This window comes from Martes martes (assembly GCF_963455335.1).
Source record: "Martes martes genome assembly, chromosome: 8".
In the NCBI taxonomy this organism is placed as follows: Eukaryota; Metazoa; Chordata; class Mammalia; order Carnivora; family Mustelidae; genus Martes; species Martes martes.
In genome coordinates, this window is record NC_137895.1 from 46,978,276 (window position 1) to 47,108,204 (window position 129,929).

Genomic DNA, 129,929 nt, shown 5'->3' on the forward strand with positions numbered 1-129,929 from the left:
CTCATTTCCTAATTGACTCCCAAAGGCCAACAGTAAGATAAGAGAAGGCCAGCCACTCAGCCGCCTTTTCACCTGGAACTAGAGCTAGAGGGGATTGAATTTCCATGACATAAGATATAGTGTATTAATAGAAAATTTGAGGTATGAGATGGCCAATGATTGCCATTGAAAAGATAATTTGTTTCAGTTCAGAAGAGAAGGGGGTATGCCACATTCTGGGGGGAGGGGGGTGTGGAGCTCACACTAGGAAGCACCAGCGTCAGTCAGGAGGCAGAGGAAGGGGGAAGAACTATGGGCAAGGGCCTTTATTGTGGTTTCTATGGGCAGGAACAGGTGAGGCAGGGTGAGCAGGCTTGGGGATACAGGGCTGTGCCCAGTTGGCTGGAACCGGGCCCTGATGTGGTTAGGGCAGGTGGAGTATGAGAGCTGATGCAGAAGGTGGTTTGCAGTGTGGACTCAGGATTGGTTGGTTTGTATTTGAAAAGCACTCATGGGCCGGTGGTTTACTATCTCTAGGAACTGACTAACCCTAGGAGGTAGAGTCCCACTAAAGTCAGCCAAATCCCCAAAGGTCAAAACATCAGAAGACAGAAAATAAAAGACATGGTTGATAGTCTCCAGCTAGAGGATTTCTGGCCATTCTAAGTAGGGGAAGGCATACAAATGTACCCATAAGCCAGTGAGAAGCATCCAAAAGCTAATTCAGCTATAAACAATGGGTTATCTGGGTTATCTTAAAGACTTGTCACAAGTTAGTGCTTCACAGGAGAGCACAGAAAACTCAATGTCCATCAAGCATTATAGGGTATAATAGCAACAATTTCTCCTAAATCCAATTCATTAGCCAGCTCTGTTCTGTAGTCTAGTGTATGTAGTTTTCTCTCACTCTCTCCCGCCGTCCCTCCCTCCTACTCCTTCTCTCCCACAGACACATGGCAATAGTCTGCATAAATGTGAGCTCCGCTGTCAGACACCATCCATCTGTCCCCCTAATACACCCCGTACCATACACTCTCAATGCAGCGGGTCCAAGCTGACATGGATGAAGTGGGCCTTTTTATTTTTCTCTAAAGCTACAGTAAGAAACACATCAAACAAACTGAAGTTAGACCTGCCTCTTTGACCTCATAGATTCCTTAATGCCAGAAGCAGTATTTTCAAGCCCAACCACCATGCTGTTTCCTTCAAGAAATGTTGTCTTCATAGTAAAATCAAAGACCACATTATCTCAAGTTGCAGCAAACCCTTTATTCTCCTCATTAATGGCTCAAAACTGTTCAAGCCAAAGCCTGAACAAGTCCTGTGGCAATAAATGTGAATGTTTTACAAAGAGAAGAAAGAAATTGCAGAGGCTATGTTTCTGTTGACCGTACTTCTGAGCACTTTTCTTTGGCAAAGTCCTCAACCAAACTCGAATAAATTAGACGCAGTGCCGATAGAAGTAAAAGAAGTAATCTGTGAAGAATATCCCAGCAAAATAAGGATCCGTTGAACAGTCCGCTAAATCCTGTCAGAACAGAAGAAAAAAGGAATGATTAATGTAAGCGTTAGTTAACGTAATTGACCGATTGATTGAGTGATTGATTTCATGGTCTGTTTCTTTCTCCCTCCCTGGAAAGAAAAAGGCAAAAAAAAAAAAAAAAAAAAAAAAAGATAGAGAGAAGAAAAGAAAAGAAAAGTAAGCAAGCTTACCGGCGCAGCTACACGGAAATGGTACGTGCTGTCAAAGAACGGGGCTACAGGGAGGGTCCAAATGTGCTGATAGCCCTAAATAATGAAAGAAAGAGATCCATTTCATAACCGCATCTACCACTGGAGAGACTATCGTCTGAGAAAGCATTTCTTTGACTCCTCTAGGAAAGTTATCTGTGGCAACAGCTTTTGGGAGGAGTCACTGAAACACTCTGCAGGCTCTGAAGGACACAGGAAGACACAGCCGAGCCTGGTGATGGGGGTCAGCCAGCAAGGAGAAACCCTGGCGGGCGGCCCATGGCGTCCCGCTCTTCGTTGGGAGCAGAGGCTCTGCCACAATTCTAGACACACTTCTTCGGGGACAGGGATAGAAGGCCCAGGGGCTGGAAAGCATTACCTGTGTCATCTCTTGGGAGACTTCTTGGCGGCTTTGTGTCCTCTTGGCTCCCCTTGTACCATGGAAACATATATTTCCAAGGGTGAACTTGCACTGGAAAACTATCAATGGCTCTGTTGTGCTTCGAGAGACAAAAGAGAGAAAGGGCAAGGGGAAAGCAGTTACCAGCTCCACTGGACTACACCTTTGTAAAAAGAGATATGAATGGGAACATAACTTGGACACACACTCAGTTTCAGGGAGGCACTTTAGTACACTAAGCTTGTCAATGCCAATATGCCCGTTCACATCTCCTTATTACAGAAAGAAACTCAGTCCCAGATGATTACTGTGATAGACTTAAAGTTCAGGTTCCCCTCCCCCAAATTCATAGGCCTAAATCCCAGTCTCCACTGTGATGTGTTAGGAGGCAGAGCCTATGGGAAGTGATCAGGTCTCGAGCGTGGAGCCCTCATGAGTGGGATTACTGGTCTTCTAAAAGGTCCCCAGAGCGCTCTCTTGTTCCTTTGCCAGGTAGACACAGTGAGAAGATGGCCTTCTGTGAACCCTTCCCAGACACTAAGTCTGCCAGTGCCTCCACATGGGACGTCCCAACCTCCACCGTTCCACCAGAACAGTGGAAGGCAAATGTTTGTTAAGGCTCCCAGGCTATGATGTATCTGTTACGTCAAGTCTGAACCGATCAAAACCACCCGAGGTAGCCTCTGACAGCTCCAAGACCTAATCTCATGGCTGAAATCACTCCAGCAGCAGCAGTTCTTATCACCATAGATCTTAAAGTCATTTGTGGGGCACCTGGGTGGTTCAGTCAGTTAAGTGTCCAACTCTTGGTTTCGGCTCAGGTCGTGTCTCAGGGTGGTGAGATCAAGCCCCTCATTGGGCTCCACATTCAGCAAGGAGAGTGCTTGAGATTCTCCCTCTCCCTCGGCCCCTCGCCCTGCTAGTGCTCTCTCTAAATAAATAAATAATATCTTTTAAAATAAATAACTAAATAAATAAATCCATTTTGGAGCTATCCTTTCTCTTTTCACTGGCAGCTGAATTTGCATCTACCTGAAGTTTCCAGGATTTCAGATTCTACAAACCCCTGATCTGAGTACATACTGTTTGCAGCAGCAAGGTAAACGAACAGGAAGGGATGCGGGGCTGAGCCCCGTTAGAATTTACCTACTGTCATAGCTGTCAGAGTGGAAGGCCTGCCAGAAAGAATGATTCTCCTCTGGAGGTTAGCCCATTAATTACCATCAAGAGGATGAGATCCGTCTGTCTTTGGAAATGATCTTTTTGCACAAGTGGGACAACCTACAATCTCAGTTGAGTGTGTGTGTTATTTTTAAACCACCCGTATTAGAAAAATGGCTCTTAAACTAAAAAGCCTGATTTAGCATCTCAAGATGGTCTTCTGCCACTTCAGGGGATACACCATGTCAGCTTATTTCCCTCTATTTCCCTAGGAATGAATGAGGAAAGCCTATTCCGGGCTACTCAGGGAAGGCTAGAAGACAGTACATTTAGCTCTTGCTCTGCATGAGATGTGATGAGTTCTGAGTCACAAAATACTTGCTGCTTGAAACAAACCTTTCCAAGGCAAGCAGTTGGGTCGAGTGTCATCAACTCATTGTAGAAGTGAAGTTGATGAGAGAAGGAGTATGAAGCCTGCGTGAAACAGAGGAAGGGACAGAGCAGTGGGAAATGGATGGAGGAGGAAGGAGAGAGCTGGGGAAGCAGAGGGGGAGAGCAGAGGACAGAGGAAAGGGAAGGAGAGAGAAAATGTAGAGGGGGCAGAAAAGGAGAGACGACGGTCAAGAGACACAGAATAAAAACCATCTATCTCCCCGGGGAGGAGCTCACTGAGTCATTTGAGTGAAGTGGGTCAAGGTCTTAAAGTACTGTAATTATTTTAAATATTTGGTGAGAGTAGATTAAATTAGAGCTTTGTGATTCTGAAGGAAAGGTAGTCATAATAAAAGTTACCATTTATGAAGCACCTACTATAAGCCAGGAAGGGGCAATGTTCTTACATCTCTCATTTCATCAGGAAAATGATGGTTTAAAGGATGGGCTGAGTTTGAAACCCAGCTCCATGGCTTACTAGCTGTGAGTTTCGGGACAAGTGTGTTCAACCCTCCCCAGACCTAAACATTCCCATCTGAAAAATATAAACTAGAAAAGAAAAACCCAACTCGGATGGTTATTGTGAGGATTATATGACCCACTATTAAAGTGGAGAGTATCTGGCCTATGCTCTGTGCTCAGCAAATAGTAGTTATTAATTTCACTATTTTTTAAAAGATTTTATTTATTTAGGGGCGCCTGGGTGGCTCAGTGGGTTAAAGCCTCTGCCTTCAGCTCAGGTCATGATCTCAGGGTCCTGGGATCGAGCTCCACATCAGGCTCTCTGCTCTCTGTTCACCCACCTGCCTGCCTCTCTGCCTACTTGTGATCTCTGTCTGTCAAATAAATAAATAAAATCCTTTTTAAAAAAGAAAGATTTTATTTATTTATTTGACAGAGAGATAGAGAGCACAAGTAGGCAGAGCGGCTGGTAGAGGGAGAGGGATCATGACCGGAGCCAAAGGCCGCTTAACCGACTGAACCACCCAGGTGCCCCTAATTTCACTATTATTAACAGTGATTCCCAAAACAGCTCTATGTCTTATGATATTATCTCAAACTGATTTTATAGATAAAAACAGCTCTGAGAGGATAAGTGGTTTCTCCAAAAGGTTATAGAATTAGTAAGTGGCAGAGACAAATTTGAACCCTGGTCTGCCCAACTCCAAACTCTGACTCCTGGAACCCCTCTGGGGAGGGGGTGGGGTCTGCATTAGCATTGCTACCAGGAGCTCCCCATCCAGGGAGGTGTGCTATTCTTCTTGCTCCCACCCCAAGTCAAAGGGGCACAGGGCTAGTCTGCAGCTTGTAAACATCAAATCCTAGATCACTCCCATTTAACAGTTGTGAGTGTGAAGCCTTGAGTCTTTCCATTCCACTGAGGGAGGCCGGAAGACCCCCACCTCCATTTTGAAGACTCCTCCCTCAGGCCGGCCCACCTCTCCACCCAACCAGCGTCAGTGGACACAGACTGATAACGTCCCACCCTCTAACTTACTGATCAAATTGTGAAGGAAGTTCAGACTTGCTATTCAAATAGTGACAGAAGCAGAATTGTTCTCTACAGTTACTCACTTACTTGATTTCCAGAGAGAATTTGACATTGGTAGGTGTGTGCTTATTAACAGGAATATTGTAATTGTAATTTCCAGCGCTAATTATGAAAAAGAAAAAAATAAAACCACAAATCAGAATACACAGGAAAGTCTTCAAAAGTCTTTTGTTACTCATTATATACTGCATAAGTGGTGAAATAGTCTATAACAGACCCAGAAAATCAAATTTAGCATGGTAGAGCTTTATGTTTTTCAGAGACGTACTTGCCAAATTTCAAAGTGATCTCTTCAGGTCTTAATATACAAACTATACCACAAAGATTGATGGTTTGTTAGAACACACAGACGAAGTGATGGAAAGCCAAATCCCAGGCTAAATGTGTATAATCGAGTGCACAGGAAACAACTCTGGTCCCCATTAAGGAGACACAGATTTCAGGAGACAAATGAGGCAAAGGCCTCAAACCAACCACCCCTCTGGAAAGGAGGACTGAAAATAATGAATACCAGCTTCCCTACTCTGAATCACTCCCTTTTAGGCAATATTAGTAGGAAATGCCACGCACTTTCAGAACTTGAATCAACTAACATTACAATAGTCCTAATCGCATAATCGCAGTTCTGTGACTGAGAAAACTACGGCATCCACAGACACTCCTGCCCCACAGCCTCTGGAAGGGAGCTACTTGGAGCAAACGGGGGCTTCCTGGGATTCCTCCTATAATAAAAACTCCAGCAGAAAAGCATAGCATATCCAACACAAATTCTTATGATCTTCAAGGCCATACCTTATATGGAAAGACAACTTAAAACCAGATGCATTAGAAGAAGAGCTCATCATTTTAGATTCTCTTTAATCAATCCTAAAGTAAGTTGTTAAAAATGAGAACGCAGAAATAAAAGGAATTGATCTGAATTGGGATCAGGAGAGCCTGGTTCTATGGGGAAGAAGCTGAGATAAATGGAATTCACTTCCTACCATGTGGCCCCGACGTCTGCCCACTTCGCAGCCACCCAACTCAGTAGCCTCATCTCCCAGAGGAGAAACGGACAATCAGGGGGGATAAACACCTTGTCGAAGTTCAGGAATTTGAAACCCAGTCATCCCACGCTGCTTCATTATGTCACCCTAGCACATAATAATGTCTCTGACTTCTTTAAGCTCACTGAAGCTCACGTTCCTTAATGGCAGAACGGGATCAACTAAACCAACCTCAGAGGGATTTGGGGAAGAATTCCACATCATAATGAATGTCAAAGCCATAAACAAGTCATAAAGCACCATACAGTTTATTTTTAAAGCTCAGGGTCATCAACTTGAAGTCTAAGTTACATCAGGTTGAAAAGAAATCAGGCTGAGAATCCCAAGGATTTGTGACACCAGTTCAAAGTACAGGGTCTTGCCTTTCACCTAGCAATCACCCCGTAAAAATTTATCAGAGAAAGAAAAATAAGTCCCCATTCTTAACGCCTTCAACTTGCCTATCAGGCTAGCTGAAGCTACTTGTGGTCTGTGCTTAGACTCTAAATGCATCGTTACCTGACCACACACAATAGACACGGAGGTCAATGAGAACTTTTATAATATCTGGATTTTTTTTTTCACTCCTAACTGAAAAACCCAAGATAGGCTTTATTATTTAGCAATTAAAATAATGATATTCCTTGTTATTAAAATGTATAAACATCAGCTTATTCATTACTTGGAGGCATGAGTAACAATGTCCTTCCTATCGATACAATTAACCGGCAGCTCTGTGCCTACTGTATGTGTCCTCAGAGAGTCAGCCACAGAGCTGCCCCCTAAACTTTTTGCTTTGGACTCACCCATTAACATGGGAGGCTGGAATCATTGGAGCCGTGGTTTATTGACATTTGCTAATAGCAACCATTTTATGATGCCCTCGTCTACCATGTAACAAATGTGTTTTCACTTAAGGAGCAACGTAAGCACACATTGATTTTTACCATGTAGTTTGAGCTTCCATTCCAGCCTCAGAAACCCAGAGCCCTGAGTGAGTTCCAGAAACAATCGGGGTAGAATGGGGAGGCTTACCCACCTGCACTGGAGGCCTCGGCCACAATACCGATGATCTATTACTTGCTGGATTTCCATGATCTGAATAGAACTGATGGTTGTATCAATCCCTGTATTGAGAAGAAACAGAGGAAGTAAACTCTTCTGCAGAGGAAGACTATCCTGCTTCTGCAATGTCTCCAAATTACCCAAAGTGAAAGAAGAGTTTCCTAGATAAAATGGGATCCACTTGCATTCAAATGGAAAAAGAAGGGGAGGGAAGGGGAGAAGTCTTTTTTTTGTTGTTATAGTAAATTTTAAGAAAACTCATAAAAACCCACGTTCTAATAGGTAGCCCCATAACATCCAAAAGAATTTCTGGACCCTGGAAATCCAACTAAATTGACATTTATTGAAAATGGAGGGTGCCGTGTGAAATGCAATCTGCTCAAGAAAGAAAGCTTAAAAAAAAAAAACTTAGAAAACAAATGAAAAGTACAGTCAGAATTGAAGAAGAACATAGGAGGTTCAAATAAATTATCAAAATCCATGGAGATAAACCTCCACTGGTCTAACAGTGAGTGACCATCTCTAAGCCTCCTGAATGGTTAGATGCATTGATCATAAAAACGTAATCCCCATGAGTGTTCACTGCAGGGTGCAGCCTCTGTCCCCCATCCTCACTCCTGTAATGCTTTCACCGCCAGTTGCCACTCCCAGGGCCTCTACCCTGAAGCCAAAGGAAAGTCGCTTGGATGTAAACTTACAGTCACTCCCCCAGTCAGGGCTGGTTAGCGCATCTCTTGCCAGGAATGACAAGCTTCTGTCTTCTGAAGAGGAAAAAAGTCTGTCAAACTTTAAGGCTTGGCCAGGATGAGAAGAAACCCAGTATGTGTGTCCCTTTTGTCAGTTGAATGTTTCTCCACCCTTTCTCACTCCTGCCTTCCCACCCATCCAATGCCTACCTCATTTCTTATGGATCTAGTATGTTCTCATCTTCCCCCAGAAGCCATTTGTTTTGGGCTGAACTGTGTTCCCCAAACTCTTGCGTTGAAGCCCCGACCTCTCAGAACACGCCTCTATATTGAGACAGGGCCTCTCAAGAGACAAGCAAGTTAGAACGAAGCCGTTATGCTGGGCTCTAATCCAATCTGGCTGATGTCCCCCCTATAAGAAGAGATTAGGACACTCAAGACACCAGGGATAGGCAGAGAGGAAACCCTGCAAGGACACAGAGCAAAGGTGGCCATTTGTGAGTCCAGCAGGGAGGTCTCAGAAGAAACCAGACCTGTTAACACCCTGATTATGGACTTCTGGTCTTCAGAACTGTGAGAAAATAAATTCTGCAGTTGGAGTTGCCCAGTCTGTGGTCCTTTGTGATGGCGGCCTTAGCAGGTCGGATCACTGTGGCTCACGGCCCCTCCGCTCTGACGTCACCGCCTTACTACAGAACCACCCATGTGGTGATCAGATAGTGGTCTGTTATCACATCAAAAGTATGTCATCTCTGTTATTATTACTTGAATGTATTTTTGTCCTTTCTGGAAAACTCCAGAATAGGGAACCTCTATTAAAATTCTCTGATTTCTCTGTAACTCCTAGCATAATGTGATGCACACAGGAAAAAAAGAGAGCTTAAAGCCCCAGGTGGGGACCATGGTGCCAAAGCAGCAGATCAGTGGTGTGGGGGTCCAGGCCTGGCTTGTGGGGAAGGAAGGAAGTGGGGAGTGGTTTTGCCCTGTCACAGCTGAAAAGGCATTTTATTATTTTTTTTAAAGATTTTATTTATTTATTTGACAGACAGAGATCACAAGTAGGCAGAGGCAGGCAGAGAGAGACAGAGAAGCAGGCACCCCGCCGAGCAGAGAGCCGGATGCGAGGCTCGATCCCAGGACCCTGGGATCATGACCTGAGCTGAAGGCAGAGGCTTTAACCCACTGAGCCACACAGGTGCCCTGAAAAGGCATTTTATTTTATTTTTTTTTAAAGATTTTATTTGTTTATTTGACAGACAGAGATCACAAGTAGGCAGAGAGGCAGGCAGACAGAGAGGGGGAAACAGGCTCCCTGCTGAGCAGAGAGCCCGATGCGGGGCTCCATCCCAGGACCCTGGGATCATGACCTGAGCCGAAGGCAGAGGCTTTAACCCACTGAGCCACCCAGGTGTCCCCCGAAAAGGCATTTTAAAAGCAGTTTGGGAAAGGTAACTATTCAGAGGATTGTTGTTAAGGCTTGGGGGGAAAAATATTTTAAAGTGAATGGTGAAAGCAATTATTTAGTGGGTTACTAAACAAGTCTTTAAATAGAATTTTGAAGGTTTTGCAGTCTTTTTTTTTTTAATTTGCTGATTTTTTTCTCAAGTCTATGTACTGTTCATTGTATTCCTTCCTTTGCATTAAGTAATGTTTACATTTTTCAACATAGTTTGCGGTAAAACACAAAAACAGTAACCTCATTTAACAAGAGACAGAAGTTAATACAAGGTGTGTTGCTTTCGTAAGAAAGAGACGTGAGATCTAAAACAAGTTTCTATGCATGTTTCTGTGTGGAAATTCAGGATGGAAAGCAAATGCTAGAGCGCACATTACTTGGGTGCCATCACTCCTAAGTAAATCTGCCATGGTTAGGACTTCCTACACTAAGCACACAGGCTTGTTTACCTGTCCACAAAAATGACTGTGAGCTTCTAGAAGCCTGCACTCATCTTATGCACCTGCCATTGTCCCAGTAAGGCAATCCTGGGCTCTCTGCAGGTGCTCAGCAAAGTGGGAGGATGGAAGGAAGAGGGGAAGGGAAAGAAGAAGCAGAATCCATCACATACCCTCTAGAAAAATGTTTCCTCTTAAACACTCAAAGGGGAAATTGCCAGCAGATGAGTGCAGAGGGATGCTGGGAATGGACATGGGAACATGAGCTCCTTCACCCTATTGGCAAAGGGGAGGGAGAGAGAATTTGAATGAGAGGCAGGTTTCCGGAGCATCTTGCCTAATATGATCCTTTTCATTTTTTTTTAACATTTTATTTATTTATTTGACAGAGATCACAAGTAGGCAGAAAGGCAGGCAGGGTGGGGGGAAAGCAGGCTCCCCCCTAAGCAGAGAGCCCTATGCAGGGCTCCATCCCAGGACTCTAGGATCACGACCTGAGCCGAAGGCAGAGGCTTTAACCCACTGAGCCACCCAGGCGCCCCTATGATCCTTTTCATTAAAAAGAAATGGATCTTGGGGCACCTGAGTGGCTCAGTAGGTTAAGCCTCTGCCTTCGGCTCAGGTCGTGATCTCAGGGTCCTGGGATCGAGCCCCGTATCGGGCTCTCTGCTCAGCAGGGAGCCTGCTTCCTCCTCTCTCTCTGCCTGCCTCTCTGCCTACTTGTGATCTCTGTCAAGTAAATAAATTTTAAAAATCTTAAAAAAAAAAAAAAAAAGAAATGGATCTTGACACCTGAGAATTTTCTAGAAAATCGAATATATTTCCCTTTGGGTATAAATATATGTGCTGTCCAAAAGGCCTCTAGATTTCTTGGAATTCAGCTATTCCAATCGTTGTCAAGCACACATCCCCTGCTATGAGTTTTGCTTATGGTTGCTTCCATAGAAGGATGTGAATTTATACGGCAAATGAAACATAAAAAGAAGGGGAAACCAGAACTTTTCCATCTTGTCTGTTTCCATCCCTTACCTCTTTTTCTACTTTCCCACTGAATTTGCAGGAACAGGACTCATTATAAATTTTGGCAACAGAATTACAGAGTTGCCTCACTTCCAGAAAAGCATGTTTTCATGTTCCTGGAGACACAGAATCCTGTGATAGGATTTAGTATCTGATGGGACAACAGTATTTTTAAAAACAGTAATAAAAAGGTAAAGTTAAGGAGAGTTAATCTTGTGGATTAGAATTATGAAAATGGCTTTTCAAATGCAGGATTGGAAATAAATTTTAAATCTCCTATAAAACATTTCCAGTTTGTCACTTCTCTGAGGCAAGACTATTCAGTTCTGAAAGGCTGCTTATTAGAAAACTATAAATTCTCCTGTAGTCAAACAGGGGTGGTTCTAATTTTATAAATGTCTTCCAGTAATATTCACTATAAACTTAATATACACTTCCAGCAGTTTTCATTGTGAAGCTGGAGACAGATTTTGCAATCAGTGGAAAAGATCTCCTAATAAACTAAATTAGAAACTTCTGGAGAAGAAAGATTTAAGATGGTCTCCAACCAAAGCATATCCTGTTGTCGTAGAGTGTGTATATAGCATTACTTATAAAATTGTGCTGCATGGCTGAGTTCCAAAACAGCATCTTGGATACCTTTTTCTTTTCTGATTGAACCAGACTCATGCCAAGAAAATCAATGAGCCCAACCGATTGATGACTGTGTCCTTTAACACAGGGAGTCAGTTTCTTTCTGCCATTTGCTCTTCCCAGAGTTCTGATCTCCAAAACAAAATAAGCATGAATTCCCATGCCTTTCAGTTTCATGAGACTTTTTTTTAAGTGTTCACCAAAATTCTTAACATCTGTAGAGTTCCATAGATTTTTCTCCTCATAAGCTCTTTACTTTTTCCTATCTAACTCTGGCTATTTAGGTCTTCATTGGTTCCATAGATTAAAATCTAATCCATCGCACTCAGTTGGCTCCTCAGAGTAGAAACTCAATATTCCAAAATACCCACTCTCCACCTCTTGGTTAGTCTAACCCAATCCTTTTATACTAAGTGGGAGGGGGGGATAACCTTTCTGAGAGACTTTTTTTAAAAAAATATTTTATTTATTTGACAGACAGAGATCACAAGTAGGCAGAGAGGCAGGCAGAGAGAGAGGGGGAAGAAGGCTCCCTGCGGAGCAGAGAGCCCAATGTGGGGCTCGATCCCAGGACCCTGAGATCATGACCTGAGTCGAGGTCAGAGGCTTTAACCCACTGAGCCACCCAGGTGCCCCCTGAGAGACGTTTTATATAATCAGCTTGGGCCCAAAAGAAGAAAAATGGCTTGCACTCAGCATATCATAAAAATGCTGATTTCCCTTCCCTTATTTTACTAGAGGTCTTACCCCTTAGAAAAGAAGCTCATTATTGTTTTCTTGGGCTTGGTAAACTGCTAGATATTACTCTTCGTCCTAGAGAGTTATTCCAACATGTTTGTTTGGTTTTTTACCTTAACCATAGAATTTCTTTTTAAAATTTTTATCCTTTAATTTTTTTATTAAAGATTCTATTCATCTGTCAGAGAGAGAAAGCGAGCACAAGCAGGGGGAATGGCAGGCAGAGGGAGAAGCTGGCTTCCCACTGAGCAGGGAGCCCCATGTGGGACTGGATCCCAGGACCCTGGGATCACGACCCGAGCTGAAGGCAGATGCTCAACCGACTCAGCCACCCAGGAGTCCTTATTCTTCCATTTTTAGTTAGTTGTCAATGCCCCAGAAATATCTGGTTGAAAGAATTTGCCTGGCTTTCCCCACTTTCAGATTTAGGAACCCCAGTGTCACACAGTGCCCAGGACAAAGGAGAAGGATGGACCTGCAGCAGAAGAGAAGAGGCTTGCTTTATACCACAAGAAACACCCCACATCAGGGACCTCTTCTAGGCAACCTTGGAGAAGGGGCATGCCAAAGGGGCTTTCTAGAACCATAGAGGGAATACTCTTGGCTTCCTCTGGAGTTGATCCCTGGTACATGTGCACACGGTACCCAAATAAAGGAGAGATAATGGTGGATGGGCAGGAACCCAGGGCATGGACACAGGGGACTTAGGTTCCCGTGCCAACTGTGCTAGTCACTTACTGCAGAACCTTAAGCAAGGTCCTGAGCCTCCATTTCATCAGCTGGCCAGTGGGTGAGCTGGTATCAATCAGAGGTGTTCCTGACCTGGGGACCTTGAAACCCCAGGTGATTGCACAAAGCGGTCAGTGGCATCTGCGCCCTAGAAAAGTAACAATTCTCCCACGGGCTTGTACTATTCTTCAAATGTTGCCACAGGGTTAACAAAAATAATTTGACTAAAAGCTTAACAGTTTACAGTAACATTCTCCCTCTATGTATTTTCTCAGTCAAATAATTATAAAAGAAGAATGAATTAATAGTAGATTCTACGGGTTAAAAAGTTAGGTATCACTGGTTTACTGCTCTCACATTCTACAAGACTCTAAATCACCAAAAGTTTGCAGGTTTCTAGAAGGTGACAGTGAAAAGAACATGTAAATCCTTTCTATCTCTCTCCGGCTGGAAGAGAGAAGAGGAAACTACTCTCCCCATGTACCAGGGAGCCTGGCAGAGCAAGACTTACATTTCATTTTTACCCAGAGAAGCTGATGACAGCATCTAGGAGGACACAGCCAGGCACTGTGGAGCAGCCCTTCTTTCTCTAGGAGTCTCTTCGGAGTCTCGCCTACTTGGGCAATGGAAAACATGCAGGCACCCAATGTTCCAGAGCAGAGAGCAATAAGCCTTTATCCGGTTTGATAAGACTGTTCTGCCCGTGAAGAGCTGGTTGCTACAGGAAGGAGTTTGCTCAAGGGTCAAGAACATTTTTGAAAATGAAGATTGGCTCAGTCCATGACCTCTTCCCATGCAGGACCCATGGTTGCACCTCTCTCATAGGTGAGATGGTCTCTTCTGAGGACCGCCCTCAGACGAGGCCACCAAGTAGACCCAACATGGGCTCCCGAGGTAGGAAAAGGATTGACCAATCACAAGGGTCTATGTGCTTTCACGAGAGATGAAGGCTTTAAGGGATTTTTTTTTTTTAACAGTACTAGACTTTTCCGTATTTGCCACTACTGAGAATATGATGACTGAAACACATTCCTTTCTTCACATGGAAGCTTTATCTTTGCCCTAGAGTGGTGCATCTCATCCCAAGTTCAATCAAAAGTTGCTTTCATGAGAAAAACAGTGCAAGCATGGCCTCCTACAGGTATAGGGGAAAACTCTCCACACCTCACCCCTCATTGGAAAAAGATGGAGATAACAGTGCCTGTCTTTCAGGCTTGTGGGGATGGAATGGTTTATTCATGTAGATGACTTATGGCAGTGTTTTTATGTACAGCAATATCTCATTCCATCATGATGGTGATGGCAGTGGCAATGGTGAGGAGGAGGAGGAGGATTTGTAGAAGTTATTCAACTCTAGGATATGCAGTAATATCAAAAGGGAAAAAATCGGGGCGCCTGGGTGGCTCAGTGGGTTAAAGCCTCTGCCTTCAGCTCAGGTCATGATCCCGGGGTCCTGGGATCGAGCCCCACGTCGGGCTCTCTGCTTGGCAGAGAGCCTGCTTCCCTTCCTCTCTCTCCGCCTATCTCTCTGCCTACTTGTGATCTCTGTCTGTCAAATAAATAAATACAATCTTTTAAAAAAAAAAAAAAAAGGGAAAAAATCACACCACTGCCTCCAAACTTCAACCAGTGACCACACTGTACATGTCAGTCATTTGGACAGCCCAAGAAATTCTGGTTTATCTTCTTCTAGGCATACGTTAGGTCTGCACTTTATCAACTGTTTTTTTATTTTTTTTTAAGATTTTATTTATTTATTTGACAGAGAGAGAGAGAGATCACAGAGAGAGAAGCAGGCAGAGAGAGAGGAGGAAGCAGGCTCCCTGCTGAGCGGAGAGCCCAATGCGGGGCTCGATCCCAGGACACCGGGATCATGACCCAAGCCGAAGGCAGAGGCTTTAACCCACTGAGCCACCCAGGCGCCCCTATCAACTGTTTTTTAGATGAGACATGACCAATGTCACTTGCTTTGGCCAATGAAATGCAAGCAGAAGTGACACATGCTACACGTAGGTGGGAGCTTTAAGAGCCATGTTCTCTTACCACTGCTACAGAGATTGCAGAAATATGGATTGAAGTGGAGTCTCCATGAGTTCGGTTCTAAAGGAGATGATGAGTGAGAGCCCTCTTTTGATCCACATTTGACAAAGAGAGAGAGTCAGAAATCAATTTCTACTACATTAAGCCACTATAATTCAGGAGCTGTTGCTGCCACAGCATCCTGATGGATAAGCCATGCTAATATGTATGTACTGCTGTGGTTGCCATCATGATTCCATACCCTTGTTGTGGATGTGCAGAAGGTTCCCCAAAACAATAATGAATTAGTATCCATTTGGATGTATTATATATGGATTTACAGAGATAATTATACTTTTAGCCCTTAATCAAGTCTCCATAATTTTTAAAAAATATTTTATTTATTTATTTGACAGACAGATCACAAATAGGCAGAGAGGCAGGAAGAGAGAGAGGAGGAAGCAGGCTCCCTGCTGAGCAGAGAGCCCGACGTGGGGCTCAATCCCAGGACCCTGGGATCATGACCCGAGCTGAAGGCAGAGGCTTAACCCACTGAGCCACCCAGGTGCCCCTCCATAATTTTTTTAACATGAAATATCTGCTTCTTAAAAAATTCTATGTGGTGTGTGTGTGTGTGTGTGTGTGTGTGTGTCTAGGAGGAAGAGACAGATATTCTGACAGTGGTTGTGATTTTCACTGACTTGCAGCTTACCCTGAACTCATTAGACTGCCAAAGCCTTTTACATTTTGCCCTGCTTGGTTTGGGCAGAAAGCCCAGATACGACATCATTTTATAAGTTCTAAGTGAGCCAGAAAATCTACCCAGCCACCCAGGATTACTTTACATGTTCTACTATTACTATCTTTGTTGGCAATGGACAAATGAGACCTTTTCACTTACTCAGCTATAATTTCATCACTGGGCAGGGAACTCAATCTTATAGAGGACTGCAGGTTTGCGTACTTGTGTTTTTAAAGAGACTGCCACGCCAAAGAGAAAAGTAGAACCATTGTCTGGGACCATTAACAGATTAGGCAAGTGAATATTTGCAAAGTAAAACACGTCAGGTTTCAGAGTCCTAGATGCTTCTCTTTGAACATTCTTTACCTGCCCACGGCCTCTGATGGGTTTCCTCCTCCTGAGACATCGGCCTTCGCACAGGACCAGAGGGGACTCCTCTCTTTCCCCAGATGGGGCAGCAGTAAGTCTCCTGACAGGGCAGGATCTCACAGAAAGTGATTTCTGGTACTCGGAAGGAGGACTGTGTGGTTGCCAGGGATGTATTCGGTGCTGCAAAGCATCAGGCAGAGGGGAGGGAAGCGACAAGGTTAACCTGAAAAGCTGGTTCTTTTGTTGACAAGTCACAGGAAAGAGGGCCGGGTTTGAGAGTGAGGAATGTGAAAATCTTAAATCTTACCTGAGGGGGAGGCTGTGGGCAGCAGGGCGGGCTCCTGAGAGCTGGTGATATTGCTGGAGGAAGAAAACTAAGTGATTAATGAAGGAGGCCTTCAAGGATCCTTCTCCCCAAAGGAAAACAAGACCAAAACTCTCACCTCAGAGGAAGATTTGGGGCACGTTGGTTTTGATCTTTTAAGCTAAGTATGTAAAGAGAGACTATCGTCAAGGCACTGTTAAAAAAAAAAAAGAAGAAGAAGAAGAAGGGAACATTAAGTGACAGATTTGAGTTCATCTGTATCTCACACAACCAGCTGGCCAGAGATACACTCTCAGAGGCCACACAGATGGGGGGGTGATGCAGCCACGGCTGACAGAAGCACCATGGAAACCAGCACGGTTCTGCTTCTCTGCCCTGGTAAGAGAAAACCCTCCCCCTCCTAGAGCAAAGAGGCTCTGGGGTGCTCTGCACTGATGGATTTTTCCAGAGAGCAGCCCCCTGGCCCTGGCAAGCTGCCTCAGAAGCGTCTGTCACCAGTGGAAGATTACAAGAGGAAGCTGTAAATCGCTGGAGGCAACCCTCTGCTCCCTGCAGGAAAAAGTCAGAGCGGAGTTCACATCCCACTGGTGGAGGGTGTCCGCCCCGTGGCCCCGGAGAGGAAAGGCCGCACGGTTTTAGTCAGGCGTAGACGCCAAACCCTTTGGCTTCTTCTCTGACATCTTCTGTCTGCCTGTCTTTTCAGAGCACAATACACCTTCACACCTGGCTCCCTAGACTCGACTCCTCATTACACTGTTCCCCTTCAAAGGTGGTGGATTTACTATTATTAAATATACACAAGGAAATATGCCACATGTTTGAATTCCACTCATAAAGAAGAAATTTCCAGAGTGTTCTCAGCAGCAGCAGGTTACTGCCCAGCAGACACAGCCCTGTCTGGGGAAAGTGGTGCTGAGCCCCAGAGATGCCGGCAGACAGAATCCGTTGTGTCACCCTGGCAACTGCTTGCTGTGACCCAGTCTCCCTCACTTTGTTCTCCCAGATCCCCCTCCGTCTCCCTACAGCTAATCCTGAAGTGCTCTTTCTAATTTGTCTCTGGCATCTACTTCAATGCATGACCCAGAGAATTTCCAAAATTATAGAATGAAATGGACATCTGCTCCTTTCTTTGGGAGCGAATTCTGGTTTTGACCCTTCTTGCTACCACAGGCCAGAAACAAATTTAACAAGCCCCATGACCTCTCACGTATGATCTTAGCGGTTCACGATACTGGAATTCATAAGGAAATTCTGATACACATGTTTAAAAAGCAGTCTCTGTACATCAGAATTAGACTTCTTATAGCCATGCTGCTGGGTTTTCACAAGACACTGTATCTCTAGAGAGGTCTGCTGTGTATGTCTGCTAAAGTAGATGCTCATACCGTCCTGAGCTGGGAATCCCAGCAGAGGACAGCTTGCTTAGGAGAGTGAGAAAAAGACTACGGCTTCCAGTGGGGATTCTGTGTCGTGGTGTCTGTCAGCTACCTGGGGTGCTTCACACAGTGGGCAGTAGCCAGTGAAAAGCTGAAACACTGAGAGGAGAGGAGGGTACAGAGAGAGACTCACACTACCTTCTATAACTACCAGCACCTTGGCACTACCCCTTCCTTTGCCTCTCAGAACGACTGTGCCCCTTGAGACAAAGCCCAAAAGGCAGTCCTTTCCCACACTCATAAAGCATTTTTGGAGAGATAAATATGCCTGTGACCACGCAAATAGACCAAAACAACAAGGTCCAGAGGACAGAGGCAAGATGACCAAGGCCTGGAGCCTGAGGGGAGATCCCGGCAGCAGGATCCTGCACACCAGAGCCCAGAGAAAGAGCCCTGCTGAGGACGGAGGGCAGTCAAGTCCCCCACTGCTCACAGCGAATCCTTAGTCCTTACTGCGTTTGCTGGCTTCAGCTGCTGGGTACATTTGGCTGCAGTTTCAATATGTTATATATCTTGGGGTTATCTCAAAGGCCCTTTTGCTGTGGGGTCTTCACTGAAGAGTCTAGAAGAATTCTAACAAATAGGAGTGTCCGGGGGAGAACAGATTGTACCTGATTGCCCTCTCTGACTTCCCCCAAGTAGACAGGAAAAAGAACTAGCAATTTCAGACAATTATTTGTAAGACTGAAACACACACACATACACACACACAGCATAATGAGCTACTAAAAATTATCAGTTGATTGAAAAAAAAAATCATCCTTCATCTCACATTTAAGTACAGAAAGCCCATGCTTTTTTCTCTAGAATATGAGTTTAAAAAGGGCCCCTTCAGGGCACCTAGGTGGCTCAGTCAGTTAAGTGTTTGCCTTCAGCTCAGGTCATGATCTCAGGGTCCTGGGATCAAGTCCCACATGGTGCTCCCTGCTCAACAGAGAGCCTGCTTCTCCCTCTGCCTGCCACTCCCCCTGCTTGTCCTCTCCCAGTCTCTCTCCCAAGTAAATAAATAAAATCTTTTTTTTTTTTTTAAAGGGCTCCCTGTCTTCAGAGTACATAGGTCAGTCCCCAGTTCATAGGTGAGAAAAGGAATATGGGAAGAAAAAAAGCTTGGCATAGCATAACGATGAAGTTTTTCTTACCAAAATGCCATCACAGCAATGAGTGTTATAACCAAGGTCTGGAAAACCCAGTTAGGACACAGCTGTTTTTTTCCTGAAAAATAAACCTGTAAAAAAGATTCAGTCAGAAGCTGTGATAAACCAGCAATGCTATTTGCGAGAAGGACCCCTGAGGACTCTCTCCCAGCAGGGAATTTTGCTCCTCCCAGTGGGCCGGCAAGTGTGCTCTCTTCAGCCCACATCTCCCCGCTGCCTGTCCCTGAAAATGAAGTTCTTCCAAAGCCTAGCTCAAGCCTCTCCCTTTCCTTGACATTCCAGATTACAGTCACCTGTCTTTTCCCCGGCATCCCACAGGACCCGCGTCTGTGCCATTCATTTCGTGCTTATTCTCGAAGTTTTATGGGAGCAGAGGACCTATCAGACAAGATACTGTCAGGACCCAGGTGTTCATTTCCTTTACTACAACATCCCTGAAAATCAGAAGGTCTTCAAGACGTGATGGGATAAATTCCAGTGGAAGAATTTCAGGCATCATGACACATCATGGAAAAGACTTTTACAATCCATGATAAAAAGTACTCTTTAAATCATCCACATTGGTACTCAATTCTGCTGCCTATTTTTAAGGACCGTTCTGAGCCTGGGTCTTACTGATTCTTATCCCCATTCAACAAATATTCATTAAGCACTGCTACGTATAACACTATAGGGACTCTAATAATGAGTAAGTTATAGTCTCTATGAAGCCACTGAGGCAAACCTGTAAGACTGATACATACTGGCATAAAAACTTGCATATGAGGAATGGGCCAAGAACGACAGAGTAGACAGCTGTGTAATTGGTGGTGAATCTGGCTGAAAAGATAGGAGGGGTTTTCTGTCCACTTTAATAAGGTACCCCTGAAATAGCAGCTTCCCTACGAATGCAATAGGGAGTGTTCTCTTTGTTTCCACCTGCAGAATACAGGCTAGAATTGTGCTTTTTGTTGGAAGAGAATGGGAGGATGGTGGTAGTTAAGAAATGGTTTAAAATTGGTCTTTATTTGAATTTCTTGGGCAGGTTATCTGAGTAAATAAAATGTTCCTCAACGTTATACTGGGGTTTGGGGTGGGGTTAGTCATATAAGTTTTTAGCCTATATGTAAACCCGTAGGGCTCTTATAACTGAGTCACCCATAAGGGCAGCTGGAAGCCATTCTGAATAGCAAGAAGGGAATAGTTTATACCATTCTTATATCTCACTGGAACCGTGCAGAGGAGGGTCTAATAATGTGCTGGGCAGAGAAGGGACTCAATGAAATTGTTGAATCAGTTGTACTTAAATAGCATTAATCTCAGGATAAGAGCTGCCCCTCTAACCTCCTCCCCACAGCTGCTGGGTTGTTTTAAATCTCCATGCATTTGCTTCAAACCCTTTGACCTAGTGTAGGGAAATGACCTGAGACCTGGAGTGAGGCTTGGAGCCAGGTGCTGAACAAGTCATCTAAATGTCCTTGATCCTCATTTCCCTCATCAATAAAATAGGAATGATAAAATAATACCTGCCAACATTTCAGTTATGGGGTGGGCCAACCAATCATGAAATGGTTCTCCAATTCAGGTCCGCATGAGAATTACTTTGGAATTTATTAAAAACCAAAGGGCCCTAGAAAATTCCGTGCAAAGGCCTGAAGGTCTTCCTACCTCATCCCAACCACCAACACACAGCAGGGGTCACCCATCTATCTCTTGGAGGTAGAGAAAGAGAAGAAAGGAAGAGGAACGCTAGATCGGGTGAGAGCTACACAGGAGACCTCAATCTTCCTCCAGAACAAGTATTACCATCGGCAGCTGTGTGGAAGTTGCGGCGAGGCCCAGCCAGATTTCTTACCATCTGGTAAGGCCCACCAGTTGCTCCCAGCCAGCTCCCAGCACTTTGCTCATTAACATACCCACCCAACCCAAGAGTAGCACACTCCACCCACACACAATGTTTCAATGACCTAAGGATCACAGAGGCTCTGAGGAACAGAGGATACCTAGGGGTTGGTGTCATGAAGGGAAAGTGAACCTATGGGAATTAGCCAAGACCTCCTGCAAAGACACCACAGGGGAAGCAAAACATCCCCATTCCTTCTACTTTCTCCAGCTCCCTGGAACACTCTGATAACATGCCAAAGTATGAGAACCACTCAAATAGTGGGATTGAAAATGCTAATAAGAGTGAACACTTGGGGTGCTTAGGTGGCTCAGTCAGTTAAGCCTCCGACTCTTGATCTCAGCTCAGTCTCAATCTCGATCGTGAGTTCAAACCCTGCATTGGGCTTCACGCTGGACATGGAGCCTACTAAATTAAAAAAACAGAAAAAGGAAAAGAAAAGAAAGGAGTGAAGGCTTATACAGAACTTATTATGTGCCATATTCTCTTCTGAGTGCTTTATATATAAAAATTTACTTAGCCCTCATGATAATTCTTAACAACCTTATGAGCGGGGCGCCTGGGTTGCTCAGTGGGTTAAAGCCTCTGCCTTCGGCTCAGGTCATGGTCTCAGGGTCCTGGGATTGAGCCCCACATCGGGCTTTCTGCTCAGCAGGGAGCCTGCTTCCCCCCCTCTCTCTCCCTGCCTCTCTGCCTACTTGTGATCTCTCTGTCAAATAAATAAACAAAATCTTAAAAAAACAACAACAAACCTATGAGCCAGGTGCCCCAATTTACGGAGAAGGGGAAAAAATGAAGGTTCAGTTCCTTATGCAAGATCACACTGCTAGTAAGTCACAGAGCCAGGATTTAAACCAAAAGACATTTGGCTCCAGAATCCGTGCTCCTAACCACTGGGCTAGGCTGCCTCACTTTTTCTGTCCGTAAAGCAAGAAAACACTCTACAACTTAGATATTATTGTTATCATTCAGAAGGTTTTCACGGCATACCAAGGGAACCCCTATGTCTGCCTTCCTCATTCTGCATCCCCAAGGACTGGCAGACACAGGGCCTGTTCTCATAAATGACACATTCTAGTTAATATTCTGAGATAACTGCAAAATAAAGAGATTCCCTGGGTACCAAGTGAGAGCTAGAGGTTGCATGTGACCCAACGTCATCGATCGGGGCCTCCAGGGATGTAGGTACCGCTCCCTCCATCCCACTGCAAACTGTTAGTGCAAAGGGCACCTTTCTTACACAATATTTTTAATAGTCTGTGTTTATCGAGCAAACTGCTCTGTGCTGGGCACTGTGGCTAAGGGCTTCCCCTTATTTAATCCCATGACTAATGTTTGCAAGGTAGATATTATTATTATCTTTATTTCTCAATGCAATTAAGTAACTTGGCCAAGGACACGTCTACATACATATTTATCCATATATTTACGTTTCTTGGTATACCAAGTAGCTTGTCAGCAACAGAACATTTTAGCGGTTTTTAGTAGAATATTAAACTCTTCCTGAATCCTTTTAGAATAGGTCAGTGCGGTATAACATGAGTAGAGATAAAAGGGGCCAATGGCCCACACACCAGGTCAGCCCTTAACAGGATATAGATGAAGGTCATGACTCTGCTCCTGGGAAGGGCCAGCTGCGCAGCACGGGTGGGTCAGAGGGAGCAAGCAGAGTCTCCCAGCTCTCTGTGAACTGCAGCTAGAACGGGAATACTGCAGCTTCTCCCCCACTCACACTTCTCTGCTCTGGAGAGGGCATACTTCAAATTATTACATGATTAACCTCCAGCTTTTACTGTACATTTACTGTCAATGTTAACCTGTTTGAGAAAAGTTCTCTTTATTCATTAATAAAACTGAAACACTTTACTCTTACAAGAAAGTGAACACCTATTTACCCATTTGCACGAATAGTACTAAATATCAAAGGGAAAAGAGGGATTTGGGGGAGTAACGGAAGTCTCTGGGGGACTTCTGAAGCCATGATAAGGAATTAGATGAAGTTAAGGCATTCACACAGAACTTGCAGCCCAGGGCCAAGTGCATGTGGAGGCTGATGAATTTCACTTGGGGGGTGGGGGCGACAGTATAAACAAAAGCTGGCAGAATAGTATTTCTGAAATGAGCATGTTCTGCTCTCCTTTCTCTAAATATCTTTGTGAAAAAACACTTAGTGTCTATTAAAGGGGTAGTGCAAGGGCGTCTGCCTTCAGCTCAGGTCATGATCTCGGGGTCCTGGGATTGAGCCCTGCTCAACCCCTCTCCTTCTATGCACTGCTCATGCTCTGTCTCTCTTTCTCTCAAATCAATAAAATCTTAAAAAAAAAAAAAAAAAAAACCTAAAGTGCATAAGGATGCAAAGTAGGGAGTCTATCAGCAAATAAATGAAGAAAAGCATTTTTGATCAATTTCTCTAAAGACTTTGGGGGAGTATAGAAAAAACATCATCATTATTCATTACAAATTTAAGTCTATTTACCTTGTTGGTTTTTTTGGGAATGGCCCTTCTTGGAGAAGACGCACTAAGAGCTCTGCTAAATTTGCTTTAAAAAAAGAGAGAGAGAGAATGTTAATTACTATTCAAATGCCTCTCTGGGAGTTATAAAACAAAAGCCCAGGCTGCCACTAACACAGCAGTATGACTTTCTTTCTTTTTTTTTTTCTTTCTTTCTTTTTTTTTTTGTAAAACAGTGCTAATTTTTAAAAAAGGAAAAGTCAAGGCAATTGAGAGTTCCTTTTGTGAAAAAGAACCTTAGTAAGCATAAATGAATGCATTAAACCTTCTATTTCTTTTTTCTCATAATTAGACCCCAGGAAATGTGCATTTACCTCCTTAAGTAATGGGGAAAAAGAAAAAAAAAAAAAAAACTAGAAGTGTTTTCCTTGAGAAGGAAACATGATTTTCTAAATTTAGAAAAGGCTCCTTCTCCCCCTTAAAGGAGAAGTCGTTCCTGCTAAAATGTAACATTTCATATAATACTTTGCTCTTAAACAGCTACTTCATGTTTTGTTTTCTTTTTAAAGCAGCAACAGAAAAAATAAGAAAATTACCACATAAGACAATTGTGTTCCAAAACATTTTTAAAGGGGGGGAGGGGTGGTGCCTGGGTGGCTCCGACAGTTAAGCAGCTGCCTTCAGCTCAGGTCATGATTCCAGGGTCTTGGGATAGAGTCCTGCATGGGGCTCCCTGCTCAGCGAGGAGCCTGCTTCTCCCTCTCCCTCTGCCCGCTGCTCTGCCTACTTGTGCTCGCTCTCCCTCTGTCAAATAACGAAAAAAATCTTAAAAAGAAAGAGAGGAGGGATGGCAGCATCAGAGAGTGATGAAAGACCATGTCATTGGACTAGTTATGGAGAGGCCCCATTCTCTCCGTCCTCCCAACTCCTGTGCCCGTGGTACTTGGGGATGTACCTGATGGAGCTTGCTTCGCTGGCTGAGGACTTGCAACTACTGAGCCGCTTCAGCCGGGCCAGCTTTCTGTTCCATATTTCTAACTCCTCTATCCTTTCTTCAAGGTTGTGGGTTAGTTTGCAGAGCTGCTTCACTGCACCCACATTTTCCATAAAGATCTGGTCCTAGAAATGAAAACAGCACAGAGGGTGTAAATCCACAGCGTGAGACCACCAGGGAACTGGCCACAGTCCATTCGAAGACAGGTGAAATGTACCACTGAAAATGATTATACACACAGAAACCTCAAGTTCATTCAAGATAAAACCGGAGAGGGTTGCAACTTAAAATGATCTTGCTAAACTGCTGGCTGTGTAGTAAAGCTGCTTATGTTCAATTTGCAATAAAATAGAAATATGTCCTTGTAATCCAAAAAGAGAATGGAGCTGAAGGACATTGTCAAGTTTGGAATCTGAAGATTTATTTCATATGGCCATTATACTATACTTAAAACTCATAAAGAGAAAGTCAGAACAGGCTTTGGAATGTTGATTTGTGTGTGCATCACTAAATCCTCGTAAGAAACTATTCTAGTTCTTCCTGGTAAAATGTGTATCGAATTGCTCAGGTGAAGGAGAAAGAAATGAAGACCTGAGCTTTTCTCTGAGTTCTGCCACTTATTAGATGTGAGACCCCACGCTGAACAGAACCAGCTGTCTGGGCTTCATTATCTTCATCTATAAACAAGAAGATAATTCTTGACGTGTTAATTTCTGCTTTAACATCCCATGAGCTACCATGTACAAATTCTATTTTAGCCTAACTCCCAAACAAAATTGAAAACAACAACACTTAATTCTATCTGCTCAGAGAAGGCCACCAACACACCAGAAAGAGCAAGAAAGGGAAATCAACCACAGCCAGAGTGTGCCAGCCATCCCTTCTCCCACCCACACACTTCAGTTGTCATGGAAACATGTGTGTCTCTCTCAGCCATAACAAAAACACTGGAAAGCTCTCATCAACTCACATCCTGATCCTGTGACCTTCCCTCTTCTCCCCCTTTCTGTTTACAAGTTCTGAATGCCACAGAATTCTTTGGGGCTCATAGAGGCTGGTCCACTCTTGTAAAATGATGAGCTCAAGGCCAAAAGAAAAAGATCGTTTTGTAGTTGGAGGATCAAAGTCGGGGCTGTGTGTCTTTGAGATTCTCGTGATGCTTTAAGGGTTTCACACACTGTATAGCAACCACTCAGAAAGGACTCAGAAGCTGAACATTACAAACTTAAGTCTCAATTTATGGAGTTTAAAGACCTGCACACTGGTATAAAACACACCAGTAAAGCTAAATACACAGTCAATTCCAGGACATTCTGCTACTCCAATATGATGGTTTATAAATCACTTAATTCAATTAGAAAAATTAAAGGACAGAAGTACTAAAAATAACTGTAACTGTAGTAATTGGTTAATAGTACACACATACAGAGAGGTGTATTATGACATCAAAAACATAAAACATGGAGATGTAAGTAAGAGGGTAGAGTTTTTGTATATGATCAAAATTCAGTTGTTATCAGCCTAAAATAAGCAATAAGATATTTTATGTAAGCTTCATGTAACCACAAAGCAAAAACCTACAAAAGATAAAGAGAAGGGAGTCAGAGCATACCACTACAGAAAATCAGTTCACAAAGGAACATAGCAAAAGAGGAAGAAAGGAAAAAGGGAAGAGCCAAAAAACAATAAGATGGCATTAATAAGTCCTCACCAATTAATAATTACTTTAAATATAAATGGATTAAATTCTCCAATAAAAAAATCACAGAGGGTGTGAACGAATTTAAAAAAAAATGCTGCTATATGCTGCTCCCTTCTAGAGATTCACACCAGCTTTAAGGGCATACACATCTAAAGAAATGCAAAAAGATACTCCATGCAAATGGAAACCAAAAGAGAGCAGGGGTAGCTATACTTATGTCAGATAAAATAAAATTTAAGTCAAAAACAGTGACAAGAGACAAAGAAGGTCATATGCTGATAAAGGGGCCAATTCAACCTGGTAAGGGGGATATGCATCAGACTATAACACTTGTAAATCTATATATTTCTATACTCTATATCTGTATATCTATCTCCAGTGAGAGAGAGAGAGAAAGAGAGAAAGAGATCCAACATCGGAGAACCTAATATTAAGCAAATACTAACAGACCTGAAGGAAGAAATAGAAGAATATAATAATAGTAGGGGACTTTAGTATTTTGCTTTCAACGACAGATAGCTTACCCAGTCAGGAAATCAGTAAGGAAACACTGAACTAGAACTATGCCTTAGACCAAATGACCTAAAAGACATATCAGAAATCCCACCCAACAGAGGAGAATACACAGTCTTCTCAAATGCATACAGAACATTCTCAAGGCTAGATTATATGTTAGGTCACAAAACAAACCTTGCAAATTTAGTAAGATTAAAATCGCACCAAGTATCTTTTCTGGCCACAATGGTGATGAAACTAGAAATTCATAACAGGAGGAAAACTTGAAAATTCATGAGTAGTGGAAATTAAACAATACACGCTTGCAAAACTAATGAGCTAAAGAGGAAACCAAAAGGAAATAAAAAATATCTTGAAACAAATAAAAATGGAAATGCAATATAATAAAACTTATGGGATATAGCAAAAGTAGTCATGTTTTTTTCTTTAAAGATTTTGTTTATTTTTCAGAGAGAGAAAAAGAAGGAGAGAGAGAGAGATATATAGGCAGAGGGAGAAGCAGGCAGAGAGAGGAGCAGACTCCCCACTGAGCAAGGAGCCTGATGTGGGACTTGATCCCAGAACCCTGGGTTCATGACCTGAGCTGAAAGCAGCTGTTTAATCTACTGAGCCACCCAGGCGTCCCAGCAAAAGTAGTTCTAAGGAATTTTATAGCAATAAACACCCACATTAGAAGAAAAAAGAAATATCTCAAATAAACAATCTAACTTTACACCTCAAGGAGCTATAAAAAGAAGCAGAAACTCAGATGAAAGGCAGTAGAAGGAAAGAAATAACAAAGATCAGAGCAGAAATAAATGAAACAGACCCAGAAATACTACGAAAAAGTCAACAAAACTAAGAGCTAATTTTTTGAAAAGATAAACAAAATTGACAAAACTTTAGCTAGATTAAGAAACATAAAGAAAGAAGACTCAAATAAATAAAATCAGAAAAGAGAGGTGACATTACAACTGATACCACAAAAATACTAAGGATCCTAAGAAACTACTATGAACAGTTTTGGATATTCCTAGAAACATACAACCAACTAAGACTGAATTATGAAAAAATAGAAAATCTAAAAAGCCAATTAAAAAAAAAGAGATTGAATCAATAATCAAAAACATCCCAACAAATTAAAGTCCAGAACCAGACGGCTTCATTGGGGAATTCTACCAAATGTTTAAAGAATAATATATACAAATACTCTTCAAACTCTCCCAAAAAAACTGAAGAGGAGGGAACACTTCTAAACTCATTTTAAAAGGCCAACATCATCCTGATACCAAGGTCAGATAAATATACTACAAAAAAAGATAATTGCAGGCAATTATCTCTGATAAGTATCTCTGATAAGTAAAGGGTCATACATGATGATTAAGTGAGATTTATTACTGGGATACAAAAATGGTTCAACATATACAAATCAATCAATGTGTTACACCACATTAATAAAATCATGTGATCATCTCAACAGATGTAGAAAAGCATTAGACAAAATTCAGCATCTTTTCATGAAAAAAACTCTCAACAAACTATAGATGGACTATACCTCAGCATGATAAAAGCCCTATATGATAAGTCCATACCTAACATTATACTCAAGGAGGAGAAGCAGAAAGTTTTCCTTCTAAGATCAGGAGTAAGACAAGGAAGCTCACTGACCCCCATTTCTATGCAACATAATACTGGAAGTCCTAGACAAAGAAATTAGATAAGAAAAATAAATAAAAGTTATCCAAATTGGAAAGGAAAAAGCAAACTATCTGTTGCAGATGATATGATCTTATATACAGAAAGTCCTTAAGAGTCAACCAAAAACAGTTAGAATTAATAAATTTAGTGAAGTTGCAGGATACATAATCAATATGCAAAAATTAGTTGCATTTCTATACACTAACAATAAACTATTTGAAAAAGAAAGGAAGAATCCCATTTACTATAGCATCAAAACCAATAAACACTTAGGAATAAATTTATCCAGGGGGTGAAAGATCTGCACATTGAAAATTATGAGACATTGATGAAAGAAACAGATGACACAAATACATGGAAAGATATCCTATGTTCTTGGATCAGAACAATTAATATTGTTAAAATGTCCATACTATTCAAAGCCATCTATAGATCCAACGTAATCCCTATCAAAATTCTAATGGCATCTTTCATAAAAAACAGAAAAAAAAATCCTAAAATTTGTATGGAACCACAAAAGAACCCTAATACCCAAAGCAACCCTGAGAAAGAACATAGCTGGAGGCATCATACCTCCTGATTTCAATAAAGCTATAGTAATCAGAAGAGTACTAGCATAAGTATAGACATAGAAACTGATGGAATAGATTTGAGAGCCCAGAAATAAACCCATGCATATATGGCCAACTAAAATGTGACATGGGAGCCAAGAGTACTTAGTGAGGAAAAGATAGTTTCTTTAACAGAGTTGGGAAAACTGAATAGTCACATGCAAAAGTATGAAATGGACTTCTACTTTACACCTCCCACAAAAATTAACTCCAAATAGATTAAAGGCTTAAATGTGGACCTAAGATCATAAAACTCTTAGAAGAAAACATAGGGAAGAAATTTCTTGACATTGGTCTGAGAACCATTTTTTTGGATAAGACACCAAAAGCACAAGCAACAAAAGCAAACATAAACAAGTGGGACTACATCAAACTCAAGAGTTTTCATACAGCAAAAGAAACAAGCAACAAAATTAAAAGGCCACCTAAAGATTAGAAGATAATATTTACAAACCATCTATCTGATAAGGGATTAATATTCAAAATATATAAGGAACTCACACAACTCAATAGCAAAACACAAATAATTGAATTAAAATGGTCAGAGGACATGAATAAACATTTTTCCAAAGAAGACATACAAATGGCCAAAAGGTACATGAAAGGATGCTCAATGCCACTAATCATCGGGGAAATGCAAATCAAAACTACAGTGAGATATCGTCACATTCATGTTAGGATGACTACTTTTACAAAGGCAGGAAAAAGAGAACAAGTGTTGGCGAGGGTATGGGGAAAAGGGAACACTTGTACACTGTTGGTAGAAGTGTCAATTGGTATAGGCACTATGAAAAACAGTATGGAGATCCCCCCAAAATGTCTGGGTGTATGTCCAAAGGACACGAAATCACCATCTCTAAGAGGTACCTGCAGCCCTATGCTCATTGCAGCATAATTCACAATAGCCAAGGTATGGAAACAATCTAAGTATCCGTTGATAGATGAATGGATAAAGACAATGGGACACACACACACACACACACACACACACACGGACTATTATTCAGCTATAATAAAGAAGGTAATCCTGCCATTTGTGACAGCTTGGATGGAATTGAGGGCAATATGCCAAGTGACATAAGTGAGACATGGAAAGACTGTGCTATCACTTATATGTGGAAACTAAAAAAGCCAAACTCAGAGAAACAGAGAGTAGAATGGTGGTTGCCAAAGACTGAGAGATGGGTGGCAGGGAGTGGAATGAGGAGATGTTTATCAAAAGGTACAAACTCGGTTTGAGATGGATAAGTCCTGAGGATCTGATGTACTGCCTGATGACTATAGTTAACAATATTGCGTTAAGGGGCACCTGGGTGGCTCAGTGGATTAAAGCCTCTGCCTTTGGCTCAGGTCATGATCTCAGGGTCCTGGGATCAAGCCCCGCATCGGGCTCTCTGCTCAGCGGGGAGCCTCCTTCCTCTCTCTCTGCCTGCCTCTCTGCCTATTTGTGATCTCTGTCTGCCAAATAAATAAAAAGAAGAATCTTAAAAAAAAAAAAAAACAACAACAATATTGCGTTAATACTCGTAAGTCGCTAAGAGAGTTGATTTCAAATGTTCTCACCACACACACACAAAAGGTAATTATGTGGCTGATGGTTGTGTTAACTAACCTCGCTGTAGTAATCATTTTGAAATATGTATGTGTCGTCATGTCATATGCCTTAAACTTATATCTCACTAAAGCCAAAAAAAATGCAATTGGTAAGGAAGGATAATTGGTGGGAGATTTGAATAAAGTAAGATAGGACACAAAAAATTTGTCGAATCTGGGTGAAGAATACACATGGGTTTCACTATTATTCTAATTTATGTATATTCCAAATTCCTTATTAAAATGTTAATAAATAAATAAATCAGAAAAAATAAAACACCAATCTCCTGACAAAAGCTCTTTAAAATTTTCTAATTCTGGTACAAATATTGCATTACTTCTAAATTTGTTTTAATAAAAATAAAGCAGAAATCATGAAGACAAGAATAACATTCTATGGTTCTAAATCACAGTAAATGTCACACCACCTTTTGCTTTGTTTACATTGTGGAAAGCCTTATACTATTATTATAACTGGCTGTCATGTCCAAGCAGCGGTCCCCAGCAGATTCCCAGCCATCACCTGACCCCTCCCCCTCGCCTCGCCCAGGGGCCATCTGCTGTGCCCTGCCACCTGTTCAGTCTCCCAAATCTCCTAAATCCACCCACATTTCCCGATCCTCACTGGTGCTACCATACCTAATATTGTTTTTTATTTTTCTTGGTGACCAGCTTCTTCTTTTTTTAATGCTTACCTGATAACATGAATTTGTGATTTAGCTCAAACAAAAGCAGACCATGGAGAATGATACTTAAGTCCCGTCTAAAGCAGGGTTAAGTTCATTCTGCAATATCTATCCCACAGGACTTTTAATGCTGCCTCATGAGATATGAGCAATTGGCAGTGATTGTCCAGTTACTTCTAAATAATGACAAGCCAGCTCTGATTTCTCCAACTCAAATTTGTTGGCACCATATATCTTGCAGGTACATCCAATAGGCAAGAAGATAATTCATGTGTTTTCCTATTTAAGAGGAAATAAAGGTAGCGAGGAAATTTACTACTGTCTTCCCGGTTATAATCATGGCCTTGACTTTATGGATCCAATGGAAAATGACCACAAAATAAATTCCTAGGACATTACATTATAAGGATCGACTCTGACTAAAATACTTCTGACTTCTGTCCTCTCACACCATACTGAAGCCAGTATAAATATGTTCAAAAACGTAATCCAGAACTTTCTGAAAGCGTTTCTTTCTATGCAAGTGATAAGGTCTCAGTGAGTTTACTTGAACCATGAACATGCAACTGGATGCCAGGGAAACTTTGTTCAAATATGCTCACCCAAGTCCCATGTAAAGGTCTGTATGCATTAGAACTCAGATGGGCGTAAGCTGAGACATTTTGAAAAGCTTCCGCACCTAATACCCACTGTTGTTTAATAACTATTTTATAATTGAACTTAATTCAACTATTCAACCCTGTCCAGTTATTATTAACCAGGCAAAGTGAGACCAACAATCTCAGCTGAAATGTAGCTTTATGATTGTGATGCAAAAATTATCAGACCTCTTGCCACCAAAAACTGCTCATGAGACTCGGGGGGGTGGGGGGGGGGGAGAGGGTGGGCGGGGAGTAGAAAATAGAGACTGCTTCAAATCACACGAGAATCTTGCACCCATTTATGACTTGCTTTGGGGTGAAGGTACAAATGGACAGCGTGACATCTTTTCTGAAGGACATGTGGAGCATTTCAGCAAGTATCCACGCACATGGAAACAACAGGAAACATCATGAAATCAGGGCTACTATGAGCTTAGAGCGTGTGCCTTACCTGAGCCTTGTCCTTCACCGTAGGCGCTGCGCTCTAATCTCATTGAACCATTTGCCCTTTGCCAAACATCTCAAGCTTTCTCTGATTTCTGGAGCTAGCGCGGACAGGCTGCTCCCTCTACCTGAACCACCTGTCTCCCCCACCTCCCACTTGCCTTCCGCTCTGTGTCGTACCCACCCACGTGAGGAACACCCAGGGACACATCTTGTCCGTAGTCAGTTTGCCAGCACAGAGCAGGAACTCAGTGTGTATTACGTGAGGGAACGTTCCTGTAGGGACAGTTCCTGTCATGAAGCATTGGGAGGCCACAGCACTGCTCTCTAGTGAAATGAAGACAGTGGCCAAACTTCTAGTGTATTCTTTTATCTGAGGCCGCTCTCAGAAAAGCAAAAAGACCGAGGTCCAAATTCCACTTCCATATTAGGAAATGTCCATGGAAATTTGGGTGAATTAAACAAAGCAATACTAGTGTTTCCCACCCTCAGGGCGGCTGGGGATGGGGAGCTGGTTTGACTGTACCCAGCAAACTGGTTTCCACTCTGATCAGGTCCTTTGCAACTCTGGGAGGGTTTGGCTCAGGAAATAGATAGAAGTTCCTTCAGGGCCTCCTCACCTCCCAGACAAGCCCTGCAGCACGCAGACTGCAAGCTCCAGGCTCCCTTGCAGTTCTGGTCCTAAAGGAGCCTGTGACGGGAGCAGCCAGACAGCCAAGCTGACCTCTCCTCTGTCTGGGAACTGCAACTTGTCCCCTATCTAACAACACTAAATAAGGCGAACCCAGCCTGATCGCAAAGAAAGCCAGGAGAAGTTGAAACAGGCTCTTATTTCTTCCGCAGTGAGAGTCTCCTGGTGGCATCTGGTGTTGCATGGACTAATGCTTTATAATAAAATCAGGGAGGGTGCCTGGGTGGCTCAGTTGGTTAAGCGTCTGCCTTGGGCTCAGGTCATGGTCCCGGAGGTCCCTGGGGTCCCAGGGGTCCTGGGATTGAGCCCCATGTCTGGCTTCCTGCTCAGTGGGGAGTCTGCTTCTCCCTTCTCCCTCACCCTCTGTGCCTCCCTCTCCTCCCTCTCTCTCTCAAATAAATAAATAAAATCTTCTTTAAAAAAAAGTCTTCCCCTATAATAAAATCATGGGAATACAACAACCTGTAATGGAGCCTCACAAGGATGACTGCCAAGGAAGAAAAACCATCTTTAGCCAATGGATGTTCCTGGCAATTATTTGGGCTTTGAATAAACCCGGCTCTAGAACTTTGTCCAGGCCTTGATATGGATTTAAAAAAATAGATTCCCTAACCCAGAAAAGCAGACTGCTGAGTTACACCTTGGTAAATGAAGTATAAACTTCTAGATGTTAAGTCAGTGGCTTGAATAAACGGGCCTACCTGATCTTCAAAGTACTGTCACCACCTGCTGCCATAGTATTTAAATTGCAGTTTAAGGAGTCTGGGACAATGCCTTCTTTTCCCAACATTTTATTACAGAAATTTCCAAGCATACAGAAAAGTTTTAAAAATTGTACAGTAAATGCCCATATACCTATCACTTAAATTCCACAATTAGCTCCATCCATCCATCCTTCCATCCTGTTTAAATGCATGTGTTAAAATTAAAAACAAATGGAGACCAGCCCTGAAAATTCCCTAAGCAGACAAAACTAGTTTAGTCATATAAACAAAGCTTAACCTAACTCATTTTGCACAACTGACTTGACCTACATCATCTCTTGCTTATGCCTCTGGAAATCATAAGCAAGACCTGAACTGTTTCCCAAGGTTGATAAGAAGGAACCACTGACCAGTTCCCTATCACTTAAGAAAATTCTAATACTATAACCAATCACAGTGAAGAATAAATAGGCACTGCTTTCTCTCTCTACAAGCTGTTTCCTAAATGGCCTTATTCCATGTTTTTGTTTCAGTTGGCAAACTGTCTTTTTTGTGTGCACAATAAACTTTTACTAGTTACCACCCTAGTAATCCATTGCTTTTACCTGTGTTACTTCTGAACTTTTAACACATAGAAAAAGAAATGAGCAATAACTTTTTAAAAGAAGCTGTAACTACAAAAAGAAATTTTCCAAGAAAACAATAAATTACCATATTTCTCTCTAAAATGTTTACCAGAAAAAAAAGGATTTTCTCCCTGCTTCCAGTATGAGGAGCCCCTAGGAATGAAGAAGATGGCTTACGAACAGGTAATCAGTTGTTCATACAGCCAGGGTTGGTTTTAAGAACATATTAGCTCTAAAATGAATCATCGAGCTCGGAGTCAAATCAATCATGTGAGTCCAACAGAGAAAGCTTTCCCCCTACAGGAAACTTACTACCACAAGCAATAAATGAGTTCTGCTACCACCCTTGATGAGAAAAGACTGGACTTTTTTTTTTTTAAGATTTTATTTCTTTATTTGTCAGAGAGAGCACAAGCAGGGGGAGCAGTAGGCAGAGGGAGAAGCAGGCGCCCCGCTGACCAAGGAACCCGATGTGGGACTCGATCCTGGGACCCTGGGATCACGACCTGAGCCAAAGGCACACACTTAACCAACTGAGCCACCCAGACATCCCAAGACTGGACTTCTAAACCAACTGATGAGCAGGATGTTTAAAATCCCCCGTTTTGGGTGAAGGGGAGTGGGAGATGCAAGCTTCCAGTTATGGAATGAAGAAGTCACAGGGATAAAAGGCACAACATGAGGAACAGCGTCCGTGGTGTGGTAATAAGGTTGTATGGTGTCAGATGGGAGCTATACTTGTGGTGAGTGTGGCATGACGTAGAAACGTGTTGAATCCCTTACTGTACCCCTGAAACTAATGTATCATTGTGTGTCAACTATATTCAAATTTTGAAAATTCAAAAATAAATAAATAAATAATTAAATACCTCCATTTAGTTTCTCGGCTAGCCATATGAACTCAAACATATAAATCTTCTACCACTCCATTTTTCTGAATAAAACAGAGTATGTGTCATTCTATTAAAAAAGACACAAATCATTTCAAAGGCACCTGAGACATTAGCATCTCTGAGTGACATCTGGAAAAAAATTCACTAACAGTTAACCATTTATTAGGTTTTACTGTATTATAGACCTAAAAGCCGTGGTCTTAAGAAAAAATTTTTGTTAACCAAAATCATTTATAAAAGCAATTGCTTCAGTGGGGGGAAAAGTGTTGAAGGTAGAATTTCAACTTGCCATACTGAAGTTATCTTAACTGAGAACTGTAAAGAGTAAAATAATTTGAAAGTGACCTCATTATCTTGCTGAGCCAAGCTTTGGACAAAGTCTTATCTGATGTCAAAATTCACGCTCTTAACCGCTTTGCCATGTACTATTAGTGATTCTCCAATCGCTAAAATCATATTTTATTAACATTCATTTTCTTACATCTCATCCCTTTCTTCCCCATGTCCGCATCCATCCTCTCTGCTCACTTGAATTTTTGACACTGTGCTTACTCCGTATTCCATTTTAGCCCAACCTTCTCAGCCTGCCCAGATCCACTCCCGGTCCTAAGTGGAAGAAATCTGCTGCTTTGAGTCTACTTGCTTCTCCTTCCGTCAGAACTGAAAGCCTCCAGGTCAGGCAGGTAACAGGAAGCAGAGATGGGAGAGCCCGGAAGCCCTTGCTGGGGAGCTACTCCTCAGCCTCATGTGACCAGATCTGATGGCTCCAGGGAGCCAGAAACCCAGAATTTGAGGAGCCCCCCATTTTTAAAAATAGGCAACAAATTTGAAAAATTTTAAAACACCATGAGGAAAAAAAAAAAGTTTTCAGGCCAGACTTGGCCACAGGCTTCTGATCTGTGACCTGCATCCATAATCTTTCCCTCATTAATGAATATCTTCACCCATGGCTGCAGTTTCCCTTGGGGCCCGGCTGCCTCCCAACTTCCACTCTCCCAGTTGCCTCTGGACATTTTCATCTGAATACTCAGCTAACACCTCAAACACAAAACTGAACTCATTTTCCCACTAGAAAGCCACTTTTCTGTCAGACTTCCTCATTTGAATGGAACCACTTCTCTTCCTTTCAGTGAGATCCAGAAACTCAGTCATTAACTCAAGTGCATGCTTACTGAGAACCCACAATGTACCAGATGCCATGCTGAACAACGCAGGATTGACAAAGCACGTTCTCTGACTTGAGAAGCTCACCGTCTGGTGGAAGAGATACAGACTAGGAAGAGAATGACAACACAATATGATAAATACTCTAGAAAGATGTGTATGGGGAGGCCTGAGCCAGTACAGAGACAGGATCGATCAAGGCATCACAGAATCCTTAATTCATTCAGCCAGTATTTGTGGACCAGTACTCTAAGCCCTGGGGTTGAAACCACAAAGAAACTATTGGAGATACGGCTTTGAAAAATATAGAAGATTTTTGGGGTCACACAATGAATCACGGAAGTAAAGAATAAGTACGTAAAGAATAAGCAGGCAAGTGAGACCATTCCAGCTGGGGGCAGAACTCTCCAGGCCGTCACCAAGAAGTCTGCAGTGTGTCCCCTGCACAGTGGTCTGGCTGAGGGGCCAGGTGGGGTCTGCCAGAGACAGGGGGCTCCCCTCTCTAATTACAGCAAAGGCACTACACACCCTCTCGGTGGCCCTGAATCTTACAAAAAAGTGAAAGCAAGAGATATGGAGACTTTTCTAGATGAGGTGGTCGGGGAAGTTCTTAGCCCTGAGATCCAACTGACAAGCTCACCTAAAGGGACAGTCTGCAGGGCCAAGAACTCTCTATGGAACAGCTCTGAGGCAGAAACAAACTTGGTGAGCGTGAGGACAGAGAACGAGGCCGGTGGCAGAGGGGCTGGCAAACCAAGGTGTCAGTGTGTGCAGAGACCTTGCAGTCGGAAAGTGTGTGGGGGCTGGCCGGGTGGGTGTCAGGGTTAGGAAATGAGTTTGAAAGCGATGGTGTGGGGTGATAATAAGCCAACGAAGAGGCAAAGGTGGGGAAGGGGTATTGTATGATCAGAGATGTTTCCTTTTGTTTCTGTTTTAGGGAGAAAACTGGGAAGGGTAAAGAGAATACGGAGGGAAGATAATAGACAAGAGAGGTGGCCAAACTCTGGACGGCAGCACTGGGCGTCTAATTGGATAGCAGGGGGGAGCAAAAAGAAAAATGGAAAGACCACCTGCAGTGCTCCTCTCTCTTAGTCACCCCAGGTCGGCCTCTGTCTTCTTTCACTTGTCTCTCAGGCCCCGCTCCCTCTCCATCTGCCAGCCCCTGCCTGGTGTCCACAGACATGAGCGCACCTGTCATGCTGTCACTCAGAGCTCTGTTCTTGAGTCCTGTCTCACCACCCCCCTTGGACTGTCAGCTGCTTGAAGACAGGAGCCCTTCTTATCTTTGCATGATTTGAACAGAAAATTCCTGCCAGTTGCAGGAAAAAGAGAATCAATGAGCAAAAAGCAACCACATACTAAGGTGTAGTAGGGTGGCTCATAACATCATTTCGTAAAACACACACACACACACATACACACACACACACACATTATTCAAACTGAACCTCATTTTTATACAGACTTAGCTGTAAATATGTTTAAGGCCACACTGACATTTATTGGGTACATTTTTCTTACACCAAGCACACCTAAGAATAAAGCTCAAGAAATATAAAAGCCTACTCCCAAATAATCACAGAAATAAATAAAGTTGCCAAGTAAAGAGATAGATGAGCATGCTGAAGGGCAAAGCCCCAGGGGTCTCATGTAGGGTTAGACTATGGCGTTTACCCCCCTGAGTCCCCTGGCTCTCAGGACCAGCCTGGAGCCCTCTCATGCCACCTCCCATCGCTGAGCTTTCACCGGGGCACACAGATCATGAGGAGTTTATGAGAAGCAGCAAATTACCCCAGACAAAGGAAGTTTATCTCACACAGTCATCTCTTCTGAAAGAAACCTGATTTATACCAACTTCGCCAACATCGCTCATCTCCAGCTACGGCGGGTTACATGGGCCATCTGTAAAGATCTAGCCATTCTGTTTCTTATTTGGGCCCAAAGTGGCAAAGTCCACGTGGAAAAGATATAGCAATCGTGAAGTGAAACATTTCAACATTTTCATGTGCATTTCTAGTTTGTGCTTTAGCTTCAATAAAAAATTGTTTATACAAAAGTGGAGTTGGGTGGAACAGAAATGGAGTATAGAGGGAGGCACTGTTACTGAACCTGATCTCCACCCATTGCTACAGCACATGTGGTCAGGAGGTCCTAGAGACATTCCTTAAAATAAGCAGTCTTGGGGCAACTGGGTAGGTCAGGTCATGATCCCAGGGTCCTGGCATCAAGCCCCGCATCGGGCTTCCTGCTCAGTGGGGAGTCCTACCATGCTCTCTCTCTCTCTCTCTCAAATAAATAAATGAAGTCTTTTTAAAAAAAAAAAAAGAAGAAGAAGAAGAAGAAGAAGAAGAAGAAGAAGAAGAAGAAGAACAAGCAGTCCTGAATGGGGCACTCAAGGCCAACGTGGTGCCCACACAAAGGGGTGGGAGACCGGAAAGCAAGAGGCTCTCTGTGTATCTTGCTTATTGTACAGTTAACCGAGAGCATGAGACAGCAGGAGTCACATAACCTATGTTCTTAGTAAGAGAGAGTAAAGGAGCTATTCTGTGAAGTATTTATAATGTAGTGGATATCCCACAATGTTGAGGATTAAACCAGCAATTGAAGTCTCTCCTTGTCTCCCCAGAAGTGAGCCAAAGTGGAAAGCCGGGCCTCAGAGCATGGAGGTGTTCACCGCTCGTAGTGTTACAGATTCGGTCAATGAGTGTGGCCTTGGTGATGGCTCCATCACCAGTGATTCCATAGACTGAATCACTACACAATGCTGTTGTTAAGAGAATCATAACTTGTCCCCTCCAGTCTCCTTCCTGTCAGTTGTATCTGCTTATAACCTGAATGCTGCCTGGGCGGGGACTGCTTCTCAGAGGACAAATGAACCTGGCTGCCTAGACTGGGAAGATCCACCCCTTATTTTCCCAGGGCTCTGGCCTGGCCTTCCTGGGAATGAATTTGGGTTGTAGTCTCTCAGCGGGTAAAGGTGGTAGGTAGTCCTTAGAACCACTGCTGCTAATGATCCTGACTGTCCTCATTCAACTTAACTGGGAGTGGGAAGATCCTGGGCCAGGGGAGAACTAAATATTTTCCCACAGAGTGATCATCATAAGGCCCTGGGCAGATGTTACCTACACAGACATGTGTTCTATGGGGAGGGTCACGGTCTGAAGTGACATGGCCGCCACCAAATGAGTAACCCCAAGAGCCCCACGTTGGTAGCCTAATGGTCCACACCTAAGGCTGAGCCCTAAGCCAGACAGCTAAGCCTCCAGATTCTTCTCTCACCCAGAAAGCTTCTAAAAATGCCAGAAAGTGACAGTGACCTTACCTCATGAATACCTCAGAGTATCTCTTATCTTATATTTTAAGGAAATATATTTATTTTATTTATTTTAAAATATATTTTAAGGAAAACTTCACTATTTTATTGTTAAAAATAGATGTCTCATGCTACATCTCTCAAGGGAAGTGATAGCCCAGGTCTGAGACCAAAGAGCTGCTTCTACTCAAGATGGGTGTGGGAAGCAGGAGGAAGAAACCGGACTTCTGCCACTGTAGCCCCACAGCCCAGGGCAGAGCAGGCCATCCTCGCTCCATCAGCTAAGGATTTGTTGCCCAAGAGCCCAGAGGAAGAAGACTGAGGAAGGGCCCAATATGGAAAGGGACCCTCCACCTTGCAGCTCCAAGTGCAGCTTGCGTGCCAGTAAGATCGGCAAAATTGGCATCATTTCAACACTAGTTAAAAATGCAAGCTCTTGGGTCTCACCCTGTTCTTGCTGAATTAGAGCCTGCCTGGATTTTAGCAAGTTCCTCCCCTGATTCATGTGCACTTTGAAGTCAGAGAAGCACTGCCCCCACGAGCTGACAAATTACAAATCAGTCTCCACTCAGATGTGTCTCCCTACAACTGTAATAACCCTATGTCAATCAGTTTTCCCGCCAGCATCAAATGCAGCAGTGCAATGTACAGCTTGGCCGCGGAGTGAATCTGCAAACCTTGCCATGGACCCAGGACTTCACGGAATTAATAAACACGATCTCAGAGACCGACTCAAGTCACCCACACAAAGCAAGTAAGGGAATGGCAGCCTGAGACCCCTTTACCCTGAGAAGGGGAGCTCGGCTACAAGGATGGGGACATTCCTTCAAAAGAGAATGATTTGAATATCAAAGAATGAAGACAGGCCCTTGGGAAAAATGAGGAGGCTCGTGAATATCTTTGCCAAAGTGACCCGCTTTATGATTGTCCTCTGAAAGCGGAACATACAATTTTGTTAAGAAACTGCTCGCAAAGAAAAATCGCCCCTTCTTTCCATCTTCAGTCATTCTCCAAATCTCATCATTCTATTTTCATCATAACCTAAATTGTATTCGGTGAAATAAATTGCCCTTTCCGAAGTTCTAGTTCCATTTTTTAAGAAAAACCTGGTCACAGCTTATTGTCACTAGTCCACATGATGCCAGGCACTGCTGGTATGTGGGCTTTGCCCAGGTCACCGCTGCGCATTCCTTCCTCTTTTTCCTTAGGGGGCTTCTTTCCAGTACCTTATGCCCAGGTGGCACGGCTGAAACGAATTACCACACAGCTTGGCGAAGCTCTCTTGTTTCCTAGTGAAGGTTTCAGTTTATTGTGAGGCCACAGAAAGGGGGTCCCCTGTGGGGTTGTAGCTCCAGAGGCAGAGCGATTCCTAGTTACCTTATCGACCATGAGGAAGTTCGGCAGCGTCTCTCCATTTTCACAGGTGACATCACCAACCTCTCTGACGGCCCGAGGCAGGATTTCTCGGACCTCCTGAGCAATCATCCCTAGACACAAACACTCCAACACGTTTAGTCAGGAAAAGAGCTTTCTGGAGAAAATCCTCCCAGGTCTACATCAAAATGGACCGCTGACAGCCCCCCAGGACATCTTTGCAAGTAGATGCTTATTATCCCTTTTCAGCTTTTGCTTTGATCTATAATACATTTGAAGCAAAGGAGGAATTTTGAGCCCATAACCACTATAGGATTAAAAGTAGGGGTGTCATTTTCTTCACTTTTCCTTGGGACTCTGGGCTGAATGTTGGGAGGAGTGGGTAAATACTTTAAAATCCCTGTATATAGAAGTAAGAGTGGGGCATTAGCTTGATTTCCTCTTTTCCTGCAGGAGGATTTGCCACCTAAATGGTCCCGGTTTCTTTAGGATTCCTGGGCTGGAGTACAAATACCACTTTGTCCCTTCTCGGACCTAGACCTGCCTACTCAGCCACCTCTCCCTCTCCCAGGTCTGCCCAATGCTGCCCCTCTTACAGTTGGAGCTGCCATAGCCCCCGAGCCCTCATTCCATGAGCAAGATGGCTCCAATGAAAAACAACGTATTCAAAATATTCCACCAGTACAGTGGGTGCAGGAGTAGGGGTGGGAATGTTGAGTAAAGGTAACACAGACATTTCTCTCACCTTGCCCATTCTGGTGAGTGTGGATCTCACAGAGGAAATCAGTGCCACAGCACATAACCACCAGATAAAGAGGGAATTAAGTTTTCAAGAGTCGACAGCACAAAATTAAAAAGGGACTTTGTGCACCTACCTGTTTGATGGGCAGCTTTTATCCCCATTGAAGACGCGAATTCAGGTCTGTAGTCATATTCCACGACCCTCATTTGGGCTATTCGTCTTAGCTGTTCATTTGTGTCAACCTAATTTAATTCAGGAAGAGCAGATTTCAGCCACTTAGATATTTCCTGTTTAGATAGGAAATTTGAATTCTCCTTCCGAGAATGGAGACTGATGACTTTGGAGAGAAGCAGTCACTATTCACAAGTGCAAGGGATCATTTCCCAATAACATACAGTACGAACACCAAATAAACACAGGCCAGCCTTGTATTTACAAATCGAAAAGGTTTAGTGAAAGTAAAAAAGAAACAAACAAACAAAAAACCCCAAAAAACCTTTAAGGAATGGATATATCCTATATCATTGAATTCCTTTTGGACACCCTGCTGGAGAAAATTTCCTCAGGTCCCTGTAATGCCCACCCGGGAGGCCTTCTGAGATCCAGACTTTTCTCTCCTGCAGACGGCTTCTCCCCCAGACCACTCTGGGCAGGGAAGGTATGCTACTCTCTGTTCACTGCTCTTGTAGGTTACTAAAGGTATTCCCAACTCTCACTGCAAATTCCTCAAAACAATGTCACCAGGTCCCAGCAATATGACAATAGACAATAGGGTGAATTTTTCCTAAAGCCAAATGTGTTTGATTCAAAGGATTCTCTTTTGAGTTTGTTTTTTTTGTTTAATGAATTCATGGTACTAGCAGAACCTATTTTTTTTAATGACCTTATTCTCTAAGTAAAATGCTGGCAGCCCTTTTTCTTTCAGGATATAATTTTCTTTTAGGATATAACAATTACAAAACCAGTAGTCTCTTGGCAATTAAAATTAGACTGCCTGGACATTCATCCATGTGTTAGAGTAACTGAAATGCTTCGTTTTTCTTGTTATATGAAAACCCCTGATATGGCCCTCAACTCCTCCCTTGACCCACTCAGCTGGGTGAGTAGGAAAGCTCCTCCAATATCATTAAAAGCTCCCTGTCCTTCATTAGTTTGGCTGATTATAAAAGGTGGTAGCTTGACACTTAACTGGCTAAATGGGAAAAATTCACTTTAGGTTCTTCTTGGGAAGTATAATTTTGAGTGTGCTGTTATTTTGATACCTGCTATAATCCAAAGCTTGGTTCAATTCATTTACTCATTATTTTATTCAACTAACATTTACAAATCACCTTCAACATACCATGCTCTACACTAAGTGTTGACATTTTTAAAAAATGATCGCCTTTTAAAAGTTTGTGCTCTTCTAATTGTGAGACTTGAAACCATAAAGCTCCTAGAAGAGAGCATAGGTGGTAATTTTTCTGACATCAGCCATAGCAACATTTTTCTAGATATGTCTCCTAAGGCAAGGGAAACAAAAGCAAAAATAAACTCTTAGGACTATATCAAAATAAAAAGCTTTAGGACAGCAAAGGAAACCATCAACAAAACAAAAAGGCAAGATATTTGAAGATATTTGCAAATGATATATATCTAATAAGGGATTAATATCCAAAATATAAAAGAAGTTATACAAATGAACACCAAAATACAAATAATCTGATTAAGAATGGGCAGAGGACCCAAAAAGACATTTTCCCAAAGAACACATCTGGATAGCCAACAGACACATGAAAAGATGCTCAATGTCACTAATCAATAGGGAAATGGAAATCAAAACCACAGTTGAGGTGTCACCTTCCTGAATGGCTAGAATCAAGAAGACAAGATATAGCAAGTGTTGGTGAAAATGTGCAGTGTTGGTGGGACTCTAAAATGGTACAACCATTGTGAAAAACAGTATGGAGTTTCCTCAAGATGTTAAAAATAGAAATACCATATGACCCAATAATTCCACTACTGAGTACCCAAAGAAAATGAAAACACTAATTCACAAAGATATATGCACCCTATATTGTAGCATTATTTACGAAACCCAAGATTAAGAAGCAACTCAAGTGTTCAAGCATAGATGAATGGATAAAGAAGATGCAGTATATTCATATAATGTAATATTACTCAGCCATTAAAAAGGTTGCTAAAAAAGCAGAGTCAAACCTATTAATACAGAGAACAAAGTGATGGCTGCCAGAGGGGAGGCGGGGAGGGGATGGGCAAAATGGGTGAAGGGAAATGGGAGATACAGGCATCCAGTTATGGAATGAAGAAGCCATGGGAAGAAAATGTATAGCACAGTTAATACAATCAATGGAGCTGTAACAGCACTGGATGGTGCCTCTACTTGTGCTGGACTTAGCGTATAGAGTTGTTGAATCACTATGTTGCACACGCGAAACTAATGTCACATTATGTGTTGATTGTAATCAAATAAGGAATAAATAAGCAAAATAAAAATTAAGAAATTTTTAAAATAAAATAAAAATAAATAAATAGGTTTTCTGATTGTCTTGACCTTGTATCATACTCTTTCTATGGGATTCCACATTCCAAGTTTCCTAAAATTTACACTCATTAAATGAACATTAAAAAAATGTTTGTCGTCTAGACAGGAAGGCAGACTCATCATATATGATTATACTACAATGTGAGAAATGCAGAGTGATAGTGGAATTATGAATAGAGAATTATGGCAGCTCCAAGGAGGTCCCTAAAATATTCCTAGGGGAGCATAAAGGAAGGCTTCCTAGAAATGGTGAAGCCCCACCAAGATCTTGCCTTGTTTTGGTTCTCAAACAAATTCTGCTCCTTTCAGTTCTGGCCCTTGGCTTGGGGCATTTTCCCTGCCTCAAAATCTCTTCCTTTCCACTCCCACCTTCTCCCCCGACATACACATCCCTTCACCAAGGAAGCACTTCTTGATTTCTAATACTAGAAAAGGTCCCTTTGCCTTCTGTGCTAACAGGAGCTGCTGTTTTCCTGCATAGCACTGATCAAAGTTATCACCAGGCTATTAGCTGTGTCACCTTTATTACCTGCCTTCCCTATAGGATGAGAGACAAGACATATTTAGGGCCATGGTTTTCTGTTCACCACCATATTACCAGTTTCTCTTCTTTCTTTTTCTTTCTTTCTTTCTTTCTTTTTTAAGATTTTATTTATTTGACAGAGAGAGAGACAGAGAAAGAGAGACTACAAGCAGGGGGAGAGGGAGAGGGAGAAGCAGGCTTCCCACTGAGCAAAGAGGCCAATGCGGGGCTTGATCCCAGGACCCCAGGATCATGACCTGACACAAAGGCAGACGCTTGAAGACTGAGCCACCCAAGCGCCCCATATTACCAGTTTCCAGTAAAATTTGTTGCATGTAGTTGATGATCAACTAACATTTGTTAAGCAAATTATTTGATAAATAAGTCTAATAAAAAGGAATTTAAGATAGGAGTTAGGGAAAGAGGCAAGGCAGGGAGAAGGGATGGAAAGGGTGAGACCAAGACAGGGATGCCAGGCAGAAAGAACTCCATGAGCGGAGTCCCAAGGGCAAAGTCCCCAGAAGGATGCCTGCACAGCGAGGGCAGAGGTGGGCGTTACTACACCGTAAGGATTAAGGCCAGAGCAGGGAAGCCCTTGCCGCCATGCTGGGAAGGAGCTCTCACACCGCTAACACTGTGAGCTCCTTCATTCATTCAACAGATATTTACTTTTTAAAAAGATTTTATTTATTTATTTATTTATTTATTTAAGAGAGAGAGTGCAAGGTTGGCGGCGAGGGGGTGGGAGGAGAGGGACAGGTCATTCAGCAAATATTTAAGGAACAGCTACTGTGTGCCCGATGTGTTATCCCAGGCACTGGAGATTCAATGAGTGTTTCCTATTTGGAGTTTAAATTTTAAAAAGTTTTTAAAAAGTTCTATTTTCGAGGATAAAGCCCACAGCTCCTTCATCTCAGGACCGCTGCAGGGCCTAGCAGTGTGCCTGATGTGTGACTGCACCCAAACCCTTCAAGGAAAGAGGGAAAGCTCAGGCGGCAGAGGCTGTGCGTTCTGGGAATCCTGCTCCAGGAACCAAACGCTGATTAGCACTTAACAGCACACCTTGCTCATCAGTGTGCGGCGAGCAAGAAGCTAGAAGCTGAGTTCAGGGGTCTGATTTGATCTTGCGCATGGCAGTTTTGGAACGTTTGGACCCTGAATGCAAATGGCCGTCATTGTCTTGCGTCGTCACACCCGCATCACACCCAAGGCTTCTCTGACGTTACCTCAAGAACTGCGCCACAGAAAAGGCACTCTTGTCTCTGGGACTCCAGTCTGTTCAGGGAGGGAGATCTCATTATCCGTCATCTGGCCACAGCCCAGCCGCCCAGGCTCCCGTCGGAGTAGCTGGAGTAACACCGTCTCACCTCAAGCTCCGGAACTCCTGCATCTGGCTCATGGCCTCAAGGGGAGACTTTGCATGGCTGACTTTCTCCAACTCCACGCTTTTATCTCTACCACACGGCTGATGCGGTTGGGGAAAACGTTCTCTGAGCATTTCATCTTAACTGATTTCTTTCGTGGCTTTTATTTTTGAATCGTTCGCAGCCTTGTTTTCAGCAGTCATCACAGAATTTGACTGATGCATTCAAACTTCCAACTTCCTCACTTTTTTTCAGGCATTGACCTTGACATTTTTCAGCATATTGGCTCCACCCTGATTTCACTGTTTCTGTTGTAAGAGCTGTATTTCCTTCTATGGTCCATAGTCCCATCAGGAAACACAATGTCTGGGTAAGTGAAGTTGCTCCCCACTTAGGCCGACCTCATTCTCCCAGTTCTTCCAGGTCCCAGGTTTCCACCACATCTGCTCTATCGCCTCTCTCTTGGCTGTGTGTCCAGATGAGCACAGAGATCTCCACCAGGGCTCTCTATGCAGGGTGCTCTGTGCTTAATCCCCACGAAACATCCTCGGATGCCCTGAGCGAGGAAGCGCAGAGCCAGGGCAAGGCAGCAACTTCTGTTCGTTTTCCCGATTGCTGCCCTGGGCAACGTGTGTGGCCACTGAGTTTTACAACAGCTCATCCAGAAGCCAGCTCTGGTGACCATGTACCCTTAAAGGATGAGAAATTGCCTCCAGTCCTAAGCTTGTAATCAGATCAACCAAGGGTCCACTTCTCAGAATGGAATGGCTGTTTTTAAAAGTTGGATAAACTGAGTCGGGGGAAGTGAGGATGAAGTTCATGTATCTGTCAGCCCCATCGTCATTACCATCATCTCTTGTCAGGAATGGTGAATAGGATTGATAAGTGTGGTGTCTCTCCCGATCGGACGGGAGCCCCCAAATGTAGGGCAACCCAACTGAGTGGAAGTCAGCGGCGTGGACGGCAAAAGGATTCATCCAAAGCAGAAGAAAGGTGGTAGAAATTTACCAAACACACCACAAGGGAGTTGCAGGCAAGACAGGGAGGGATGGGCTGTCTGCCATGAGACTGTGGGTGGGGGCTGTATTTAAAGGGAGAAGGTGAAGAGGTATGGAGACGTATGGAATCTTCCCTTTTCTCGTGTCTGCACCTGGTTGTAAGCAGCCCATTGGTCAGTGAGGGGTTGTGGATATTTTGAGTATTTTGAGGAGGGTCCCCTGATGGGCCTGTCCATATTCAGCCATGGGGCACTTCAGGCCCTCTCTGCATTCCATTGCTCAAACCTGTGTGCCTAAAAGTGGCCTCTAGGGTAAGATTTCTAGAAAGCTACATTTCATAAACGTGGATAGACCTATTAAGAACAAATATATTAATAGGAAATAATTTAATAAATGACTTACATATTATTTGCATCTTATACAAGTAAATAATGGTGATATCTATCTGTACAGCTAAAGAATGCTTCATGTGTGTGAGCTAAGTTGTGCTTTAACACAAGTGAGTTGAATATGAGCTTTCCCTGTTCACGGGAGAATCAACAGAGGCATAGAACATGTCTGTGCCAAGGTTCCTGGGCCAGTGGTTGCCAGAATCAGTACAAAAACTCTAGCCTTCCTCCAAAGCATGGGCTTCTCTTTATCCCATCATGTTGCCACAAAGCAGGATGGGAACACAGGAATTCCACATTTACAGCCCGGACTGGGGTGACATTTGATTTATGCGAGAAGGCTGCCTAGAAGAGGTTTGAGAATTTCTAGGGAAGCTGGTTATTTTAAAACAGCATGTTTTCTTCAAACCAAGATGTTTGGTAAGTGAATTCTGGGTGGTGGCCTGGTAGTAGAAGGAGGGGTTGTGGGGTCCTCCCCACTTGTCGTCTTCCATTTGCATTTAGATAAGATCTGGCAGGGAATTGTACAGCCCGTTGCAAAATTAAGTTTGAGTTGGTGTGATCTGAAACGCAGACAGTTTATCTGTCTCTAAAAGTCAAAAGCACAATATCTAGGACTGGGATCGGGAAATGTATGTGAGAACTTTCTAGCCCTAAGAGTTCCCATCCGGCAGTAGGTCACAGCTCTTCTAACATGAACCACAGCTTTGCAATCAGCATAAAAGTCTACAATTACAACCATTCTTTGGAATCCACTCAGCAAAGAAGGACATTCCTTGGCCGGTTTAGAAAAACCAGTGCACATTTGCACTGGGAAAGGAATGCAGTCTGGAAGACTGGCCAATGATTTACAGATTATGTCTCGTATTAACTAAAAAAAGACTAAGGAAAGGAGGTTCAAAAACACAATTCTGCCACAGCTTCAAACATGCTTATAGGAGAAGCAGGGTGTGTGAGAAGGTGGAGAAGTGGTAGAAGCAGTGAAGGAGAAACAATTCAGTGGCAGACGAGCTAGAACTGAGTGTGGTCTGGCTAAGGGATAAGCATCTTAATCCTAATCTCTTGGGTTTTCACAGCAGTTGTGACTTTCCAAGATGACCCTTATCTCAATGTGTTAAAAACTATAAAAGACTTGGTAGGATTGAGCGGAATGGCACCGTTTCCACCCTCTAGATGAAGGCAGTGGGTTTGGGCGGAGTTGTCTTATAGGGCCATGTTGCTGGGATGAGCCCAAAGTCGAGAACCACCTCCCGATTTCCAGGCCTGATTTCTGATTTCCACGAGGCGACTCCCTCTCCATGGATAGGAGAAGGTCTTGGCCTGGAGCCTTAGGTGGTGGGATTGACCTAGTTGGAGGGAAGAAGGGGAGGAAGAGTTCCTCTAACGGCAACTCAGAGAAAGACGAGGAGTAGGGAAGGCGATGGCTGCCGGGGACTCTGAGAGGAAGAGGCTGGGAGGCTCAAGAGAAACCTGGGCAGGAACTGGACTGAGACAGTGCCTGGAAGATGAACAGGGAGATGGACATCTGGAGATGGCAAAGGAAAAGCCAAGCTCCAGCAGCTGACAGTGCATGGTAGGAAGGGCAGTGGCCCATGGCCAGTAACTCAGAGACATCTTGCTTGTGAAGCCATGCCAGGCTGTCATTGCCCACTGCTCCTGTCAGGTGGGCTCCATTCTCCTGGGTAGGAAGCACGTTCCAGTCCCAGCAGAAATGCCTGTCAGCTCCCACACTCACAACTGTTAAGCCCTGTGTTCATTGCACACCAACAGGAGACATGTAGAGATGCCCTTTGCAAGGTGTGTCAGCGTCTAGGAGCTCCCAGCTCACTTGCCTCAGGTGTCTGAGGTGGTGCCCAAGGCCAGCCCTGTGCTCACCTCCTGGATGTTCTGCTTCGCGCGGCTGTCAGAGGGATGCATAATTGTCCCCATCACCTTCATGTTGCCGCAGACGACCAGGGCTTCATCTGGGGCATCTGTATTTATTCCCACTCGACTATGACAAATGACAGATTCTGGAACTTGTCCTCGCTGCCATAATGCATCACTGTCATTTTCAAACTGCCCTGGGTTAGAGGCCTGGAAAAAAATACATAAATATGTTACAATTAAAGTTAGAGTAGCGGGAATAGATGATTGCTTTATTCCTCCGAGCAAAGGAAGACAGAATGATCTAAGTCTTTCACCTGAGAACCCTATGTTGGGTGGGATCCTGACATATCCAAATAACTGTGGCCCCAGGAGGGCCCCCCTAACTTCTCTGCTCCCCACGAGCAGGAGCTCAGAATGCCATGGTTTGGGACGTCCAGGCTCTATTGCAACTATCTGGAAATGAGAATGTGTCAGTTACAGTGGGTGGATGATAAGGAAGAAGGGAAGCCAAAATGACCTTCTTTTCAGGGATCATAAGAATAATGATTTAAAACTAGAACCTTACATCAGAAGACATTCTAAGCTTAGGAAAGTCCAGATACATAAAAATAGTTTGCATTTAGCTAACTCTTTTATAGTTTCAAAACACTTTAATATTTATGATTTCATACTCAATTGACAAGTAAACAGTACAAGTATATTTAATACACCTCAAATATTCCCTAAACACAGATGACACAGAAGGAAGAATGACAACAGCTACATTTGTTTGAGCTAGTCCATACCCCCATTCTATGAGATCTATACCATCAGCCTCATTTTGCAGTTATCCAGAAGCCTCAGAAAAGAGCAACAAATTGCCCGAGACCACAAAGCTAGTAAATTCTGGAGCTAGACTTATATTTCCTTTAATCATTAAAGAATGAGTCTAACCTTTCCTATTAGAAGTAACCCTGGCGGGGGGCACCTGGGTGGCTCAGTCGGTTAAGCATCTGCCTTCAGCTCAGATCATGATCCCAGGGTGGGTCCTGGGATTGAGCCCGCCTCTGGCTCCTTGCTCAGCAGGGTGTCTGCCTCTCTCTCTCTCTCTCCCTCTCCCTCTGCTTGCCCTCTCTCAAATAAATAAACTAAAATAAAATGTAACCCTGACCAAATGCAGTCTTCAAAGAGAATCCAAGTGAAACCATGAGAACCAGACAAAGTTCTGGAGATTTTACGCTTAACTAAAATTCTCTGCTGAAGAATTTTTCACTCTACTGCCTTCCTTCATCCCCACCTCCTGTGGCTGCTGAATATATTTCCAAATATCTTTAAATAAGGATCTCTGAATCCCTCCAAATCCTCACAAAAAAATTAATTTGTTTTTAAAATTATGACCTATTGTTCTAAATCTGATTTTTGTGTATTTGAGGTAAGCTGTCACAAATTCAGACAAACACTATAGACCCTGATCATCTAAAAGGTTAACACTCTTGCAGTGTCTTCACCCTGCCTTTCTGGGCAGTGCAGGAGACATTGTGAACTCAGGACTTGAATATGCACAGATTAACTCAGGACTTGAATATGCACAGATTAACTCTGGAGAATATTCAAGACACCAATAGCCATGGTTTCTTCAAGGACAGGAACCGGGAGATGTAGAAATTGGGCTAGGAAGCAGATTCACTACTTAACATACACACTCTTTGTATTGTTGGGATGTTTTTACCATAAGCATGTGCTACCCATTTCAAAATAATAATTTTTAAAAACCCACAAAGTTTAGTTCTTAGCTTAGGTTCAGTGAAAGAACTTTCAGGTGTCTTCAACTTTTTCACTCTTGCCTATTTGAACCCTGAGCTGTTTAGAAGACTCAACCATTGACATCTGATAGACAAAAACAGTAAAAGAATAGAAAGTAACAACTTTGAACATTGTTTTGTGTGAATTCACTTTAACAAAGTGCTTTGCTACAAGGTCCCCAGAGCCCCCTTGGTAGTGAATGGCAAATTGGCTTTGACTCAAATCCTTTTATTGCAAGCAATCAACTAAATTCAAAGGTATACCATATAAATGCTGATGCATTTTGCTCTCCTCTGAACATAATGAGCCACTTCGAGGAAACAAAACAGACAGTGATGGATTTTTTTTTCTTAATGAGCTTTGGGATAATTATTATCATAAACTTGATATCATGTTAAATAGCAGATGTAACTAGACTTACTTCTTTGGAACAATTACAACAATCTCACATAGCTTTCATCAGATGAATACTCAGATCCCTAAAATACATTCAAGTCATCTTGGAAAGGGCCACAGATCTGCAATTTTTTTTTTTGCATTTTTACTAAAATGTATAGACCTATAGAGGGGTCTGTCTCATCAGTAATAGGAAATGTTATAAAGTCTCTGAACTTTCTTCCCTTCTGTGGTATCCACAATCTTAATGGGTCAAAGCAAACTGTAATGTACTACCTCTCTCTGGAATTATGAAGTGGTGTTCCCATGTGGTCCAAGAGTGGTTCATTAATATCAAACCCCAAAATGAATTAAAATCTCTAAAATACTTTCATTATTTATCCTATAGCCCCATATATTTAGGGAAGACCTGAATGGTTTAATCTGTGTTATGACACAAACTGGCTGTGTGATCTTGGGGCGGTCACTTAAGGTTTCTGTACCATCTTTTCTTCTTTGAAGCTTAAAAATAATAATGACTTCTTGACTATCTCACAGTGTTATGGGAACTTATTGAAACCATGTATATATGAATACTTTGCAAAAATGAGGATGAATAGTCAGTCTCAAACAGTCCTTAACACATTGCTGTGCATAGCAACTACTGTCCAACGGACATATCTCCTTTTATTGAGATTTACTTTACTGTACTTCCCTAATAGTGCTTTTTTTTTTTTTAACAAATTGCAGGTTTGTAGCAAGACTGCATCAAGCAAGTCTGTCTGTACCACCGACTACTCATGCCACAGCATCTGCTCATCTCACGTCTCTGCCACAAATTTGGTAATTCTCACAGTATTTCAGACTTTTTCATTATTACATTTGTTGTGGTAATCTGTGATCGGTGATCTTTGATGTTACCATCATAATTTGCAGAGCCACAAACCATGCCCATATAAGATGGCAGAACTTCATCGATAAATGGTCTGTGTATTAGTCTCACTGTTCCACCAATGAGCCATTTCCCCACCTCTCTCTCTCCTTGGGCCTCACTATTCTTTGAGACCAACAACATTAAAATTAAGCCAATTAACAACCTTACAATGGCATCTAAGTACTGAAGTGAGAAGAAGAGACACATGTCTCTCACTTTAAATCAAAGGCTGGAAAGGATGAGACTTAGTGAGAAAGGCACGTTGAAAGCCGAGATAGGCCGAGAGCTGGGCCTCTTGTGCCAGACAGCCAAGCTGTGAAGGCCAAGGACATTAAAAGTGCTTCTCCAGAGAACACACAAATGGTAGGAAAGTGACCCAGCCTTTTTGCTAACATGGAGAAAGTTCGAATGGTATGGACAGAAGATCAAACCAACCACCACATTGCCTTCAGCCAAAGCCTTCTCCAGAGGAGGGCCCTCCCTCTCTTCAATTCCATGAAGCCTGAGAGGTAAGGGAACTGCAGGAAAAAAGTCTGAAATTAGCAGGGTTCATGAGGTTTAAGGAAAGACGCCATATGTATAACACGAAAGGGCAAGGTGAAGCAGCAAGGGCTGCTGTAGAAGCTTCTGGAGTTATCCAGAAGCTCTAGATCAACCATGAAGGTGGCTACACTAGACAACAGATTTTTTTAAAAGATTTATTTATTTATTTATTTATTTATTTATCTATTTGAGAGAGCACGAGAGAGAGACCTGAACCAAAATCAAGAGTTGGATGCTTAACTGACTGAGTCACTTAGGCACCATAAACGACAGATTTAGATGAAACAGGGTTCTTGGAAGAGGAAGTCATCTAGAACTTTCATACCTAGAGAGAAGTCAATGCCTGGCTTCAAAGCTTCAAAGGACAGACTGACTCTAAGTTGAAGTCAGTGTTAATGGACCATTCTGAAAAGCTTCAGGCCCTTAAGAATTTATGCTAAATCTACTCTGCCTGGGCTCTGTAAATGGAACAAAACCTAGATGATAGCATATCTGTTTATAACATGGTTTATTCAATATTTTAAGCCCACTGTTGAGACTTACAACTCAGGAAAGATTTCTTTCAATATATGACTGTTCAGAGCACCTGGGCAGCTCAGTCAGCTAAGCATCCAACTCCTGATTTCGGTTCAGGACGTGATCTCAGGGTCTGGAGACTGATCTCCATGCTCAGCAGGGAATCTGCTTGAGATTCTCTCTGTCCCTTTCCCTCTGCCCCTCCTTCCCCCTGCACTCTCAAATAAATATATATATTTTTAACTACAGATTTATTTATTTGTCGGGGCGGGGGAGGGACAGAGAGAAAGAGAGAGCACGAACAGGAGGAGTGGCCGGCAGAGGGAGAAGCAGGTTCTCCACTGAGCAAGGAGCCCAATGAGGGACTTGAACCCAGGACCCTGGGATCATGACTTGAGCTGAAGGCAGACGCTTAACCAAATAAGCCACCCAGGTGTCCCTCAAATAAATCTTTAAAATAAAAAAGTCTCCTACATCTTAAAAAAAATTTATACACACACACACATATATAAAACTGCTCATTGATACCACATCCGGTCACCCAAGAGCTCTGATGGAGATGTACAATGAGATTAATGTTGCTTTCATGCCTGTTCACACAACATCTGTTCTACAGCCTGTGGACCCAGGAGTCATTTTGACTTTCAAGTCTTATTATTTAAGAAATATATTTCATAAGGCTGTAGCTGCCATCGACAGTGCTCTGGGCAAATTAAGCTGAAAACCTGTAAAGGATTTAGCATTCTAGATGTCATTAAGAACATTCCTGATTCATGGGAAAAGGTGGGAAAATCCACACTAACAGGAGTTTGGAAGAAGTTGATTCCAACCCTCACAGAGGACTTCGAGAGGTTCAAGGCTTTAGCAGTGGGAGGAAACTGCAGATGTGGTAGAAAAAGGAAGAAAACTACCATCAGAAGTGGAGCCTGAAGATGGGACTGAATTGCTACCATCTTACGGTAAAACCTTCATGGATGAGGACTTGTATCTTACGGATGAGCAGAGAAAGTGGTTTCTTGAGATACAATCTACTCCTGTTAAAAGATTCTGTGAAGACTGTTGCAGTGAGAGCAAAGGATTTAGAATAGGACATCAACTTAGTTGATGAAACAAATGAAGTTCGACTTGCTTTATTGCGGTGGTCTGGAACCGAACCTGCAGGGTCTCCAAAATCGGCCTGTAATCATTTAATCCGCTCTCCTCAGCAACACACCTAGAGAAATGCACGAATTCTGCGAGGGACGCTCCATTCACTGAGTAAAGTGTAAATGGCGCCCTCTGCAGGTGCTTGGAAAAGGAACCCGCAATGAATAGTAGTAACTCGAGGCCGTTCTAAGTTTGGAATGGAAAGCTGGAATTTCTTTGCTTCACCGTTGTTGGGCTTCTAAAGCAGCAAAGAGCATACTAGGAAAGCTTGAGTTGAGGAAGGCAATTCATAGCAAATAAATTTTTGTTCCTGTTGAAAGAGATGTGGAAAATTCTCCTCTCTAGAAATTCTCCCTATCAGTGCTACTCCAAGTGTGGTCTGAAGGTCAGCAGCCTCTCCTGGAAACTTGTTAGAAATGTGTATTCAAACTATTGAACCAGAAGCTGTGGAGGAAGGACCCAGGAATCTCTGTTTTACTCTCGGGGGGATTCTTTGTCCCATATACTCCTGGTCAAGTTACCCCTTCCAGAGTTAACAAAAGTTGAATCCAAACCACGGGGTGAAAAGGACATTGCTCCATATACTGATTGCTTTGGGTAAATAAAAATTCATCTGAACTCCAGAAGACAGGTGTGTGTGTGTGTGTTGGGGGAGGGAAGGGAGGTTTGTGGAAAAGGGCGATCTGGGCCCTGGGATGGCTCTGCTCTATGCCCATCCCTCCCCATCCTTGCAGCTGTATCATTTCTTTTGCTTTCCCTGTCCTTGTTTGTTGGTTTCTCATCTAAGGACAGTGCAGTTTGCAGGGCCGTAAGGGGGCATTTCTTGGGGACATGCACGTTTTTATTCTTCTGGAAAAGAAACTGGAATAATATATTCATTTTCAAAACCCCGGCACGTCTTTGAAAGGCAGACAAAAGTAATCATCCCTCCTGCTTACAGCACAGCACCCCAAACCAGGTTTAATTATGTGTTTTAGAAGGAAAGTGGAACTGAATGAAAACCTAGTCATTAACAAGGAGAATCTGAAGAAACTCCATGGCAGAATGCTCCCCAAAACAAAAGACCTGGGAAATAAATCTGTCTTTGGAGTAAACCTTAATTTCCATGAACTTGATCAATCTACACGACAGGACCATAATATATTTCTAAAGCTGTTTTGATTGACAACCCAGATGAACCATTCCTGGGTCTTGCCCACCATCCTCTCTCTAAAGAGAATTCTGACAAGCTTGGTCTTTGAAGCCTTCCCGGAAGCTGGAAACTCATCTAGTCCACGCCTCCTACGTTTGCCCTTATGTTAATCTCAGCTCTTGGGAGGAATGATTCTTAGGCCTCAAAATTAACCTGGATTTGCTCAGTGCAATTTGCAGTTCTTCGTATAACACAGTCTGTTCAGTTGTCAAATTTTTCTCCCTTTATTCTGGAGCTCAAACTAACAGACCCAGGCCATGGCCTAAGAGGACACATCTGGCTTTTTTGGAGAATGTGAGCCAGTCTGTCCTCTGTCCGACCATAGATACACGTCTAAGGCATATACCTACAGAATCTTAGGGGCGGGAAATGTGTCATGTGAACATTTCAAAAACTCCCTGATTCAAACAACATCACCATATCTGAAGCTCAGTTTTTTTTCTCTTGGTTGGTTTAAACGTTAATTAAATAGATTCAAAACTGCATTCATTTTCACTTCTGCATTTGGGGTTAGAATGAAATAGTATCAAAGAGATGTTTCTAGTTTGGGGGAGGGGTAGAATGGTTTACCGTATTACCATTCTCTCTCTTTTCGTTGTTGCTAGAGTAACCCTTGTATGACCAGCATATTTCTAGAATAGGGCATTCTCTTTAACCAAAAGTTATGGATAGAAGACAGCAATCAAATCTGGAATGCAATCACTTTTAAAATAAAAATTTAGTGAACAACATGACACCCAATCTATACTAAGTATAGTTTAATATTTTTTAGTATTCATTCCGAATATGAATTGTAGGAACACTCAACTTTTCAAAGTGATCTTGAGTTAAATTATCATGGCATTTTGGATAGGAGGAGGCACCAGTGAATAGAGTTCTGGTAACAGAATACTAGACAGTAGTGCTCTCTCGTGTTGCTGCCTTATGGACTTCGCCGCAGCCAGAGAACAGAGCTGGCAGCAGGAAATGGAGAAACCAGACACCTTGTACATTATTCAAGGTACACGGGTGACTAGCAGGCTGCCTGACTCAGGCATGAGTTTCCTAGCTCAAGGCTGCTCTTCGTAATATCTAACCTATGCTAACTCTGAAAAGAATGGTTTTTCCTGTGAAAAACCAGAAGCAATAAGTGACCCAGGCTTCCAGACTCTACTTTAAATCATGTTTGTTAGGGCAACACACAATCCCAGAGGCCATTAGGCGAGATGTCCAAGATGGCCCTGCAGCCTGCTGGGGGTGGAGAACCACTGCCCTTGGCCCATGACCCAGGAAGAGGGCCCCACCTGCCTTCACTTGAATGGCACTCTGTTTGCCACAGATTGGATCAGGTCCCACAAAAATGGCAGGGACATAGCCTAGCCCTGGGACATCCAAACACTAGTGTTTTACCTCATTTCCATTGTTACTTAACCTCCACTGAAACTTGTTTAAGGATTTCCACTTACAAGTGGCTTCCTATTTTTAATAGATTAAGAGATTTACACAGAGGGCCCTGTGTTTCATAATGGCTCAACCCAAGAAAGGAAAGACTCCTCTCGCCAAAGAGGCGGATCTGGTCCACAGGCTGAAGAGCAACAGCCACAGAAGTTGCTGTACTGAATGATTTTTCCTGTTGGACTTTACATGTCCTCCCCGTGGCATGACACAGCCCCTCCTCGGCTGCCAGGCCTGTGGTGACCCGTTACCTTAAGCCCCCGGTATTCTCAGCGGTGGCCAGCCAGGCCTCACACAGCTGCAGCTCCAGCTGCCAACAGCTTTCTGTTTCTGTGGCTGCCAAGATTCCTGTCACAGCTGTGACCAATCATTCACTCAGCAAGACGTGCTGAACCGTTACCATATGGTAGGCAGACCCAGATGTTCCCTGGGTCACCAGTCACACTGGGGTATGAAATGCCTTCTTCCTACTTTTGGGATCAGAGAAAGCCCGGTCATTCACAAACTGGGCGATCACCAGGAGTTTCCTGGCCTCTTGAGCCTCAGCCCCTCTGCGTGCAAAGAAGCTAATGTAAACATGACGCAGTATACAATGGTGTCACATGTAAATTAGTCAGCCCAGTGCCGGGGCCAGTTTCTCAACTGCAGCACTACAGACATTTTGGAAGGGGGATCTCATTCATTGTAAGGTCCTAAGCGGCATCCCCAGCCTGGACCCACTATAGGCCAGTAGCACCCCTAACTGTGACAACCAAAAAATGTTGGCACACATTGCCATATGACCTTTGAGGGACAAAAGTTCTGGCTGAGAACCATTACACAGAAATGAAAATAATAAAACCTGCCTTTACTATCATCCGTTGAGAAACAGCTCACTTCCAGCATGCCACTGAAAAGTAAATTCAAAATTTTTTTTAAAAAATTTTAAAAAAAAGAAAAGAAAATGCAAATTCTCCTTAAGAGGAAAAAAGCAGGTGGGCTCAGAAACGTTAAGGAACTGAAGCTTACCCTTACAATGATCCGTTCAGAGATGTGGGCAGACAGTAGGTAGAACTGGTCTTGGTGCGCAGCATACAGCCCAACCACCAGCATGAAGTATCTACCTCAGAAACAGCAGATAACACGTCAGGAAAGAGAAACAGAATTTGTGCCATCAAACACCACCTGACGCTTAATAGTGAATTTACCTAGATAGCTTTGCATGTTTAAAGACTTTCTATTCTGTTCTAAGTTGCCCTTCCTGTGAAATCAAAGAGCGGTTGATTCACTCAATATTGTTGTGGGCCCTCCCTTGCCCTTTCTGGGGTATCTGTGAGCTGCTCCAGAAGCCCACAGCATAGCACTGCTCACAGGCAGACGAACAACAGGTGGCCATCTAAGAGGTCCCTCTGCCCAGAGCCACTCAAGCTACATACCCATTCCCAGCAGGGCCCCGCCCAGCCACGCTGGATCCTTCCCATACTGTCTGCTCTTGGTCAGGTCCCCTGTCTACCCCCCATTCAAGACCTTACTCAAACCTCAACCCTCCCCTCCAATTACTCCCAGTGCAATTTTCATCAATGTTACTTCCCTTATTTCTTCCTGTGTAACACTGATGAGGCATTTTTAAGATCAGATTATTTCTTGAAAATCAAAATAAAACTATCCCTCTGAGAGAAGCTTTGGCTTTAAGAACTGGAGCAAAAACCGCGCCTCCTTCTCCTGTAACTCCACAGACTGATCCTTAGAGAATAAGAGTTCTCCCCCGTATTAAAAAAAAAAACACTAATAGTAAAATAATTGTTATTTTCATTATAATCATTAGCCATCATCTGAGTCCTCAAAATGTGCAATATGCTTGGTTAAGCAGTTTATCTACAGTATCTCACTTAGAACCCCAAGAACAACCCAACTGGAGAAGGATATAAACATTGTCCCCATTTTACAGGATGGATTAAGTTACATGCTCGAGGTCACCCAGCTAGTATATGGCAGTATCAAATTCAAATTCAAGTCTTTCCAACTCCAACACTTATGTACTAAAACCAGTGTTCCCAAATTTGAATATGCATCCAAGTCACCTGGAGGATTTGTTAAAATACAAATTATGGTATTTTAACCCCAGAGTTTTTGATTCAGTAGGTCTTTGGTGAGGCCTGAGAAATTGTACCTCTAACAAGTGTCCAGGGGACACCATCTCTGCTAGTCTGGGACCACACTTAGGAGAACCAGAGACTTAAATAATTAATGCAAGTTCATTTTTTTTTTCTTTTAACCAAAAAAAGCAATCGCAGAGCTCCAGGACTCAAGGCTTTATACTGGTGACGAGAACACAGGTTAGAGCAGGGCGGTCTGACCATCCTCAGCCTTTGGACAACAGTGAGGCATAAACGTGTGGTCACTCCAGAGAATCAGAGATGGAATCAAGGCAGATTTGGGGCTGGACAGGGGAGCAGGCACTGTAGGGGCTGAGGAGGGACAAGGAAAGACAACCGAGGGTAAATGAGATGTGTCAATAAATGGGAAGGGTCCAAGATGAGAGAAAGGGGCCTCGGAGACAGGTGTGCAGGCTGGTCCGGCCAAGAGGATCAGAGGGGCCTCTAGAGGGCACCAGCTGGTCAGATGGAGTCCCCGGCCATGGAGGGGCATACGCACGAATGCCAGTACCTCTGGTCAGGATTTGGTTTTCCTTTCTTCCTCATGTTATTCGCTGTCGTCTCACTAAAGTGTAACCGGCCCAGCGTAACTTTGGTGACCTGGTCGGCTGGCAGGTCAATTCTAAAACAAACAGCAGAAATACCAAGACACCGTGAGAGAATATGGACTCTAATCACCTCTAACTTGTTCTGAGATTCTCAGTATGTTCAGTCCCCCCATCCCCAACACTCTGAGGAGAACAGTTTACTCCAGGCACCGATTTTTAATAAACTCTCCACAACACGGTCAGAAATGGCTGCCAGGGAACAACTCTTGAAAGTTGAGATATGTGCATTTAGCAGAAGCTCAAGCCCAGAGTTTCTGACTCATAAGAGCAAGTGCTCCTCATACCATGTATGGATTCTTTTAACTCCACAACGGGGAGAGAAGACTTTTCATTTCTGCCTCTGCCATTGTTGCTAGAGCACTTGCCTCCTGGCAAGCAATGTCTGTAAGTTCCTCATGAATTCCTTGGCATCCCCTTCACATATTTGCCTCCTCCTGGCTTGGCTCCCAAGGAAGACCCCAGACAGCCCACCCTGGCGAGGGAGAACCAGATGCACCAGGCATCTCGGTGGTGTGTTGGTACATGTGGCTCCCGCTTGAGCGTCAGGCTGAGCTCCTGTCTGATCTCTCCAGGCAGTGGGATCACCTTCTTTCCAGCCCAGATGGGACTGATTCAGGTTCAAAACACTGAGATGTCTCAACTACATCCCAGCCAAACTGCCAAAAAGCAAATCCCACTCCAAGTCATTCCACGGGGTGAACGTTCACTTTGGACTGCCATATTGCTTTGGATAATGCCAGTCATCTATTTTGGAACCCACTGGGCAGTCAATCCACATAGCTTTAAAAAATAAGAAAAAAATGAGTTTTAAGCACAGCATGAAATTAAAAGAAAGGTCTAACCATAATCTATGTCAAGGAAACCAGGTAGTTAGCAAGAGTGTTAAAAATGATTATAAAAATAATGATGACTTGGGGCACCTGGGTGGCATGGTCAGTTAAGCATCCGACTCTTGGTTTTAGCTAGGTTGTGATCTCAGGGTCCTGGGATTGAGCCCCGAATCGGGCTCCATGCCTGTGGAGTCTGCCTGGGATTCTCTCTCCCTCTCCCTCTGCCCCTCGCCACCCCCACTGTCCCTCTCTCTTGAATAAATAAATCTTTAAAAAAATAATAACAATGGGGGTGCCTGGATGGCTCAGTTGGTTAAGCGGCTGCCTTTGGCTCAGGTCATGATTCCAGGGTCCTGGTATCAAGCCCTGCATCGGGATCCCTGCTGAGCAGAGAGTCTGCTTCTCTCTCTCCTTTTGCCAGTCACTCTGCTTACTTGTGCTCTCTCTCTATCTCTCTGGCAAACAAATAAATAAAATCTTAAAAAATAATAATAATGATGATGACTTAAAATGGAGCTTTCTATAAGAATTTGTTTACAATTAATTCAATAATTGTTCTTGTTAATAAGCATGTATTTATAATATTAACATATTACTAATGTAGTATCTTCAATGGGATTCCTTTTATTTTTTTTTTATTTACTTTTTTACTGAAGTATAGTTGACGTAAAATGTTACAATAGTTTCAGGCGCATGACATAGTGATTCAACAACTCTATACTTAGGCTATGCTCACCACAAGCGCAGCTCCCATCTGTCACCACACAGCACCATTACAATACCACTGACTTTATTCCCTGTGCTGTACCTTTCATCCCCATGCCTTACTCATCCTATAACTGAAGTCTCTACCTCCCACTCCCCTCCACCCATTTTACCCGTGCCTCAACTCCTCCTCTCTGGCAACCATCAGTTTGTTCTCTATACTTATAGGACTATTTCTGCTTTTTTGGTGTGTGTATTTATTTATTTGTTTCTTTTGTTTTTTAGATTTCACTTATAGGTGACATCATATGGTCGGTGGGATTCATTTTTGCTAAAATAAATTAGGCAACAGGTATTTCTCCCAGTACATTCACAAAGGAATTCAGAAAAGAAATTCTTACTTAACAGGATTGAAAATTTTTTTGCTTCTATCTGCTTGGGATTGTTCAATAGCGATTATTTGATTGGTGGCTTCTACCTGTGGGGAACAACAAAAAGGAAATTACTTACCAAATACATGAATTAATTTATTAACAAAAATGTCCACTAGTAAGTAATGTTCAAGTACTTTAAAAGTTTTCCAGGGGCACCTGGGTGGCTCAGTGGGTTAAAGCCTCTGCCTTCGGCTCAGGTCATGATCTCAGGGTCCTAGGATTGAGCCCCACATCGGGCTCTCTGCTCAGCAGGGAGCCTGCTTCCTCTTCTCTCTCTGCCTGCCTCTCTGCCTACTTGTGATCTCTGTTTGTCAAATGAATAAATAAAATCCTACTTGTGATTTCTGTTTGTCAAATGAATAAATAAAATCTTTAAAAAAAAAAAAAAGTTTTCCAAAGCATCATGACAGGCACTGGGCAGGAGGAACCAGTCACTGAAAAAATGTATAAGGCAATGACCCCAACCTTAAGGAGCGCGCTATTGGTGAGAAAAGAAACGAATACGTGGGAAACTAAACAAGGAAAACACAAGACAACAGAAAACTGCAGGTGAGCAGTGACTATGGCACGAGCTCACAGATAATTAGACTATCAGGAGCAAAACACAGGAGCAAGGCAGCTCCAAGGGAACATGCATCCATCCATTCATTTATTCATTCATTCCGTAGATGCTTGCTGAGCACTTGCTATGCACCAGGCATTGCTTGGGGCAAGAGAGATGAGCAGTGGACAAAACTAACAGAAACCCCAGCCCATGCACAGCTAATATTCTAATAAGAAGAAATAACATAAAAAATGAAAACAAATAAAATACAGAAAATGGTATTTTTTCAGTACTTGGCTACAAAACTCTTCTTGCTCTAAATGAATAGTGGCAAGGGTGTGGTGAGAGCTGTCCCGTCCTATATGGCTTGTGGGTAATAGCATAATAATGGTTTTTTTTCTGAAATCAGCTAGGCAACATACACCAAGAGTTTTAATAATGTTTATGCCCTTGATATGTAAATTCTTCTGGAATGTATCCTCATGCAAAGATAGGTATACATGGATGTTTACTAAGATTGAAAATAAGCAAAACTTACAATAATGTGGGAATATGGTATACTTATACAATGGAAATTGTATCATCTTTGTAAATAATATTTTATAGGGTCTTGAATAATATCATGTTATTTTCATAATATACTATTAACAATATGAGATTAATTTTAATAACAGAAAAAATTAGACTACCAAATGGTGGATCCCAAATAGGAATGCATTTTTTCTCTTCTTTACAGTTCTCTATTGTATTCAGAATTTTCACAATGGATTCATATTACTTCTATAATCAGAAAAATATGCTTTGTTGTTGTTTGTTTATTATCTATGTTTGCTTTTGTTTTGTTTTGGTTTGGTTTGGTTTAAGAGCTCAGTTTGGAGCAAGAGCAGCTGATGTGTCAATGTGTCAAGTCCTATTTTGGGAGACTCGCTGCCTAAGCTCAGGTTAATAATCAGAATAAAATATGCAGATAATGGATGCTCTTTCCCCTAAATGCTGGATGTGAGGTAATAAGTTAACAAATCTTTGTTGACTACCCAGAAGTCATCCTATCTGCATTCTAAACTCAGCTCTCTCATTTACTTATCTTGGATGAATTGTCTAACTTTATTGTGACTCAGTCACCTCTCTGTTAAACTGAAAAAGACGGAACATTGACAAGATTAATGGCTCCTTGGCTTTTTTAAGTCAGAGACCTATTGAGAATTCGGCAAAAACTAGGAATCTACTGCCTATGAAAATGCACCAGCATCAAAAATAATAAAATATTACATTTAGTAAGGAAGTGCAAGATTTATATCATGAAAACTATCAAAATGTAGTTTGAAGTGATGCTGTACCAGTTTGAGCCAGTTTCAGGCTTCAGAAATTGGTAGCTCCCACTTCCTACATCTTGGAACATTTATTCTTAGAAAGTACCCACCATGCTGTGAGGAAGCACAACCTATCCCACAGAGAGGTCCGCATGAAGAAGAGCCAAGGTCTCGCAGCCACAGTCTCATTTGAACTCTTGGCCAATGGCCAGCCCAGACTTGACGACATATAAAGAAAGGAGCCATCTTGGAAACTGGTTCCAGGCCCAGCTGAGCTGCCCCAGCTGATGACTCCTGAAGAGACATGAACTGTGAGAGCCAAGCCCTAACCAACCTGCACATTTGTGACCCAAAGAGATGATTGTCATTATTATAAGTTGCTAAGTTTGGGGGGTAGTTGGTTATGCAGCAACAGATACCTAGAACACTTAGTAAATGCTGGCTTCATTAAATTGAGCTCAAGAAAAGACTTACCTTAACCCCAAAAGCTTTCAAGTAAAACATTTCTATTGGCTTTAGGCCCATTTGAGTTTTGACAAATTTTGGACTTCCCCAAACTTGGATGTGGATGGTTATCTGAAAATGGTTCTTCTTTTGGCAAACAAAAGCTTCATCTGCTGGTGAAAAATTAAATCCTTTGTCTGTGACAACTCGATAGCCTATATCAGGTCTACGAAAAGAGGAATCAAGAAACCAATTTAACAAACATTTTCTACACATTTTCTTCCATCACCAATATTAATAGTATAAACATTTCAAGATACACTGTGGAAAGTGACTTTTGTTATATTTAGTCAACTTTGTGGATTTTTGCTGAGGAAGTGAAAATGCTATTTCAAAACACAGATGGCTCTCTCACAGCATTTTATATTTTCACAAGGAAGGAGCACAATTCTTGCCAAATGGAAGCATTGTCTCCTCAGCCTCCCTTTCCCTTTGTGCTTTCTAGAATTCTAATTTGACTCCACCATACATCAGAAAGATGTAGTCTAGAAGTTGAGAAGTCACTGCATTACTCAGACCTGTGAAATATCTGGGATAAAATTCATCTTTTTCTTCCTTTAAAAAAAAAATGCTCTAAATGTCATCAGCAACACCTCACTCAAACAGTCCCTCTCCTGAGTGAATATTCAGCCCACATGTGGTTAGAAGAAAAAAGCAGGCTGGCCAAAATTACCAGGAATAGCTTTAAACCAGATTAACCAGAGCCAGTCAGAATACTGACTGAAAACCCATTTTCACCAGAGTTTGGTCATCTCCTTTTTATCCTCCTGATCTGGTAATAGCACTGAAAACCTACTATGCTGGTTGCTTCTGCTGGGAACGGAAGTGGTGAGGTGGCTAATCAGATCCTTGGTTTATTTATCCTATCAAATTATTTTCAGTATCAAGGCTTTGTGTATCTCGTGTTTAATTAAAGACCTTTAAATGTTAAATAAAATTAAAACACTTCACATGTGTAATATTACTGAGAAAAGAATATAGGTGAAAATTTTTTGGTGAGCTTTTCCCATACATGTTGAAGATTTGGAACATGATTTTCAATTCACCAAGACTCCTAAATGTGGACTTTTCCTCAGGAAAGAAGCTCCTCCTTGGGACAGGAAGCAGAGGAGGGCAGGACTTACTGCTGTGCTACCTCTCTGCTGTTGTGTGGTGCTGTGCTTCCTGGGATCTCAATTTGGATGGCTGCCATTATAACGAACAACACTGAGTTTCTAAGTTTCCCTCTAATTCCAGAGACAGAAAATATGAATATGAATGAGTCTCTTGGGGAAAAGAGTGTTCATGTTCTTTGCAATTTAAGCACTTTCCCAGTGGATCAAGTCACTGGGTCATTGATTACTCCCAAGTAGCTGATTCATCAAAACCTCTACAAATGAAGTATTTGATAAAGACCACATGTCTTATGCCATCTGGAAACTTCATATTGACTTGTGTTTCTAGAACAAATCTTCTAATTTACTCATCTAAAGGCTAGATGAATGGAATTGTATAGATTTTACTACTGAGGATAATAAGAACTGTCTTAATTGAGAAAAAGGGAAATAACTTTCAGTGATCATCCATGTTTCACTATCAAAAACCCTGAAGGAAGGAGGTAAGGTTTACAACTCAGATATGAACATTAGCCTGAAATTTAAAGACAGCTAGAAGTAGAAACTGAATCAACAAACAGCAATCATGCAGTTGAAGATTATTCTGAATCTTAAACACCAATCTCTGGTTATAGAACTCTGTTTACCTAAAAATAGCAATTTGGTTTTTGATATCCAATGTTATAAATAAAGCCAACTAAACTGGCTTTTTAAAAGCTCTTTTAATGCAAGTTTTATGTATCACTCAGAAAAAAAGTTTTTCAATTCCCTAACTTTATTGCTTTTAGGTAATTTAAGGAAACAATATTTTGTGGCAAATTAGACATAGTAATCTGACACAAGTGATTTTCTGTCTCAGTGATATGAATAATGAAATGAAGACAACCTAAGGTCTAATGTAGATTAATACTGTCTTTTTCTTGCACTTAGGAAAAGTGAATTATGTCTAAACATTCAAAACAAATCTGCCTATATATCTTTAAGCTGATACCATCGTGTTCTCCTTTTTTTCCAGCTCAGTGGAGCTTAGATTGGCTGTTCAAATAAATTTTTAAAAATCTACTCAAGTAAGAAGGATAAGTTGCCTCAAAAACTTGATGAAGGGTTTCATACCTGGGTACTCATATTTAAGATAGGATATGGAATACTCCCTAAAAGATAACCAAATAAAGGCTACGACTTAAAACCAAGACCTGGGGACCCTCCCTTTCTTTTTCTAATTGTACACAGTGGCAAACACACAAAGTTGTGACATTTCAATGAGAAAACTAGTAATTTGCATCATTCTGCTTCCCATTCAACACACCAACTCCCAGTCTGTTTAAGTCTTTAGAATTTGTTTCAAGGAAAAGATTTCTTCCTTCTAGTTCATTCAACATGTAAGTCCTAGTGATAAGTTTTGCCCTTAAAGAAGCTCTATTTGAATTTGGAAAATACCATAGAAGACCCTCAAGTTTGTGGATAAACGTTTCTCATTTCATATTATATTTATTACTTGAAAGTCCTATACTTTAACCATTAACATTTTTCAGATTTTTCAAGGGGCCCTTTATAATCTTGAAAATTCTAGAAGACGTAGGTAGATGAATTACACTCTAAGGAATAAAGAGAAGGCTCTGAAGATGTTTAAGAGCAGTAATATGTAAGCCCACATTTATTTCTTGAAATTATGTCATAAGATTAGGACGAAAATTTTCCAGTTTAAAGATATTTTGTATGGTTTCATTTCAGTCTTTAAACACAGAGCCACCACCAATACCAACAGGATTGTTGCAGTATATGTTGACAATGAGCTTGACAATACGGATTCACAGCATAGATATTAGGGGAGAAGGGTTGTCACCAGCTAGCAATTTAATGTGGTCCCCAAAATGGTATTCTGTGGAATTTTAAATTAACTGCAGGATTAAATGTTACTGATTTGGGAAATCCCCATTTTCCAGCTTGAAGTTTGAACTGGGTCTATTGGTCTGAAAAAGACTCACTCTCCCTCCACCATTTAGTGGGTAAGTTGTAATGAGTTAGAATTACAGTCTGGATTCCAAAAGGCCAGAAGCCCATGTCCCAGCTATGCATTAGTCGGAATGTGAAACCTAAGGAGTAAGGCGCATTTCCTCATGGACCCATCCTATTTGATCAGGGATGGCTTCGAACCCCAAATCCTTGGATTTAGTCTTTAGAGTTAGCACTGCCTTTCCTCCCTCCCTCCCTCAGTACACCACCAGGGGGCCTGGGGCCACTTACAGTTTCTCATAATGACCAGTGAATAAACTGTGCCAAGGCACACTCTGGTATGGCTGCCACTTCAGAGAAGGAGAACCCTGGTCCACCGGTGTCATGTTCTGTCCCTCACTGTTGTAGAATAGCACTTCGCTACTGGAACTCCTACTTGTCACTGCAAAGAAATCAGTGTGTTAGATCCTTCCTCCATGGCTGTTCTTCCTAGACTCACAGACAGCTGCATGGAGCTAATGAACCGGCCATGTATGAGGAAGAGTGACCATGTGGGAAGTGACACGTGGTGGGAGGCAGGAGACATGTGAGAAGCCTTGTTGGGAATTGTGCCCTCAGTGTCCCTCTACCCTCTCTCCTGCATAGCGTCTCCCCTCGTGCAGTCAGTGTGGTTCCAGTGAAGTTCACTCCCAGCCAGAGGAGGGCAGGGGGACCCAGGCTGGCAATTCAAGCCCAGCATTCACTTCTTGCCTCAATAATTGTGCCAGGTTGACTCATGGCCCAAGCCAACCCAAGCAGAGTGAATTTCAGCACTTCAGGGGACATGGGTTCAAAGATGCTGCCTCTTTTAAACCCGGGAGCTTTAAACCCAGGAGCTTTAAACCCGGGAGACACCATTCCGAAGAGCTGCTGGCACCATTTGGGGACATGAAAGAAAAGCCTGTCTGGGAATGAAGCCCGCACAGCAGAAGGCAGAGTTGAGGATGAAGGTCACCCAGTTCTGATGGCGTGATTTGAGTTCTGGGATCCAATCCTAAACTCTTGGGCGACAGGTGGCAATAAATCCTCCGGTTTTGTTTTTTGTTTGTTTGTTTGTTTGCTTGTTTTTTGCTTAAGGCAGCTTGATGTTTTGGGGTTTGGGGGGTTTTGCCCTTTGTTTCTTTGTTTTTGTTCATTGCAACCAATACATTCTAACCTGTTACAGGTCCCCCGTGGCACTAGCTTTCTGAACTCAAGAGGAGCTATTTATTCACTTAGTGTCTTACTTTCCTCAACAGCAAAATAGAAATTAAAACAGATGTCTTGCCCATCTTGTAACGTTGTACAAGCAGAGAGAATATCATAGCACAAGTGGAAGCACTTTTAGAAGCTAATGCCAAGGTAAAGTAGCAGAAAATGTAGTTAAGTATGTAATATTGACTATAGGAAATTGCTACTTTTCTATGTTAAAATAACAGCAATTTCACATGTGCAAGCTGCTATTTTTGCATAATCCTTGCAAATTGTCTTAATTTGAGTAAGCCTCCAAACCGTGTGATTCAACCTCGGATAATTTTTATGTAAATGTTATTGGTACATTTTCTGTTTCTCTTTTCTTTTAACTCCCTAAAGATGACTCCTGCCTGACATCAGGAGTGAAATGGACATGGTGGGTGTTCCTAAGACCAGGTGCCGGCCAAGAGCAACAACACAGAGATAGGTGGGGAGCTCCTGGAGAGTGTGCCCTTAGCCTCCAGCTTGGAAACTGCAGGGTTTTTCTTCACTAGTGTAACTTCCTTTCTCTATACTTCCACTGAGGGCTTCCTCAAATGAATAAATAGCAGAGCTGCTCCAGGTTGTCTCTGATCTCAAATGTCAAAGGAAATTGTGTTTACTTTGGGGTATCCCTATTACACGTCAACTAAGCAAAACATCGATTTTTTTTTTCAGTTTTTGTAAACAACCACTTTGAAAAGATTTCTCAAAATCATGAAAAACTGTTTCCCGGCTTAGAATACAGGAGGTGAGCAACGCAAGGAGCTCTTCATGCTGTCACTCCTCCAAAAGATACCAGACCTAGAAACTTCTCCAAAACAAACACCTTCCACGGTTCTACTGCTTATACCAAATTCAGAGAAAGGAAGAAACCAGTTCTCCCATCTTCCCTTCCTCTGTCCTCCTGTGGAGGGAGGATAAAGGAAGTTCCAGAGCTTGAGGTTTGGAATCCATGGACCTGGGCTTGAGTCCCAGCTCTACACTTACTAGCTCTACAATCTAGGGAAACGGTTTCTGGTCTCAGGCCTTCAGTTTCTTCATCTACGAAATGGGAGTAACAGTATGAAACCTCCCAGGGTTGGTGAAGGGATTCTATGAGTGACAAGCGCCTAGCACAGTGTCTGTCACCAGTAAGTTTAAACAATGGTGCATTTCGTTGATATCGGTGGCACTGTGATCATCATATGACTTGTTTCAGCTCAGGTGACACGGTTTTGTCCAAGAAACCTTGGCGAATACTTCTGTGCTTGGCCTCCATGGTACCTCTCTCTGATGTGAAATAACTAACACCAAGTGCCTGAGTGGTTATCAGCTAACATGGGTCTATTCCCACTCATGCATGGTGGCAAGGTCAAGGATAACAGCATTTCCTGCTTTTTCCCATGTTAGCAGCAATGGGATGGAGCAGCCACTCCAACAGGACTGACATAGCCACGGCTTCCCTAGGAGCTGGATATCAGCTGGAGAGACCCAGAGACCACAGGTCCAGGCTGAAATTCAAGGCACAAGCCTGAACCCCATACTGGGACCTATTACTAGTCACACTAATAATAACATCTACTACTCCTGGGTACTTTATTTTTTATTTTTTAAAAGATTTTATTTATTTATTTGAGAGAGAGAGAGAAGGAGAAACAGACTCCACACTGAGCAGAGAGCCCAATATGGGACTCGATCTCAGGATCCTGAGATCATAACTGGAGCCAAAGGCAGATGCTTAACAAACTAAGTCACCCAGGTGCCCTCCTGTGTACTTTCTGTAACACAGGCACAGTCCACAAGTGTATCAAGACACTTGACATAGTTTCTCATCAACTCTTCAAGGTAAGGGTGCCTTTTTTCAATAAACTTTCTTTTCTGAAGTATAATATACAAAAAGAAAAATATACAGAGCACTAGTACACAATTTGATATTTTTAAATAAAATGAATTATACTGGGTAACTCTCACTGGGCCAAGAAATAAGGCATGTCCAGCACTCTAGAAGTTACCCTCATGCCCTCTTCCAGCTACTACTTTCTTCTGCCCAAGACAAATCACTATTCTGAAATCTAAAACCATAGAGGAGTATAGAGAAATGGAATTATATGATATGTAGTTTTATGTGTTGGCTTCTTTTGCCCAACATATGTTTATGAGATTCACTCATTATTGTTGCAAATAGCAGTCATTTGTTTACTTCCATTACTGTAGGAATATAACACAATTTGTCCTGCCTTGGACGGTCATTTGGGTTATTTTCAGTTTGTGGTTATTAAAAGTAACACTGCTATGGAAATTTTTGTACGTGTCTTTTGGTGGCACTGCTAGGCATATTCCCAGCAGTGGAATCACTGGGTCAGAGGATGTGCTTTAGCCCATGCAACCAACCAAACTGATTACAGAGAGGTTAGGAGATCAGGATTCCTAATGTCATTTAACAAATGTGGAAATTGGAGTTTGACCACCTGAAATAACTTGCTCAGTGTCACAGCTGTTAAGTGGAAGAGATAGGGTCCAAAACCTCCTCTTCCCTTCATGCTACACTGAGGATGTCTTGAGAACATGTAGCAGAAGAGGAATGCAAGTGTGAAAGCAGCAAACTGACCAAGTTCCCACCTTTCAGAAAAACTTAAAGCTTGCATTTTAACGCCTTTCAAAGTATTCTTTTATACATTACTTTTTTTAAAAATTTTTAAAGATTTTATTTATTTATTTGACAGACAGAGATCACAAGTAGGCAGAAAGGCAGGCAGAGAGAGAGGAGGAAGCAGGCTCCCTGCTGAGCAGAGAGCCCAATGTGGGTTCCCTTATACATTACTTTTAAAAAATCTTAGATGGGGCGCCTGGGTGACTCAGTGTGTTAAAGCCTCTGCCTTCGGCTCAGGTCATGATCTTAGAGTCCTGGGATCAAACCCCATATGGGGCTCTCTGCTCAGCAGGGAGCCCACTTCCCCCACCCTCCCTCTCTGCCTGCCTCTCTACTTGTGATCTCTCTGTCAAATAAATAAATAAAATTTTTTAAATAAATAAATACATAAAAAAAATCTTAGAAATGGGTGAAGTAGAAATTATGATTCTTACTTGATAATCAAGAGAAGTCAGTCTCAGGGCACCTGGGTGACACAGTCAGTTAAGCGTCTAACTCTTGGTTTCAGCTCAGGTAGTGACCTCAGGGTCCTGAGATTCAGCCACTCGGCGTGGTTTCTTCTTGTCCCTCTCCCTCCCTTTCTGCACATCCCCACCTGCCCCACCTCCCTGTGCTCGTTCTCTTGCTCTCAATTTTCCTGAAATAAATAAATAAATCTTAAAAAAAAAAAAAAACAGTCTCAGAAAGTCCCTACTTGCTGAGATGAGACAGATAATTTTTCTGACTTTACAGTGTGAACTCAGCCAGGGCACCTCTCCTGCGGGCCAAAGACCACCACTCTGGGGCTGAAAAAACCCTTTCATATTTGAGGTTCAAACCATATGAATCCATGAACCATCTTATATTTGGGATTCAGGTGAAATGGAAGTGGGAACCCTCTCATATACGGGGTCTAGACCGTGTGGGGCTGGAAACAGCTAGCAGGAGCTTGCCCACAAGCTATTTTCTCTCTTAGCAAGATTTTACATCTGTCCCCAGCAGCCCAGTGATTCTATGTTGTGAGCCTATAAATGGGAATCTTAGAACCCTTGGTCAAAGTGAACTGCTTGGAAGAAGGTCACAGAAAAGCTTTCCTGATTGATTTAGAACATGTCCTCCTGTCAGAATCCCTGCCCAGTAAGACTACTAGCCTAGGCTCTTCCTTCCTCCTCCCATGTGCCATTTCCCCAGGACCTTTGTAAAAACCCTTGGCCTCTGCCATAGCAAATATGAATTCTCTACTAAAAAACTTCTGCTGAAAATAAAAACTGTAATGAAAACATTGCATTTGGATTTTTGCCTCACCACCCCCTGCCCGGCCCAGGGAAAATGTTCATTTACATTCTGGAACAATTGTCCAGAGTCAATTATCTTTAGTCAGCTTTTCAGTGACCTTCATTCGAATAGGACTTAAGGGATTCAAGGGTTCCTATCTGCTGGACATGTCAGTTACTCTTTCATGATTTTCTCTGGAAATGGTGAAAAATCAATGTCCTCTCCAGAGGCGGGCCGCAGAAAATCACCATAGGATGGAGCTTAACCCCGAAATGGCCAGGAGGGTTTGAATAGCAATCTGGTCTCATGAAGAAACACTTGGAAGGTTTGGGTGGCTTGCCCGGTTCTCCCAGTGAGCTGGTGCATCTGTGGGTGAGCGAACAGATGGTCCCCTCGTCTGGCTAGGAATTTACTCAGACTTTTGTGTTTGAGAGTCACATAGAAGCTGCAGGCTAGATGTAAGGATTCTTGAAGAAATCAGAGTACACTCGCATAAGGGAGCTGGGTGGTGAGCTCTATATTATCCAGAAAGGAGACTTTAATTAACATTTTCTGTTTCAAGGGTTGAATAAGAAAAACCAAGCAACCGTTGGCCAGGGTGGGTCCATGCGAAAGAAAAGGAGGCAGTGAGAGGTTTGGTTCACGCGAGAGCTGGATGCCCAGTATGGTTCTGCCACCCCATGGCCAAGAGGCAGCCACGTGTGGGCCTTGGCTGGAAGACCCTCCAGTCATGCTGAAGCTGAGGCCAGACATCCTTGAAAGGACCAGCTGGCTCCACAGGCAAGCAGAGGAACAGCTCTAATCATGTGGCTACGAAAGACAAAGGCAGCAACTCAAGCAGGTGAGGAAGCCACCTGCATCACCTTCCAGGGCAGTAGAAAGCCCTGGAGTTTGGGGACAATAGTGGGAAGGGGAGCCCCCAAACAGAAATCTTGAACGTCCAGCCAAGCTGATTCAGGGTAGTAAAAGTGATGTACCCTGAGTCTGGGCTGCTATTCATACTGCTCACGTCTCATTATTTACGGCAGCTAATAGAGGATGCTTGGAGTCTCATCCTTTTGCCTATTAAGGGCCATAGCATTTATTCCGGAAGTTCCAGGCTGCAGATTCTGAAACTCCAATTTGTTCACAACTTGAAGAGGTCTCTAAGCTCAAAACATGATGTGTCACCTGTTACATAACACTAAAAATAAGGTGGTCTGGCTACTTGGGCGTCATAGGATTCTGCTGAAAGACTTCTGAAATCACCTTACAAAATCTCGAAGATCTACTTGGAACCCACTAACTTGAAGTGAGCGCTAGTAGAGCACATCAACTCTCTACCTTTCCACTCCCCTGGAAAAATCCTCCAAAGTCTGCTTCCATGAGCCAGCAGCCCTGTTAGCCCTGGGAGCTTGTTAGGGGAGCAGACCCTTAGGCCCCATCTCAGGCATACTGAATCAGATCTTGCATTTTACCCAGGCCGCTATTTTATCTGTTTGCGCACTGAAGTCTAGAAGGACTACAAGGGCCTGAACAATAGCACAGCAGTCAGCTTTTGAACGTGCTGCCACGTTGCAAGCTCCCACCGGCCTGGAGCCTATGTCCTCTTAGACACATTGCCCCTAAAATCAAAAGGACATTTGCATTTTCTCTCCACCAGCGAGAGAGACAAAGAGAGAGAGAGAGAGAGAGAGAGAAAATGGCATCTCTCCCTAGGAGCACCTGCATGACCCCACCTAGGACTGCATGAAACAGTGTGTCAAGAGGAAAGACAGAAACTCCCAGGGCTTACCCTTGTGAAAGAGACAATAATTTTGCAGGGTTACTACAAGGCTGGTAAAAAAAAAAAAAAAAAAAATCCCTGACTTAATGGCGAAAGCAGTGACCGGCCCCCCCGTTGGCTCACTTGGTCTGGAGTGGTGGGTCCACACGTGACAGTCTCCGGAGTCCTCCAGCGCCTGTGTGCACTTTCTCTTCTTGGTTGGTAGCAATGAGGCTCTAGAATCAAGAACCCAGGATGAAGGTTAGGAGTTTTTGCTCTCCGTGTTACATGAAATCAGACTCCGTTGCCCAGGTGTCTGCTCTCGGCCTTCTTAAGACTACCTGTAGTTGATTAAGACTCCTTGAGGCCCACTGGTCCACAGTACCACTAGGTTGTACGTGAGTGCAGCGGACAAGCTCCTATCCCATGAGCCCTACTAGTCTGAAACATAGCCAGTAGATCTGAGATTCACCTGCTTGAAAAATAAACTGACTATATTTCCAAAGGCAGAGGACTCATTGAGACAAAGACGGGAACTTAAAACTATAGAATATACATATATAAAATAGAAGTATATAAAATGTGTATATATTTTACACCTGAAATTTTTTTCACATGGAATTTTGCCACAATTTTTGAGAACCTTTACTCTTTCTGCCATTCTTTAGATTCAGGAGGAATGGAAGAGAGGAGGAGAAGAAGAAGGAAAAGAGGGGGAAGAAAAAATAAAAGTTAATGCTTAATCAACAGGTATTTTTCTGAGCGCTCATTCACAAATCACTTGCGTATTCTAGCTGAGGTTGCAAATGCAAACAGTGCTTTTTCCCTTGCTCGGAAAGCCCCCATTCATTTCTGACATCGTAACTTTCCATTGAATAAGGACTTTGGGTTTAGTGGGGTTTTAATTAAAAGATGGTCTAAGGCCGAGGGGGCGGGGCGGAAGGGTGGTTTGGAGAGAGGAGAGCTTCCTGTGTCTGATATATGTCTCAACACCGCCATCTCCTGGAGAGAACGCCACGATTCATGCTTTACCGGCACTGAGGGCGGGGGTGAGGGGTGCTGGGTGCTCTGAGGTCTTTTATAACTAAATATGTTGCTCTTTACCCAGGGCTGTGGCACAGAGGCTGCTGATGGTAAGGACGGCTTATCCCCGGATGGGAGGACATGCATCGGTCCGGGGGCGTTGGAAGATGACTAGTGTCCGGGTAGCAGTGGCGAGAGCCGCCGAGGCTGTGGGCCGAGCTGCTGATTTCACAGGAGCTCTGCGGCAGGTGTGCAGGGAGCATCCCGGCAGCAGCTGCAGAGTGGAGAGAAGTAGTTGCGGCTGCGGGTCTCGTGGCCGGGCAGCAAGCACCTGGGGGAACACATAGGTGAGAAGGGCATCTCTTTCTGACGGCCCAGCGTCCCAGAAGACACGGCAAGGTGTGCGGGCGGCAGAGTGCACTCACCTTGCATCTGCGGAGGAGAACAGGAGTCCGATGCCGAATAGGGTGGAGTATCGGGGAGCTGCTGCTGCCTGAGGATTAGAGACATACATTGCTTTTTGTTGTGACCTGTTCCGTCATTATAGCTCTGTCACAAATGGGAGAGAGCCCTGAGTACTATGTGCACAGTACACTGTGGGGCCCAAAGCCCACCAGATCATGCCTAGTGTGGCATGTTAAGTAAATGTGTTTTGAGGCAGACCGAACTGGGTTTGGGTCCCAGCTTTTCCACTGCCTAGCTGTGTATCCACGACCAAGATCTTATTCTCTCCAGGCTTCTGTTTCCTCACAATATGGGAATGCAATATGGGATATGCAATATGGGAATAACCATCATGCCTTCCTCCTAGCATCCTTGTGAGAATTAAATGAGACACTGTGTATAAAACCCATAACATAATGTCCCCAGAGTTCGTGCTCAGTTATAGTTTATATATATACACATATATATACACAGTTTATTTATTTATTTTAAAAGATTTTATTTATTTGTTTGACAGACAGAGATCGCAAGTAGGCAGAGAGGCAGGCAGCGAGAGAGGAGGAAGCAGGCTCCCCGCTGAGCAGAGAGCCTGATGCGGGGCTCAATCCCAGGACCCTGGGATCATGACCTGAGCTGAAGGCAGAGGCTTTAACCCACTGAGCCACCCAGGCGTCCCTACAGTTTATCTATTATAGTTTAATTAACAGTATTGTTGTTTCTAAACATTTCAAACACTTACACCAGAGAGATGGTTGTGCACCCTGTTTGGGCTAAAGGCCTATAAAATGTCATCACCAAAGCAATGGTTTTCCATCTGTACATGGGGAAATCCCAAAGCTCTTGGAATGAGCTCAGTGGTCTTACAAAAGAAAAAACTTAAATGTCTGGGGGGAAAATTCATAACTTTTCCTGGTTTATATATTTTGATGCAAGTACAATCTCTTTAAGAAAAAATGAGTATCACCACTAAAAAGAGTGTGAAATTTTCTGTCCCAAAAAACCTGCAAGTTCCTTATGGCTCAGAAACTCCATGATTTAAGGCATTCATAAGTACCACCACTGTCCACTTGATTCTCCTGCTAGAGAGTAAGCTATCATGTTTTTCTTCGTTGATTTAAGATTTTAACCTCATACAATGAAAAGTCTATTTTTATTTGTTTACTAGAAAAGTAAGGTTTTCTCCTCAAACTGATCCTTTATAATTTATTCACTCTTTATGAATAAAGGAAGAGAAAACCTTCCTCCAGCAATGATGCCACCTTCCTACAAAAACACCACCAAAAATAAAACTAAAGGAATAAAGAGGAGTAAACGCAAAAGGATAGAGAGTACATGTGCAGAGAGCACAACAGACTGTATTCTAATAACACTGTGGCAGACAGAAGTAGGATAGATGGTAACTGAATTAACAGAACAGAAAAAGCAAAAACAAGACTGCCTGGAGATGGCAGAAGGGACACAGCCAACAAGAGATTATCCAATTTTATTTATTTTTATTTTTTTATTTTTTTAAAGATTTTATTTATTTATTCAACAGACAAAGATCACAAGTAGGCAGAGAGGTGGGCAGAGAGAGGAGGAAGCAGGCTCCCTGCGGAGCAGAAAGCCTGATGCGGGACTCCATCCCAGGACTCTGGGATCATGCCCCGAGCCCAAAGCAGAGGCTTTAACTCACTGAGCCACCCAGGCGCCCCAAGAGATTATCCAATTTTAAAACAATTCCAGAAAAGCCCAAGACATTGGAGTCACTAGAAATCTCTGAATTCAGGAGGAAGTTGGAGCTGAAAACAAAAAATTGAAAGTTTGCTTAAGGAACAGTTGGACCCTTAGATTAGCTTCCCCAACCTGTACAGCTCAACAACTACCTTCCTCAGCCCAAGGGAAGTTGGAAGGGTTTACTCTCTGGAGAAACAGATTCCAGGGTGACTGTAAAGCTACTGAGCTAAAAATGGAAGGATTCAATGAAAGTCTAAATGTTGAACCCCGAGACCCTTCCTCAACTTAACTTTGCAGGCATCCAAGCAGATTTCCTGCAGTAAGAAATTGGAAGATCGTTCCCCAGAAAAACTGAACGTCCTCAAGGGAAAAAATAAGATTATGAAGTTACTGCTCAAAATGGCCAATCCTGGCTTAATCTCTCTCCAACCTTTGAGAATAATGGCTTGCACACAGAATGTCTTAAACAGGAACAAAAGATGAAGGATCAGACATTTCCAGAAACCTTTAACGTTAAAGACAAAGAACAAGTAGCTAGATAAAGAAGGGATGCAAATAAAACAAAACAAAAACAAAAACAAATCCACAAAGAGCTCTTCTGCTTCTGATATCACTAGTAAGCTCCTCCCAGTTTGACCTTTTCATACTATGAACTCTGGAATATTAAAAAAAAAAAAATCTGCCTAAAAATACAGGAAACTGGACAATAGCAAGGGGATTCTGGGGGGGGGGGGGGGACACTGAAACTTAGATGAAGGTAATAGCGTAAGGTGAGTTTCCTGTTTATAGCTTTTAGCCAATTGAAGGCAGAACCACAGACCAGCTAAAACTCCAACAGAAACACACAAATTTTCTGACCTAAAGAACCAGAGAACAGAGTTTGGGACAAACGGCCTCTTAAAGTGAAAGGGAAATCTTGGGAAAAAGAGATTCAGAGAGGGGAACCCTATAGATTCTGTGTAAAAACTCTGGCCGGGAGTCTGTCTGACTCCTGCGCCATCAATGTATGGGGCTGACTGCACATAGTCCAACCCCCCCCCAAAGAAAAAAATCAAAATGGCAAAATGAAAAAAACAAACAAAACTGAACTAAAATTTAAGTTACTTCCCAAGAGACAGAGTTTATAATTTGAGTTTAAGAAAAGTAACTGCCTGGTAAAACAGAAGTATATATATACTTTTTAGAGGATATTTAAAAAAAAAAAAATTCCAGACATTCAAAATGTCTAGAATACGGTTAAGGATTACTCAACAAATGAAGAAGCAGGAAAATGTAGCCTAGACTTGAAGAAAAGAACAGTTAGTGGACACCAACCCAGAAATGATCCAGATATTGGATTAGTAGATAAATCCATATTTTAGCAGAAGTTATTATAAAAATAGCTGTTGTAACTAAGCCTAATAAAGTAGAGGATAATGTGTTTGTAAAGAATAAAAAATACAAAATCTCAGCAAAAAATAGAAACGAAAAAAGAACTAAATGGAAATTCTAGAACTGAAAGAACTAGAAATGAAAATAAAAACAGAAAATTAAAAAATCACTCAGTGGTATAACAGAAGAACTTGAAGACAAATCAGTAGGTATAATCCAGTCTAAAGAACAGAGAAGGAAAAATGAATCTTAAAAGAGGGAGAGAAAGAGAGATTTGTGAACCGTGAGAGGATATAACAGAAAAATAATTAAAGATATAATAACAAAACCTTCCCAAATTTAGTAAAAGACAAATTTATAGGTTCCAGAAACTCAGAAAATCCTAAGATAAATATAGAGAAAACCACATCTAGGTCATCAGAGTCAAATCAGCAAAAAAAAAAGAGAGAGAGAGAGAGAGAGATTTTCAAAAGTAACCAAAGAAAAACAACATATTATATGTAGGGTAATAGTGGTTCAAATGACAAATGACTTCTTATCAAAATCTCCAGAAGTAAGAAAACAGTGCAACAATATCTTTAAAGTGCTAGTGAAAATCAAAACTGACAATCTAGAATTTCATATCTGATGAAGATATCTTCCAAGAATAAAAGCAAAATAAAGATACTGTCAGATAAAAAAAAATTTTTTTAAGTGAAACCATAAACAGACATGTACAATAAGAAATGTTAAAGACATTATTTAGGCTAGAGGAAATTATATCAGATGGAAACTTGAAACTTTAGGAAGAAATGTAAAGAGTAAAGAATTGTATGTATCTGATGCAACTTCATTTTTTTTCTTAATTTATTTAAAATACATAGGACTGTTTAAAGCAAAAGTTGTGGTATTATCTTATAGCACTTATAATGTATGAAGGTGTAATAGCTATGACAACTATAGCCCAGAGAAAGGCATTGGGGGATAAAATAAAATTACATAGTTGAAGGTTTCTACATTTTACATAAAGTGATACAATATTAATTCATTAACTCCAAGTAGACTGTAAAAAGTTAAATGATGCAAAGAGGTATAGCTAAAGTCAATAAATAAAATGGATCTAAAATTATTCAAATAATACAAAATAAAGTAAAAAGGAGTTACAAAGAAGAAATAGGAAAGATAAAAAGATGACAAATAATAAAATGGCACAATTAAATACATTATCAGTGATTACATTAAGCATTAATGGACTAACACTCCAATAAAAGGCAGAGATTGTAAGCATGGATTTTTTTTTTTTTTTAAAGCAAGACCAACTGTACATTATCTGCAAGAAACACTCTAAATTTTAAAACTCAGATAAGTTGAAAACAAATGGGAAAAAAAGGTATGAGAAGGCAGAAGTGATTTCATGAATAAGTAAAATAGACTTCAAAATAAAGATTATTACTAAAAATAAAGAGGCTCATTCCATAATAATAACAGGCCTTTCATTAAGAAGAAATAGCAATCATGATTGTCTACATATCCAATAACAGAACTTCAAAATACATGAATCAGAATTGACAGAATTAAAAGGAGAAATAAATAATTGTACAATCATAGTTGGAGATTTTAACATCCCTCTCCCATCAATTGGTAGAACAAAATAGGTAGTACAAATTGATAGAACAAAAAAGTCAGTAATGACAAAGATCACCTGAGAAATTTCTTTAAGAAGAAAAGTAACTGAGGTGTTTTAATGCTGAAAGATATTTTGCAGTTCCCTTCAGAGAATTTGTGGGAAGAATTAATGATAGTTATATTCAAAGCCAAGAAAACCATGAAAAGAAGGCTATTGTTCAAGAAAAACAAGATCAAGAAAGAAAATATAATCATAATAAATGATATGTGAAGACATAGTGGTAATAACGTAAGCCCTGGATATTGACCCAACCAAAAATTTTTATAGAACTTTATGATATTGGGAGGCTGGTGCTAGAAATGGGTGTCAGATGTGGTAGGTATAAGAAATTAAATCCCCCCTGAAGATGATATTAAGTTCTTAAAATATATAAAGAAGAGCAATATAAAATAGCATTTAGATACAAAGTGGTAGAAATATCTAAAAGTGTTGGAAAGTATCTGCCTCTGGGAGAGGCAAACTGATGAACATGGAGAAGATGAGAATTGCTGGTTTTTATTATAAGCCATATACACACAGTACCATTTGACTTCTTAAATTCTGCACATGCCACTTCTGTATAACTACAAATTAAATTTTGTGACTGACTCTGTGATATCACAATTCCACATTCAAGATTCTAGGCAGTTGTTTACATTTACATTAGTGACACCACTGGAATTCAGTAATAATAAAATCTAAAAATCACAAGTAATTTATCAACTCACTCAAGAAATATGGCATGGCCTACTGTATACAGGAATGCATGCATGGAAAATCAAAGGTCCCTTAGTTGAAAGACAGCAACATGTGGTATGGTGAGGATTCAAAGTGAGGATTTTGAAAATTTTTTAAAAGACTTATTTATTTTAGAGAGAGAGAGAGTGTGTGTGTGTGTGTGCGCACGCACACGCGTAGGGGAGGGGCAGAGGAAGAGGGAGAGAAATCCTCAAGCAGACTTCCTGCTAAGCACAGAACCCAATGAGGAGCTTGATTCCAGGACCCTGAGATCATGACCTGAGCCAAAAATCAAGAGTCAGACACTTAACTGACTGAACCACACAGGCACCCCAAGATCTTGAAATTTTTAATGCTTTCCTTGCTGTTTACTGTCCATTCCAAAACTCACCACAGCTACTCCTTTATTTCACTGAATTCCATGCTCAATGCATTTTACAGTATTGAAAGAAATTTTGTAGTTCTTTTCAGGGAATTTGAAGGAAGAATTAATGATAGCTACCTTTGAAACTGAGCAAATTGTTAAAATAAAGACAATTAACTTTATGGAAAACACTCTTGTTTGGGACTGTTTATGAACAGGTAAGCTCCTCATTACTCACAATCACATCAGGAATCCCAGTCATGCATATTAGACTGCTTTTGGTCTTCGTGCTCTGAATTTGTCTATTATGCCAAAGGGATTTCCGTGAAGTGGACCTGGAAAGTAATAGAACCATGGGTCACTCCTTGAGTGGCCATCTCTGTCTCTCCCTTCTGTAGGAAATAGTTGCAATAATGAAGAGATTCTTAGCTAAAGATAAAAAACGAATAATTTGCCTTCTAAACTCTCTCTCAGATATAGAACTTGTTACTATGTTTGGGAGGATAAATGGATAAATATGGTCTCCTGGGGGTTGAATGCCATGCAACCAAAAGAGGGAATGCCAAATAGACTCTTGTTCCCAGCTGGTTAAGATATATGTATATCCATGACAGCTGTTTGCTGTGCCCAAAGCAGCCAATATTTCTTTCAGATAGCACTCAGACTTGACCAAGTTGTCGTTGAGTGCCTACCACATGCTCATGACTATACTAGGCACTATGTAGGACAGAACAGTATTAAGACATGGGCTTCATGTGAATACCCAGCTGGGACTATTCACAATTCAACAGTCCAGTCCTGAGTTTTTGATGACTCCCCCGGTACCTTCACACACCAACTGCACCTTCTCCAAAGCTCTATTGCAGAATGAGCTCAACTCAACACAGCCCTTGGTATAGAGTTGGTACTTAATAAATACGAATTACTGCTTTTTTACACTACATATGGCCATTAAGTATATTACATATATAAATTCGTATATTAAAAAATGGCTTTCCTGACCATCTAATCTAAAATAATAGTCTTCCTCCACCCCTCTTCCTACTCCCTTACCTTATGTTTATTTTTCTTCATCTTACTGAATGACTTTATACACTATGCCATTGTCTTTCTCTTCCCACTAGAGCAGCATGACAGCAGTGGAGAACCAAGAGTAGAGGGATGGGAGCGTCTCACCCCAGCAGAAGGCAATAAGGAAATGCATTGTCTGTTGGGAATTTAAAAACAATACTTACACCTACAAAAAGTCAGTGTGCTTTTATTCTCACCATGCACCACCAACTTAGAGAAAAATGCCTGGGTGCTCTGCCAGGGCAGGGTGCTTCCCACCACACTGCCCTTGGTAAACTATTAGCAGGGATTTCATCTGTTTTGTTCACAGATTACTCCATCACCCAACTATAGAAATAGTTGTTATTGAAAATAATTTCTCCAATTTCTCATGTATATGATTTATCCTCCCACATGGATATTTGTATTAATCTTAATTATCTTAATACTGTGTATGCGCATGTGTGTGTGTCCTGCACAGTGTCCCAGTGGTGAGCATGTTGTAGGCACACAATAAATACTTGATCAAGCTTGGTTAACCACCTGAAAGTTAGGATGAGAAATGGCCTTGGCAGAAATGTTGTCAGTGGATAATATAGCCCAAGAAAATAATTTCATGACAGGACAGAGGAAGCAAGATGCCACCTCACACTTCTAGTCCATTATTGGCAAACTACAAGGACCCTGAGCCTCCCACTGCCACTCCTGTCTGTTGCTTTAGAAATATATAAACTTTTATGGAGAACCGACTCTGGTCCAAGTGCCGAGCTCACCCTTTGCATGTGTTATCTCATGTAATCTCAACTACCACCATGGGGAAAGGTACTACTATTGTCCCTATACCATAGGCAATGGAACTAAGGCTTCATGAGGTTTCATAATTTAACCAAGATTATTCATCTGGCAACTAGTCAAGCTGAAATTAAATGGTCTACTACCAGAACTAATGCTCTAAAAAACATAGTAATTTAAACAGACTCTCCTAATCAAATTAATTACTATAGGTAATTTTCCACAAATATCTTTAGAACCAAGATGTCGCCAGTAATGTTTCAGCCCAGGATTCTGTTTAGCCTTCCTCCTACTGCATCAGTTTGAACCCAGGAGTCAACTGGTCAATGAACTCACACAGCCTTTAACAAGCTCTTCTCCCAGAACTACCCGTGTTACCTCACCCCTTTCGCAACACTACAGTAAAGAGCTTATCAGCCCCACTCGGTTGGTGGCAGAACAAAAGCGTGCAGCTGGTCTTTGACTCCTAGCTCATTTTGCTGTCCAACCCCAATAAGCCAAGGCCTAAGTAAAACCCAGAAAAAGCTCAACCAATAGAATAAATAAAATAAAACCTGCAGGGGCGCCTGGGTGGCTCAGTGGGTTAAAGCCTCTGCCTTCGGCTCAGGTCATGATCCCGGGATCCTAGGATGGAGCCCCGGATCCGGCTCTCTGCTCAGCAGGAAGCCTGCTTCCTCCTCTCTCTCTGCCTGCCTCTCTGCCTATTTGTGATCTCTGTCTGTCAAATAAATAAATAAAATCTTAAAAAAAAAAAAAAATAAAACCTGCAGTGGATGCCTCACGGACCTAAGTTCCGCCTCCTGTGAAGTCACCCATTCAAACCTGTGAATCGGTGTCACCCCAGTGTCCTCAGCTGGTTAGTTCCCTCAGCTGGTTAGTTCCCTCTTACTCCATAGGTAGGACTCCAAGGCCAGCCTAAAGTTCAGTATGACATGACCTCCACTGAGCACACTTACTCAAACTAAACCAGCTTATTTGGTTTGGAACGTAGGAGCTGATGGAGAAGGAGGCATGTTTGTGTGACCTAAAGCTGGGCGTCTGAAACTATAATGCGCATGCGCATTCTGTGGGGGTGCGTAGTAAAAATGCAGAGCCTGATTCAGCTTTTCTGAGGGAAGGTCTGAGATGTTACATTTCTAGCTTCCGGGTCAGGCTAGTGCTGCTCCCTGACACACACTTCGAGTAAAGAAAGGAAGCAGGTGAACCACTGGGCATTTTTGAGGGAAACAAAGCCTGTTTTAAGAGTCACTAGTCTCTTTTCTGGAGTCTTCCTTCTATAGACACACACACACACACACACACACACACACACACACTTCTTGTCCTTTTTCCCTGCAACCTCCAGGGTTCTATGCTATCCCCTAAACATCTAAATCCACCTTCCTTCAAGAAGCTCTCCATATTTAGACATTTCCCAGTAGGTCCACCAGAGCTTACCTGTTTACCTAGTAGGTAACTGGCTGGCTAACCTAGGGAAATCAGAGGACTTCAGCCTGCGGCTCCTGGGCAGACAGCTGCCCTGGACTCTGCTACACAAGGAAACAAAGGGTTAAGGGCAATATTCAGAACTTTTCACATGCTGACAGGACTTTCCCTTAGCTCAACACACCAATTAGAGTCACACAGAAAGATGAGAAAATCCTGAGGGGTGTATCCAAATGCTCATGCACAGGTACCTCCCTCCCAAAGGGGGTCCAAGGCCAAATAAATTTGAGAAAAACTGTATACCATTTCTCTTCTCCAGTTGTACATTAGCATAACAAAGTCTCTGAAAAGTCCTGCGGTAAAGTTCATTTAGCTTTGTTTAAGCCAGTGACTCATAAGCTTATTCACTCACCATGGAACCTTTGATTTCCCCCCCACAGCATCTCATGGGACCAATTTTCCATAGAGCATCTAGGGGCATCTGTTTTACAGGGCCAAAAATTCCATTTTTTAATATATTTGAGATGTGAAAATCTCCCCATGAGATTCAAACTGAGTCTCATCAATTTTGCAGCCTCATGGTCTCTTAGATCATTTCAGTAAGGAGTCGTCACTGATATTTTTTTAAAAGCGCAATTCACAGGCAGTACAGTAGAGGGGAAGTGACTGAAGACTGGTCATAAACTTAGGTGTGAATCCTAGCCCCGCTGCTGATTAACTGTGAGCTGACACAAGAAAACCTACATCTCAGGGTTGTTAGGAGGACAAGAAAACCTACGTCTCAGGGCTGCTAGGAGGAATGCAACTAACCTGCAAAAAGAGCCAGGTGTTTAGAAATAGTCAACACTTGGAGTATTTGAATGGGTTGTACAGATGTAACAATCACTGAGCGGGCTGAACAGCTCCATGGGCATGGATGGACTGGAGCTGTTTCTGCTCCTTCTTGCTCAGACTGCTATCACAGCCTCACTTAATTGCATGCACCTGAGCGGTTTTTATCAAGCAATGTCAGGTTATCTGATTACCGGACTTTTCTTGAATGGGCATGAACTCTGACCATCTTTGCAAACTGGCTTAGACCCATCCTGAGTCACATCCTTTGTCAGATCATTTTAGATACATTGAATGTATTTCCCTGAGGTTCACATTCCTCCCAAATACCACCTAATTAATCTAAAAGCTGCATAGAGAGGAGAGGTCATGTGTAGAGCCAGGCACATTTGGATCCCAGCTGTGCCACTTACTGACCTGTGGAAAGTTACTTTAGTCTCTTTGCACCTCCCTATTTATAAAACATAGATGATATTGTGTTTGTTTGGCAAATTTGTTTAGAGAATGAAATGTGTAAAATCAGATATGTAATTATGTAAATGAATGTGTAAAAACTGTGAAGAACATTGCCCAACACTTGATAAATGCTCAACAATATTAACTCCCTCCTCTACCTCTCTTATACCCAACCACCCCTGAAGGTAGAGAATGAATTTGGTTGGGCAAATCCATAGTGATAGCCTATAAGGAGATAATTCTGGTCCTATAGGAAAGACCATGATTATCATGGAAACTACAACTGTATGGCAGATTTCAGCCTTCCCAGATAAGAAGACAAATTCTTCGAATGAGACTTTTGTTCACGTCTCCCCACCAAACAGCTAAAAATTCTTTCTATGAGTTGTAAAAGTGATCCAGATGATTAAACAGAACCCTGGTACAATCAGCTATAACTTCTCTTAAGGAGCAGTTACATGGAAGAGAGACTAGACAACTTCTGGCAGATTGTTTTCAGGCCAGAGATGGTAAGGATACATACTGCCCTCTCTTTCCACAGGAATTCACACCAGTGGTTTGGATGGAGTGAAGGGGAATGTGAGGGAAGGTACAGGGGCAATTAGTGTCTGAGTTCAGCCCACACAGTGCCTAGAGCAGAAGAGCCAACTCAGAGTGTGGGCTCATACATCAGGCTACCCACTAGCTGTGTGTTTGTTTGTGTTTAACTAGCTTTCAAAATGCTGAGCTTCCCTTCATCCTGTGGTCATTCGACAAGGATGTTCTTGTCATCAAAGAGCAGCAAGAGCCAGGTACCAGAAATATCCACAAATGGGTTTCCTCATTGCTGAGATTCAAGTCTGGTTTCACTCTTTCATGGGGGAGAGGGAAGAGGGCATTTACACATATACCAAAATAGGCTCAATAACAAAATGGAGATGACAGAGAAAGGTCAGTGAACTTGAAGACAGATCAACAGAAATTATCCATTTGGAATACCAGAGAGAAAAATGATTGAAAAAAATCAACTAAGACTCAGGAAACTATGCACAGTATCAAAGGTCTAGCATTTGTGTCACTGGAGTCTTAAAAAGAGGTAAGAAAGACATTGGTACAGAAAAATAAATGTGAAGAAATAATAGCTGACAACTTTCCATATGTACTAAAAATTATAAATTTACAAACTCAAAAACAATATAATCCCAAACAATAAAATCTCAAAGAAAACTATGCCTAGCAGTGCCTGGGTGGCTCAGTTGATCCGGTGTTTGACTCTTGATTTTGGCTCAGATCATGATCTCGGGGTGGTGGCATTAAGCCCCAAGTCAGGCTCCATACTCAGTGCAGAGTCTTCTTGTCCCCCTCCCACCCCACTCTGACCCTCCCCTTGCTCGTCCATGTGTGCAACCACACTCTCCTTCTCATATAAAAAAATAAAATCTTAAAAAAAAATAAAATCATAGAGTTTGGGTCATACAACAGTCCCAATTTGCAGGTGACATCATTATAAACACAGAAAATCCCCAAAAATCTATTTAAAAAGCTCTTAAAGCTAATAAATGACTTCATTAAGATTGAAGGACACAAGTTTAATTTATAAATATCATACTATTTTTATATGTTGGCAGTAAATAATTGAAGCCTAAAATTTGGGGGGGGGATTATTATTTGCAATAGCTCAAAGAGAAACATGAAATATTTATATAAAAGTCTAACAAAATTTATGTAACATTTACATGCTGCAATCTATATTACACTGATAAAAGAAATCAAAGAAGGCCTAAACAAATGGAGAGATATACCATGTCGATGGACTGGAAGATTCAATTTTGCTAAGATATCAGTTCTCTGCATATAGATCTCTGGACTTAACACAATCCTAATCAAAATCTTAGCACGATTACACAGATACCAATAAGCTAATCATAATATTGGGAAATCAAAGGAACAAATAACCAAAACAGTTTTGAAAAAAACAAACTTGGAGCAATTACACTGGATAATTTCAAGACTTCTAATAAAAGTACAATAGTCAAGATAGTGTAGTATTGGCAAAATGACAAGCACATAGATCAATAGAATAGTAGAGAGTCTAGATAAAGATCTACACAAATATGGTCAACTGATTTTTTACTAGGTGTAAAATTAATTTAATTTAATAACTTTTCTAAGTTATTCAAAAATAAATCTGGATAATTGGACATCCATACACAAAGAAGTTAGTCTCAACCTGTATCTCAAACTTTATACAAAAATTAATTCAAAATGGATCATAAGCCTAAATGTAAAGTGTAAGATTTTAAAACTTTTAGAAGAAAACAGAAGAAAATTGGGGGAAGCTTAGATTAGGCAATATCTATATTTCTTAGATATAAAGCATAAACTATGTTGGAAAAGATAAAGTTGCACATTATCAAAATTGTAAACTTTTGTTCTGGGAAAGATACTGTTAAAAATGAAAACTTAAGTTATAGACTGGGAGAAAATACTCGCATATCACATACCTAGCAAAGCTCTTATATCCAGAATATTAAATAATTCTCTAAACTCAAAGGCAAGAAAACTCCAATGGGCAAAAAATTTGAACAGAAATTATACCAAAGAAATTGCAAAAATAGCAAACACACAAAATGATATTCAACATCATTAGTCATTAGGAAAATACAAGTTAAAACACAATGAGATACCACTGCAGAATGGCTTTTTGTTGTAGAATGGCTATAATAAAATTTTCTAAACTGATAAAACCAAGAACTGGCAATGAAGAGAAGAAACCAGACGACATGCACACTGCTAGTGGTAATGGAAAATGGTATGGTTGCTCTAGAAAATTTGGCAATTTCTATAAAGTTAACCTTATGCTTAAAATATCACCCATCAGACTTCATTCCAAATATTATCCTCAGATTCTCATGAGAAAAAACAGAGATTTTCCTCTATGGTCAGGAACAAGACAGGAATGTCCACTCTCACCATTACTATTTAACATAGTATTTGAAGTCTTAGCTTCAGCAATCAGACAACAAAAAGAAATAAAAGACATCCAAATTGGCAAGGAAGAAGTCAAACTGTCAATATTTGCAGATGACATGATACTCTATGCAGGAAAACCTGAACAAAAAGTTGCTAGAACTGATACAGGAATTCCCTAAAACTGTAGGATAGAAAATCAACATAGAGAAATCTGTTGCATTTCTATACACGAATAATAAAGCAGCAGAAAAAGAAATGAAGGAATCGATCCCATCTACAATCTCACCAGAAACAGTAAGATACCTAGGAGTAAACCTGACCAAACAAGCAAAAGATCTATACTCTGGAAACTATAGACCACTTACGAAAGAAACTGAAGAGGACACAAAGAACTGGAAAAACATTCCATGCTCATGGATTAGAAAAACAAACATTGTTAAAATGTCTATACTTCCCAAAACAATCTACACATTTAATGCAAACCCTATCAAAATAACACCAGCATTTTTCACAGAGATAGATTTTCACAATCCTAAAATTTGTATGGAACCACAAAAGACCCCGAATAGCCAAAGCAATCCTGAAAAAGAAAAGCAAAGCTGGAGATATCATGATTCCAGATTTCCAGCTATATTATAAAGCTGTAGTCATCAAGACAGTATGGTACTGGCACAAAAAGACACATAGATCCATTAAACGGAACAGAAAAACCCAGAAATAAACCCATAATTATATGGTCAATGAATCTTCAACAAAACAGAAAGAATACACAATGGGAAAAAGAGAGTCTCTTCAACAAATGGTGTTGGGAAAACTGGACAGCAACATGCAGAAGAATGAAACCAGACCACTTGCTTACACCATACACAAAAATAAATTCAAAATGGATGGAAGACCTAAATGTGAGACAGGAAAACATCAAACTCCTAGAAGAGAACATTGACCTCGTCTGTAGCAACTTCTTACTAGACGTGTCTCAGAAAATAAGGGAAACAAAAGCAAAAATGAACCATTGAGACTTCATCAAGATAAAAAAAAAACAACAACTTCTGCACAATGAAGGAAACAACAAAACTAAAAGGATGCCTATGGAATAGGAGAAGATATTTACAAATCACATTATTTGATAAAGGGTGGGTATCCAAAATCTATGAAGAACTTACCAAACAAAGCACCCCAAAATAAATAATCCAGTTTAAAAAATGGAAAGAAGAGGGGAGTCTGGGTGGTTCAGTCAGTTGAGCTTCTGGCTGTTGATTTCAGCCCAGGTCATGAATTGAGCCCTGCATTGGGCTCTGCACTCAGTGGGGAGTCTGCTTGAAGATTCTGTCTCTCTGTCCCTCCCCCAACTTATGCATATGTGCTCTCTTTCTCTCTCTCTTTCAAATAAATAAGTAAGTATTTTAAAAAGAATTAAGGGGAAGGAAGAAGGAAAGAAGGAAGGGAGAGAAGGAGAGAGGGAGGGAGGGAAGGAAGAAGGAAAGAAGAAATGGGCAAAAGACACGAATAGACATTTTTCCAAAGAAGACAACCAGATGGCTAACAGACACATGAAAAGATGCTCAACATCACTCATCAGGGAAATACAAATCAAAACCACAATGAGATACCATATCACACCAGTCAGAATGGCTAAAATTAATAGCACAGGAAACAACAGATGTCAGTGAGGATGCAGAGGAAAGTTGCACTGTTGGTGGGAATGCAAACTGCAGCAGCCACTCTGGAAAACAGCATGGAGGTTCCTCAAAAAGTTAAAAATAGAAGAACCCTATGACCCAATAATTGCACTATGGGGTATTTACCCAAAGAATACAGAAATACACATTTGAAGGGACATATGCACTCCGATGTTTATAGCAGCATTATCAACAATAGCCAAAATGTGGTGTGTGTGTGTGTGTGTGTGTGTGTGTGTGTGTGTGTGTGTGTGTATGCAGTGGAACATTACCCAGCCATGAAAAAATGAATTCTTGCCATTTGCAATGATATGGATGGAGCTAGAGTATATTATCCTAGTCATATCAGTCAGAGAAAGACAAATACCTTATGATTTCACTCATATGTGGAATTTAGGAAACAAAGCAGATGAACATATGGGAAGGGGAAAAAAGAGAGAGAGGGAAGCAAACCATAAGAGACTTTTCTAAAAGATAGAAAACAAGCTGAAGGTTGATGGAGGGAGGTGGGTAGGGGATGGGCTAAATGGGTGGTGGGTATTAAGGATGGCACTTTATGATGAACACTTCTTATGATGTAAGTGATGAAGCACTAAATTCTACTCCTGAAACCAATATTAGACTATATGTTAACCAACTAGAACTTAAATAAAAATTTTGAATAAATAAATAAATATTACTCTCAGAAATTAAAACTCTTGGTCACATAAAAACCTGGGCATTAATATTTATAGAAGCTATTCATAATGGCCCAAAACTGGAAATAATCCAAATGTCCTTGAATGGGTAACTGGATAAACAAACTGAATTATAAACATTCAACAGGGTCTTTCCCAACAATAAAAAGGAATGAACTATTGAACAAAGACTTTAGGCTTAGTGAAAGGAACCAGACTAAAAATGGTTTATCCCATAGATTTCATTTATGTGACATTCAAGAAAAGCAAAACTATAGGGACAGAGAACTGATCAATAGTCACTAGGGGGTGGGGTTGATCACTAAGGGGAAGCATAAGGGAAGTGTCTCATGTGAGGGAACTATTGTTGTGCTAGTCATGATAGTAGTTCTACAAGCCTATGAACTTGTCAAAACTTGCAGAACTATATACAGGATAAAAATTGAATGTTACTGTATGTAAATTAAAAATAAAAGAAAGCTGGAGTAGTTATGCTAGTATCAGAATATAAGAGCAGAAATCAACAAAACACAAAACAGAAAAACAATTAGGAATATACATTTAACCAAAATCTGGATCTTCAAAAGGTTAGGAAAACTGATAAACCTCTTGCCAGAGGGATCAAGAAGAAAAAGATACAAATTACTGGGACGCCTGGGTGGCTCAGTAGGTTAAAGCCTGTGCCTTCGGCTCAGGTCATGATCCCAAGGTTCTGGGATCAGGCTCTCTGCATCGGGCTCTCTGCTCAGCAGGGAGCCTGCTTCCCTTCCTCTCTCTGCCTGCCTCTCTGCCTACTTGAGATCTTTGTCTGTCAAATAAGTAAGTAAAATCTTAAAAAAAAAAAAAAAGACAAAAATTACTGATATCAAGAACAAAAGGATTATCACTATAGATTCTCCAGATGTTAAAAGTAAAATAGAGAATATGATGAGCAACTTTATGTTAGTGAACTTGACAACTTAGATGAAATCAATAAATTCACCGGAAGACATAAACTGCCCAAGCTGATAAGTACCAACAGATAACCCGAATAACCCCGTATCTATTAAAGATACTGAAATGGAAGGGGAGGACCTTCGTATAAAGAAAATTCCAGGGACAGCAGACTTCACTCAGGAAAACTGCCAGTGATTTACAGAAGAAACAATACTGACTCCATCCATGTCCTTTTGGAAAATAGAATAGGAGGAAACACTTTCTAGTTCATTTAATTATTTCATAACTTTTAAAGCATCAAATAGAGAGCAGTGCTTTCATTACTTACAAGACCCCCAGATCAAAATCATTGCCCAAGAATTCCTCCAGCAGACTTGTATCCAGCACTGGGTTCTCCAGAGCGTCACTGGGCCCCTGAGCTGCAAAGACAAATTAAAAATGTTCAGATTCATGAAGATTTCAGAATTGCTAATATCTAAAAACATTGACATGCCTGTACCCAAGAATTTTAAAGCAATGAAATAGTATAATACATTTATTGAGAGTGTAATCTTTCTTCCATTCAAATATTTCTTTAGAAGTCTCTTTAGATCTTGATGTAATGAGCACTGAGTGTTACATAAGGCTGATGAATCATTGCCCTCTACCTCTGAAACTAATAATATATTATATGTTAATTAATTGAATTTAAATTATTAAAAAAAGGAACTCTCTTTAGATGTTACTGTCCTCCAGCAACCTTCCCTAAGTCTGGTTTAGGTGCCCTTTTTTATGTGCTTCCACTAACAGCCTGTGCTTTGTTTTATTCCCTATTATAATTGCTTGCCTTTGTGTTTGTTTCTGCACCTAAAGTCTTTAAGAGCAGGGACTATGTCCTTCTTACAGTAACCACAAGAATCTATGGTATAAAAAAGGCAGCAATAAACATTTGTGGATGGATGGATGGATGGATGGATGGTTCATCGGATGGATAGTTGGATGGAAGGAAGGATGGATGGTTGGTGGGTTGGTTTGTTGGTTGGACAGATTATTTCCAGTTAAGTTCATCAAGAAGTATCTTGCTTCACATTTTTGTTTAACTTCCCAAAATGTAACACAATATTTTTGTCCTTTTTCTTGGTTTGAAAAAAATAAAAATAAACTTACTGGTTTCTTTCTGATCATAATAAAGACATAAGAATTTTAAAAGAATAAAAAATATAAAACATAGGAATATATAATATGAGGACAAAACAATATTTGTTTGTAGACAACATGTCTCTATACCTAGCATACTCAGGAGAAATAATTGGCAACAATTAGAAATTATCAGAAAATTCAACAGATAGGCTGATCAAAACTAAATATAAAAAAATTTCTTTATATAAAAAAAATAACCAATCAACAACTACAATAAATATAATGAAGAAGATTCTATTCAAAATGACAAAAAAGTATAAAATACGTAAATACATATTTAGGGACAAGATTTTTTTTAAAAGCTAAAAAAACCTCTATGAGGGGTCATAAGAAGAGATTTGAATAAATGGAAAGACATTGATCTCAGACTAAAAGACTAAAATATCATAAAACTTTTACTAGATATTATTTAGAATATCTGCCAAACCCACATACTCATTATCTGAGAACTTTCCCCTTGTGAAAATGGTCTCCAGCAGCCATATTTGTAACACAACCTCTACAGGCACCCAAGTCAGGGAGACCCAATCCACTGGTTGACCAGGGACCAATCCAATCGTTTCTCCTAAGAATCTCAACTAGACTTTAGAGTTGGTTGTTAAAATGAAGTCATGTAATAACAAGGTGAGCTAGAGTGATAGTTTAAATATTTCCAACACATTAACCCAGGTCCTTCTTGATTTTTTTTATCCTTACTGAAGCCTGGTTGTTCAATTTTCATTTCAATTACATGACACATCTTTTGAATTGGTGTGTGTGTTATCTGAAATTAAATAATACCCAAGTGAAAGTGCTCCGAAATTCTTCTGGAAAAATAAACAGCCAAAAATCACCAGAAAATTATGGAGGAGGAGGTAAATACTGAGAAATAGACACAAGGACACATCAAAGGATGTAGGATATATCTGGGATATATCAAGAAATATCACATATACATGTAATGTATAAGGACTTTTAGTGCATGCTAAACAAATCGTTTGATGCCAGTGAGAAAAGGTTTATTTAATAAAAGTCTTGGGAAAAATTGGCTAGACAAATGAGGAAAAAAATCTGGATTACTTTCCTACTTCCACACCAAAATTCCAGAGAGAGCAAGATTTCAACATAAATAAATAAAACCATAGAAAGAAAATGTGAGTTCATATTTTTATGATCTTGGGATAAAAGTTTTCCCAAGCATGGCACAAAAGCCAAAAACTATAAAGCAAAATATTGATAAATTTCACTTTCTACATTTTTTGAGGAGGAAAGAATTTTTAACATTTTTTTTTTGAAATAATTTCAAACCTAAAGAGAAGCTACAGGAATTTAAAGGAACTCACTTTTGCCCTCCACTCATATTCACCGATTATTAACTTTGTGGATTTTTTCCCAGGCATGATCTAAATATATAACACTTCAACTCTCTACCCCCCACACAAATATCCCTCATGTAATCTAATGCTTTGTGTTCTTCCTAGGGGCAAGCTACCTTCACATTCAGATCATGGCACTAGTTACAGGATAGCCATTTTACATTTAACTTTTGGCTTTATATCTCATTCGTTAAAATAAATTTTTAAAAATCTTGAGCCCCTCCCAAATGGGAAAAACTGATGGGTGCCAGAGATAAACAGAAGAGAGGGAGGAAGAAAGAGAAGAGGACGGAAAGAGCAGAGAGATCACCAACTCTTTTCAGTTACATAAACTAAGAGGGAAATGGATGGAAGATACTCTTAAAAATGTTGTGATGGTCAGAATTGACCTCATAGTGGAGTTTAGTCTTGAGCAAGACTTTGAAGAAAGTATAGGATGGAGATGAGCTGGATAAGACCCCTTCATTCTTTCATTGTTTCAACAAATATTTATTAAGCATGTACCAAGTACACGCCAAACACTGTACAAGGTTCTGGGGACACAGCAGAGAGGGGAAAAAAAAGGCAAATTCCCTCATGGGGACTGAATTCTAAGGGAGGGAAAGGAGGCACCAGTGGGGATGGGGGAGGACAGAGGTGACATATGAGAAACATAAATAAACAGGATTTTTTTTCACATGAAAATGAAATAGAGTGTTATAAGAGGCTGCAGGGAGAAAGAGCTCCTTTTGATTGGGGGGGGAGGGGGCTTCTTCAGAAAAGAGCCAGCCATGCAAAGACAGGGCAAAGCATGCCAGGCTGTGGGAAACAGTAAGGGCAAGAGAACAGGGGCTGTTTGAGAAACAAACAATTTCAGGGTGGCTAAGGCATAGGGAGGAGGTAGGAGAGGCTGCTCAGAGCAATGGGAAGCCTTTGGAAAGTGACATGATATGTTTTACATTTTTAAAAGTTTTGTTCTGTATAGCCGCTTTGACAAACAGTATGGAGGTTCCTCAAAAAATTAAAAATGCAAATACCATATGATCCAGCAATTCCACTACTGGTTATTTACTTAAGCAATATAAAAACATTAATTTGAAAAGACATATGTATCCCTGTGATTATTGCAGCATTACTTACAATATCCAAGATATGGAAGCAACCTAAGTGTCCATCAGTAGATGAATGGATAAAGAAGATGTGGTATATAGCCACAATGGAATATTACACAGCCATAAAAAAGGATGGGATTGTGCCATTGGTGACAACATGGATGGACCCAGAGGGCATTATGCTAAGTGAAATAAGTCACACTGAGAAGGACAAACACCGCATGGTTTTACCATGTGTGGAACCTAAAAAAAAAACACACAAACCCAAATGAATAAACAAATAAAAAGAAAAAGCGAAAGTTTATTCTGGTTGCTTAGTGGAAAAGGACTATAAAGGGATAACAGAAGGGAGATGAATTTGAATGCCATCACTATGCAGAGGGTGTTTGGATTTCTCACTCTGAGCTAAGCCAAAGGAGAGGCACTTTACCTGACTCTTTAATCCTCATAACAGCCCTAGGAGGTAGACACTAGTATCCCCAGTTTAGAGAAAGCAAAGTGATTACACAGGTTAACTTGCCTGCCCAGGGACTCACAGCTAGTAAGTGATATGCAGGGAAACCAAGCAGGCTGCCCTGATCCCTGAGCATGTGCTCACTCCCCTCCCCACCATCACTGCCCCATCTCTGCTGCTGACAGGACTGACTAGCTTCTACTCCTTCTTTGGGCTTTGGTCAAGCTGATTGCTAAGAGAAGCAGATGGAGGGAAGAGTCTGTTTATGATCCCACTGAAGCCCCTGCTGGTGTCCCATCTGCTTTATAGAAACATGCATGCACACACAGGTACACATGCCCACGGGTGTGCATGTGCACACACACACACTGCCGCAGACAAAAATCAGAGGTGGCCCACAGATGCTAAGACCTGACCAATGTATCACTTGCTTTACATCACCCAGCCTCCCCCACCACCATCTGCAGGCAGAGATAGATGGTCCACAGCTCCCAGGACCTGCCCCATGTGGCATGTCCAAACACCTTCATGAACAAGGATAGAGGATCCCCGCAGTAACCAGCTTTCTCTAGGACTCCCAAATCACATCTGTGCCTTCCAGACTCAAAGGAAATTATTCAACAAGATAAATCCGTAGTGTCAGATGAAATTGTTTTCAGGAGGCTTTACACACACAGGGAAACTCTTAAACGACTGTTAAAATAAATCTCATGCTTTTAAAAATAATCACTTTGCTATAAATGTCCCAAACACTTATTTATTACACCCAAACGTGCAGAGATGGCATTGTTGGGCATCCCACCCCCCGTCGGCGAGGCTTGGTTTCAAGCTTTGATCCCACCCTGTTCTACATTTTTCTTTTGTGGCTGTCATAGTCTTGCTCAGAACAGGGGAAGCTGCCAGGCCTCCTGGGAGTCCCAGAGAACTACCCCCTTTTTCACTCTCGGAAAAGCCTTCTTCATCTTAGTTCTCTCCTCCCTTCCTAGGCTCAGGACAGCTGCCACATGGTTGGCCTTGGGCAGACAAGAAAAAAGCACATAGTTAGAGGGTCAATCCACCAGAGAGTACCACAGACAAGTCCAAGTTGAATCCACAGGACCTACTAATAGACATACATATACCTTTGGGGAAACAATGCTCCCCAAAGGTGTGTGTAGGGTACATACAGCAAGGCCCTTCCTTTCACTACTCTTGCTTCCTCCACCCACCTGCCCATCGACCACCCACCAGTCCTTTCTTGTAACCATCAGATAGGCTCTGCTCCTATATCACTTTCCTCAATCCAGATGCCCCCTGCTTCTTCCTCCTCACCTTTGTCACACAGCATTACCGCCTATGGTATTCAGACAATGGCCAAGATGACAAAATCTGTCTGTAACAATAACTCTAGGATTTTAAAAGATTCTAAAAAGCAACAGTGAGGATCCCCCAATGGCTGCCCTTTGGATTTAAACATAAAGATAATTTCCCTCTGATACACCAGTGTTCATGAGAAATTCAAGCAAAAATGTTCGTCAATATTCCAAAGAAGGAGGAGGAGAAGAAGAAGAAAAGACAGAAGAGAGGAGGAGAAACCAAACACTCTCCTTCTCTTGTATGTTAAGATTATTTTGTATTGAAAAATGAGACTGGAATTTAAATCTAATGTTAGTGTTTAGAGCCACAGCCAATTCAGAGTTAGATGAGTAAAGATGACATTTCCAATCATTAATTCACTAAATGTTTCATTCATTCATTCATTCATTCAACATTTACTTAGTATCCACTATGTGTTCAGGAATAAAATAAGAGATGAGTTCACAACCCAGGGAGAGGGACAAGAACATCGGCTAGAGTAGTACATGGCGTTAAGCATTAGGATGGTTGTAGATAGAAATACCGTGTGGCCTGTCAGGTGGCCAGAGTGGGGTGGTGGCGGCAAGGACTCCTTGCAGGTGATACACTTCAGAAGGAATTTTCAAGGATAAGTAGATAGTTATTAAGAAAAAATTCTAAGAACAGAAAAGAACATGTGCAAATGAACCTTAAAACTCAGCAGCAGGACTCCTGTGGAAATGTGCCACTAGTGAGGCAAGAGCCATGTGAAGAACATGTCTGAGACTGAGAACAATGCCTGTTGTGGTCTCCAGTGAGAGCTGGATGCACTTCTGTTTCAACCACAGTAGCAACTGTGGGATGTGTGTCTGTCTCTCTCTACTGAACTCCAAGCTTCTCTAGGGGAAAGACTGCCTCTTTTTGTACACATCCTAGAACAAGGCCTGGAACCTTGTTAGGCCTAATTATTCAATAAATATTTCATCTGTTGGATAAGTAATAGAATTTGAATGGATAAATGGGATTATGAATAGTGCAAGGTGTTATCTAGAGAAATTAGCAGACACCAGATCACGAAGGTTCATAGGCATCAAGATAAGGAATTCATCTTGAAAGTTATGGAGACATTGAAACATGTTCATCAGATGGATAACATGATGAGGTTTATAGTTGTGAAAGGCCATCCTGCTTGCTGTTGGGAGATTAGACTGAAGTTGAACAAGACTAGAGCAAAGAAACTAGTCATGGATACTGCAAACATGAACCTTCCCTCATTACTCAACACACAAGCAAAAGGCCCCTGCTTTGGACCAGGCAGAGTGCGAAGTGCTGACACACAAAGACAAAGAAGATGAATAGTTAAAGGTCTTGGTTCTACAACCAGGCCTGGGTTCAAATATGGCTCTAGATTTGTGCCACTAGCTGTGCAACCTTGGGTGAATTCTCTAGGCTCTCTGTGCCTCAATTTCCTTATCTATAGAGTATAATAAGAGCATCAACCTTATAAAATTATTGTGAAGATGAAATGAGATAATGCATTTAAGATATTTAGTATAGTTCCCAGCTCAATAACTACCACCCTTTGTCATTCCTATCAGTCTCTGTGCTCAAGAAGTTCATAGACCAGTGAGAAAGCCTGACATAAACACATACCATTGCATTGTGATAGGACAACAAAGATGTACACGGGGCATTAAGGGTCACCTAAATGACCCAACAGAAGCAAAAGGGAACCAGGAAAGCTCCAGGAACAGAGGTCCATGAGGCCAGAATAGTCAGCAAGGACAGATCCCTGGGTCAGGAAGGCCATGAAACTCAGAGACAGTGCAGGGGAGGTGGAGGCAAGAAGGTGGAAGAAAGCACAGTGATTTGGAACCAATTTGTATAAGCTTGTGCACATCTCTTCCCCACTCCATATTTAGTGTTTTCATGTTAGTAACTTGAAACCAGCCATAGAAGGTGTATTTACACCATGGAAATTGGCAAACACTACAAATTGGGATTTTTTTCCCCCCAAGAGTTGGTTGTTGAACATTCACCAGCACATCACTGGATGTGGGTGATATTTGAGAGGAGATGCCTACTAGACTCTGTGATGGAATGGAAGGAATCTAGGCAAGTCACTAGTCCCTGATTGGTGGGAGGTTGTACTGGTGCCTTGAGATAAGAAAAATGAGAGTCGGGTGAGGAGCAAGAGAAGGAGCTTGAGGATTTCATCTGTTCTGGCTGGTATCATGTCCTCCCATTTTTGCACTCAGACAAAAAGGAGCAGAGGGGCCCTGCTCCCAAGAGGAACTCCACCTAATGACCTGGAAGCCTGGGAATCTCCCCAGTTCTCCCTGTCCAGGTAGGCCTACGTTAATCCAGGAAGAATCTAATCAGTTCTTTAAACCACAGTGAACATGACCCATTGTTGGAAATAGTGACCAAATTAAAAGACTGTCTCTGGACTTTAACATGATATGAATCACCTGAAATTTATGTGCCCAATAATCAAAAGATAAAATGAAAATTAACCTTTATTCAACTTGAGTAAAGAAAGTTCAAGCACACTGTGTAACAGGAGGGCAACGCCCATGTAGGTTTTCCAGAACTCACAGGTGTAAAATTCTAGAAAGGATCGCTAAAAACTTGGCTGCTGGACTCTTAAGAATAGCAGAAGACATCGAAGAGCCTGCCTGCACTTCATTTCCTGGCCTGTTCTGCTTTCTGACTACCAGATTCGGAGACTCTCCATGGAAATAGGTCTCTTGATTTCAGTGAGACACTTGCTACAAAACTGTTGCAAATTTTGCTAACAAAATTGCTAATTCATTCATTCAACATTTAATAAATATTTGATGAAGTGTCTATGTGCTAGCCACCAGGATACAACAGTGAGCAACACTTGATCTTACCCTCAGGGTAGGGGAGGGGCACAGAAAAGACCAGGCAGCACCAATATAGTGTGATAAGTCAGACCCAAGGAGACACCTGCGGGGCTTCCATCTGATTTGAGGGAGGCGGTCAAGGATGGTTGTATTTGTCAATGAGATGGAGGAAGGCAGAGGAAATTGCATTAGGATTAGGAGAATTTATACCTGGGAAAACAATTATACCCAAAAATGCTAACCCGGAGAAAATCCTAAAATTTAGTATGAAATGCCTCTGCTCTCCTCCTTGTCAATAATGTTATTTGTGATTTTTATTTATTTTATTTTATTTTCAGTGTTCCAAGATTAATTGTTAATACACCACACCAAGTGCTCCATGCAATACGAGCCCTCCTAAATACCCACCAGCAGGCTCACTCCAAACCCTAACCCCCTCCCCTCCAAAACCCTCAGTTTGTTTCTCAGAGTTCACAGTCTCTCATGGTTCGTCTCCCCCACCTCCAATTTCCCTCCACTCACTTCTCTTCTCCATCTCCCAATGTCCTCTGTGTTACTCCTTATGCTCCACAAGTAAGCAAAACCATATAATATTTGACTCTCTTTGCTTGACTTATTTCACTCAGCATAATCTCCTCCAGTCCTGTCCATGTTAATAGAAAAGTTGGGTATTCATCCTTTCTGATGGAGGCATAATACTCCATTGTATATATGGGCCGCGTCTTCTTAATCCATTGGTCTTTTGAAGGGCATCTTGGCTCTTTCCACAGTTTGGCAACTGTGGCCACTGCTGCTATGAACATTGGGGTACAGATGACCTTCTTTTCACAACTGTATCTTTGGGGTAAATACCCAGTAGTGCAATTGCAGAGTCATAGGGTAGCTCTATTTTTAATTTCTTAAGGAATTGCCACTGTTTTCTAAAGTGCTTGCAACAACTTGCATTCCCACCAACGGTGTAAGAGGGTTCCCCTTTCTCTACATCCTCTCCAACACTTGTTGTTTACTGTCTTGTTGATTTTGGCCATTCTAACTGGTATAAGGTGGTATCTCAATGTGGTTTTGATTTGAATCTCCCTGATGGCTAATGATGATGGACATTTTTTCATGTGTCTGTTAGCCATTTGTATGTCTTCTTTGGAGAAGTGTCTGCTCATGTCTTCTGCCCACTTTTTGATGTGATTATCTGGTTTTTTTGGAAGAAAAAGGAAGGCAAACTGGTCAAGTATACAGATGGCCTGAAGGATATAGGCAGGGAGTAATATGTTTTGAAAGAGTCGGGTCTAATCTCAGGCTGACTGTGTTGATGGCTAACTCTGACAAGAGGAAAGTTAGCACATTAAGTGTTTAGCTCTACATTGACTTTTTAAATTATGTAAACAGGAGATGGGGAAACTTGGTTTATGAGTGAATAGGTGATACAGACAAAGGTCTTTTAGTTGGGCCATCATGAGGAAGTATCAGGAAGACAAAGAAACTAATGTAGAATTATACTAATAAAATCACTGAGTACAGAACTAGGATGGTGAGGCACTCTTCCTCTATGCACATATCTGACCTTGACCTGGGCTCCACACCTTCAGAGGAATGTTGACAAATAGGGTGTCTAGGGGAGATCCAGCAGAGTGGGAAAGACTCACCAGTCAAGCCACACAAAAGATGGTCAATGGAGAAGAAGAATAACAATACTTGGTAAGTCTGTTGAGTACTTTTTATGGACCAGTATTGTGCTAAGGATTTTACACTTCAATCTCATTTGACCTTCAAAATAATTTTATTCTATCAGATAGGTGCTATTATTATCTCTATTTTTCAGAACACCAAATGTCCTTAGCCTGCTTAAGTAACTCAAGTTATAATAACACAATTGTTCTTAACACGGGCTCCGGTGTTTTCTACTCTCCCATAATATATGTGTTCTTGAACAACCTTGCTTTCTGCAAAATCACGCAAAAGAATGAAGGAAAGTAGGGTTGGGGCAAACAACTCAAAAACTAATAAAAAACAATAACATTCGTGGTAAAAATGTAAAGGACATGTCAAAGCTATTATTAATATTGTTATGTACTTCGGCAAATACAGGAATTTTCCCTTTATAAAAAAGAAGATGGAAGGGGTTGCAAAAAAGAGTTATAGCTGCTGAATTATGAGGACAAGGGGAGAGAGAGGAGGAATTTGATATTTGATTGTGATACCTGATTTAAATCAATTACATTAGAGCCTACCCTTCCTGAGCTCAAGGACTCTCCTCCTCTCACGGAATTGAAAAAGCTTCTGCCAGCAGAAAAGAAGGTGGCTGGACCACTATTGAGAAGGCAGCAGATGGTGTCTGCCATATACAACTTAAAAATCTAGTAGATCTATGATCTTTCAGCATTAAAGTTATGACAGTTCCAGATGAATGTGTCCAATTTGCTTTTTCACAGACTCAGGAACCACTCAGTGTAAATAATAAATGATTGCTGATTGGTTCAGTACCTTTGGAACACTGCCCTTATGGCAATTTGCACGGCTTCTCGGTGAATAATGTAAACTTTTGCATGGGATTTAAAGTAGGAGGGGGAAATGGTCAGTCTATTGCACCATGTAACCTCGATTTTCATGTCATATTTCAATGTTTCATTAATTGGCTATCAAGTCACATTTCTTCTCCTTTCAAATTAATGATCTGAAATATAAGTTAAGCAAGATACTCTGGACTTTCTGGGAATCTGGGAACCCAGTTTTCCAGGAGTTGTGGAACCTTACAGCTGAGCTTCCTCTCAGCCCTTCAACATGAGGATGAAACTTTTATGCTTTGTGCCCTTTCTCTTCACCAACATATACTAAGGTTAATATACACAGGGAAATGAATAAAACACAATCAACTGCATGTTAACCAATATTAATTTTTAACTGTGGAAGAGAAATTTGGCAAACAGAAGCTCATAACCTTTCTTTCAAGGGGTATAGGAACACATCAAGGAATCTCATTTATTTTATGTTCAAAATTGTTGAAGAATTATTGCTCTGGTTTGGTCTCTTAGCAGCTCTAATTTTGCCAAGGACCAAAAAAGAGGAAGAAGAAGGAAGAAGGGAAAGTATGAAGAGGAAGACATCCCAGAGGAAGGAGAGCTAAAGGGGGGATATCCACCCATAAGCTTACCAGGTGGTTTGGATCCTCTGGAATGTACAGTGTTGAATATGAAATCAATGCCCCCAGTGGGACCCTGCATGGCACATATTCAGGGAAATGTGCCACAGAAGCTGCCCACCCTATGGCTCTGAGGAACACCTGTCATGCCTCAGCAGTGCCTTCCTGTCCCGCCAAGCCAGGCAGATAGGGGGTCAGGGAGGGGGAGGCAGCCCAGCAGGACACTGATCGAGGGCTGAGTCACCTGCGACTGTGGGATGACGACTCAGGTCTTCTTGGATGTGAGAAATAATAGAGGGAAATCCAGCAGACTTGGAAGAAGACCTGGCTTGGGGCTTTTATTTATTGATCTGATAAATGGGTTGGAGTGACGACTATGCATTAGCCCCTGGCCGCTTAGGCCAAAGGAGTGAATGAGACATAGTTCCTTCCTTCCAGTTGTCCATGGAGGCAGACCCAGAAAAAGGCAATATATGCCTTTTCAAGGCATGTATTTCATGATGAAGTGCAAAGTACTAGGAATGTGCAGAAGCCCCAAGGGAATGATGCGAAAGCGGAGACCTCCAGCGTGAACAGCAATTAGCCAGGTGAGCAGGGCAGAGAAGGGCGATCCAGAAGCGGGAGCCTCATGTAACATGAAGGCAAGGAAAAGCATGAGATCTGGAGAACTGCCACCAGGCCAACTTGAGATAAATTCTAGTTCTGCTGAACTTCCCTGGGCCTGTTTCCTTATCTGGCGGGGGGGGGGGGGGGGGGGTTACCACCTTAGAGCATGGCTCACAGACTAAATGTGATGTGTAATACTGCTGCTGACAGGTTCACCCGAGATCAAACTCTACTCAGGCCTCTCTGAACTTTCCAACAAGACCTACTTTCATGTTTCTGTCCACATTGTCCAATTTTAGCAAGAATCCTGATGATAAGTTTAACCAGAATTACCCATCCTCCAGATCTGATCACCCTTGACATCTAATCAGGTTCCTCATCCCCACCTTGCCCCAGATGACGGCTGGTCACCCTAGCCTGCTTCCAGCAAGAATTCTGTTAGGCTGGTCTAGTCAGAATCCCCCTCTTACCCAGCTCCTGGGCTAGACAGTCCCACTTGCCCACACAGTGTTGAGCCCAGTCTCTCTCCCCCACTGCAAATTTCCACCACAGTGGTCACTAGACCTGTCTTGATAGTCCCTCCCTTGAATAAAGTCATCCTTACCAGGCTTTAACAAGTATCACCGATTTTTTCTTTAACACTACTAGTGCTCAGCACATAATAAATGTTCTTTCCCTTTTTAATCCTTCTCTGCTCCTCATCCTCACACCCCAAACACAGGACTCAGAACAATAAATCAATCACTGCAGTCAAGGCAGATCAGATCATCAAAGCAGGGGGTTAAGTGAAGGCCCAAATGATAGGAACTTACTGGCCCTGTTCTGGAAAGTGGGTGCAGTGAGGTAGCCAGAGGCAAGTTTGTGGGAGATTAACATGGTGACTGGGGATAGGTAAGGGAGAGGAGGATAAAAGGGAGGAGACTTTTCCAAAGGCTGGCTATGTTTATGAAGTATTAGTCTGACTTCTACCCTAGAATATGGAAGCCAATGAGCCAAGCCAAGTGTTACCTCTTTCTCCTTGAAGGGGTATGCAGAGGGAAAGAGCTTTGGGCTTGGGATGAGAAGATAAAGGTTTTGTCACCACCACTGGCATTTACCAGGGTGGTTTTAGACATATCTTTCAACTTCTTTGAGGCTCCATTTCTTTCATCTGTAAAATGCCTTCCTCTCAGGATTGCAAGAGGGACCAATGAGTGACAGAAATGAGAGTTTGTGAAATGTCAAATGCCATCAACAAACATAATACAACTGGATGAGTGAGAAGAAAACTTTGAAGATGGATAAGGAATGAAATGGCAAAATAAAACAATGTCAAAATTGGTGGCTAAGGGGCGCCTGGGAGGCTCAGTGGGTTAAAGCCTCTACCTTCGGCTCAGGTCATGATCCCAGGGTCCTGGGATCAAGCCCTGCAACAGGCTCTCTGCACGGCAGGGAGTCTGCTTCCTCCTCTCTCTCTGCCTGCCTCTCTGCCTACTTGTGATCTCTGTCTGTCAAATAAATAAATAGAATATTTTTTTTAAAAAATTGGTGGCTGAGTATGGATTTTCATTTTTTCCAACATTTCTATAAACAGCCAGCAAAGGGAGGACCAAGTTCTAAGCATGGTTTCCAGCCCTGACTATCATGAAAGGCTAACTCAGATTTTCACAGAGGAGCCTCCTTCTTCCAGGAGCAGACTGCTGTCTTTCTGTCATCCCCATGCAGATACAAAGAAGAAATGAAAGTTCTCCAAATACTTCTTAAGGCACAACACTTCTTGAGATGCATGGATCACGGATTTTTTTTTTTAAAGATTTTATTTATTTTTTTGACAGACAGAGATCACAAGTAGGCAGAGAGGCAGGCAGAGAGAGAGGGGGAAGCAGAGAGCCCACTGTAGGGCTCGATCCCAGGACCCTGGGATCATGACCTGAGTCACCCAGGCACCCCAGGATAAGAGATTTTAAAGTGCCCTTCTACTGATCAATTGGAATTAGCCTAGTCATTACTAGATCTTACTCTTCTATAGTCACACAGAAAAATCATCCCAAAGTACATTTACTCTTAGCAGAAGAGTCTTGGTTAGCTCCAACCTTGGAAAATTTGTAAGAAATAGTTTGTAGATGTCCTTTTTGCCTCTTTCTGCATATAAAACATCTTGTGTGCCTTAACAGATTTGTTTCAAAGCAACACGCTTGCCTAACCAACAAGGGAAGGAAGAAAAGAGGATTGTAGCTTCCACCCTTTGCGTCTGTGGAATCCACTGCATGTGCACAATGCATATGGGACAAGGAGAGTAAAATTCCAGTTGAGATACTCTAATCTGCTTCTGTCCTGTTTTAATACACACACGTAGAGAAATAGCTATACAAATTTTAAAAACTGTTTCTATACATGCTTTTATGAGCTGTTAAAAATGTAAGTTGTACCGGGATCCTTTATTGACTACTAAATAGTAATATACTCTTTCAATTCTCTTTGGACTTCTAACCTTTACCTCCTAATTATGCACAGGCAAAACAACAAAAAATAATTAAAACCATTAATACCTTTCGAAGAAGAAGAGAATTTAGTTCAGTTATGTGCCTCAAAGCCAGCTTCCCCAAACCCTATCAAAGCCTGGTTGAATGACGTGTTTGAGGTCATCAATTACCAAGGTCAGCAGACAGCATTCTTCATATGAATTTTATGTCACCCCAGTCTTTCCGGAAAGACACTGATGGATCAAAGAACTAGTTCTCCTACAGTGAGAGCGTCCTCAGAATGTAGATTATATGAAGCAAGTTCTCCCCTTAGACTAAATTTGCAGTCTCCCATCTTCAGACCTTCTTAGAGATTTACTGTGAAATTAGCACAAAATGCTTTAGACTATTCAAGAACAGGACAATAATAACAATATATTGTTTTCAGCTTTGGTCCTATCCCCAAGCAAGGAATGCTCAAAAAACCTTGGAAATACAGTACTTTCACGGTTCCGTCTTTTCTGAAAAATGTTGATTTCAAGACCAATATGGAAAAGCTGAACCTTTTGCAATAAAAGGAAATACTCAGTACTTTGTCCTATGTTGCTTGGCAACTAAGGGCTATAAATGGATTTTATGATTATAAAGGCTCTGGAATTAATGTGAACATGTAAAAGTTGTAATAACTCCCTGGAGACAGGAGTGTTTCTTTGAAAAAGAAGTGTGTGTGTGTGTGTGTGTGTGTGTGTGTGTGTGTGTGTGTGTGTAGCTTGTACTCATTCTTGTTTCAAAAGCAAGAAAGCAAGCAACTTGGTTCCTTCACACTTGCAAATGTTATCATAAAATCAATAGCTATCATTTATTTCCTCATTCATCTCCATAACCTAAGAAGCAGATGTTATTATCCCCATTTTACAGATGGAGAAAACTGAAATTTTAGGATGTTAAGTCATTAGCCCAAGGTCACACAACTAAGCAGCAGGGAATCAGGATTCAAACACAGGTCTGCCATGGTTCACCAAAGCCTATGCCACCACCCACAGCCATAAATTCACAGGAAGCGTATTTCTCAGCTCCTAATATTTGAGGCTATTGATCGGTTTCACCCTGGTGGAGTGACACTCTTTCCAGCTGTCAAGTCATCTCACGTTCTCCTTAGAACACATTATCTCACATTACTGTGCATGACAATTGCTTCTTATGTTGCTACCATCAGTGAATCAGATATCGAATATCCTCTCACTGGACTTTTTGTCCTGATTCTGGTTACCAAAAAAGCCAAGTTGGAGAGCCAATATTTCCTACTACACTTCTGAGGAACCCTGCTGCCCCAACCCCCTCTACAGATGTTGGATTTGCTCTGAGCAGTGCCTCAGGCCAGGGCTGGTGTTCTTCTAGCTTTGCATTCTTACTGGGTAGCCTTATCTTTGGAGTATCTGTAACCGCCTGCTCTATGAACATAAACTACTACTTTTTATCACTAACACCTCATCTCAGCATTGGAGCTGGGTTTTGCAAAAAAAGAAAAAGAAAAAGCCGGATGACACTAATGTACCAATCACTCAGGCTCCAGAATAATTTCATCTATGGAATGGAATTACACGCAAACTGGCAAACTGTCACACACTCACGCACATACTGACACGTGCGCGTGTCCCAGTTATTTGAACAGGAGCTGGAAGTTTGGCAGCTAAGTCTATAGATGGTCCTCTGCAACCTGTTCGGAAAACACCAGGCGGAGTGACGAGGAACACAAGCCTCTGGAGTAAAACAGGCTTCTGCCTAGCTCCAAGCTCTCAGACATAATAGCTGTGTTCCTTTGGGCCAGATACAAACTCTGAATCTCTCTTTCCTCGTCTATAAAGTGATAACATTATCTCATTGTTCATTTTGTTGTGCAAATTAAGAATTAATACGGCTTAAGATTTGGTACAGCATGTCACATCAAGTCAAGTGTTCATTACAGGGTAGTAGTTTTCTGACTGATCACAGGCTGCTTCAGGGAGCTCCTTTAAAAGAATGAACAATTTCTTAATTATAGGTTACTGATTATACTACTGCACTGGGCAGTAACAGTGGGTCAGGCACCATGCAAAGCCCTTCGCCTAGATCATCTTACTTCATTCTCATTCCTCTCCTATGAAATAGTATCTACTTCACTTGATAGCTGAGGACATGGGTTCAGAGAGACCCAGTCATTTGCCAAGGCTGCACCCTAAGTCCATGGTAGAGCTGAGATTTCCACCCAGGGCAATCTGGAAGCAAAGCCTGTGCTCTAACCACCATGTCACTCATCACCACACATGCAGATTGGAGTTAGGAGCTCAGGGTTAATGTGTGTGATTTGTAAAGGTGCCTAATTTCCAAAGGTCATGTGGGTGGCCTATAAAACATGGGCAAGACTTGTAATCAGACAATCCCCAAGATTATTCCTACAACCCCCATTACCTTGACTGTGTTTCCTGACGCTTGGACTTTTTTTTTAAGCTTGGACCCCAACATGGGGCTTGAACTCATGACCCTGAGATTAAGACCTGAGTTGAGATCAAGAGTCAGACACTTAACTGAGCCACCCAGGCGGCCCTGGACCTTTATTCTTCCTCAGGATTGCAGCGTCCACTCCTCTGTTAGACTCCAAAAGTCTCCTGATGACTTCTAAGTATTGATTTTGATTCATAGCTAGTGGCCCAGTTTGAGTTAGAGCCTGAACCTGTCATAAAGGGACTTGGGTTTTGAATCTCTCCATCCCCTGTTAGCATCTCTGCCATGTTTTCTACTGAACACCACATCACCTTCATTCCCTTCCCGCTAATAGCTCCTTTTAAGGAGAACAGAGGAAACCACCCTAGGTCACAGATCCAAGAGTAATCCACATAACAAACATCTGTGAGGAGCTGTGACTTTCTCTCCAGAGTTAGTCTGGATATTTTAATACCCAGAGAAAATGAGATATCCAGAGAAAAGTGAGAAAATGAACACAAACTGAACAGCTACATATAAGGCAAAAAAGGGCCCCTATTTCTCCACCAGAAATTCTAGTCAAGAATTTCACTCACTTAACACACATTCAACAAACATCTTTTCAGTAACTGCAACATGCAAGACAGAGAGCCTGCAAAGATGAACGAGACAAAGGCAAATCCTTACAGGGAGATGCTTACACTGTCCTCTGTGGGAGACAGACATGCAAAACACAGAAACTGAACTTTAATGTGAAGGGTGCGCACCCAAGGGTGTAGACAAAGTGCGGGAGAAGCATGGAGAATTTTCCTTCTAAGTTAGCCTAGGAAAGTCTGCTGGAGAAAGAAGTAGGAAAGTGCATTCTGGGGAGAGGGCACAGTCAAAGATCCAGTGTTATGAAAGGGCAGGAAGCATTCAAGAAACCATGAGAAGTTGTGAGGCTGGGGTATAGGTAATAGTAAGAACAATATTGAAGATAATAATAGTAATAGCAAACATATAGTAATCCAGGGACTATTCTGAGCCTCATGTAGACAGCATCATGTCACCTTCCCAAGCCCTATTAGACAGTTACAAGGAGTATTCTGGTTTTATAGATACATAAATGAGACACTGAGATATGAAGTAAGAGGAAGATCACACAGGGGCAGAGTCAAGATTGGAACTCTGGCCTTGGAGCATGCCCTTAACTGCTTCTATCAAACCACCTGGAATAGATATGAGTGTGGAGGAGTCCCCTGCGATAGGACACCTGGAATGTTATCTTGGGACAATGACGCTAGGCCCAGGCAAAGGAGATTCAACAGAAATGTTTGAGCAACGGCACCCACATGAGTCAACAGCAAAGTGGAAGATGGTCAACAGAAGGATAGAAGTTAAGAGACTCTTGCAAGAGATGGAATCTCTGAACAAAGCGGGGGTTGCAGCTGAAAGACATTTCTGAGGCGGAAGCGACAATGTGATAAATGATTAGCTATAGAGTGTAGAAGGAGTCATCAAGAGGGACACCCCAATTTCCAGTTTGGGGGGTTTGTTGAAGAGCGAAGGCAACATGGGAGGCAGTGAAGATTGAAATCAGAGAGAAGGTTAATGAGTTCCACTTTGAATGTGTGGATTTGGGAAAACTGAGGGACACCCAGGCCCAAACACATGTACTTTAAAAGGCTATAAATCCAGGTCCAGAATTTGGCAATAGAATTTGGGATATGCTGATCCACGGGAATGCCCACTCAGGGTAAGTTTTGATGTTCCAATAAGAGAGTTCCTGAAACAGGACTCGTGGGCAGACCAGGAGGGGGCAAACTACTGAAAGCACCTGAGAGGACACAGGCTGGAGGAGAATCAGAAGAGAAGGTGTCAGGGCATCAAATAGGAGAGAGTTTCCACGAGTGAACAATGGGTGATGGTGATGAATCCCAGAGTCACAGCCAGGAGGATGAGGTCGAACGTTTTTAATGCCGTCCGGCAATTAGAAGAAATTCCAAACGAGCAAGTCAGAGCAGAAGCCCGATTAAATTGGGTTGAAAAGCAAATAGGACGTGAAGAATAGAGCAGGTATTTTTCAGATGCATTCTCAGGGTATTTTGGTGATGAAAGAGAAGTGAACATCTGGAAGGAGGGATAGAGTTGAGAGAAGAGATTTCAATCTCCCTGCTAACCCACCGATACCTGAATTTGGCTATTATTCACACAGCCCCAGGATGTTTTATTATCCTTTCCACTCCCTAGTATTGACTTGATTAAATCAATTTTAAGGTATTCTGTAATGTAAAGTACACCCAGAATCTTTTTAGAAGCAGGCTAGGCTCAAATAATCAGCAAATGCTGATCCAGTGCCGAGAGCTTCCGCCTAGCAGACTGGGCCCCCAGAAGCCTCTCTTCAGGTGCTTCAGGAACACACCTGGGGACTGAAGGAAGTCCAATGCAGAGGAAATAATCACCTTTTTCTGGAGATTTTTTTATACCCACTAGTAAAACTGAGAGCAGACTTTGAAGAATTCATTCCCTTTTTGGTTACAGTATCCCTTTGGTATGAGCATTTTCTGATAAGGTGACAGCTCCGAATACAGAGATGAAACCGTTAACTTTTTTTCATCACTGCTTTTAATCATGCCATCAGATCTCCCTTTCTCATCTCTTAACAACATTTTAAGTAGAGCCTGTAAGTTTCTAGACTCTATCAAACCATGCCCCAGTCTAGGATCTTCTCCCTAGTTTGAAGGGCGTCCTCTCCATCATGGGGGCTCCAGGCTTGGGGTCCTCAGGAGGGGCAGGTGAGGGAAGCCACCAACAGCCCGAGACCAGAGCAGGGGTTCCTCAGCTCTTCTGATTCACAGACCTCACTGGGCACCTGATGAAAAGTATGGAGACTTCCACTAACATATTAGCCTACACAAATACCTGTTTCCACTCAGTATCGCAGGCCTCGAGTCCCCCTGAATCTTAACCCAGGTGTAGAACTCTGGGCATAGAGTATCTTTTTTAAGTCAAAAAATGAAAATTAGTATCAAACAGCAGTGATAGGGACAGTCTACAGATTGATTAAAAGAAAAAAAGAACTTCCTAGCAGATAAGTTGCCTTAAAGAACTAATTTTTAAAAAAATTCTATATGCCAGTAACTCTATTTTGAGGAGATTCATACAAAGTAAATAACTAAGGGTTTGGGGGAAAACTTGATCACATTATATGTAGAACAGGGAAAGATCTAGAGCAAGCCCAAATGTTCAGCCATAAGAATTGGTTAAATTATAGAACATCTCCAATAAATGTTCTCCCACATGTTCCTGGGGGCTGAAAGGGGAAGGTGTTCTCCTTACTCTTCTGCTGTTTTCAGATTAGCTTTCCTCCTCCCTTCTTCCAGTGAAGCACATACCAGATGACCAGGCCCCTCCTGGTAGCGCCGTCTAGGAACCTCTTGCTCATTCACTATTGCTGTCTCACTGGACATCCAGCATGTGCTTCCCTCTCTTCCTCTCTGCAACACCACTTTTGCTATCACTCCTCAGGGCTTCCACATCCACCCGATACTCTCACAGCCTCTCGGGTTCTTAAACCCCTCACCTCCCACCTTTTCTCCACCGCACCTCAGACACCTTCCGTCATAGCGCCCTGCGAAACCCTAGCATCAAACCAGTAACTGCACCACCCTGTGAAGTCTCAGTTGCAAGTGCTGTCTTCTCTGACCAGCTCATCCTTTCCACTCATTGACACTGATGCCTCTACTCTTATCATTTCACCCACTGGGATCCCCCATTCATAAACCTTACTGCCACCTTTCCACACCTCTTCACCCCTTGCGACTCGCCCTTCCCTTCTTACCCAGCTGAGGTGTCAGGGCCCCTCACTCCAATTACTCCCTTGCAAAGCCTAGTCACTTGCTGCCCTTCTCTCAGCTGGGACTCACCTGGGAAAACCTCAACTTTGTAAAAACCAATTCTTCCCCTACCCTAAGCCTGCACTTAAGTGGCTGAATAGAAAATCATTCAAACATAATGACTGGCCTCACTTAACAGAGCACAAGTCTCACACGGACACAGCCCTGACCAGCAATCCTACCCCTGGTGGACGAGTTGCTGGAATGCCACCTCCTCAGAAGCATTCCTGGTTACCTGAGCTTATGTCACCTACTCTCCCTGCCATCTTCAGTCTCTCTCTGCATGACTATCTGGTTTTATTCTCTTCATAATTAATGACTCTCTGAAGTTATTCTATTCCCTTGCTTGTCTTCTCTCTTCAGCCAGAAGAGGAGCTGCTTCAGAACAAGGACTCTGTTCACCACTGAATCCTTCTGCGTGAGGGCAACCCCTGGCTCACTTTGACTGGCTGATTCAATTAAAAAAAGGGACATGTGAGGAACTCGCATCCACGTTCTACCGGGATGATCTTCAAGCAAGTTAACCTCCTCCAGCCTCCTGATTCTCATGGGAGGATAAAAATCCCTTACAGGACTGTGCTGATGTCACACAGAGAAAGTGCTAGCAAGGTAACAACGAGAATAACAATAGCTAATACTAATTAAGCTCTCTGTGCCAGGCGTAGAGATACTACAACCAAAATTTGGGATAATGCTGTTATCCACATTTTCTAAATAAGGAAACTAAGACCTGCAGTGGTTTCCTTCTCCATCATCCGAGAGGCAATAAATGGCAGAACCAGGATTCACATCGAAGACAGCTGACTCAGAATCCATGTTCCTAATTAAACTCTATACCCAGCACTTAATAAATGTTCAATAAAATCAGTCCTACAATGATAACCATAGGTTGTTGCCAAGACACAACATCTAAAATTCCACCATTGAAGAGCAACCAAACCTATGCTTAGAGATGCAACCTTTTTTGACTCATTTGGTCAAAACATCTTCGTGTCTGCTGAAAGCACACAGGTACAAGGCTCTATAGAGATGTGTGATGACATCTGATCATTTGCTGTTTGTACCTTCTATGCACACTCCGGTTTTATCGGCACAGAAAGAAGAGGGCAAAAGGGTGCTGGGAAGCTGAGAAAGTGGCAGTCCCAAAGTGAAAGAAAAACAAAGAATTGAGAGACTGGCCTGAGGCCAAAGACACCCTTCCCCCACAAAACAGCCTTGCCCAGGGCCAGCCTTGGGCACTGTAGCTTTGGCCTCCCGCACTGCTGATAGGTGTTCGGAGCTTCTGATGCCTCTCACAGGAAGTCAGACTCATCCACCAGTTGGAGCTGGTTTCACTTTTGGAGAAATAACATGCAAGGACCACTTAATACATTTACCATTCATCTGAGGTTTTCCATCACCTGGCAACACTTTTTCGGCTCTGCTTCTGTTTATTCTGTTCACTGGAGCTTTCCGCTTCTTCCTGGGCAAGTTTTACTTCTTCCTATACTTGAACTTGCTGGGTTCTCCAAACCTAAGTTCAATCACTCTTTGTTGACTAGAAGAGTCTTTTGCATCATTCTTTCACTCGTTTATTCGATCAATATTACTGACTGTCTACTATATGCACATAGGCACTTTTCTAAGCGACATCTCTTCTCCTCCTCAACAATTCTGCTTACCTTCCTTGGAAGCCTTTCTAGATCCATCCCATGGGGGCTGGGCACTTGAATCACCGCTCCAGAGTTCTGTATTTTCCCCATGTGCCTGAACACGTGGCCCTCCAGGGTATCCCTGTACAGTTCATGGGCAGCAGATGTTTTGGCCTATCCTGCATCCCTACAACTCTTGTTTAATAAGAGATACTTAACATTTTAAATCTTAAGCAGAGAGAGGGGGGCAGAAACTATTTGGAAGTTTGTTGACAGCTGCTTCCTGAATGGACTGTTCTTCCTCTTAGATCTCAGGAGCTGTCAGGTGGTTCCTGCCTGACCACAGCTTCAGGTTATAGAAGCCACCTGCTCCCCAAACTTCAAAGAATGTGCTGGAGTTTCAGTGGACCAGTGTCTTCCTTGTGTTTCTCCTTGTTATCTGCTCTTACTACGTGGTTTTTTCCCACTCCATGCAGTCAGGGTAGGAACCTCCTCTTTTGTTTTCAAGAAAAGCCAGCAAGTGTTTAAGAATGTACTTCAGGACATGACCAAAAAGAGCTAAATAAGTTTTCAATTCAGAAAACTTCCTCTTTAAAGATTAAATATAATGAACAATTAAATATTCTTCTCAAATCGGTTTTTTAAATTTTTTAAAAAGACTTTATTTATTAATTGTCAGAGGGAGAGAGCACGTAAAAGCAGGGGGAGCTGCAGGTAGAGGAAGAAGCAGGTTCCCCACTGAGCAAGGAGCCCCATGCAGATCCCTATCCCAGGACTCTGGGATCATGACTTGAGGCAAAGGCAGGCGTTTAACCAAATGAGCCACCCAGGCGTCCCTCAAATCAGTTTTATTTTTTTTTTAAGATTTTATTTATTTATTTGACAGACAGAGATCACAAGTAGGCAGAGAGGCAGGTTGGGGGCAGGAGGTGGGGGAAGCAGGCCCCCTGACAAGCAGGGAGCCGGGTGAGGAACTGGATTCCAGGATACCGGGATCATGACCTGAGCCGAAGGCAGAGGCTTTAACCCACTGAGCCACCCAGGTGCCCCTCAAATCAGTTTTTATAAAATCTTCTAAAAAGCCTGGGAATAAAAGATGAGTTCTGGGGTGCCTGGGTGGCTCAGTGGATTAAGCCACTGCCTTTGGCTCAGGTCATGATCTCAGGGTCCTGGGATCGAGGCCCGCATCTGCCTCAGCATCCCTGCTGAGCGGAGAGCCTGCTTCCCCCTCTCTCTCTGCCTGACTCTCTGCCTACTTTTGATCTCTCTCTCTGTCAAGTAAATAAATAAAATCTTTAAAAAAAAAAAAAAAAGATGAGTTCCTCTGATATCAAGGTAGTCCAAAGAAATACCCGTAAGGAAACAAATTAAGAATGAGAAATCACAGCTTTCAAAAAAGGAAAAAAAAAGAAAAAGAAGTAAACTGAAGAATGAGATTTACTGCATTTCATTTGCTTATTCCTTTTTACCCAGAGAGTTGTTGTAAGAATTAAATGAAATAATGAACATAAAGTGAATAGCATGGTGCTGGGCACATGGTAAATGTGTAATAAATGTTGTTATTAATCTGGTTCAAACTTAAGGTGAAATCGATAAAGTCCAAGTTAACCAACTTAAAACTTTTCAAGTATTAAAGGATATCTAATTTTAAAGATAAAATCATGACTGGGGCACCTGGGTGGCGCAGTCCTTAAGTGTCTGCCTTAGGCTCAGGTCATGATCCCAGGGTCCTAGGATCCAGCCCCGCATCGGGCTCCCTGCTTGGTGGGAAGCCTGCTTCTCTCCCAACTCCTCCTACTTGTGTTCCCTCTCTCACTGTCTTTCTCTCTCTATAAATAAATAAATAAAATATTTTTTAAAAAAGATAAAATCATGACTTCCATACAAATATAAGATGAATGCACATCAAAGAATTTACCTAATTTTTTAAAAAAGATTTATTGATTTATTTGAGAGAGAGCACAAGCAGGGGGAGGAGTCGAGGGAGAGGAGGAGAGAGAGGGAGAGAAGCAGATTCCCTGCTGTTCGTGGAGCCTCACCTGGGGCTTGATCCCAGGACCACAAAGTCACAACCTGATCTGAAATCAAGAGTCCGACCCTCAACTGACTGAGCCACTCAAGGAGAATTCAAACAGCAGATCTAGATCTAGATCTACAACACCTGTATCTATCCATCTAGGCCATGGAATGGTTTTACAAGTAAAGGCAAAACTGGCTTTTACCCACTTAAACCAAGTTCATTTGCATTATCTATAGACAAAATCATTTACATGGATCTCAGTTACCTACAACATCTAGAGTTTTAAAATAGCTCTTACACAATGAAAGGTATAAATCCCACAGAATTTGATACCCCCAGAAGGATGTGATCTAGGCATGGTTTACTAGGGAGGAGGTCTATAATCTTTTTCATCTGTATCAAAGTCTTCTGTAATTTTTTCTTTATACATGGATCTTAAACAGAAGAGTTTTGCTGAATTAAACTCATTCTCCTCTATTTAACATATCCTGATTACAACATAATACATTTCAACTATTAAGTGCTTAAATAATAAAGAGGAAAATGAAAATCCCCATGTTCTTATCACTAGGAGATAACAACTATTAAGACTTGAAGCGTACTCACCCAGTCGGTTCCGTGTCTGTGTGTGAGCATTTATGTATGGATATTAACTGTTTTCTTCTTCTTCTTTTTTTTTTTTGAGATTTTATTTATTTATTTATTTATTTGACAGAGAGCACAAGTAGGCAGAGCAGCAGGCAGAAGGAGAGGGAGAAACAGGCTCTCTGCTGAGCAGGGAGCCAGACTCGGGACTTGATCCCAGGATGCTGGGATCATGATCTGAGCAGAAGGCAGATGCTTAACTGACTGAGCCACCCAGGCATCCCTATATTAACTGTTTACAAATCAGTTTTAATAAACTTTGTTCCGGGAAGTTACATATACATGTATATATGTATGCACATATATTCAATTATATATACCAATTTATAATCCCCCTTTCCCCTTTATATAATGAACAATTTTTAATCATTTTTATAGTTATAAATATCCCATTACATGGAAAAATCATAATTCATTTAATTAATCCAACACTATTAGGAACTTAGCTTGTAACCAAGTTTTAGTTATTATAAATAAAATAAGGTGCTTCTCTTCTGATAACCTTTCTCTTGCAGTGGTACCAGCTTTCTTGAAAAAGCCAAACATGTCACATGGTATCAGTTCCCAGAGGACGTTGGGATCCCTAGAATACCCGATCTTTCTCTGCTTTAGTTCACTGACCTACCTATTGCGTCAGTGGCAGACTGGGAATTAGAATTAGAATTGCTAGCCACCTGAAATTGCCCTTTGTTCTTGTCATTTTCCTGACACACATCATAAAGATTTTGGCATAAAGTTTAAAACAAAAACTAAGATCATCATGAGCTTTGACACGTAAGACCATTTAATTGAAATGATATTGTCAATCCAGATACTTTTTCATCCTATTATTTTTTAAAGATTTTACTTATTTATTTGAGAGAGAGAGCAAGCGAGAGAGAGAGAACACAAGCAGGGAGAAGCAGAGGGAGAGGGAGAAGCAGACTCCCCACTGAGCAGAGAGCTTGACATGCATGGGGCTCCTTTCCCAGCACTGCAGGATCATGACAGGAGCCGAAGGCAGACACTTAACCAACTGAGCTAACTGGGTGCCCCAATCCAGATACTAAAAAAAATTTTTATTTTCTGAAGTAACCTCTATGCTCAAACTCATGACCCCAAAATCAAGAGTAGCATGCTCTACCAACTGAGCCAGCAGGCACCCCAATCCAACACGTTCATGAGGAAAATGCATTTAAGGCTTAGTTTCTTAGACTGAAGGATCTGAGGAAACAGCAAAATAGCTTTCAGCTAGGTAACATATTGCCACAACTTTTCTTGATTTTTCAGACCTTGTTTTTTTTGTTTTTTGTTTTTTGTTTTTTTTTTAAATACAAGATCGCATTTAATTAGAACTGACAGGGGCACCCAGCTGGCTCAGTCAGTTAAATAGCCAACTCCTGATTTCGGCTCAGCTCATGATCTCAGGAGTGTGAGATGGAGCCCTGTGTCAGGCTCCATGCTCAGCAGGGAGCTGCTTAAGACTCTCTCTCTTTCCCTCTCCCTCAGCCCCTTTCCTCCCTCTCCCTCTCAAGAAAAAATTAAAAAAAGAACTGATACATCAACAGGAGCATGAGCAACTGGCTTTCCTCATGAGAATACCCTATCTACTTTCTCTGTCCTCATTCTAAGGAATATTTCAGAAAGGAATCACTAAGATCTAAGGGAAAGACTACAAAGCCCTACAAACTACCATTGAAAAGAGGCGGTCGTTGGACTAGGCACATGGTGGGTACTCAGTATTTGCTCAAGAGTGGAGGTATTAAGAAATTGACAACTAGCTGTATGGTTTTCAGGCAGAAGGGAATCACTTAAGTTAGTGCCTCTATTTTTTTATTTCTAAAAATGAGAAATGACTGCTCCCTCATGAAAAGAAAGGCTTCAAATGGAGCAACAGAGTTTGGTTTAAGCTAAGAAAAACACTATTAAAATAATAATCGGATATTTTAGCAAGCTACAGAGAAGACTCATGAAACTATCCTTAGAGACATCTGAAAATAAGACAAAGACAGTCTAGGAATCCTATAGGTGTAACAGAAACCAGAAGGTAGACCAGATTAACTTTCTAGGTCTAGAAGGAATCAAGTAGACTTCATGATTTTATAAAATGAATTGGTGGTTTCCCTAAAATAAAGCATTAGTAGCTAGAGCTTGGAGATTGCTACACACTGCTAGAATGAAAGTTGCATAGAATATAAAATAGGGCTGTTAGTGTGCCTACTGTGTGCAAAGCCTGGCCCACAGGGACACACTGATCTGGCCACTGTCAGAGACCAAATATCCCGTGGGATGGGTCCCAACTGAGATAATGTGATAATTCTCTTGGTCTTACATTTCATCTTGTTACTTCTGGCAAAATCCAAGCCACAGAAACCACCATATTGTATTGATTCCTTCTGATGGTGACCTAGAATCTCACCACTTCTTTGGTATGATCACTCTGTATTTGGTACTTTTTGGTGTTGGGTCAATTCCATTCAACCTTTTAATGTCTAGAATTTGTCAGGCACTCTACAAATCGTAAGAAAGGCCAAAAGCACTTCTCAATGTGCTGCACTGCCCTCCAGATTCTGTGAATAAACAGGTCTGCCCTCAATTCTCCTATTTCCTCCTGGAAAATACCTTTCAAATGTATAAAAGGTATGGCCACAGTTCCCTTCATGTGGAAGTCTGAGCATGGCTGATGAAACACCAAAGCCACACTGAAGTCTCCAATGGCAATGACATTTTCAACAGACCCTCCATGAGAACATCAACCCCACTAAATATGAGAAGCTTTACCGCCAGTTCAGATTTTTAGAAGGAAGAAAATCTGTGTAACCATGTCCTATAGTATGCCTCTCTCAAAGAAAAAGTACTCATTCCTTTTGTATGCCTGTCCCTTCAAAAACAAATCATTATTCAGTTGCACATTTTTAAAATGTTGTGAGGGGCGCCTGTGTGGCTCAGTCAGTTAAACCATTGCCTTGGGTTCAGGTCCTGATCCCTGGATTGGGATCCCAGTTCTGGGATTGAGCCCTGAATCAGGCTCTCTGCTCAGCAGGGAGTCTGCTTCTCTCTCTGCTCCCCCTACTTGTGCTCAGGCTCTCTCTTTTTCTCTCTCAAATAAATAAGCGAAATCTTAAGAAAAAAAAAAAGTGTTGTAAAAAACAAAAATGGGAAAGGGGAGGAGGTGTTCCTTTGCTGTTTTATATACTCAGAAAAACTGTCTTAATAAAATCTCACATCTTTCTTGTGCTACATTCAATAATTTTAGAGACAAGACAAACCTGCAATTTTTGAAACGTAGGTGATTAGAAGAAATACATTCTAGCACAGGACAGAGGCAAACACTAACAGCATAGATATGCTGACCCCGTGATTCTTTTAACAGCCAAGTTAGAAGATGGAAATTCTGTGTTCTTTTAAATCACTACCATTGATTTTTGCTAGAAACACAGCAAATAAACCTCCACTTCCAATTTTAGGCCAGTTAGTACAATAGCATTTCCTCCCAGGCCAAGTTTAAGTGAATTCCAAAAAGATGAAACAGTGATCGCGAGCAGAGCCATTTCTCAGAAGCAGGAAGTGCGTGTTGGAAACCGGCCTCTTACCTTCAAAGAACTGCTGCAGAGCCTCCTTTTCCCCTAACACATCCATGGTGCTGCGGTCCTACCGATACTTCCCCCCAGAACAAGGGTTCTCAGAGCTCAGGAAGTAAGGGCTGTCCTCTCGACTTGAAGCCTACGAATGCTCTTGAAAAATCTTCATTTTCTTTTTACTGGAGCGAAGCCTATCTTCTGCCAACAAACAAGTCCGGAAAGATGGTTAGGTTCTCAAAATGATTATAAAACCAGGATATGTGACCATACAGGAAAAAAAAAATCATGGTGAGGGAAGTGGTAACAAATCCATCTATCTTACTGTAGGGAACTGTTTCTACTCGGCCTTTCGTCTTTGTTTTAAGGACCTTTGTCCTTAGTGACACATGTAATTACATAAATGGGCAATAAATACACAGTCTTATCTCTTATTTGTCCTCTTACACCAATATATTTATCTCTCTGTCCCTATCAACCAGATCAATTTAGCCATAACCAGGCAAATATACAGAGTTTGTGTGGTTTTTTTACCTAGAGAAAGGGGGCACATCAATGTAATCACTTTTTTAGATACCTTGAATAGCAGATAATTTAAACAGTCTTGTGCTAATGAAACGTTAGGATTTGTGAAGTATTTCCAAATTTAACCACAGTGGAAACTTACATTCCTTTCATACACACCTAGTCTATCTCCTCCAGATTTTATTTTCTTTGAAAGTGTAACATATGAGAAGCCCCTCTAATGGGCAACAAAATGGTATTTGATTCAGTAACTCTCACAGTGGAGTACATATGGTTCACTATTATTAGCTGGTTTCACTCCTAAATATAAAAGTTCTGCTTTCCCGCTCAGCTATTCATTTACTTAACAGTAGCCTAAGAATACAATTAGGAAACTAAATTGTCTTTTAGTCCCTTCCTTTTCTCTTTTTCCCCAACTTGTTATCTTGAAAACATTTTTAATCTATAGAAAAGCTGCAAGGATAGTACCATGAAATAAATACCCACTCATTCTTCATCCAGCTTTACTAATTACTAATATTTTTCCACTTTTGCTTTTTCCCTCTTGCTATATACATTTTTGGCTAGGCCATCTGAAAATAAGTTGCTGACACCTTGACATTTCACCAGAAATAATTCTGTATATTAACAAATGAGGACATTTCCCCCACATAATCACAGTATCATTATACCCAAGAAATGCAATAAATTTAATACTAATATCTTGTAAGTATTAATCCCACTGCCCCCAAAACATCTTTTATGACTTTTTGTTTTCTGATCAAGGACCTAATAAATGTTCATGCATTGCCTTTGGTTATGTCTTTTAGAGATAGAGATATAGAGATATTGTCATTTTTAGTTGTTTGGCTTTTTATGACATTGACACTTTTTTAACAATCCAGGCCCATTGTCTTACAGAATGTCCCACATTCTGGGTTTGTCTGGTTGCTTCATTATTGTTAAGAATTAGTATAGATGATGTGGTATGTTTCCTAGTAAGTATTTTAAAACTTCACACATATAAACTGTTCCTCAAAAACAAGCAAGGTAATTCTATATTGGGGGGAAAAAAGTGAGAGGCTTAAAATCTTATTTTGAAGGTTATATTGGGCCCCAGAGCTTCAAGGACAAGTCATCAAGTTGCTTAAAGAAATGAATTTTCTACGTTGTTTTTTTTCCCCCCTCTCAGTTCAACTTGTGTTGAACTCTCTGCTGGGTACAGGAAGGAAAAAGATGAGTAAATAATAGTCCCAGCCCTCCCCAGGTTTAAATGTGGAGCATGCGAGAAACACAAGTCACTCTAACTCAAGGAGATGCTGATAAGGCCTGGTGAAAACATCTCATGAGAACAGAGGAAGCAGAGATTTATTTAATCTAGAGGGTGTCACTAAGAGCTGAAACTGGAGGAGATGCAAACAACGGCGCATGGATACAGAAGAGCTGGGGCGGCGTGTGCTTCGCGGAGAGAAAAGGTGGCAGATAAGTTGAAGAAGGATTTGGGTAGATTTTGAATGCTGGGCGACATCGGATTCCATACAAATATATACTCTCTGTCCATGATTTCTATTTAGGCAGTGGTCATGCATGATGTAATTAAATCTAACTTGAAAGATAGCTGTGTTGGAAAGTGTTGGTTAGGGCAGTAACAAAGTTGGACCCGTATTAAAGCCCAAAGACGGTATCGAATCCAAAATTGGCTACAGATGGGATGTGCAGAGCAAGGAAGAGGCCAAATGATACTTTTAAGTAGATGCCCTTAGGTGCAATATGAATTAGGATGCCGAAGATGTGTGGCCAGGGCTAAATCTAGACTCCCAAGAGAAGTTCCCAGCCACGTTTTCTGGAGGCCGTTGGAAATAAGTTGTCACGCTGTATTCACTGCCAAATGATGACAGAGGATCCAGCCAATGATTCACCCAGACACCTCAGTCTCAGCAGCAAAGTAGTGAGTGAGCAGAAACAAAAAAGGCAAAGAAATCAGATTCCAGGTGATGGGCTGAGAAACAAAGTTAGAATAGGATCCCAAGCTCAAATACTTACCAGGCCAGGCAGGTGAGTGCAATGGGTCCACATAAGCAAAAACCAACCACATAAGCATATTGATAACTGACAAGTGACCCTTTAGTCTTGGGGTCAGGAAGACAGGGGTGGTGGGGCATAGAGCAAACAGAGGCTATAAGCCCTGCTAAAGTGGGGAGCCCCCCAACAGGTAGAACCCCTCAGCTTCCTCCAAGGATGTGGATTCAGTGTTGTCAAAGTGGCCAATTTTAAAAAGCGAAGCTAGAAATGCAGATTTTAATTTTAAATCTCATTTTTAAACGTTGCAACTAATTTTAAATCTCATTTTTAAAGGATGCAACTAATTGTTCAGAAACAAATCGAATGTAAAAATAAACCAAAACATCATCAAGGACAAACAGCACATACGTGGAAATATGATTCTGCCTGCGATATGGCGGTGTGCAACCTCCAAGTGAGAGGCTAACCGATAACAACCAACATGGTTTGAGGAAGGTAAAGAGAATGTCGAAGAAAGTTGTTGGGAAGGAAGGGCTGGAAAATATATCTGTATTAATTGGTGAGTCCAGAACACACATCTGAAGGCACAATCCAGCTGGTGGCAATGGGGGTTTAAGGTTTCTCCCTCTCAGAGAATAACAAATACCACCCATATGTCCTTGATTGTGGTCTTTACATCTCTAGGATCTCCTAATTCTATTGGGTATCCCCATTTTGCACAGATTTGGTAGAGATACATCTCTTGAGTCATAGTCTAATGTAGCTGTGGTTTAGATGTTTGGGTAATGATGTTTCCTAGAGAACTCCAAAAATAAGTAGGTAAAAGCTGAGCTGCTGTTAGGGTTTTATTCTTCTCTGTATTTCAGCAGCTTTGGTAATTTGTGGTATTGTAACTTTTTAAATTTTAGTTTTTAAAAGATGCTGGCTTGGATGAGTGGTAGTAGTGGACATGGAGGGAAGTGGACAGATTCAAGGTATGTTTTGCAGAGTTGGTGTGACTTGCTGATGGACTGGATTGGAGGTGGTGGTGACAGAAACAAGAATAAGCCCTAGACTATTGTGTAAGCAACTGGGCTAAGTGTCAATGTTGGGTTTGAGATGCCCATTAGAAGTCTAAGTGGAGGGGCCAATGGGCAAATGGATACAAGAGAAGCTAGAGAAGGGGTGTCAGGGTTGGAAATGGGAGAGTTAGATGCAAATGGTACTTGATTTTCAAAGCTAGGGGCCCAGATGAGATGATCTAAAGAATATTTAGATAACAAGAAGGGGGCCCAGGGCAAAACTCTAGGGATTCCAGTATTTAAAAGCTGAGCTAAGAAAGAGCCAGCTAGAGTTGTGACCAAAGCTGTCACAGAAAACCTCAAATTCCCCACTGCTGCTTACTAAGACCTTCGTTGTCTGACCCTATGCCTCCCTCTCCAGTTTTCTCTTATCTACCTCCCTGACACCAACCATACACTCAGACTTTTTGCTGTTTTTCAAATATGTCAAGTTCGTTTCTCCCTTAGGGGCTATACGCCAGTGTTGGGTTCTCTTGCTGCTTGCCTCCCTTTATAAGCCTGGGTCTGGTCAGAGCCCAGCTTGAAAATGTGACCTCCTGAGGTGGCCTTCCCTGCCCCCCCCCCCCGATCTGGAGTACTCCTCCATTCCCCTTCTAGCCCATTACCCCATTTTAAGTATCTCTAGAGCACTTACCTTTTAATATTAGTCTTCTTGCCCATTTCTCACAGAACGGAGAGCTCCGCGAGAACAGACCTCACCTGTCTTGCTCACTGCTCTATCTCCTGCACCTACAGCAGCACCTGGCACACACAAGACCCAGATACATGTGAACAATGAGGAGGAATTGTCAAGAAGTTCTGCACAAAAATTAACAGACACTACTGGGCCCTTGTTTGTCTATATCAAAGATAAGAAACTTAGTTGTCTGATGAATGGTAATTGTACTACATTCCATGGGGGGAAAAATGAACTATTTTTCTAACACAAAAGTTAGATGCAAATATAAATTCATACTGCTTTGACCTCTCTGTCTTAAACATTGAGTCAAAATTACTGAGGGAAAAACACAACAAAGAAAACTTTTAAAAACAAAGTTTCTAATAAAAGCAGACTCATGTAAGACTCTAGCTGCACAAAATGAAAACACACAGAATTCACATGGCGGTGGTGCTGAGTGGGTAGGTGGGTGGTTGCCACTCAAGGGCCGAAACCCAATGTTCAGGAACCGAACCTTTGTTCTTCCAGTATAAATGCTGAGTCAAAGGTTGTGGATTGTTCTAGATCTGGGAGAGACGACAGAGGACACTTGATTTACCCTTCACTGAAGAGGCCAAAGAGGAGTGGTGACCTGCCTAACTGATCAGTTTTGGGAACCATCCCTGGAGAATGCAGTTCTCCTGAGCAAGTCCTAATCCAACTTCTCTCCATTAGGCCAGGCTCTCTCCTCCGCTCTGAAACTATTTATAGAAATTCATCAAAAAGTCTTTTCTTCTTTTCTAGAATTGGTAGTCTAGGCAATTAAATTCTGTCCAGAAATCCTCTCCTGAGCCAAGACTCATCAGCACACTAATTATTCCATCTCCTTTGCCTCGCCATTTTTGCTAGCTCCTCTGTAGTCAGCCTTCTTTGCAGGCTTTTTCTTTCCCAGTGCCATACTTCTCCATCTCCAAAGTATCCCTAAACTCCTATCTGATCCCACAGCTAAACTACTCCCAAACACATCACCTAGCCTGACCTAATCGTTGAATTTGAACTTGTATATCAATATCTACTTAATATCCCCATCTTGATGCTTAATGGGCCTCTAAAACTTAAGCATCAAACACTGAGTTCTTGTCTCTATTCCATGCATACATAATTTGAACCTATCCCAGATTTCCCCATCTCAATAAATGCAATAAAAGCTTAAGCCAAAAGCCTAGGATTCGGACCCTACTTCTCTCCTTTCCTCTCCCCAAATCCAATTCATCAGCAGGTCCTGTTTTTTGTTCTAGAATGCAGGAGCACTGGTTCATAACACACCACCAATGGTCTGTGCACAACTGTCCTCACCCATATATGTACTCTTCATGACAAGTGAACCCAACATCCAACCCAGGGACTAGAACAGCAACAATGACTTACTCTTACATTTGTTCTTCCCACTTCTCTCCCTTTTCCTCCTCCATACCAGAGGTAACCCTATCCCAAACTTTGGGTTTATCACTATTTGGGTTTTTAAAAAATAGTTTTGTTCTATATATATACATGCTTATACAATTCTTCAGTTTGGGTTTTTGAACTTTATGGGTAAAGTATTGTCATACAGTCTTCTGAGCAATTTTGCTTTTCCAATCTGTGTTATATTAAGTTGCTGCATTGCATGTAGCTGATGTTCATTCATTTTGCCTGCCACGTGATAGTCCCTTATGTGAGCGCACAACACTTTACTCTCCTGTTAGATGGACATTTGGATTTTTTCCAAAACATTCTTATAGATGCATTCCAGGGCACTTTGTACAAGTCCTTCTCTTGAGTATATGCCTACAAGCTGAGCTGGTGGGCCATGGGGAATGTTCAACTTTTCAAATGAATTGTTTTTCACAGTAGGTGTACCATTTGGCACTTTCGCCAGCAATTAATGAGTAATCCTATTGAAATTCTCTCCAATATTTGACTTCATTGGGCTTAATTTTTGCCAGTTGAATTTAAACCTGTCACTGTGGTTTTGATTTGCTTTCCCTGTTAGTAAATGAAGACCATTTAATAGTTTATTAGCCCACAGGAATTCCAACTCTGTGGAGGATCTGTTCCAGCCATCTCCTGTTTTCTAATTTTTTTTTCTTTTTGATATGTGGAATTTCTGTATATATTCTTGATACTTATCTATTCTTGGTTATGAGTTTTGGAAGTATCTTCTCATAGCTTGTAGTTTGGCTTTAACATGCCTTTTGATGAACAAAAGTTCTAAATTAACAATTTGTAACATAGCACAACTTTCTTTCATGGTCATCTTTTATAGTTTCTTTTGCTTTCAGTTTAAAAAGTTCTTAGAAGGGGCGCCTGGGTAGCTCAGTGGTTAAGCCTCTGCCTTCGGCTCAGGTCATGATCCCAGAGTCCTGGGATGAAGCCCTGCATGGGCTCTCTGCTCAGCAGGGAGCCTGCTTCCCCCCTCTCTGCCTGCCTCTCTGCCTACTTGTGACCTCTCTGTCAAATAAACAAATAAAATCTTTAAAAAAAAAAAAAGTTCTTAGAAGATCAGGAAGGTATCCAACTGTATTTTCAAAATATATTTCACCTATAATTTCAACTCTATTTTCTACATCAGAAGTTCTACAGTTTCAGGACATTTAAAACAGTTTTTTTATATGGTGTAAGGAAAAGATCCAATTTCATACATTCCTTTGTCTTTTTGCCAGCTCCATTTAATTATAAGTCCTATCATTGATCTACCATGTCTTCTCAGTCAATACGAAATTTACAAATACATGTGGGTCTACTTTGGAGCTCTCTATTCTATCCATTGGCCATTTTCTCTATTTCTGCTCCGTGTCCCACTTTCTTAAATACTTCCGCCTCATAAAATGTCCTTCTAGTAGGATGAATTCTTCCTCCTTTCTTGTACTTCAGAAGTGTCTTGGTCATTCTTCATTCTTGACTCTGCCACACAAATTTTGATCAGTTTGTCAATTACAGTGGAAATTTTGGGATTTAGTTTGGAGATGCATTAAATCTACACATTCATTTTCTTAAAAAATATTGTCCTTCTACTCATGAACATAGATCACTCTAGTCCTTTTCAATGTTTTTTTTTTAAAATTAAGTTTTGTAACTTTTCCTCCACAGACCTGGCACATCTTTGGTTAGATTTCTTACCTAGGTACTTCAGAATTCTTTTTGCAGTTGTCTGGTGTCTTTTAAAAAATCTTATTTTCTGGGGCGCCTGGGTGGCTCAGTGGATTAAGCCCCTGCCTTCAGCTCAGGTCATGATCCCAGGGTCCTGGGATGGAGCCCCGCATCGGGCTCTCTGCTCAGCGGGGAGCCTGCTTCCCCCCCCCCCCCCGCCTGCCTCTCTGCCTACTTGCGATCTCTCTCGCTGTCAAATAAATAAATAAAATCTTTAAAAAAAAAACTTATTGTCTAACTGTGGCTGCATATATGTACAATTCACAAATACATATCAATCCTGTATTTACCCACCTTACTAAACTCTCCAATTATGTCTAATAATTTGATGGGAGACTTTTCTATGTAGACAATCATAGCATAATTTTTATTTTTTCCTTCCCAACCACTGTATATTTTCCTCATCTTGCTGCACTAACACTTACAGTACAATTTTGAATATGAGTGAGTACAGTAGTCATCTTTGTTCCATTGCTGATTTTAAAGAAAATGCTTCTAACATTTCCCACCTTAGGATCGTGCTTACTATAAGATTTTTAAAGATATCCTTTATCAAGCTGAAAAAATTATGGAATGTTTTTCTGCATCTATTGATTGGATGGTTTTTCACTTTTATTCTTTTTAATTTTTTCAGTGTTCACTTTTATTCTGTAAGTGTGAATTAGATTTATACATTTTCTAATATACCATTAAAAAAAAAGTTCAAGTAATCTCTACATCCACTGTGGGACTCAAACTCATGACCTGGAGATCAAGAATCACCATGTTCTACTGACTGGGCCAGTCAGATGCCCCTCTAATATACCTTTGCATTCCTGGGATAAATGTCACTTGGTCAGTGTGTCATGTTGTTTGCTTTTGCATTTCTACCCATGACAAAATGGACCTATAATCTTCCTTTCTTTTACCTGTACAGACTGTCCCAATCTGCTTTTGCTATCAAGGTTATACTGGTTTTTGATGTATGAAACATAGTAATTCTATTCTCCAGAATAGATGTAAGATTAGAATAGCTCACTCTTTAAAGTTTGTTAAAGTTGTCTACACCTAGAGTTTTATTTGTGAGATTTTTAACTATGCCTCTCCTTGAATAGTAATAGTACTGCTCAGGCTTTGATTTCTTTTTAATCAATATACAATATTTCTAGGAATTTTACCCTTTTGCTTAAATTTTCAAATATATTGGGATGTTCATAATACTCATGTTTAGTACCTGCAGTATCTATAATGACATACACTTTTCACTTCTTGTATGGGTTATTTGTATAGTTTCTCTTTTTCTCCGTGGTAACTTGACAGAAATTTTTGTCCATTTTGTTCGTCTTTTCAGTCAACACACAGCTTTGCTGATCCTCTATTGCATCCTTGCTTTCTATTTCTGTTC

At 41.7% G+C, this 129,929-nt stretch overlaps 1 protein-coding gene across 1 annotated transcript; it reads right to left on the reverse strand.

The window, feature by feature from the left end:
* Nucleotides 1-1,229: 1,229 nt before the first annotated feature.
* Nucleotides 1,230-121,612, reverse strand: MYRFL (myelin regulatory factor like). Its single transcript, XM_080812201.1, has 25 exons — nt 121,148-121,612; nt 92,830-92,920; nt 75,851-75,918; nt 75,507-75,756; nt 74,547-74,638; nt 67,813-67,963; nt 64,445-64,640; nt 62,084-62,160; nt 60,051-60,161; nt 58,413-58,503; nt 49,489-49,689; nt 41,928-42,036; nt 41,056-41,165; nt 24,379-24,542; nt 23,448-23,511; nt 19,075-19,160; nt 16,618-16,692; nt 16,482-16,534; nt 16,172-16,354; nt 8,044-8,106; nt 7,320-7,407; nt 5,283-5,357; nt 2,090-2,210; nt 1,693-1,767; nt 1,230-1,507 (listed from the first exon to the last, which is right to left on the reverse strand). Exons 1-25 carry the CDS (start codon nt 121,191-121,193, stop codon nt 1,421-1,423), a joined length of 2,727 nt encoding a protein of 908 aa, XP_080668327.1. The 5' UTR covers nt 121,194-121,612; the 3' UTR covers nt 1,230-1,420.
* Between the last annotated feature and the right edge of the window lie 8,317 nt (nt 121,613-129,929).

Bases quoted from the DNA above. Each gene is read 5' to 3' on its own strand.
- MYRFL (XM_080812201.1), bottom strand. From the start codon at position 121,193: ATGGATGTGTTAGGGGAAAAGGAGGCTCTGCAGCAGTTCTTTGAAG. The intron at 64,641-67,812 runs GTAAGTGGCCCC...CTCTTTTCGTAG, and splicing joins ACTGGTCATTATGAGAAACT to ACCTGATATAGGCTATCGAG. The intron at 23,512-24,378 runs GTACATCCCCAA...CTTTTTTTAAAG, and splicing joins AGCGAAGCAAGCTCCATCAG to CAAATTTAGCAGAGCTCTTA.